The sequence below is a fragment of the Stegostoma tigrinum genome, chromosome 15 (genome assembly GCF_030684315.1).
Source record: "Stegostoma tigrinum isolate sSteTig4 chromosome 15, sSteTig4.hap1, whole genome shotgun sequence".
NCBI classification, from domain to species: domain Eukaryota; kingdom Metazoa; phylum Chordata; class Chondrichthyes; order Orectolobiformes; family Stegostomatidae; genus Stegostoma; species Stegostoma tigrinum.
The window spans coordinates 73,627,196-73,771,374 of NC_081368.1; the positions used below are offsets into that span (position 1 = coordinate 73,627,196).

General features: G+C 45.1%; 2 protein-coding genes across 2 annotated transcripts in view; both read left to right on the forward strand.

Annotated features, from left to right (window-relative positions):
* The first annotated feature begins 792 nt into the window (after positions 1–792).
* On the forward strand, positions 793–76,001 carry slc25a14 (solute carrier family 25 member 14). Its single transcript, XM_048544760.2, has 9 exons — positions 793–1,486; positions 14,665–14,812; positions 22,712–22,806; positions 24,878–24,963; positions 37,162–37,257; positions 38,824–38,948; positions 70,667–70,802; positions 73,171–73,251; positions 74,126–76,001. The coding sequence occupies exons 1-9, from the start codon at positions 1,423–1,425 to the stop codon at positions 74,165–74,167; spliced, it is 873 nt and encodes a 290-aa protein (XP_048400717.1). The 5' UTR covers positions 793–1,422; the 3' UTR covers positions 74,168–76,001.
* Positions 76,002–143,028: 67,027 nt separating this feature from the next.
* The window catches only part of LOC125458912 (nitric oxide synthase 1-like), a 64,756-nt gene continuing 63,605 nt past the window's right edge, over positions 143,029–144,179 (forward strand). The window contains exon 1 of the mRNA XM_059651265.1: positions 143,029–143,513. Coding sequence (XP_059507248.1) covers positions 143,389–143,513 — 125 coding nt within the window. The 5' untranslated portion in view covers positions 143,029–143,388. The remainder of the gene's footprint in view (positions 143,514–144,179) is intronic.

Genomic DNA, 144,179 nt, shown 5'->3' on the forward strand with positions numbered 1-144,179 from the left:
TTGTAGATTTCTCTGGGTCTCTCTAATTACTTTTCTTCTCCTATTCATTTGTGAAACATGGGTGTCACTGGCTGGGCAGTATTTCTTGCCCATCCCTTGTCACCCTTGAGAAGGTGAGCTCCCTTCTCGAACCACTGCAGTCCACCTGTTGTAAGTTGACCCACAATACCATTAGGGAGGGAATTCCAGGATTTTACCTCAGCGACAGTGAAGGCACAGTGATATATTTCCAAGTCAGGATGGTGAGTGCCTTGGAGGTGGTGGTGTTCCCATATGTCTGCTGTCCTTATCCTTCTAGATGGAAGTGGTCATGGGTCTGGAAGGTGCTATCTGAGAATCTTTGGTGAATTTCTGCAGTGCAACTTGTACACAGTACATACTGCTGCTACTGAGCATCGGTGGTGGAGGGAGGGAGTGGATGCTGGCAAATGTACTGCCAAACATGCATGCTGATTTGTCTTGGACGGTGTCAAGCTTCTTGAGTGTTGTTGAAGATGCACTCATCCAGGCAAGTGGGGAGTATTCCATCAAACTCTTCACTTGTGCCTTACTATCAATACCTCTTTCCTGTGGGTATTTCCGAGCCTCGCTGTGGGTATCTCTTACTCTCTATTTTTGTGGGTCTCTGGTTCTGTCTAATTATTCTGCGTCTCTCTATTTAGGAGGGTCTCTCTAAATTGCGCGCATATTTGTAGATCTCCATATTGACTGTTGTATCTCTAAATTTCCTTGGATCTCCGCGTCGACAGTTAACATGACTCTCACCTTTCCGGGGCCCTGTTGCCCCGGTAATGGCAGTTTCCGGGTCATGCGGAAATGATGCAGGAGTAGATGCACTTTAGGACGGTCAGGTTCTCTCTTTCCTCTTTGAGATACAGTGAGAGACTGACCCTTTCCAAGACAGAACATCGAGGGAGAGGGACACAGCCTGTCACCCGCTGAGGGAAATTCTCTGCACGGAGACGAGTCTGATAGAGAGGGCGGGGTGAGGGATTAGGAACGCGGTCCGGGAAGGCCCCTCCCAGGGCTCCGGCTCCCACAAGCCTCACTGCCGGCAGGGTGCACATTCAGGTTTGTTTGTGTTTCAGGTTTGCACACTCACTCGGTTAAGTCAGCGTATCTCTAGGATTCTCGTTGCGATAACTGACTTGACTGCAAGGCGTCCAGACCCGAAACGTCAGTTTTCCTGCTCCTGCTGTGTTTGTCCAGCTCCACACCTTGTTATCTCAGTCTCCAGCATCGGCAGTTCCTACTATCTCTGACTTGAGTGCGAAATGCCCTGAGGAGACTAAGACTTCACCACTGAGTTGCACCTGCTAGGTAAACACTGTATTCAAACCCGCCATTGCCTGGCTAGCGAACTCTCTGATTATTCCATTGGCATTTACCCCTTTTAAAGTTAGAACTGGCGAAGATCGGGAGATGTCCAACCTAAACTGGAAACCCTTCGTCTATGGGGGCCTGGCTTCTGTCACCGCTGAGTTTGGTAAGTGTACACTTTTATTGTCTTGTAATCCTTCTTGAGCTACCTCCATGTTCGTAGTTGCTAACCAGTCAGCCTGTCGCAATGAGATATTAGATGCAGGCATAAGACCAGAAGACATAGGAGTGGAAGTAAGGCCATTCGGCCCATCAAGTCCACTCTGCCGTTTAAATCATGGCTGATGGGCATTTGAACCCCACTTCCCTGCACTCTCCCCGTAGCCCTTGATTCCTTGTGAGATCAAGAATTTGTTGATCTCAGCCTTGAAGGCATCTAACAGCCCGGCCTCCACTGCACTCCATGGCAATGAATTCCACAAGCCCACCACTCTGACTGAAGAAATGTCATGTCATTTCCGTTTTAAATTTACCCCCTCTAATTTTAAGGCTGTGCCCACGAGTCCTAGTCTCCCCGCCTAACAGAAACAACTTCCTAGCATCCACCCCTTCTAAGCCATACATTATCTTGTAAGTTTCTATTAGATCTCCCTCAACCTTCTAAACTCTAATGAGTACGATCCCAGGATCCTTAGCCATTCATCATACGTTAAACCTACCATTCCAGGGATCATCCGTGTGAATCTCTGCTGGACACGCTCCAGGGCTAGTATGTCCTTCCTGAGGTGTAGGGCCCAAAGTTGGACACAGTATTCTAAATGAGGCCTAACTAGAGCTTTATAAAGCCTCAGAAGCACATCACTGCTTTTATATTCCAACCCTCTTGAGATAAACGACAACATTACATTCGCTTTCTTAATCACAGACTCTACCTGCAAGTTAGCTTTTAGAGAATCCTGGACCAACACTCCCAGATCCCTTTGTACTTCTGAGCACAGGGAGAACATGTGCTCACTGAACAGTGAAATACACATAAGACAACAGCCTTAATTTTGAATGGAGCACCAGGGAAAGGCCTAAAAGCCTGTTGATTGTGGTCTGCCATTTAATAAATAGAACATAGAACAATTTAACAGGGATGGACATTTCAACCCCTGATGTTGTGCCAAACATGACACCAAATTAAACTAATCCCTTTCGCCTTGCCCTTGGTCCATATCCCTCTATTCGTTGCTAATTGATGTGCTTGCCTAAAATTCCTTTATATGTCTCTGTTGTGTCTGCCTGAACCACCACCCCGGAAGCATGTTCCAGATTCCTACCACTCTTTGTGGAAAAATACTTGCTTCTCATTGCCTTTGAATTTTCCCCTCTTAGCTTAAATGCATGCCCACTAGTATTAGACGTTTCAACTCTGAAAAAAAGATTCTGACCATCATACCTATTTAGACATTTCATAATTTTATAGACTTCAATCAAGTCTCCCCTTAGTTTCTGTCATGCTGGTAAATCTTCTCTGCACTCTCTCCAAACCCTCCACATTGTTTCCAGTTCTTAAGAAGGGTCACCAGACCCAAAACATTAGATTTGTATTTTTTCCTTCACTGGTTCTGCCAGACCTGCTGAGCTTTTCCAACAATTTTGTTTTTGTTCATTGTTCCTGTGATGTAGCACCAGAATTGAGCATAATCCTCTTAAAAATTGTGGCCTAACTGAAGTCTTATAAAGCTGCAACATGACATTCTGACTCTCTTACTCTGTTTCCTGACCAATAAAAGCAAGCATGTAATACACCTTCTTCAACACCCTCTACTTGTATGGCCACTTTCAAGGAGCTGTGAACTTGAACCCCAAGATCCCTCTATGCCTCAACATTGTTTACTGCCCTTCAATTAACTGTATACTTTTCCTTTAACTGTCCATCTCCCGAAGTGCAGCACCTCACACTTACACAAATTAAACTCCTTCTGGCATTTTGCCGCCTTTATCTGCAACTGATCTCTATCCTGCAGCATCCTTTGGCAACCTTCTACGCTACCCACAACTCCACCGCTCTTTCTTTGTACCATCTGAAAACTTACTAACTCACCCAGCCACATTTTCATGCAATAGAGGTAAGAAGGTGTAGAGCTAGATGAGCACAGCAGGTCAAGCAGCATCAGAGGAGCAGAAAGGCTAACGTTTCAGGCCTTGACCCTTCTTCTTCAGGAAAAAAAGGAGGGTCTAGGCCCGAAATGTCAGCCTTCCTGCTCCTCTGCTGCTTGGCCTGCTGTGTTCATCCAGCTCTATACCTTGTTATCTCATTCTCCAGCATCTGCAGTTCCTACTATCTCTGAAACACATTTTCACGCAAGTCATTTATATATCACAAACAGCAGAGGCCCCAGTATGGTTTCTTGCAGAACACCACTGGTCACAGACCTCCAGCCAGAAAAACACCCTTCCACCACTACCCTCTGCCTTCAATGGGCAAGCTGATTCTGAATCCACACAGCCAAGTCACCATGGAGCCTAAGCATCTTAATCTTCTGGATGAGTCTCCTGTGAGGGACCTTTGTTGAAAACCTTCTAAAATCCATGTAGACAACATCCACTGCTCCACCCTCCTCGATCACTTTTGTTAACTCCTTTAAAAATTTCAATCCAGTTAGTAAGACATGACCAGCTCCACACAAAACTATGCTGACTGTCCCTAAATAGGCCATGCTTTTCCAAATGTGCAGAAATCCTATCCCTGAGAATTCTCTCCAATAGCTTCTCAAGCATGAGACTCTCGGGTCGGTAGTTTCCCTGGATTGTCCCTATTTCCCTTCTTGAACAGAGAAACAACATTAGCTACACAACAGTCCTCCAGGACTTCTCCACTGACTAGTGAGGATGCAAAGATCTTAGTCAAGGCCCAGAAGTCTACTCTGTTACCTCTCAGTATCCTGGGGTTGATTCCGTCAGGCCCTTGGGACGTATCCACCTTAATTCTCTTAATACAATCAGGTCTAATTGAATACTCCAATATCTCTTACCCATCCAAGCCCTTAGCTCTGTGGGACACTGGTGATCAAAAATACATACCCTAAACATACCTAGTCTATTGAGGGACTTCTGTGGACACCCATTCTTTGAGTATGCTTAAGGTGTAGATGTACAATGACTAGTGATGAAGAAGGCTTACAATCTTCTGAGTAAAAACAATTTCTCTTCATCTTGAACCTAAGTGAGGTGGACTTCGCCCTCTTATTTATAAATTGTGTCCTGGTTCTAGAATCCTCAACCGAAAGAAATATATTATCTGTAATTTTGAAGGCATCATTGGCTGGGGCAGCATTTATTGCACATCCCAGAGGGCAGTTAAGAGTCAGCTACATTGTCGTGGGTCCGGAGTCACATACAGGCTGGCCCAGGAGATTTTCTTCTCTAAAGGACATTAGTGAGCCAGCTGGGTTTTTCCAACAATAATTCATGGTTATAGTTAGACTCTTAATCCCAGATTGTTTTCTTATTGAATTCAAATTCTACCATCTGCCATGGCAGGATTTGAACCCGAGTTCCCACATCATTACCTGGGTGTCTGATTAACACTCTGTTGAGAATCTCACTAGGCTGTTGCCTTCCCAATTTACCCTGTCTATTGCTATAAATCTCATCTGCCAAGTTCTTGCCTATTCATAGCCATCTAATTCTCCAGAAAATGTTTTATGTAATCTTCACAACACGCTTAGCTTTGTATTATATGCAAATTTGTAAATACATGAATTACATCTGGTCACCAACTCCAAGTCATTGATATTTGTAATATGATCAGGTACAAATCACAGCCTGCCACCATGAGAAAGACTCATTTATTTCTATTCTCCGTTTACTCTGTTAACCAATTAGTAATACATGCCAGTGCTGCACCTCCTATCCCATTGTCAGACAACTTTTCTAACCAGCCTCATGTAGGGGACTTTTTAAAAAGCTTTCTGAAAATCTGACTATACTGCATCTGTCAGCCCTCCTTCATAAATTTTGTCTTCTGGCTCCACACATAGGTTGTCCCTTTTGGATCCCACTGGTTCCTACTGTTTTCCTGGTTATCTTCTTTTATTTAAAAAATACTTCTGGATTTTAATTACTGTTACTCCCCAGTTTTTTTCATGTCCCTTCTTTGTTCTCTTGATTTCTTTAAGTAATCCCTGTACTTTCTATGCTGCCTGTGGGCATCTGCTGTTTTGAGCCCTTGGTCTCTGTCACAACCTTCCCGTTGTTCCTGATCCAATCCTGCACTTCCCTGGACATCCCAACGTCCTCTGGTCTTGTTAGTCACATACTTCACCTCTATGGGAACATTTAGGCCCTTCTTTCTAACTATTACCCTTTTGAGTGATGACTGTTCTGATGTGGGCTTTCTTGAAAATCCTGCTGCCTGTCTACTTTTGGCCAGATCCTGTTTTATATTTAAAATTAGCCAGAAACCAATTCTGAGGCTTTATTTCCAGCCCATCTTAGTACTTATCCCTAATTACCTTAAATATTACATAAATATGAGTGCTTTCACCAAAATGGTCCCTCGTAACACCAAGTTACCAGTTACCAAGCCTTGTTCTCTTAAAGCTAGGTGCAGCAGCACACACGTTCTTGATGGACTGTTACATGCTACCTTAAAAAACTCTCCTAGATGCATTTTAAGAACTCCACCCCCTTGAAGCCTTTCACATTTTGTCTATCTCAGTTACTATTGGGGAAGTTGAAATCTGCTATTTTTACACATCTCTGAGCTTTGCCTCCATATATCTTTCCATCTCTAGCTGACATTTTGAAGGTGTATAGCACACCCCCAGCAAAGTGAGTGTCCCCTTTTTAAGCTCTATCTTATGGCCTCATTTGAGGAGCCTTGTAACATAACATCCTTCCTTACTAATTGACTCTGTGATCAACATTGAAACACAACTTCCTCTCTCAACACCCTACCCCTGTCTGTTTGAAAGATTCTGTACCCTGGAATATTGAGCTATCAGTCCTGCACCCCCCCCCCCCCCCCCCACCCCCCCCAATCATGTTTCCATGATGCAATGATATCACATTCATTGTGTTAATTAACACTTGTCAACTTGTCTGCCCTACTCTCAAGACTCCTTGCATTAAAATAAATATATTCCATTTTTCAATGTCGCTGGGTCACATTCTCTCCCTAACCTGCACCAATGGGCTACAGTGGTTCAAAGGACCAGCTCTCTAATCTTTCAAGAACCCTGAGGGATGAACAATTAATTTTGGTCCATCAAGCTAAATTCACAGAATTATAGAGTTGTACAGCATGGAAACAGACATTTCGGTCTGATTTGTCCATGTAGACCAGATATCCCAAATTGATCTAGTCCCATTTGACACATATCACTCTAAACCATTCCAATTCATGTACCCATTCAGATGCTTTTTTACCTTTGGAATTGTACCTGCTTCTGCCACCACGTTTGGCAGCTCATTCCATAAATGTACCAACCTCTGCATGAAAAAGTTGTCCCTCAGGTCCCTTTTAAATATTTCCCCTCTCACCTTAAACCTATACCCTCTTGTTTTGGACTCCCATATCCTTGAAATAAGACCTTAGGTATTCACCCTATCCATGCCTGTCATTATTTTATAGACCTCTATAAGGTCACCCCTCAGCTCCCAAAGCTGCAGGGAAAAATTCCCAAGCCCATTCATCCTCTCCCTATAGCTCGAACCTACCAACCTTAGTAACAGCATTATACATCTTTTCTGAACCCTTTCAAGTTTAGCAATATTTTTGCAATAGTAGGGAGACCAGAATTGAAAGCAGTATTCTGAAAGTGACCTGATCAATGCCTTAAACAGCTGCAACATGACGTCCCAACTCCTAGGCTGAATGTGCTGCCCGATGAAGGCAAATGTGCCAAAAGCTGCCTTCACAACCCTGCCTACTTGCAACTCCACTTTCAACATCCCATTAACGAATAAAAAAAATGCTTGTTTAGAGTAAATAGGATAATACTCCATACACTTCAACATGCAGATTCTGCACTTAGGTATGATCTGACTCGTGCCTACAATCGTGTGAGTCAGAATTGGCTATTTGACCCTTTGAGTCTGCTGTGCCATTGAGTAAGATCATGGCTGAACTGGTTGCGGCCTCAACTCTGTTTTCTGCTTCTCTCCGATAACCGCTGACTCACTTATTAGTCAACAATCTGTCCACCTCTACCTTAAAAATATGACTGCATGGAGACCTTTTTCTTACATCCAGAAGTGCTATTGCGCGCAACATAACAATATCACCCTGACACTTTTTTTTTGTTTTTAACCACTAACCACCTCCAGTAAATCACCCTTGTGGCTAATTGCATATAATATGGACACGACACTAAAGTAGGCAGTATTGTGGACAGTGAGGAAGGTTATCAGAAATTGCAGCAGGATCTTGATCAGCTGGAGAAGTAGGGCGAGAAATGGCAAACTATGAGTTGAATCTAGATGAATGTGAAATATTGCATTTGGAAAGTCAATTCAAGGTAGGAATTTCACGGTGACTGGTAGGGCCTTAAGGAGTATAGTGGAAGAGAGGGACCTTGGAGATCAGGTGCATGGTTCTTGGAACGTAGCGATGCAGGTAGACAGGGCAGTGAAGAAGGCTTTTGACACTCTAGCCTTCATCAGTCAGGGCCTTGAGTATGGTAGTTGGGAAATTATGATGCAGTTGTACATGATGTTGGTGGGGCTGTACTTGGAATATTGTGTTCGGTCTTGGTCACCTTGTGAGAAGAAGGATGTTAAACTCAAAAGAGTGCAGAAGAAGTTTACAAGAATTTTGACAGGACTCAAGGGACCAGGTTTTAGGGAGAGGTTGGACAAACTATGATTTATTTTCTTTGTAGCGTAGGAGGTTGAGGGGGATCTTACAAAAGTGTGTGAGGCATGGATAAGGCGAATGCACTTGGCCTTTTTCCCAGCGTTGGGGAATTGAGGACTAGATGGCATCAGTTTAAGGTAAGAATGGAAAGAATACATGGGAACCTGAGGGGCAACTTTTTTAACAGTGTGGTAAGAATGTGGAATAAGCTGCCAGCAGACGTTGTTGAGGCGGGTGCGTTAACATCATTTAAAAGGCATTTGGATAAATACATGGATAGAAAAGGTTTAGAAGGATATGGGCCAAGTGCAGGGAAATGGGATTAGCGTGGATGGACATTTTGGTTGGCATGGACCAGTTTGGGCCAAATGGCCTGTCTCCACTGCAAATTATCAGAAAGTGTGGAGCAGATGGGGGAAAAGGAAATGAGCTAAATCAGATAAGAACCAAAAGAACTGCAGATGCTGTAAATCAGGAACAAAAACAAAGTTTCTGGAAAAGCTCAGCAGGTCTGGGAGCATCTGTGGAGGAGAAAAAAAGAGTTAACGTTTCAGGTCAGGTGACCCTTCCTCAGTACTGATGGTGGCTGGGAAAACGTCAGGCTATATGCAGAATATAGGGACGTGGGTGGGGTAGGGAGTAAACGATAGGATAGATCCCAAAGCCCTCTTTGGGCTCTGTCGTATAGTTTACTCCCTACCCCACCCACTTCCGTATTTTCTGCATATAAACTGGCGTTTTCCCAGCCACCGTCAGTTCTGAGGAAGGGTCACTGGACCTGAAACATTAACTCTTTTTTTCTCCTCCTCAGATGCTGCCAGACCTGCTGAGCTTTTCCAGCAACTTTGTTTTTGTTCATGAGCTAAATCAAAATGGTGTTGCAAGGACAGATAAGACTTTGTACCCACCCTTGCAGTTGGTGAACATCAACAGCTACCTCTAGGGGCACAAAGAAAATTACAGCACAGGAACAGGCCCTTCAGCTATACAAGCTTGCGCTGATCCAGATCCGCTGACTAAACCAGCTGCCTGTTTTCCAAGGATCTGCTCCCTGCCCATTCATGTATCTGTTTACATACATCTTAAATGACGCAATCGTGCCCACCTCTACCACCTCCACTGGCAAAGCGTTCCAGACACCCACCACCCTCTGCATAAAGAACTTTCCACGCATATCTCCCTTAAATTTTTCCCCTCTCACCTTGAATTCATGACTCCTAGTAATTGAGACCCTAGTCTGGGGGATGAAAAACTTCTTGTTATCCACCCTGTCTATACCTCTCATGATTTTGTAGACCTCAATCAGGTTGCCATTGACGTCCATCTTTCAAATGTAAATAACCCTAATCTACTCAACCTCTCTTCATAGCTAGCACCCTCCATACCAGGCAACACCCTGGTGAACCTCCTCTGCACCCTGTCCAAAACATCCACATCCTTTCAGTAATGTGGCAACCAGAACTGTATGCAGTATTCCAAACGTGGTCGAACCAAAGTCCTATACAACTGCAACATGACCTGTCAACTCTTGTACTCGACACCCCATCCAATGAATGAAAGCATGCCATATGCTGCCTTGACTACACTAATGACCTGCATTGCTACCTTCAGGGTACACTGGACCTGAACACCCAGATCTCTCTGTGCATCAATTTTCCCCAGGGCTTTTCCATCTACCATATTGTTCGCCCTTGAATTGGATCTTCCAAAATGCATTTGCCTGGATTGAACTCCATCTGCCATTTCTCCGCCCAACTCTCCAATCTATGTATATCCTGCTGCATTCACTGACAGTCCCCTTCACTATCTGCTACTCCACCAATCTTAGTGTCATCTGCAAACTTGCTAATCAGACCATCTATAGTGTCCTCCAGCTTATTTATGTATATCACAAACAACAGTGGTCCCGTCATGGATCCCTGTGGAACACCACTGGTCACAGTTCTCCATTTTGGGATACTTTCTTCCACTACAACTCTGTCTCCTGTTGCCCAGCCAGTTCTCTATCCATCTGGCTAGTCTGCCCTAAACCCCATGTGACTTCACTTTCTCCGTCAGCCGGCCATGGGGAACCTTATCAACGCCTTACTGAAGTCCATATATATGACGTCTATCAATCTGTCACTTCCTCAAAGAATGCTATCAAGTTGGTAAGACATGACCTTCCCTGCACAAAACCATGCTGCCTATCACTAATAAGCCCATTTTCTCCCAAATATAAATAGATTCTATCCGTCAGTATCTTTTCCAGCAGCTTCCCCACCACTGACATCCGGCTCACTGCTCTATAATTACCTGGATTATCCTTGCTACCCTTTTCAAAAAAAGGTACAACATTAGCAATTCTCCAGTCCTCCAGGACCTCACCCGTGCTCAAGGATGTTGCAAAGATATCTGTTAAGGCCCCAGCGATTTCCTCTCTTGCTTCCCTCAGTAATCTGGGATAGATCCCATCCGGACCTGGGGACTTGTCCGCCGTAACGCCATTTAGAATACCCAACAATTCCCCCCCTCATGCTGACTTGACCTATAGTAATCAAACATCTGTCCCTAACTTCAACATCCATCACGTCCCTCTCCTCGGTGAATACTGACAGAAAGTACTCATTAAGAATTTCAGTCATTTTCTCTGACTCCTTGCATAACTTCCCTTCTTTGTCCCTGAGTGCGCCAACCCTTTCTCTAGTTACCCTCTTGCTCTTTATGTGTGAATAGAAGGCTTTGGGATTTTTCGTAACCCTGTTTATTAAAGATCTTTCATGACCCCTTCTAGCCCTCAATCCCTCGTTTCAGATTGGTCCTACTTTCCCAATATTCCTCCAAAGCTTCTTTTACTTGCAGTCACCTAGACCTTATGTATGCTTCTTTTTTCCTCTTTGCTAGTCTCACAATTTCACCTGTCATCTACGGTTCCCTAATTTTGCCCTTCCTGTCCCTCATTTTCACAGGAACATGTCTGTCCTGCACTCTAATCAATCTCTGTTTAAAAGCCTCTTACATATCAAATGTGAATTTATCCACAAACAGCTGCTCCCAATCCACAATCCCCAGCTCCTGCTGAATTTTGCTATAGTTGGCCTTCTCCCAATTCACAGCTCTTCCTTTAGGACGACTCTCGTCTTTGTCCATCAGTATTCTAAAACTCACAGAATTTCCTGCTGAAACTTCAACCACCTGGCCGGGCTCATTCCCCACCACCAGGTCCAGTATGGCCCCTTCCCGAGTTGGACTATTTACATATTGCTCTAGAAAACCCTCCTGGATGCTCCTTACAAATTCTGCTCCATCTAAACCCCTAACACTAAGTGAATCCCAGTCAATGTTGGGAGAATTAAAATCTCCCATCACCACCACCCTGTTGCTCCTACACTTTTCCATAATCTTTACATATTTGTACCTCTATCTCACGCTCGCTATTGGGAGGCCAGTTGTGTAGCCCCGAAATTGTTCCTGCATCCTTCCTATTTCTAAGCTATGCCCATATTGCCTCACTGCTCGAGTCCTCCATAGTGCCCTCTTTCAGCACAGCTGTGATATCCTCTTTGACCAGTAATGCAACACCTCTACCCCTTTTACCTCCCCTCTCTATCCCGCCTGAAGCATCTATATCCTGGGATATTTAGTTGCCAGTTTTGCCCTTCCCTCAACCAAGTCTCAGGCGCTAATCCAAGCCCTAAGTTCATCTGCTTATGTACTACATTTCTCGCATTAAAACAAACGCACCTCAGACCACTTGTCCCTTTGCGTTCATCATCTGCTCTCTGCCTGCCCTTCCCTTTAGTCACACTGACTTCATTATCCTAATTACCACTCCTTACTGTCCACTAATCACCTCATTTGGTTCCCAACCCCCTGCCACATTAGTTTAAACCCTCCCCAACAGCAATAGCAAGAGCAGCCCCTAGGACATTGGTTCCAGTCCTGCCCAGGTGTAGACCGTCCGATTTGACATGTGGGCATTAACTTGGCGGTGGAAGAGGGCCAATTAGTCAAGAGAAATGAACCCCTCCACAGCCTGCTGCCTGATCCTGCTAATAGCCAGTGCAGCCAGGCCCAGGAGAGAACCCTCAAAGCGGTCCTCAGACTTGTCCAACCAGATGCCCAAAGAACTGAAGTGAGATTGAAGTGCATAAGAGATTTTTCAAAGGACTGAAAAGGGATGCAGTCGCCCACAACCAGTATATACATGATCCATGGACCCCACAGCGCTGCACAATAAGTAGTTGGTCTGTGAATCAGCACTATTTGCAGTTTTATGGGACTACTGTGTGCAGCACCCACCACCCAAAGCCCCTGATTGGAAAATGGGAGGACTCCATTGTCCTCCCCTAGGGACACTACTGCCTTGTGGCATATAAGCACACCAAGGCATTTCTGAGTGGAGCAACATTCAACCCAAGCCTACGCCACCCATCTCATCCCCGTCTCTGGTCACCCCTGTAGCCAGGGCCCTCCCCTTCACCAGCCTCTTGAGCCTGCAATGATGTAGGTGCGGATTCCTGAGCAGTGGCTCTACTCCTGAAGGTAGGATGCCCTGGCATGAGTCAGCTTTGACCCAGGCATTCATCAGGTTGTGTTAAAAGATGGGCAGCGACCAGAGAGAGACCTGAAGAGTCAATGAACAGAAGCTGCAAAATACATTTTTTTACATTTGGGACCGTAATTATAATGTCACAGAATCACAGTAATGTTACGACAGGGAGTAATCCCAAGTACCCCATTATGTCTGGACTGGCTGCTTGATAACGCCATTAACCTTGTGCAGTTATCACACGTTCTCCCCATAACTTTATGTATTATTTCTGTTCAGGGAATTATCTAGCTCTCTCTCAAAACGTTTGATTGAATTAGCATCCACATCTTTCTTATGATCAATTTTAACAAGGTGAAGAGAGATATTCTGTTTCCACTAGTTGGTATGTTAGTAACTAGTGGTCAGTAGTGGAAGTGAATGCTATAGGAGGTCACAAAAGTGAGCTGGATATGTATTTGAAAATAATAAACTTCAGAGGGCTATGCAGTTACGCCTGGGACTAACTGGGTGGCTATTTAAGGAGTCAGCAGAGACATGTAAAATTCTATAATTCTTGGATACTGCATACCAGATCCTAACCATTGACTATTAGAAAATGATCCTTCTTGTGTTTCCATTACTACTTTTGCTAATCACCTGAAATCTGTGTCTTCCTGGTTCTGAGCTGGGCACAGTTTCTGTTTTCTACCCTGCCTGACTTTTGAACATCAATCAATCTCCTCTCTGCTTTCCCTTCACCATAGTGAATGTCCCAGCCCTTCCACTTCATCCACATGACTAAGTTGCTCTGACTTCATATTATTGTGAATTTTCCCCACGAATAATTCCTCTTTTCTGCCTGCATACAACTTAAAAAATCAGGTGATAGACTGAGATGATTCTTTTCCGACTAAGCCAGTTCTGAATAAACGTAGTGCCTCAGTGGTTAACACTGCTGCCTCATGGCGCCGGGGACCCAGGTTCAGTTTCACCCTCAGGTGACTATGTGGAGTTCACACATTCTCCCTGTGTCTGCATGGGTTTCTGCCAAATGCTCTTAATTTCCTCCCGCAGTCTAGTGATGTGCAGGTCAGCTGGATTGGCCATGTTAAATTGTAATTTATACATGCATGCAATGTGGGCATCACTAGTTGGGCCAGCAATTGTTGCCTATCCCCAGTTGCCTTTGACTACGTGATGTGCAAGACCACTTAAGAGGACAGGTAAAAGTCAGTCACGTTGTTCAAGGTCTGGAGTCACATGCAACATTCCCTGTAAACTCAATGACTGACTGTGCACCCGCTCAGAATTCCCATGTGTGTCGATTGGCATGTAATGCATTGGCTTCTGCATGCAGAAGTTTCGACCATGCACTGACCCCAGAGGACCAATCAGTGGAATATCACATTAGGGTGAATGTTGGTCGTATGTAGACCAGAACATGTAAGAATGACAAAAACAGAAACGGAAGTTGCTGGAAAAGCTCAGCAGGTCTGGCAGCATCTGCAAAGAGAAATCAGTTAGCGTTTCTGGTCCGGTAACCCTTCCTCAAAACAGAATGCTAACTCTAATTTCTCTTTGCAGATTCTGCCAGACCTGCTGAGCTTTTCCAGCAACTTCTGTTTTTGTTTCTGATTTACAGCATCTGCAGTTCTTTCATCTTTTAAATTTAGGTAAGAATGACAGTTTTCCTTTCCTAAAAGATATTTCTAAATTAGACGACGTTTTACAGCAATCAACAATGGTTTCACATCATCACTGGATTTTTAATTCCAGGTTTTTATTGAATTCAAATTTCACCACCTGTCGTGGTGGAATTTGAACCCATCTTTCAGGAAATTACCTGGGTCTCTGAATTGCTAGCGCAGAGACAACATCACTGTCTTTCCATTGTAACACAGGTAAATGTCATCTATTTTTGCTGTTTCTCGGCAGAAATAGTGCTCTTTTTGAGTCGTAAAAAGCTGCTTTCTCTTTCCCTTAGGAACATTTCCAATTGACCTGACAAAAACTCGGCTGCAGGTTCAGGGTCAGCTTATTGATTCTCGTTACAAGGAGATTAAGTACAGAGGAATGTTACATGCCTTGCTCAAGATATGTAAGGAGGAAGGATTGAGGGCACTTTATTCCGGGTAGGTAAATTGCACTTATTCTATTTAACGGGATTCATCAGATCAGGACGGATTTTCTCTGCTGTAACCATTTGATCTGTCATGCCTGGAGAGACTGATTCAGCCAGGGGTGTGTGTAGAACAAGGAACATGGGTGTGAGTTAAGAATGGAAATATTCTCTCATACAGCACCCAGGAAAACACAGCATTCATTTCAAAATTTGTTGCCTTTCATCTCTATACAAACCATGAGGTGCAATCAGAATGTTCACAATATGTCACTTTTGACCTGAAGGTGATTTTACAACCATGTATCTGAGTGTATACCTGCCCCATCACCTAACCATCTATTTTCACCTCTATAACATTGCTTGACTGTTCCCCCAGCTTGACATATCTGCTGCTTAAATCTTCATCTGGTGAAGGAAGGTACCATGTTGCCTTCAATGATTTGTGGACACGTGCATCCATGTTCCCCAGCCTTTGTATCCCTTTAGAATTGTACCCTTTGTTTTGTCTGTTTTCTATCAAAAATGTATCACTCACTTTCCTGCATTAAATTTCATGTGTCACTTGTCTCTCCAGTCTACCAACCCATCTTTGTCATTTTGAAGTCCTACACTAGTCCTCAGACTAATTATTAAACCTAATATGGTCTCCCCTAGTTGGTTCAAGCATACCTTGTACAAAATTATCCTTTATTATACATTCAAAATACATTAGTTGTGCTAGTTTTTAAAAAATTGACCTACATTAAAGTTGCCATAACGCACAGGAGCAGAATTAGGCTATTCAGCCCACAGAACAAAGTCTGTTCTGCCATTCAACAAGATTGTGGATGATCTGATAATTCTCACCTCTTCCCTACCATATCTCCAAAATCCTTGATTCCCTTACTAACCACATATTTCCATCTCAGCCTTGAATATACTTAATGACCAAGCCTCTACAGGCATCAGTAATTGACTACCATCAAAGCGAAGAAATTCCTCTTGATCTCTGTTTTAAATGGGCAACCCCTTATTCTGATATCGTCCACTGTTGCTCTAAACTCTCTCACAAGAGGAAAACAACCTCTCTGCACCTATCTTGTCAAGCTCTTCCCGCAACCCCCACCACCCCGAATCTTGTATGTTTCAATAAGGTTGCCTCTAATTTTTCTAATTTCCCATGATTACAAGCCTAACCTACTCAACTTTTCTTCATAGGAATATCTCTCCATTGCTGGGATACATTTTCTGGACTGCCTCCAATGCAAGCATATATATCCTTAGATAAGTGGATCAAAAGTGTTTGTAGTGGTCTGACTAGTGCCTTGTGTAGTTTTAGCTGGCCTCCCGATTTCCATTTGGGCCACGTTGTATTGGTTATATATCAGGTCAAAATCCTGGAATTCCCTTAAAAGAATTATGGATCAAACCCACAGCATGCGGACTGCAGCTGTACAAGAAGGCAGCTCACCACCATCTTTTCATGGGCTACTAGGGATAGGCAATAAATGTGATGCCTGTGTTCCATAAATTAATAAAATAAATATTCCATTCTCTTAGAAATAAAAGGTCAACAGTGCTTTCCATATTACTCACTCAACTTGTTTTCAAACTCTTTAAGATTAATTTGAGAACCAGCAACACTTCTGCAGTGACTTAGTGAGAATATTACTGGGCTTGTAATCCTGTACTGTACATTAAAATTCTGTGGACATTGGTTGGAATTCCCCTATGGCAAATGATGGAATTTGAATTCACCAAAACTCTGGAACTAAAAAATGAGCCTAATGGTGACCATGTAACCAACACTGATTTTAGTAAAAACCCATCTGATTAAATAATGTCCTTCTGAGACATTAATCTTGTGTCCTTATCTGGTTTCGTCTATGTGTGACTACAAAACATAGCAATGCGCTTGACTTTTGACTGCCCTCTGGACGATTAGGAATGGGCAGTAAATACTGGTCCCTCTAGCAAAGCCAACGTCCAGCGAATGATTGAAGTAATTTCTCTGTGTTACAGCTTTATGCAATCTTCACTCATTTAAATAATGTTCAGCTCCTATTTTCATCCAGCTAAAGTATGGCAAACTTTGTTTTAACCGGCATTCTCAACAAACTGACATAAATTATATTCCTGAAATACCGAAATACCAAAATTTGCAATTCCTGTGATGTCCAAGCAGTTAGTGTTGAGAGTTTAAGTGAGAGGGCTGTCTGCCGGTAAGTTTTATTTCAGCCAAAGTACATTATTATTTAAGTGATTTATGCTGTAAGTGAAGTATAACAGTGATGTATATACCCCTTGCAGTACATTTCTATACATTAATATGTGTTTTGAACAAAAAAAAAACAAGTGACCCCTAGTAACTGAGTCTCCCACTCTGGGGGGTGGGGAAGCTTCTTGCTATCCACCCTGTCTGTAATCGCTCATGATATTGTAGACCTCAATCATGACCCCCTCAACCTCCGTCTTTCTAATGTAAATAACACTAATCTACTCAACCTCTATTCATAGCTAGCATCCTCCATACCAGGCAACATCTTGGCAAACCTCCTCTGCACCCTGTCCAAAGCATCCTCATCCTTTTGGTAATGTGGTGACCAGAACTGTATGTAGTATTTCAAATGTGGTTGAATCAAAGTCCTATACAACTGTGATCAGAGATAATGGGAACTGCAGATGCTGGAGAATCCGAGATAACAAAGCGTGGAGCTGGATGAACACAGCAGGCTAAGCAGCATCTTAGGAGCACAAAAGCTGATGTTTCGGGCCTAGACCCTTCATCAGAAAAGGGGGATGGGGAAAGGGTTCTGAAATAAATAGGGAAAGGAGGGAGGCGGACCAAGATGGATAGAGGAGAAGATAGGTGGAGAGGAGAGTATAGGTAGGGAGGGGATAGGTCAGTCCAGGGAGGACAGACAGGTGAAGGCGGCGGGATGACGTTAGTAGGTAGGAAATGGAGGTGCGGCTTGAGGTGGGAGGAGGAGATAGGTGAGAGGAAGAACAGGTTAGGGAGGCAGGGACGGGTTGGGCTGGTTTTGGGATGCAGTGGGGGAAGGGGAGATTTTGAAGCTTGTGAAATCCACATTGATACCATCGGGCTGCAGGGTTCCCAAGCGGAATATGAGTTGCTGTTCCTACAACCTTCGGGTGGCATCATTATGGCACTGCAGGAGGCCCAGGATGGACATGTCATCTAAGGAATGGGAGAGGGAGTTAAAATGGTTCGCGACTGGGAGGTGCACATTTCCCATCCCCCTTTTTCGATGAAGGACTGAAAGCATGCCATATGCCTTCTTGACCACTCTATCGACTTGCATTGCCACCTTCAGGATACAATGAACCTGAATACCCAGATCTCTGTGCATCAGCTTTCCCCATGGCTTTTCCATTTACTATGTAGTTTGCTCTTGAATTGGATCTTCCAAAATGCATCACCTTGCATTTGCCTGGATTGAACTCCCTTCTACTACAACTCTCTGTCTACTATTACCCAACCAGTTCTCTATCCAGTTTATACAGTGATAGGGTGGCTCAGTGGTTAGCACTGCTGCCTCACAGCGCCAATGACCAGGGTTCAATTCCACTCTTGGGCGCCTGTTAGTGTGGAGTTTGTACATTCTCCCCGTGTCTGCATGGCCGCCTTCCGGGCCCTCTGGTTTCCTTCCACAGTCCAAAGATGTGCAGGCTAGGTGGACTGGCCGTGCAAAATTTCCCTCACTGTCCAAGTGTGTGTAGATTAGGCGGATGGGGTCTGGGTAGGATGCTCTGAGGGTCGGTGTGGACTCAATGGGCTGAAGGGCCTGCTTCCACACTATAAGGGTTCTATGATTATGTGGATCTCTTCATCTACTGAATTATTTGATCAACTGGTACGCTCTTGGTCCACAGGTACCAGTTAATAAAAAGTTTGCAATACATAACCTCAGATTTTGTCACACTTTTCCATCTGCTAGCTTTTGTCTATTCACTTAACCTGTCTACCCCAGTTTATACTCTGTCAGTTTCGTTAGTTGCCTCCGCACCTATTTCTGTGGCATCCTTCAACTAGGCTACGGTACATTTGCTTCCTTCATCCAAGGCATTTATATTTGTGATGTTGCAGTAGTTTTGTTTTGTCTTGGGTTTTTTTTAATGAAGAAGGGTTGAGATTGTGTTGATGAGCGGTCTGCTCAGAGCCAGTGAATTAAAGAGCTTGTGAGGTCTTGGGTTCTTTTTTAAAGTTGGAACAAGAGAAGCAGCCTGAATGGGTGGGGTCAAGTTCCCACAGAACTTGCGGTTGCTGGGATCTTGAAGCTGGGTTTCTGTCACTGTTACAGATAAGGTTTTCTTCCTGCTGCCAGGATTACGTGAGATAATCTGTTTTACTGAATTTGCCTTTGCTGAGGGTGTGTTTGCGGAATTAGTTAATTAGTAGTCTATATTTTTAACTCCAGTGTGAAAATGAAGTGTGTTTTGCTTAAAGTATGACCAGACTTTATAGTTTGATCAAGCGAATCACATCTGGAACACATGCCTTCCACTAACCTTTGAACATAAGAAAAGGATAGGGTTTAAGCTATCTTAATATATTTTGAGGGGGTTTGGTCTGGTTCATAATAACTTGGGAGAAGAAAATCCAAGACCTCAAAGCAGTTTACTTTATTGGCTTTGATTAGTCCTCTCTCTACCTCTGTCTCAACCTTTATTTAAAAAAGAACAAAATACACCTCTCAACGCCATGGTATTGTCACAATGTATTGTAAATAATTGTGGCCTGGCACTGATGTCTGCAGCAGTTCATTAGTTACTGGTTGTCGTTCAGCAAATGACCCTTATCTCAACTCTTTGTCTTCTGCTGGTTAGTCAATCCTTTATCCATGCTAGTATGGCACTTATCTTATTAAAAAGCCTTATTTGCAGTACCTTTTCAAATGCCTCTGAGGTGCAGTACCATATCAAATGACTTTTGGAAATCCAAATGTATTACATCTACTGGTTCTCCTTTATTACACTGCTTGTTAACCTTAAAGATTGGATTTGCTTGTACCACAGGCATATGTTCCAGCCAATCTGTGTGTCACTGTTTTTCCTCATGTGGCTCCTGCTTGTTTAACAAAACACCTTAAAATGGTATCCTCCGTTCTCATCAATGGGAATGGTTCTTCCAGCCCAATCTGTTTAGTTGCCTGGTGATTTTGTCTTTGGATAGGGTGTGGCACAGATTTTTCGGAGTGACATCACAGTTTATAGGATTAAGCAATTAGAATTTGCATAAAAGATCTGGCAGCATCTGTGGAGGAGAAAACATTTTCGAGTTTGGTGATCCTTCCTCAGAACTGGGAGTGTACTTGGAGCATAACTCTCTATTGGAAGCATGTTTTTCAGTTCTAACCCATCAGATTAATGCTGGCCCTGACACAGATGGGGGAGTTTGAGGTTACAGGGCTCCAGTCTGATTCTAGGACTTTACAAAAGTCCAGATGAAACCACATGTAGTACTGTCCACGAATATTATTTTTTTGAAATTTTTTATGTCCTCTCCAGTGACCACTCAAGATCCTCTGGTTCAAGTTAAAGCAAAGTAGTCAAGTTCTCCTCAGAATCACGACCAATATTTGTCCCTCAATCAGCATCACAAGAAAAGCAACTATTTGGCCATTACCACAATGCTGCTGGTGGGAGCTAGCTACCTATAAGCTATCACAAACAACAACAATGTTTTTGGTGACGTCCGGTAACTGTGAAATATGTTCTCTACCTGGTAATAGAAAATTTGCCAACCTGAGCTCAAAGGTGAACTTTCTCCACCTTGTGTTCTTATAAGGTCTGCAATTTCATTGTATCTATGAGGCCCTCCTCCTGACCCCTTCACCCTTTCCTACTAAATTGTTGACTATCCAATCTCTTGTTCTGACTGCTATGTAGCACGTCTAATAAATAGTCTCTCTGGCCCATTGGGCCCTTCGTTTTACAAAATAAGTGCTTCATCCAACGCTTTTAAAAAAGAAACCGCCAAGGCTTTTTGTAAATTGCTGTGCCATCTAAAATCTTTCTTTCCCCATTGACCAGTTTTAGTTACCCCATTTCTTTGCTCTGCTCTATTTGTGATCATTGTCTCAGTGGACAGCTTTCTCCATTAAGTGATAGCTGAATGCAAGTTGTTCACTTGGCTGGATTAAAGTCTTTGCTGGAGATTACCAGTCTCCAAAAGCAATTGAGAAGCAGTGAAAATGTCAAGGTACAGTGCAAACTGTACAGTTGACTGATAGGAAAATGGAATAGTTGAAAAGAATTGGAAAAGTTCTTGCATATGGTTGGATTCCTTATGAATTATTTTATTGCATGGAGATCCATAGGACAATAGGACTGATTGGATTACCCTAAACAATCTGGAGCTGATGGGTAGGGTGACTTCCTAACGTGTTGTAATAACTCTGACCTGACCATGCAGACACGTCGGGTTAAATACTGATTGTAAACAAAGAGCCCCTCTTACTTACCTAAAATATTGGAGCAGAGGAGCTCCAGTCAAACATTGGAGCCTGCTCTGCCTTTGATTAAGATCATGCTGATCAATTGTCTTTCGAATTTCATATTCTCATCTAACCTGATAAGCTTTGATTCCCTTCGCCATCAAGAACGTATGCCTTAGGAATGCTCACACGTGCACACCCCAACTGCCTTCTGAGATAGAGTTTCAAAATTGCAAAATCCTTGGCGAATGAGGGGAAAAAAACACTCATCCCCCTCTTGAAAAGACAGTATTTCATGTTAAAACAGTCTCCTCTAATTCTAAACTTGCCCTAAAGAGGAAATATCTATTCCAGGTCCGTCTTATCAAGACCATTCAGGATATTATTTCCATCAAGAAGTCACTTCTTTTAAACTCAATTGGAAACAAGCCTATCTAACAAGTCTGTCTAACTTGTTCTCAAGGCAACTTGTTCTAGATGAGAATCCACTAAATCTCCACTAACCAACGTTTAAAGTATTTTCATCCTCTTCAATGAGGTGATTAGTATTGTGGACAATAAAGAACAAAGAAGAAAGAAAATTACAGCGCAGGAATAGGCCCTCCAAGCCTGCACCAATCGAGATCCTCTGTCTAAACCTGTCATCTATTTTCTAATGGTCTGTATTCCTTTGCTCCCTGTCCAAATACATCTTAAAAGACACTATCGTGTCTGTGTCTACCGCCTCCACTGGCAACACGTTCCAGGTACCACCACCCTCTGTGTAAAGAACTTCCCACGCATATCCCCCCTAAACTTTCCTCCTTTCAAATTGAACTCATGACCCCTAGTAATTGAGTCCCTCACTCTGGGGGAAAAAGCTTCTTGCTATCCACCTTATCTGTACCCCTCATGATCTTATAGACCTCAGTCAGGACCCCCCTCAATCTCCATCTTTCTAATGAAAATAATCCCAATCTACCCACCTTTGAGCTATGGTCTTGCTAGTGAGGCGGCATGGTGGCTCAGTGGTTAGCACTGCAGCCTCACAGCGCCAGGTACCTGGGTTCGATTCCAGCCTCAGGTGACTGTCTGTGTGGAGTTTGCACATTCTCCCCGTGTCTGCATGGGTTTCCTCTGTGTGCTCCGGTTTCTTCCCACAGTCCAAACATGTGCAGGTTAGGTGGATCGGCCACGCTAAATTGCCCGTAGTGTTCAGGGGTGTGTGGGTTATAGGGGGATGGGTCTGGGTGGGATGCTTCAAGGGGCGGAGTGGACTTGTTGGGCCAAAGGGCCTGTTTCCACACTGTAGGAAATCTTAAAAAAAGCTGAAACATGAAATCCTTATGTATGAAGATGAAAAGGACATTCAGTCTTGTCAGAAGGATGAAAGAAATGAGTGTATTAATGTTTTGAAATGCTGAACATTGGACTGGGGCTGAAGCCTTGTTATACAGGCTGATCTGTTGTAATGTCTTTATTTCCTGTTACAGCATCAGTCCAGCTCTGCTGCGTCAGGCATCCTATGGCACCATTAAGATCGGGACTTACCAAAGTTTGAAGCGCCTTTTTGTAAGCTGCCCTCAAGGTTTGTTTCATTTCAAATAAATATTTGGTGATTATTTTCCCAAATCTAATTTACCCTGGTGCTCGACAATATTGCACACTTGGTGCAATTTCAATATTTGGTGTGATTCTCCAATCTGGTTGCACTCCGCACAGCACAATCCAAGAGCTCTTGCCCACAAGAACAGATGGCCCTTTCTGCTTCTGCTTGTTAAGTTTAGATAAATCTCTTGTTGATTTTGTACAGTCCAGTAATCTGAGGATAATACAAGAAGCAGTTTGAAATTATTAGTTTTAGTTTGGTTCTGATTTTAAAAGTTGTTCACACTTAAGAAATCAAAATTATTTCTCGAAGAAGAGAGTTGCAGGTGCCTTACCAGAGGAAAATATTAAGAACTGTTTGGTTGTATAGAACTTGAAAATTGCTGAAAAAGACATTTTTTTTTTCAAAAATTGTCAAAATATTCACACGCACACCCCAACTGCCTTCTGAGGCAGAGAGTTTCAAAGTTGCAAAGTTCTTGATGTGAGAGAGAGAGAGAGAAAACAAATCTCATTCTTCTCTTGAAAAGGCAACGGTTCATTTTAATTCATTTATTTTCATCTTAAACTCATCAGGACAATTCATTAGAAGACCACTGCAAAGGCCAACGATATCTTAAATTCTATGAGGAAAAAGTACTGATTGATAAAGGAATTGCCGTGGAGTATGTACCAGTTAGATGATGGCTGGCATTTAACTGCTGAGCTTGTTTAAACTTGAACCAGCAGTGTGACTCTGGTCAAGGCGTTGCCCTTAAGAATAAACCAGAGGCCGGGTATAGCCTATTTTGTTAGAGAAACTAAGAACATGAGTCGGCCATTCGGCCCTTGAGCCTGTTCTACCATTCAGACATTAAGGCTGATTTGTGACCTAACTCCACATACCTGTCTTTGTTCCATATCTCTCAGTACCTTTGTTTGACACTAATTATTCTATCTCAGATTTAAAATTAACAACTGATCTTGCAGCGACAGGTATTTGTGAAAGAGAGCTCCAAACATGTACCACTCCCTATGTGCATCCTAACATCTCTCCTGAATGTTCTGGCCCAAAATCTCAGACCATGCCCGCTAGTCGTAGGGTCACAATGCCTGTAACACTCGGCCCTGATTGTAAATGGGAAGGCATCGTTTTAGTTTTCACTATTAACTGATCTCCAATGTGAGCGAAGTATATGAGGAAGGGCAGGGATGGGATAGAAAAAAAGCTCTGTTATTCATTATGAGAACTGTGTGGAGTTTGCATACTCTCCTTGTGTCTGCGTGGGTTTCCTCTGGGTGCTCCAGTTTCCTCCCACAGTCCAAAGATGTGCAGGCTAGGTGGATCAGCTATGCTAAATTGCCCGTAGTTTTCAGGGGTGTAAGAGTTATAGGGGGATGGGTCTGGGTGGGATGCTGCGAGGGGGGCAGTTTGGACTTGTTGGGCCGAAGGGCCTGTTTCCACACTGTAGGGAATCTAATCTAATCTAAACTGTTGGAAGTTCCAATTGAAAGTACTTCCGTTATACTTCATAAAGAGACTTGCAGATATAATTCCATTCTGGTTGGTGTTCTGCCTCCCCTTAGGCAATGGCCGAGTGGTATTATCGCCAAACTATTAATCCAGAAAGTCAGCTAATTTTCTGGTAACCCAGTTCGGATCCCACCATAGTAGGTGGTGCAATATGAATTCAATGAAAAGGCTGGAATTAATTGTCTAATGATGACTATGCAACCATTGGAAAAACCCACCAGGTCCTTAGGGAAGGAAACCTTTCATCCTTATCTGGTCTGGCCTACATGTGCCTCCAGACCCACAGCAATATGGTTGACTTTTAACTGCCCTCTGGGCAATTGGAGATGGACAGTAAGTACCGGCCTAGCCAGTGATGCCCATAAACTGGCGAGAAATCAAAAAAATGATTTTCAGTGTAGTGGGGTGCTGGGAATGTAAAACCTCTTGTGCCCTTTTGGTACATGTACTCACAGTTTTCTGAAGTATGAGCTTTGCTTCCAGCTGGGATGTCCTTGACTTGGCTTGCCACTTTTTGTAAATTATTTTCAATTTACAGATGAAACGCTCCTTGTAAACGTTCTATGTGGGATTCTTGCTGGAGTGGTTTCGTCAACTATTGCTAACCCTACAGACGTATTAAAGGTACGTGGAATTACTCCCAGAATTACAGTATGCTCCTTTTAATATATACCAGTGGGAAGCCAAGTCCAGTCCATGGCTTGATGAGATGTGTGTTAATGGGAGCCTGGCATGTACAAAAGCCTAAACGTTTGTTTCTTCATCAGAGCCACACATGCTCCCCAATAAGAACAGCTTGCATTTTTGGTGTTTTTTTAATGTGATAAAATATTCCAAAACATTTCAAACTGCATCTAATAAACAATCCTGTGAAATGTCTTGGGATATGTTCCCAGCAGCGCACTACGCTGGATTATGTCTAACTACTACTTAAACTTTGCTGACATTTCTCCTTCTCACACCTCACCTGACAGTGTATTCCAGGCAGCTAGCGCCGTCAGTGTAAAAAGAAACTTACCTTGCATATTTCCTTAAATTCCTCTTCTCATGTTAAATCTATGCCCCTTAGTATTTGATGTTTCCACCCGAGGAAAAAGACTCTGACTATGAATTGGAAGTTTCTAATAGGTTTGAAACTAATGAAGTGCAATCTGAAACTGGAATCTTTAAAACTAAACAAAGGAGATCATGATGGGCAATTTGGCTGAGGTGATTTGGGAAGCTGCATTCAAAGGTATGATGCTAAGCAATGCCAATGTGATTTTTTTCAAATCACACACAGTTGGCACAAATATACTTTCCTTTTGAGGCTCGAACCCAACAGTAAAGGTAATCTATTCAAGGCCTATGCTGTATTGGATCAATGAATAAAGCTTACACAGTTCTCAAAAAAGACATTGAGCCTGAGGATTGGAAGTGTTCTGTCAAAAGTAGGTAGAGGCTAAATATGACAAACTAGAGGGAACAGAGTGAAAGCAGAGAGAGTACTGAAGAATAAGCCTGAGAGGGACCAGCTAATGTAGAGTACAATGAGCCTAAGAAGTAGCATGCTTCCTGCTGCTTGAGCCCAATCTCAGGATTTCTGCATTTGAAGGGCTGTTGAAATCACTTGACATCAGTAAGGATGAGAATTTCTTGAATTGTAAACTCTAGGAGATAAATTCTGTTCTCCCCCCACCCCAGGCAGTAAGAGGTGACTGGGCAGAAGAGTAAGAAGAGGCAGGAGCCTTTGAAGGAGGACAAACCATTTAATACAGTGGGAAGGGTTTTTTCCACTCTGGAATTCTTGACCCCAGCAAGCTGTAGATGCTGAAACATCAAATATGTCCAAGACTAAAATCAATAAATTTCCAGTTACTGGTAACAGTGAAGGATGTGAGGATAACCCTGGAAGTGGTATTAAGATAAATGATCAGCCATCATCCAGTTGAATGGCAAAGTAGACGTGAAGGGCTCAATGGCTTATGTTCCTATATTTGTATATGTTAGATTTGCAGGCATTGGTGATTGCAGTCCAGACCGCGGTACCAAAGGGCAAGGGATGATTCAGGAGAGGATAACAATGCAAAGTAGTACAAGTATTTATATGAAATTCCGTGGAAAAGGAGCCAGGTGATTTTGTGACCATTTCATGAGTTCTGCATGGTGTAGGGGTGAAGGACACCAAGGGGACCAAGCAGAATTTTCTCCACAAGAAAGGAGTGAGACAGACATGTTGCAGGTTGTTACTAATGACAGAGAAGGAAGCCGCTAACTTCCTGAAGTCAGGAGCTAGGCTGAACTTTAAATCTCTGATGCTAGTCAGAGTAGAAGTGTTGATTTTAGGGTTTTTCTTTTGATAAGTGTGGGCTTGTTGGGTTGAAGGGCCTCTTCTGTACTGGAAGATTCTGTGAGGGAATAACGTTACATAGTGAGTGAATGGTATCTGGAAGTCATTGCTTGAAAATGTGGTGGAGGCAGATGCGTAAGAACATAACAAACAGGAGCAAGAGTAGACCATCTGACCTGTAGAGCATGCACCGTGATTCAATATGATCATGGCTGATTTTTTTCATGGACTTAGCTCCACTTACCTACCTGCTCAACATAACCCTTAATTACTGTTCAAAAATCTCCTTTATCTTTGCCTTAAAAACAACCACACGAGGTAGTCTCAGCTGCTTCACTGGGTAGGGATTTCCACAGATTCACAATCCTTTGCGTGAAGAAACTCCTTCTCAACTCTCCTTTTTTATTTAGACGTTGTACTCCTAGTTCTAGTTTCACCTGCCTGTGGAAATGATCTCCATGATTCTGTCTTGTCTATTCCCTTCATAATTTTATGTTTCTATAAATCCCTCCCTCAGTCTTCTAAATCCAATGAATATAGACCCAGTCGACTGAATCTCTCCTCCTAAGCCAACCCTCTGAATTCTGAAATCAACCTAGTGGACCTCCTCTGCACCCCATCCAAGTGCCAGCACATCCCTCTCAAGTAAGGAGATCAAAACATTAAGATTGACAAGTCGCCAGGCCCGGATCAGATTTGTCCTCGGCTGCTTTGGGAAGCGAGAAATGCAATTGCTTCGCCACTTGCGAAGATCTTTGCATCCTCGCTCTCCACTGGAGTCGTACCTGAGGACTGGAGAGAGGCAAATGTAATTCCTCTCTTCAAGAAAGGAAATAGGGAAATCCCCGGCAATTATAGACCGGTAAGTCTCACGTCTGTCGTCTGCAAAGTGTTAGAAAGGATTCTGAGGGATAAGATTTATGACCATCTGGAAGAGCATGGCTTGATCAAATACAGTCAACACGGCTTTGTGAGGGGTAGGTCATGCCTTACAAACCTTATTGAGTTTTTTGAGGATGTGACTAGAAAAGTTGATGAGGGTTGAGCTGTGGATGTGGTGTATATGGACTTCAGTAAGGCATTTGATAAGGTTCCCCATGGTAGGCTCATTCAGAAGGTCAGGAGGAATGGGATACAGGGGAACTTAGCTGCTTGGATACAGAATTGGCTGGCCAACAGAAGACAGCGAGTGGTAGTAGAAGGAAAATATTCTGCCTGGAAGTCAGTGGTGAGTGGAGTTCCACAGGGCTCTGTCCTTGGGCCTCTACTGTTTGTAATTTTTATTAATGACTTGGATGAGGGGATTGAAGGATGGGTCAGCAAGTTTGCAGATGACACAAAGGTCGGAGGTGTCGTTGACAGTGTAGAGGGCTGTTGTAGGCTGCAGCGGGACATTGACAGGATGCAGAGATGGGCTGAGAGGTGGCAGATGGAGTTCAACCTGGATAAATGCGAGGTGATGCATTTTGGAAGGTCGAATTTGAAAGCTGAGTACAGGATTAAGGATAGGATTCTTGGCAGCGTGGAGGAACAGAGGGATCTTGGTGTGCAGATACATAGATCCCTTAAAATGGCCACCCAAGTGGACAGGGTTGTTAAGAAAGCATATGGTGTTTTGGCTTTCATTAACAGGGGGATTGAGTTTAAGAGTCGTGAGATCTTGTTGCAGCTCTATAAAACTTTGGTTAGACCGCACTTGGAATACTGCATCCAGTTCTGGGCGCCCTATTATAGGAAAGATGTGGATGCTTTGGAGAGGGTTCAGAGGAGGTTTACCAGGATGCTGCCTGGACTTGGAGGGCTTATCTTATGAAGAGAGGTTGACTGAGCTCGGTCTCTTTTCATTGGAGAAAAGGAGGAGGAGAGGGGACCTAATTGAGGTATACAAGATAATGAGAGGCATAGATAGAGTTGATAGCCAGAGACTATTTCCCAGGGCAGAAATGGCTAGCACGAGGGGTCATAGTTTTAAGCTGTTTGGAGGAAAGTATAGAGGGGATGTCAGAGGCAGGTTCTTTACGCAGAGAGTTGTGGGAGCATGGAATGCGTTGCCAGCAGCAGTTGTGGAAGCAAGGTCATTGGGGTCATTTAAGAGACTGCTGGACATGTATATGGTCACAGAAATTTGAGGGTGCATACATGAGGATCAATGGTCGGCACAACATTGTGGGCTGAAGGGCCTGTTCTGTGCTGTACTGTTCTATGTTCTATGTTCTAAAACTGTACACAGACTTCAGGTGTGGCCTCACCAGCCGCAACAAAACCTTCCTATTTTTAAACTCCATCCCTCCAGCAATGAAGAACAGTATTCCATCTGCCTTCTTAATTACCTGCTGCACCTGAAAACCAGCTGCTTGTGATTCATACACAAGGACATCCAGATCCCTGTGCGCAGTAGCAAACTGCAATTTTCACCATTTGAATAATAGTCCATTTTGCTAATATTCCTCCCAAAAGGGATGACCACACACCTACCAACATTGTACTCAATCAGCCAGACCCTTGCCCACTTATTTAACCTATCTATGTCCCTCTGCAGATTTTTAGTGTCCTCCACACACTTTGCTCTATCACTAATGTCATCTGAGAACTTTGACACACTACACTTGGTCTCCAGCTCTAAATCATTGATGTCAATTGTAAACAGTCACAGTGCCAACACTGATCCCTGAGGCATACCACTGGCCACTGGTAGAAGACGAGAAAAACAACCGTTTATCCCTGCACTTTGCTTTCTATTACTTAACCAATTTTCGCTCCATGCTAGTACATTAACACTGTTCACCTTTCTCTGGTGCCAGACAAAAGGCGGCTGCATCTTGTTGAATGCCTTTTTGGAATCCAAGTACGTCACATTCACTGGTTCCTGGTTGTCCACCACAAGTATAACATCCTGAAAGAATTCCAGTAAATTAGTTAAACAATTTCTATCCTGATATTTTGCTATCTCTTCCTTAATTATAGGTTTAAACATTTTGTCCTGTACAGAAGTTAAGCTACGGGCTTATAGTTATCTGCCTTTTGTCTACCTCCTCTTTTGAACAATGGTGTCACATTTGCTGTTTACCAATCTGCTGGAGCTACACCAAAGTCCAGTGAATTTTGATAAAAGGTAAATTAAGACGAGTTCGTTTCAGGCATGGAAAGGAAAATTGGATCGTTATCCGAAAAGACACAAATTGGCGGGGTTACAGGTGCAAATTGGGAGCACTGGCTCAAAGAGAATTCATTCTTCAGAGCCAGCACAGATACAATAGGCCGAATGGCCTCCTATACTGTAGAAGATCCCACTCACTCCAATTTAGAGTTATTTATTTGTCACATGTACTAAGTACAGCGAAAAATGCATAAACTCACCATCCACTAGTGCCCACTTGGTTACAGAATCCTGAATTAAAAGATTTTAACAGAGTCAAAAGGTAAGCAAGAAAATAAAGAAAAGTCTAGATCTCTGAGTCCCGAGTCCCAAGTCCCACCTCCACGATGGTGCAGGCGCCACTCCAATCGCTTGACACGCAGGAGGCTGCTGCAGCTGCGGACATGAGAAAGGCTTGTTCTTGCCGCTGTGACTGCCTCACTGGCCTGCTTTCACCATCAAACCGGCTCACTCATGACCTGCTGATGCTCTGGCCTGCGCTTGATCTGCTGTCGCTGCAGGACACAGCCTGCGCATTCAACTCCTGCCATGCGGTTTCTGGTCGCAACCCGACTCCTTAGGTACATAGTTGAGGGGGGGATAGAATTTCTAAAGGAGAGAGAAGCAGAGAAAAAGGAACTTATGGCAGAATGGAGCAACTTACCCTGCTGCCATCTTTCCTTGCATTTCCAAGTATTTTTGTAACCTCCTTATGTCCTCTTCACAACTTGCTTTCCTATCTATATTTGTGTTATTAACAATTCTAATAACTGTACCATTTTCTATTCATCTAAGTTGTTTGTATAAATTGTAATCAGTTGAGGTCTCTGTGGCAGACAATGTGTTCTATTTTGCCAATCTGAAAAACAAATTATGCATACTTCCTATTTTCAATTAGCCAATCTTCTGTCCATGCACTACATCATGAGTCTTTTTTTCCTGCAATAATCTTGCATGTAGCACCTTAAGAAATGTCTTTTGGAAATCTAAGTGTATTACATTCACTGGTTCCCAAAATCCATACCACGTTACTTTTTCAAAAATCTCCAGGAGATTGATTAAATGTGCACCACCTTTTCACAAAACGTTGTTGACTCTGCTGATGACATTTAATTTTTCTTAGTGACCTGCTATGACATCTTTGACAATCGCTTCTAACATTTTCTCTTTGTTGTTAAGCTAGCTCGTCTTAGAATTCCTGCTTTCTGTCTCCCTCCCTTTCGAATAAAGGAGCTGTATTTGCTGTTTTCAATTTGATTAAACCTTCCCTGAATCTAGGGGCTTTAGGAAATTATAACCATTAACTATCTCACTAACCACTTCCTAACCGCCTTAGAATGAAGTCCATATGACCCGAGGTCTTTTCAAACCACAACTCCAACTGTTCACACAGTGCTATTTCCTTGGTAATTCGAAAGCTCTTCTAATTCTCTTTTCCTTTCCATTTCATGATTTACAATTATTTCTGGGATGTTATTTGTATACCCCAAAATGAAGATCTGTTAATTAATCTGCTACCTCTTTTTCCATTATTAATTCCCCAGGCTGTATTTGTACAGGATTGGCATTTATTTTAGAACATGGAACAGTACAGCACAGAACAGGCCCTTCAGCCCACGATGTTGTGCCGACCATTGATCCTCATGTATGCACCCTCAAATTTCTGTGACCATATGCATGTCCAGCAGTCTCTTAAATGTCCCCAATGTCCTTGCTTCCACAACTGCTGCTGGCAACGCATTCCATGCTCTCACAACTCTCTGTGTAAAGAACCCGCCTCTGACTTCCCCTCTATACTTTCCTCCAACCAGCTTAAAACTATGACCCCTCGTGGTAGCCATTTCTGCCCTGGGAAATAGTCTCTGGCTATTAACTCTAACTATGCCTCTCATTATCTTGTATACCTCAATTAGGTCCCCTCTCCTCCTCTTTTTCTCCAATGAAAAAAGTCCGAGCTCAGTCAACCTCTCTTCATAAGATAAGTAAGCCCTCCAGTCCAGGCAGCATCCTGGTAAACCTCCTCTGAATCCTCTCCAAAGCATCCGCATCTTTCCTATAATAGGGCGCCCAGAACTGGACGCAGTATTCCAAGTGCGGTCTAACCAAAGTTTTATAGAGCTGCAACAAGATCTCACGACTCTTAAACTCAATCCCTCTGCTAACGAAAGCCAAAACACCGTTTGCTTTCTTAACAACCCTGTCCACTTGGGTGGCCATTTTAAGGGATCTATGTATCCGCACACCAAGATCCCTCTGTTCCTCCACACCGCCAAGAATCCTATCCTTAATCCTGTACTCAGCTTTCAAATTCGACCTTCCAAAATGCATCACCTCGCATTTATCCAGGTTGAACTCCATCTGCCACCTCTCAGCCCATCTCTGCATCCTGTCAATGTCCCGCTGCAGCCTACAACAGCCCTCTATACTGTCAACGACACCTCCGACCTTTGTGTCGTCTGCAAACTTGCTGACCCATCCTTCAATCCCCTCGTCCAAGTCATTAATAAAAATTACAAACAGTAGAGGCCCAAGGACAGAGCCCTGCGGAACGCCACTCACCACTGACTTCCAGGCAGAATATTTTCCTTCTACTACCACTCGCTGTCTTCTGTTGGCCAGCCAATTCTGTATCCAAGCAGCTAAGTTCCCCTGTATCCCATTCCTCCTGACCTTCTGAATGAGCCTACCATGGGGAACCTTATCAAATGCCTTACTGAAGTCCATATACACCACATCCACAGCTCGACCCTCATCAACTTTTCTAGTCACATCCTCAAAGAACTCGATAAGGTTTGTGAGGTATGACCTGCCCCCCTCAAAGCCGTGTTGACTGCATTTAATCAAGCCATGCTCTTCCAGATGGTCATAAATCCTATCCCTCAGAATCCTTTCTAACACCTTGCAGACGACAGATGTGAGACTTACTGGCCTGTAATTGTCGGGAATTTCCCTATTTCCTTTCTTGAAGAGAGGAATTACATTTGCCTCTCTCCAGTCCTCAGGTATGACTCCAGTGGAGAGCGAGGATGCAAAGATCTTCGCAAGTGACGAAGCAATTGCATTTCTCGTTTCCCAAAGCAGCCGAGGACAAATCTGGTCCGGGCCTGGCGACTTGTCAATCTTAATGTTTGATAAAATTTTCAGCACATCAGCTTCCTCTATCTCTATCCATTCCAGCATGCACACCTGCTCTTCAAAGGTTTCATTCACTACAAAGTTTGTTTCTTTCGTAAAGTCAGAAGCAAAAAACTCATTTAGGGCTTCCCCTACCTCCTCAGACTCCACACACAATTTCCTTATGCGATCCCTGATCAGCCCTACTCTTTCTTTGAGCATTCTCTTATTCCTCACATAAGTGTAAAATGCCTTTGTGTTCTCCCAATTCCGTTCTGCCAAGCCTTTCTCGTGCCCCCTCCTGGCTCTCCTCAGACCATTTTTGAGCTCCTTCCTCGCCTGCCTGTAATCCTGTAGAGCTGAGCTTGACCCTAGCTTCCTCCACCTTATGTAAGCTACCTTCTTCCTTTTGACGAGAAGCTCCACCGCTCTCGTCATCCAAGGTTCCTTTATCTTACGCCTTCTTGCCTTATACTATTATCCATATGCCTGTCTAATAGCTGCTTAAATGCCCCTAATGAGGCTGACTCCACTACCCTCTCCAGCAATGCATTCCATGCCCCTACCAAAGAACAAAGAAAATTACAACAAGGAACAGGCCTTCCGGCGCTCCAAGCCTGCGCCGATCGAGATCTTCTGTCTAAACCTGTCATCTATTTTAAGACAATAAGACATAGGAGTGGAAGTAAGGCCATTTGGCCCATCGGGTCCACGCCAACACTTAATCATGACTGATGGGCATTTCACCTCCACTTTCCTGCACTCTCCCTGTTGCCCTTGATTCCTTGTGAGATCAAGAATTTAAGCCTCTGCTCCCTGTCCATCCATGTACTTGTCCAAATACATCTTAAAAAACACTATTGTGTCTGCATCTGTCACCTCCACTGGCAACGCATTCCAGGCGCCCACCACCCTCTGCGTAAAGAACTTTCCATGCATATCTCCCATAAACTTCTCTCCTCTCACTTTGAACTCATGACCCCTAGTAATTGAGTGCTCCACTCTGGGGGAGAAAGTTTCTTGCTATCCACCTTGTCTATACCCCTCATGATTTTGTAGACCTCAATCAGGTTCCCCCCTCAATCTCCATCTTTCTAATGAAAATAATCCTATTCTACTCAACTTTTCTTCATAGCTAGCGCCCTCCATATTAGGCAGCATCCTGGTGAACCTCCTCTGCACCCTCTCCAAAGCATCCACATCCTTTCAGTAATGTGGTGACCCAGACTGTATGCAGTACTCTAAATGTGGCCGAACCAAAGACTTATACAACTGTAACGTGACCTGCCAGCTCTTGTACTCCTACCCCGTCCGATGAAGGAAAGTATGCCGTATGCTGCCTTGACCACTCAATTGACTTGCATTGCCACCTTCAGGGAACAATGGACCTGAACATCCAGATCTCTCTGTACATCAATTTTCCCCAGGACTTTTCCGTTTACTGTATAGTTTGCTCTTGAATTTGATCTTCCAAAATGCATCACCTCGCATTTGCCCAGATTGAACTTTATCTGCCCAACTCTCCAATCTGTCTATATTATGCTGTAATCTCTGACAGTCCCCTTCACTATCTACTACTCCACCAATCTTCATGTCATCTGCAAACTTGCTAATCAGTCCACCTATATCTTCAAATCATTTACGTGTATCACAAACAACAGTGGTCCCAGCACAGATCCCTGTGGAACACCACTCGCCACAGGTCTCCAATTTGAGAAACCTCCATTCCACTACTACTCTGTCTCCTGTTGCCTGGTCAGTTCTTTATCCATCTAGCTAGTACACCCTGGACCCCATGCGACCATGAGGAAAGAATCTACCTCTTACATCTCCCCAGTATGTACCTCCTTTCACTTTGAAACTATGTCCCCCCCCCCCCCCCATAAAAGCTACCTCCACCCTAGGCAAAAGTCTTTGGCTGTCTACTGTATCTGTACCTCTGATCATTTTGTTCACCTCTATCAAGCCTCGTCCTTTGTCGTTCCAAAGTAAAAAGCCCTGGCGCCCTCAACTTTTCCTCGTAAGACCTTGCCTCCATTCCAGGCAATATCCTGGTAAATCTACTCTGCACCTTTTCCAACGGTCCCACATCTTTCCTGTAATGAGGTGTCCAGAAGTGGACACCATACTCCAGATGTGACAGAACCAGGATTTTGCACAGCTGGAGCATAACTTCACGGCTCTTGAACTCAGTCCCTCTATTAGTGAAAGCTAACACACCATACGCCTACTTAACAACCCTATCCACCTGGGTGGCAGCTTTCAGGGAACTGTGCACATGAACCTCAAGATCCCTCTGCTCCTCCACACTGCCAAGATTCTTTCCGTTAACCCTGTGTTCTGCTTTCAAGGTTTTCCTTCCAAAATGAATCACCTCACACTTTTCAGGGTTAAACTCCATCTGCCACTTCTCAGCCCAGCCCTGCATCCTATCAGTGTCAGTTTGTAACCTAGAACACATCTCCGCACTGTCCACAATGTAACCCACGTTCATATCACCTGTGAACTTGTTAATTTCACCCTTTGACTCCTTCATCCAAATCATTTACAAAAGTCACAAATAGAAGAGGACCCAGAACAGATCCTTGTCGTACACCACTCATAACTGAGCACAAGTTGAATATTTCCTAAACACTACCACCCTTTGTCTTCTAAGGGTCTGCCAGTTCTGAACCCAGTCTGCCACATTTCCCCCTATCCCGTGCCTCGTTCCCTTCTGTATGAGCTTACCATGAGGAACCTTATCAAAGCCTTACTTAAATCCATGTATGCCACATCCACTGCTCCACCTTCATCCACATGTTTGGTCATCTCTTCAAAGAATTCAATAAGTTTGTGAGGCATGATCTACCCCTCACAAATCCACGTTGACTATCACAAATCAAACTGTGCCTTTCCAAGTGATCAAAAATCCTATCTCTGAGCCCTTGCCAATAACTTGCCCACCACTGACGTAAGACTCGCTGGTCTGTAATTTCTGGGGTTATCCCTGTTCCCTTTTTTGAACAAGGGAATGACGTTTGCCTCTTTCCAATCTATGGGCACTGTACCTGTGACAGTGAGGACGAAAAGATCATCGCCAAAGGCGCTACGATTTCGTTCCTCGCTTCCCACAGAATCCTTGGATGAATCCCATCAGGCCCACGGAACTTACCTATCTTCAAGTTCCTCAGAATTCCTCACACGTCATCTTTACTAACATCAACCTCCTCTAGCCTGCCTACCTACCTACGACTCGGCCCCTCTCTGTTGAGAGTACTGAAGAAAAGTATTCATTAGGGATCTCTCCTATCTCTTTAGACTTTGTGCCCAAATTCCCTTTACAATCCTTGATCGGCCCTACCTTTCTTTGGTCATTCTCTTGTTCTGCACATACATGTAAAAAGCCTTGGAGTTTTCCTTGATCCTATCCACCAAGGTTTTCTCATGCCCCCGCATAGTCGTCCTAAGCCCTTTCTTCAGCTCCTTCCTGGCTAACTTGCATCCCTCTAGAGTTTTTTCCATTCCTCTTTAGGTTCCTAAACTTTACATAAGCCTCCTTCTTCCTCTTAACCGGTCATTCGGCCTCTCTTGAGAACCATGGCTCCCTCACTGTGGAGATGCTGAGGACATGAAAGATCCTGTAAAATTTAAGTGCTTTTTTTTTCTTCTGACAGATTCTAATTTTTATTCTCTTCCTAAAGGGGGTTTGAAGTTTTTCATGTATCTTACAATGAAAGCTGTATATGCTAGAAATTCTCTCAGCTTCATGCTGAACTGCTTGTTGTCAAACTTTGTACTTTTTTATTACAGTATTCAATACATTATTACTGATCTTTGAGTGCTGAACTGCAGGCTAATTTGCACAGAAATGGAGCTGTTGAGCTACAGGTATAGTAATGGCTCGAAGAGCTGAACTGTGGGCCTGAAAGCAGTTCCGAGAGCTGAATTAGAGACACCGCAACCACTCAGATGAGCTACAGGCGTAATGTTAGCTTCTGGAACTGAGCTTCAGACCTCAATAAGAGCACAGAGAGCTGCAGTACAAGCTCTGTGGTAACAGCTCCAACAAATCACTTCTGTCATTTGTAAATCTGTCCAAATTTCATACAAAGGAAAAACTATTCTAATGTTACGGATGAATTATACATTCATTGAAAGAAATAGTGAAAGATATAAAGAATAATCCTCAGTTCTGTTGCTTTTCTTGGCTGACAGTTGGTAAGTGTGGAATTGTTTACTCTTCACTTGGTTGTCTTTTCAGATTCGGATGCAGGCTCAAAGTGGCCTTTGTCAGGGGAGTATGATTGGGAATTTTATTAATATCTACCAGCAAGAGGGCACCAGAGGATTATGGAGGGTATGTATTGAATATCTGGCGTGGTAACAGTACTGTAAATCAGAGTAAGCTGTTTTCAGCCCAGTTTTCTGCCATCATCTCCAAAAGCTGTTAACTTCTACTGGGCTACTTTGACTCAGACAGCAATTATTTACTGCTAATTCCTTTATTTTCAGTTATTTTCGCAATGATCTACATAGTTACAAAAGATTGGTGAATCATAAACAATTTTCCCTATCATCTGTTTGCAAGAAGCAAGGAACTCACTATACACAACCAGCCAATGCTTGCCAAACTCAAAGCACAATGGCCAGTATCAGATAGAGTTCCACAATTTAATAACCTTCACTTAATAATCCTGAATGTACAAAACAGTATGTACTTGATTGATTTAATCAACTGTGCAATGTGTAGTGCAGTTTTGTGTACTGTAAGCTATATCTATTAATGCACAATATTCTGTTCTTGCAGACAAAAAAATGTGCACAGGTACTGCGTGTGGTACATCTCAACAAAATAGGCGAAAGCCTTTTTTCTGATTCATTCCTCAGGGCAAGGCCTTGACCAAAACGATTCAGTCTTAACTGGTTTAATTTTGAACAAAGCTTGGCATTTAGCTCTTGTGTTCTCCGTAGCAATGCCTCTTCCAATTAGAGTGAACTTGTCTATCGATCAGTAGTCCCCAGCGCATAATATAGAATGTTGTTCCCCTTTATAGCAGTATTCTTCTGAATTATCCTGTTGTGTACAAAATAAAAAGTAGTTTGACAAAGTGTTGAGGAGTTCTGAGGAATGTCAGCTCTGATTTCTGTCCACAAATGCTGCCAGACCTGTTGAGCTTTTACAGCAATTTCTGTTTTTATTTTGATAAAATGTGTCTTGTTCAGCAATACTTAAGGTTTAATCCTTGAATATTGGCTGTGCACTTGTCAGGATGGCGAATAAAAGCACTATTCAGCCCACACCAATCTCTCTCAAACACAAACTGATTCTGTTGCAAACCTGGAAAGTTTTATAGGGGAAAGGCATACGTAAAAGATTCCTCAACTGAACAGAAGCCTTTATAAATGTAAAGGAATATTCTAGTTACAGGTGAGAACATTTATATGAATCTGAGAAAATTATTTTGCCCTGTTTGGAAATAGAAGTACAAATGATCTAATTCTGAAATGAGTCACTGAGAATCATTCCAAAATTGAGATCTAGATGTTGTATTTTGAAGAGAGATTGAGTAAACTGGAGCTTTATTCCATGGAATGCTGTGTGAAAGTGGAGTTGAGGTAGATCAGTAACCAGGATCTTAGTTAAAGTTTTGGGTATTTGACATGTTAACTTGTGTTGTACATTTTTTTTGTTCCGAAAGCACCAAAGACTCTCCTGCAGATTGACACTTCTCATCTTTACATTGTAACACCTGAGCATTACAGAAAAGAGGAGTTAGCCACAGTTTTAATGATGAGGTCTGTGATGGATAACAACTCAGAGACCTATGATTTCCCTTTAATAGTGCTATATATATGTGATGTTTGTTTTTTGGGAGCTGTGCTGTATATTCTGTTCAGATATCTTTCTCTTTGTGATTGACAGGGAGTGAGCCTCACTGCTCAGCGAGCGGCCATTGTAGTTGGTGTGGAATTGCCAGTCTACGATATCACTAAAAAGCACATCATCCTGTCTGGCCTCATGGGAGACACAGTCTACACTCATTTTCTGTAAGCTTCCACATCAACAACTGATTACAGTGATATTGCACCCTTCACATAGAATAAATATGCCAAAGCACTTATAGGATGTGCTGGAAAATTGACCCCAAATTGAAGAAGCAGCATTTTGGGTGACAGCAGAAAGCAAAACAAAAGCAAAGTACTACAAATACTGGAGATCTGAGATAAAAACATTGTGCAGGAAAAACTCTACAGGTCAGTCAGCATCTGTGGAGAGAGAGAAATAGTTAACCTTTTGAGTCCATTCTGACTCTTCAGGGCAGTTCTTTCAGAACAGCACTTTCTGTTTGCATTTCAGAATTGAAAGCAAGCTGGTTATTTCAGTTAATCAGTCATTTTTGAGCAATAAAGTTTACGTGAATGTCATTTATACCTGATTTGAGGTTTCTTAAATAATTGAAATTGTCCAAAACACACTCCCATTGGAAATTTGTTTCCTCAGTAATTGTCCAAATTCAATTGACTTGGTTAATTGAATTGCCTTGTCCCAAAAAATCCTGTCAGTAATACCTACTTAATTTCTGCCAAATTCAAAACCTTGTGTTTGTTTAAGGTCCGTTAAATCCAGCAATGAATTTGGAATGAATTCCGTTTCTATATCTTGGATTAGCTGTATCAGAAATAGCTCAGAAATCAAGCCATGTAACTCCAGAAGTTCCTCTCATTCATCCAAAGGCATTTTTAGTGTAGTTGATCTTCTTACAAATTGTATGCAAGTAGAATTCTAGCTTTATTCAGGGAACACTCCAGTTGGGCAAATGCTCGGCATGAATTGTTAGTATGGTTGGTGTTACTTTGATAGGGTGGAAAAGTCAGATTTTAGGGGCAGCTATCAAAGCCTCCTGAAGTATTATTAACTAGCAATCTCCAGATAAAAATAACTGATCTGGGTGTCAGCTGCTCTTGATAGATGCTGTGCTGTAACATAAGCATGGCATTGCCAAGCAGAGATAACATACTATTAGCAACTGTGGACCTCAAATGAATATACCATTAAAGAATGGACAGATTGGGTGACTGCTGAGGGTGGGGAACTCCACACAGGAACATTGAATTGACTGAAACCACAAAATTGAATGAAGACATGAGCTTTGAATCTATTGTTTTTAATTTCAAAAATATGCTTTGCTTATAAAAAAACTTTGTATACATACATAGTCAGTAGAGCACTGCAATTCTGTACAGACTTTACATATGGAGAACTAACAAACTCTAGTTTATTTTTTTTTGTACGAGACTATATTTATATGACTATATATTTGCGGCACCGAGAAGGCCCAATAGCCAAACATACCTCCACTTAACTTCAGCAGGAACACCTTAGATGATGGTCTGTCCTCTCTGTGCCTTGGCGGCAGCTGCCCCAAGCTTTAGTGCATCCCTCAGCATGTAGTCCTGGACCTTTGAATAGAACAGAATGTAAAGTAATTTGTTGTCACTTTGTATTTTTCTAAAAAATACAATGAAAAGTGTTGAAGTTGCATAGTCCAGTGCCTAAAGGCAACACTCTGATAAGGTCAACTCCTTGCTCTGGAAGACCAACACGTTTCAAGCAGACCAGAGTATCTTTCACCAAGTTTATGGTCATCCAGGTGCAGCCCATGTTGGTCTGTGTGACCTGGGACCAGCTCATAAAACACAGTCCTGCAATGCAGAGATGCTCAAGATGAATCTCAACAAAAATCTAAAGTCGTGTTGATGAGGAAGGTCCAGATTAAAAGCTGTTAGAAATTCACAAAGCGGGTAGGTCCCTTTTTTGATTGGGTGGTATCAGTCACACTTTTAAGTAGCTGTGATCTTTTTGTTTTTTAACAGTTCATAAATTGCCCAGTATCTCCTTATGCAAAATAGAAACCCTTGTGAGCTGAAACAAACTTGTGCATCTTCTGCAACAAAAACAAAGTTGCTGGAAAAGCTCAGCAGGTCCGGCAGCATCTGTGGAGGAGAAAACTGAGTTAACGTTTCGGGCCTGGTGACCCTTCCTCAGAACCTGATTTTGGGTGACCGTGTGAGAAAGGGCAGTATGAAAGAAAAAGCAGAATTCTTAAGGTCAGGAGGAGCTGGGATACAGGTACACAAATCACAGACATTTAGTCAGTTTGAGAAAGTGGGTTAATAAAACAAATAAGATTCTAAATACAGAGAGCATGTACAACAGTAAGGAAGTTATAATGGGTCTTTTGATTTTAAAAGAACTACTTTGGACTTTGTGGCCAGTGTTGAACACTGTACTTTAGACAGTTCATGAAGACATCTGCAGGGTGCAAAAAGGATTTACAAGAGGGATGAAGAACTTCAGCTATGAGAACTGATTGGAGAAGAGGACAGCACGCTGGCTGAGTGGTTAGCGCACCACAGACCAGGTTTCAATTGCAGCCTTGGGTGACAGTCTGTTCGGAGTTTGCACCTTTCTCCCCATATCTGCGTGGGTTTCCTCTGGATCCTCGGGTTTCCTCCCACAGCTCAAAGGTGTGCAGGTTAGGTTGATTGCTACGCTAAATTGCCAGTCATGTCTATGGTGTGAAATATAGGGATATGGTAGGGGATGAGCCTGAGTGGGCTGCTGTTCAGAGGGTTGGTGTGGACTTGTTAAGTCAAATGGCCTGTTTCCACACTGTAGGGATCCTATGACTGAGAAGATATTCTCAGAGAAGGTTGAGAGAAGATTTGATTGAGATGTTCAAAATCATCAGGGATTTCACCAGTGTTTTTTAATAGTTTTAGCAAGATATCCCTGTTTTTCTATTTTGTTCGCTTTAAAATTCAGGTGCCTTCCCTATTACCCGCTGAGCTTGTGTGCTAGCCGTTTTTATTATACACAAGAGGTCGCAAATCTGTCTGTACTGTTCTATAGTCTTTCTCCATTTAAATAATATTTGGCATTTCTATTCTGTCTGCCAAAGTACAAGATCTCGCATTTCCCCACTCTCATTTTCCCATTAGGCACAGCTTTTCACATAGTCAGTGGTTAGGATCTGGAATACTCTGCCTGCGCGCCATTGAAGCAGATTTAATCACAGCTTTCAAAGGCATGTTGAATTATTTAAAGAGAAACAGTTTGCAGGGCTGTGGGGAAATGATGGGTGACTGAGACTTATTGTATTTCTCCTTCAAAGCTAGCACCAACACAATAGACTTCTTCTGTGCTGGGCCATTTTTGATTCTGTTAGTCTAACTAATCTCAATTTAGTCTAACTAATCTCAATTCCTCAACTGAACAGTAACCTTTTATAAATGTAAAGGGATAATCTGGTTACAGGTGAGAACGTTTATATGAATTTGAGGAAATTAGCAGTAAGAGAAGTAGCAATAAGTTAGCTACTTATTGACTCATCTTCTACAATTTGTTCCCTGTACTGAATCAAAGAAGCAAAGTTACTAGCTTCAGTAAACATAGAATATAGAACAGTAAAGCATAGGAACAGACCCTTCAACTCACCGTGTCTATGCCAACTATGATCCCATTTTAAACTGATCTCATTTGTCTGCTCATGGTCTGTATCTTATTACTCCCTGTCTGTCTATGTGTCTATCTAAATGTCTGTTAAACTTAGCTAACTTATCTGCTTCAACCACCTCCATTTGGCTGCATGTTCTAGTGCCTCTGTGTAAAAAAACAAAACACCATACTGGCACACCTGCTTTTAAAATTGTCCCCTTTCATCTTAAACCTATACCCTCGAGTGTTTGACATTTCCAACCTGGGAAGAGGGATTCCGACTATCCACCCTATCCATGCCTGTCACAATTTTATGTCCTTCTGCCAGGTCACCTTCAGCCTCTGATGCTTTAGAAAAAGCAATTCCAGTTTGTCCAATGTCATCTCAATGCTGATGCATTCCAACCCAGGCAACATTCAGGAAACCTCTTTTGCACCCTTTCCAAAGTCACAACGTCCTTTCTATAGTATGGTGAAAAAAAACTGCACACAATATTCCAAATGTGGCCTTCCCAAAGTCTTATACAGCTGCAACATGACTTGCCAACTTTTATCCTCAGTGTCCAGACTGGTGAAGGCAAGCATGCCGGATACCTTCTTTACCATCTTATCCACTTATGTTTGTGGATAATGGTACAAAGAACAAAGAGCAAAGAAAAGTACAGCACAGCACAGGCCCTTCGGCCCACGATGTTGTGCCCTGGAATAATCCTGATCCAAAAATAAAATAACCTAATCTACGTTCCCCTCAATTCGCTGCTGTCCATGTGCATGTCCAGCTTAAATGTCACTAATGACTCTACTTCCACGACTACCACTGGCAAAGTATTCTCTGCACTCACAACTCTCTAGGTGAAGAACCTCCCTCTGAAGTTTCCTCTCCACCTTCCTCCTAACACCTTTAAAACTATGACCCCTCATGGCAGTCAGTCCTGCCCTGAGGAAGAGTCCCTGGCTATCGACTCATCCATGCCTTGTACACCTCGATTAGGTTACCTCTCTTCCTCCTCTCCAGAGAGAAAAGTCCGAGCTCAGTCACCCTCTCCTTGTAAGACAAGCCCTACAGTCCAGGCCGCATCCTGGTAAACCTCCTTTGCACCCTGTCCAAAGCCTCCACATGTCTCCGATAGGGCGGCCGGAACTGGACACAATATTCCAAGTGTGGTCTCACCAGGGGTTTGTAGAGCTGCAGCAAAACCTCGCTGCTCTTAAACTTGATCCCCCTGTTAATGAAAGCCAAAGCACCGTATACTTTCTTAACAACCTTATCCACTTGGGTGGCAACTTTGAGGGAGCTATGCACTTGAACACCAAGATCCCGCTGTTCCTCCACACTGCCAAGAATCCTGTCTTTAATCCTATATTCAGCATTTAAGTTCGACCTTCCAAAATGCATCACTTGGCATTTATCCAGGTTGAACTCCATCTGCCATTTCTCAGCCCAGCTCTGCATACTGTCAATGTCTCGCTGAAGCCTGCAATAGCCCTCGATACTATCAACGGCACCTCCAACCTTTGTGTCATCAGCAAACCTACTGACCCACCCCTCAACCTCCTCATCCAAGTCATTTATAAAAACTACAGAGAGCAGACGCCTGAGAACAGAGACCTGCGGGACACCATTCAGCACTGACCTCTAGGCAGAATACTTACCATCTACAACCACTCTCTGCCTCCTGTCAGCCAACCAATTCTGAATCCAGACCACCAAATTACCCTGTATCCCATACCTCCTGACTTTATGAATGAGCCTGCCGTAGGGAACCTTATCAAATGCCTTGCTGAAGTCCATGTACACCACATCCACTGCTCGATCCTCGTCAACCTGTCTCGTGACTTCCTCAAAGAACTCAATAAGATTTGGAAGGCATGACCTGCCCCCCCACAAAGCCATGCTGACTCCCTTTAGTCACGCTATGCATTTCCAAATAGTCATAATTCCTATCCCTCAGAATTCTTTCCAAAACCTTGCTGACCACAGACGTAAGACTGACTGGTCTGTAATTTCCAGGGATTCCCCTTTTCCCTGTCTTGAAAAAAGGAACAACATTTGCCTCCCTCCAATCTTCTGGTACAAACCCCGTGGAAAGTGAGGAAGCAAAGATCTTCACCAGTGGCTTAGCAACCTCCTTTCTCGCTTCCTGGAGCAATCTAGGATAAATCTGGTGGCCCTGGGGACTTATCAATCTTAATGTTTGCCAAAATTTCCAGCACATCAACTTCCTCAATCTTGATCTGTTCAAGCCTGTTTTCCTGCCCCTCAAAGTTCTCATTCACAACAAGGTCCCTTAGTGAAAACTGAAGCAAAAAACTCATTTAGGGCTTCCCCTATCTGCTCAGACTCCACGCACAAATTCCCTATGCTATCCCCGATCAGCCCTACCTTCTCCCTGATCATTCTCTTATTCCTCACGTATGAGTAAAATGCCTTCGGGTTCTCCCTAATTCTTCCTGCCAAGCCTTTTTCATGCCCCCTCCTGGCCCTCCTCGGTCCACTTTTGAGCTCCTTCCGAGCAAGCCTGTAATCCTCTAAAGCTGTGCTCGACCCTTGCTTCCTCCACCTTACGTAAGCGGCCTTTTTCTTTTTGACGAGGAGCACCTCTGTTCCTGTCATCCAAGGCTCCTTAATCTTGCTCCTCCTTACCTGTCTCAGAGGAACAAATTTATGCATCACTCGCAACAACTGCTCCTTAAACAGTCTCCACATGTCTGTTGTGCTCTTTCTGTGGAACAGTTGCTCCCAATCTGTACTTCCCAACTCCTGCCTGATAGCGTCATAGTTTCCTTTTCCCCAGTTAAATATCTTCCCCTGGTAACTGCCCCTTTCCCTTTCCATGGCTATGGTAAATGTGAGGCTGTTGTGGTCACTGTCGCCAAAGTGTTCTCCCACCACGAGATCTGACACCTGTCCTGGCTCATCGCCGAGCACCAAATCCAAAATGGCCTCCCGCCTCGTCGGCCTGTCCACATACTGAGTAACGAAACCCTCCTGAACACACCTGACAAAAACGGCTCCATCCAAACCATCTGCACTAAGGAGGTTTCAATCTATATTGGGAAAGTTGAAGTCACCCATAACAACAACCCTGCTACGTTTGCACTTTTCAACAATCTGTCGGCCAATGAGTTCTTCGATCTCCCTACTGCTATTTGGAGGTCTGTAGAAAACCCCCAGTGAGGTGACTGCTCCCTTGCTGTTCCTAACTTCCACCCACACTGACTCAGTCGACAAATCTTCCTCGGCAACCTCAGCCCATACCACCTCAGTAGACGAATCCTCATCAAAAGTTCTTTCAGCCACCGTTATACTGTCCTTGACCAACAAAGCCACACCTCCCCCTCTTTTACCGTCTTCCCCGACCTTAATGAAAGATCTACACCCTGGAACCTGCAACATCCATTCCTGATCCTGCTCTATCCATGTCTCCGAAGTGGCCACAACATTGAAATCCCAGGTACCTATCCAAGCTGCAAGCTCACTTGCCTTATTCCGGATACTCCTGGCGTTAAAGTAGACACACTTCAATCCAGCTTGCTGTCTGCCAGCACACTTCTGTGACAGTGAGGTCCTGACCATGTCCTCCCTGCACTCATCCTCCTGTGTACTAGGACTACACCTCAGTTTCCCATCCCCCTTCTGAGCTAGTTTAAATCCACCTGAATAGCACCAGCAAATTTCCCACCCAGGATATTAGTGCCCCGCTGGTTCAAGTGGAGACCGTCCTGTTTGTAGAGGTCCCACCTTCCCCAGAATGAGCCCCAGTTGTCCATGTACCTGAAGCCCGTTCTCCTGCACCATCCCTGCAGCCACCTGCAGCTGAAATCTCTCCCTGTTCTTTGCCTTGCTATCATGTGGCACGGGTAACAAACCAGAGATACCCACTCTTGTTCGAGCTCTCAGCTTCCACCATAGCTCTCTGAAATCCTGCCTGACATCCCTATCCCTCTTTCTACCTATGTCATTGGTGCCTACATGGACCACGACTTGGGGCTGGTCACCCTCTCCCTTCAGGACTCCGAAGACACTATCCGAAACATCACAGACCCTGGCACGTGGGAGGCAACACACCAACCGTAGTTGCAGTTCTGTTCTCAGCGTGTTCAGAAGGATGTGATTACACTGAAGGCAGTGCAGAGAACATTCCAGAATGTTGCCGGGCTGGAGCACATGAGGGATGGACCACTGTCACCAGTCTGCATTTTTCTGGGTTAATAATCAGGAAACCTATTTTTTGTTTTGAAAATTTAAATTTTTACATTTAAGTGGTTTGCTTCCCACATGACATTGTGGCATTACAATTATTGACTTCATAAATATGCTGGTTTTTAGAGCAAGACAAGAAAGGATAACAAAGTTGATTCTCGATAGGAGTGAGAGAGACAGGGTAGTTGTCATGGGAGACTTCAACTTTCCAAATATTGACTTGGAACACTATAGTTCGAGAACTATAGATGGGTTAGTTTTTGTCCAGTGTGTGCAGGAGGGCTTCCTGACACAGTATGTAGACAGGCCAACAAGGGGCGAAGCCACATTAGATTTGGTACTGGGTAATGAGCCCGACCAGGTGTTAGATTTGGAAGTGGGTGAGCACTTTGGTGATAGCGATCACAATTCTGTTATGAAGACATGGACAGGACCTCACTGTCACAGGAGTGTGCTGGCAGACAGCAAGCTGGGTTGAAGTGTGTCTACTTTAACACCAGGAGTATCCGGAATAAGGTAGGTGAGCTTGCAGCTTGAATAGGTACCTGGGACTTCGATGTTGTGGCCATTTCGGAGAAAGGGATAGGTGTATACCACTGGGCAAGAGTTATAGCTGGGGTAAAGGCAATTACGATGAGATTAGGCAAGGTTTAGGGAGCATGGGATGGGGAAGGAAACTGCAGGGGATGGGCACATTAGAAATGTGGAGCTTATTCAAGGAAAAGCTCCTGTGTGTCCTAGATAAGTATGTACCTGTCAGGCAGGGAGGAAGCTGTAGAGCGCGGGACCCGTGATTTACGAAGGAAGTGGAATCTCTGGTCAAGAGGAAGAAGAAGGCTTATGTTAGGATGAGATGTGAAGGCTCAGTTAGGGCGTTTGAGGGTTACAAGGTAGCCAGGAAAGACCTAAAGAGAGAGCTCAGAAGAGCCAGGAGGAGACATGAGAAGTTGTTGGTGGATAGGATCAGGGTAAACCCTAAGGCTTTCTACAGGTATTTAAGGAATAAAAGAATGATGAATGTAAGATTAGGGCCAATCAAGGAAAGTAGTGGTAAGTTGTGTGTGGAGTCAGAGGAGATAGGGGAAGCACGAAATGAATATTTTTCCACAGTATTCACTCTAGAAAACGACAATGTTGTCGAGGAGAATGCTGAGGTACAGGCTACTTGACTATGTGGGATTGAGGTTCACAAGGAAGAGGTATTAGAAATCCTACAGAGTGTGAAAATAGATAAGTCCCCTGGGCTGGATGGGATTTATCCTAGGATCCTCTGGGAAGCTAGGGAGGAGATTGCTGAGCCTTTGACATTGATCTTTAACTCGTCATTGTCTACAGGAATAGTGCCAAAAGACTGGAGGATAGCAAATGTGGTTCCCCTGTTCAAGAAGGGGAATAGAGACAACTCTGGTAATTATAGACCAGTGAGCCTTACCTCAGTTGTTGGTAAAGTGTTGGAAAAGGTTATAAGAGTTAGGATTTACAATAATCTAGAAAAGAATAAATTTATTAGGGATAGTCAGCACGGTTTTGTGAAGGGAAGGTCATGCCTCACAAACCTTATTGAGTTCTTTGAGAAGGTGACCAAACAGGTAGATGAGAGTAAACCGGTTGATGTGGTGTATATGGATTTCAGCAAGGCGTTCGATAAGGTTCCCCACAATAGGCTATTGTACAAAATGCAGAGGAATGGGATTGTGGGAGATAGAGCAGTTTGGATCAGAAATTGGCTTGCTGAAAGAAGAGAGGGTGGTGGTTGATGGGAAATGTTCGTCCTGGAGACCAGTTACTAGTGGTGTACCACAAGGGTTGGTGTTGGGGCCACTGCTGTTTGTCATTTTTATAAATGACCTGGATGAGGGTGCAGAAGGATGGGTTAGTAAATTTGCAGACGAACCTAAGGTCGGTGGAGTTGTGGATAGTGACGAAGGATGCTGTAGGTTGCAGAGAGACGTAGATAGCTGCAGAGCGGGGCTGAGAGGTGGCAAATGGAGTTTAATGCAGACAAGTGTGAGGTGATGCACTTTGGTAGGAGTAACCGGAATGCAAAGTGCTGGGCTAATGGTAAGATTCTTGGTAGTGTGGATGAGCGGCGAGATCTCGGTGTCCATGTACACAGATCCTTGAAAGTTGCCACCCAGGTTGACAGGGTTGTTAAGAAGGCATACAGTGTTTTAGCTTTTATAATTTGAGGGATCGAGTTCTGGAACCATGAGGTTATGCTGCAGCTGTACAAAACTCTGGTGCGGCCGCACTTGGAGTATTGCGTACAGTTCTGGTCACCACATTATAAGAAGGATGTGGAAGCTTTGGCAAGGGTGCAGAGGAGATTTAGTAGGATGTTGCCTGGTATGGAGGGAAGGTCTTACGAGGAAAGGCTGAGGGACTTGAGGCTGTTTTCATTAGAGAGAAGGTTGAGAGGTGACTTAATTGAAACATATAAAATAATCAGAGGGTTAGATAGGGTGGATAGGGAGAGCCTTTTTCCTGGGATGATGACGGCGAGGACGAGGAGGCATAGCTTTAAATAGAGGGGTGAAAGATATAGGACAGATGTCAGAGGTAGTCTCTTTACTCAGAGAGTAGTAAGGGAATGGAACGCTTTGCCTGCAACGGTAGTAGATTTGCCAACTTTAAGTACATTTAAGTCGTCATTGGACAAGCATATGGACGTACATGGAATAGTGTAGGCTAGATGGGCTTCAGATTGGTATGACAGGTCGGCACAACATCGAGGGCCGAATGGCCTGTACTGTGCTGTAATGTTCTATGTTTCTATGAGAATTGTGTAACTCACCTCCTGACTCACCAAAGTAGCAATGCAAGTGGAATAATTAGAAAGAGTTGTAAAGAAGACATATGGCATGCTTGCATTTCTTGGTCAGGGAATTGAGTACAAGAGTCAGGATCTTTAGTTGCAGCTTTACAAGATTTTGGTTAGGCCACACTTAAAGTACTGCATACTGTTCTGGTCACCGCATTACAGGAAGGATGTGGAGGCTTTGGAGAGGGTGCAGAGAGGTTTACCAGGATGTTGCTGAGATTAGAAGGTATGAGCTGTAAGGAGAAGCTGGAAAAACTCGTGTTGTTTTCTTTGGAGTGGCGGAGGCTGAAGGGAGACTTGATCGTCTTTAAAATTATGAGACGCATTATTAGAGTAGACTGTTGGAACCCTTTCCCCAGAGTTGAAATGTCTAATACAAGGGGGTGTACATCTCAGGTGATGGGGGAAATGTCCAAAGGAGATGAGAGGAGCACGTTTTTAAACAGTGGTCGGAGTCTGAAACATACTGCCAGGGCTGGTGGTGGAGGCTAATGCAATAGGTGCGTTTCAAAGACTTTTAGATAAGCCCATGAGTATGTGAGGACAAACAGGATATGGACCAAGGACAGACAGAAGGGATTAGTTTAGTTTGGTGTCATAACATCGTGGGCCAAAGGGCACGTTCTGTGTTCCGTTAAGAAATGAACATGAGTGAGTTCATTCTTGGCTCTGCTATCTAAAGTCTGCATGATAATTTTTTCTGGCTTGATTTTATCTAGATTTTATTTCATAATATAAATTTTGTTTACCTAATTTAAGAAAATGTAGTTTTACATGTTTTCAAATATTGGATTGGACAAGATATATAACAAAATCATGAGAGGTGACTCAGAAATAACCTAAATTTGAAAGTAGGGTAGTGGAAATACATCTGGGACTGTTCTTCAAAAAGGAATCTGTCACAGCTACATTGGGTGTATTTTTAGTGTGGCCCATGAGCTGTGAAATTATGTATCAGTTAGATTTCTTTCACTTCCGAGTGTTCCAATTTGAAAGTAGGCAACATCGAAGGTTTTATTTTAGACAAGGTCAAAAGTTAGTATAGTATATTGTTACTGAATGTTACTCAGTTAAAACGTGATTCAGTTATTCATAGAATTTCATAGAATCCCTACCGTGTGGAAGCAGGCTGTTTGGCCCATTGAATCCACACTGACCCATCCCACCCAGACCTAACCTATCCCTGCATTTCCCACCCTCAACACTATGGGCAATTCAGCATTGCCGACCCACCTAACCTGCACATCTTTGGACTGTGATTAGACAAAATACAAATACGAAGATTGAAAGTTGACACATAACGTAAGACTTATGAAAGATGAGAGATAGGTCTGTTGTTGCATAGGAGCAGAAGGAGGCTGATTGAACACTTTAATGCCTTTTGCCCTTGCTACTCCTTTACCCATTTAGAGTATTGATAGATAAATTTTTGACTATGTCTGAAATATACTGAAAGACTGAACTTCCACAGCTCTCTGGGATAGTGAATTCTGAAGAGTGATAACCTGCTAAATTCACTCCAAGATGGCATCCCCTTTTTTAAAATTGTTCCCCTGGTTCAGTATTCCCCACCTGGGAAAACATCCAACCTGCATCTTTCCTGTCTTTCCCTTCAGTGAGATCACTTCTCATTCTTCGAAACTCTAGAGTATATCTTTCAGAGAAAATGGCGAATGTATTTCTTTTTAAGCCAGTATATAGAAGGCCCTACATGAGAGGCCCTGGACTTAATTTTAGGCAATGAGCTGAGCAAGTGGTTGAAATTTCAATGTGGGTGCATTTAGCAGATAGCATTTGTAACTTGTTAGATTTAAGATTGTTCTGGAAAAGGAAGCGGATCGGTGTGAATTTAAATTTCTAAGCTGGGGAAGGCTGATTTTAACAAGATAAGATATGATTTGGCCAGAGTGCACGGGAAGTGGATACTTTAGGTAAATCTGTGTCAGAGCAGTGGTACACATTCAAGACGGAAATAGGGAAAGTACAAAGCTAACATGTTCCAATTAAGATACAGGATGGGACCAACAAAAAGTGAAACCTGTTAACCAAAAGGAGTACTTCAGCCTTCTGCCAGGTATTCTTCCCTTGCCAAACAGATGGGGAGTTGATTCAGAATTTGATTAAACAAACCCTTCTTTATTCAACACTTTAAGGATTAATACAAAACGCATTTTGTTGCAATATTCACTTCTTACTTCACCTAACTTCAACTTTAACTCACTTCATTTATCTGCAATTTACTTTAACTTATTTCACATGTAAATATCTATAAATTTGTCATGAAACAAATACCACCCCAATCCAAGTGAGCAGCCAATTTTCACTCTATGTAGATCATGCCTGCTTGTTCTTTGTCTCTTTGAAGACCCAACTACCTGGAGCGTTCCGTGACATGTGTTTTGTACTTGGAGTGTCTGCTGACACAGCCCTTGAGAGAATTTCAACTTGCGTACTTCATGGATGTGGGTCTCAAGTGCTCACTAAGAAAAAAATCCTTTGTGCTGTTAACTTTACCCCAAAACATGCTCCCTTTGCCAGAAACTTCTCTGGTACTCAGCCGATGAATTGACTAAAAGCTGATCACAATGGGCTTTACTGATAAATGACTCCCAAGTCTTTATACCAAATTGCAAGCAGTCACATATCATGCCCCATATAAGGTAATAGTGATACCAGTATGTCTAGCCAGCCACTATGACACCTCCCTTATTTGGTCAGTATAGAAAACTGCAGGCCACAGCTGACAGGACAAGTCCCAACGTGCACTGGCTGGAGATAGTAGGAACTGCAGATGCTGGAGAATCTGAAGTAACAAGGTGTAGAGCTGGATGAACACAGCAGGCCAAACAGCATCAGAGGAGCACAAAGGCTGACCTTTTGGGCCTAGACCCTTCTTCAGAATGGGGTGGAGGGAAGGGGATTCTGAAATAATTAGGGAGAGAGGGGGAGACGAATAGAAGACCCCCACCTCCTACTTAGTAGCCTCATCCCGCTCCCTTGACCTTTCCATCCTCCCTAGACTGACCTTTCCCCTCCCTAACTCTGCACCTACACTCACCTGTGCTGGCTCCACCCCAGCCTCTTTGACCTGTCTGTCTTCTCTCCACCTATCTTCTCCTTTATCCATCTTTTATCCACCTCCCCCTGCTGGGCACCTGACTGCCAGCTTGAATATCAAAGAATGCACAGGATTTGATAAAGAGTAAAAGGCGTGCTAATGGCACATACCAAAGCTCAAATCAGCATTTGCGTGACAGGAATATAGAATATGCGCATGGCAACTTTATTTTAAAAGTTATTTACACGTTATTTTACAATTATGTTAAGAGGATAATTAGGGAAACAGTAAGGATCTTTAACAACCACAATGATAATTTGTGCATGAAGCCAGAGGATTTCATAGGGTTCCAAATGAATACTTTCTGGCAGTGTTCACGAGTGAGAGGTATGGTGTGGGTATGGAAATGAGGGGAAGGTCAGTGGGACCAGCTGAGTAGTTTGGCAGCCTTAAAAGTGGATAAATCTCCAGGACCAGTGAAATGCATTGTACAAGAAATAGTGCAGGAGTAGGCCATGCAGCCTTTGAGCCTGTACCACTGTTCAATATGATCATGGCTGATCATGCGATCTCAATATCCCACTCACGCTTTCTCTCCCAATCAGTTGATCCCTTTGACCGCAAGGGCTATGTTCAGCTCCTTCTTTAATACATCTAACAAACTGGCCCCAACAGGTCTCCGTAATAGAGAATTTCACAGGTTCACAACTCTGAGGAAAGAACTTCTTTCACATCTCACTCCTGATGCCTTACTCCTTATTCTTAGAGTTGTAACCCCTACTTCTGGACTTCCCCAACATTGAGAACAGCCTTTCTGTTTATAGTTTGTCAATCCCATCAGGATTTTGTTTCTGTGATATTCCCCCCCCCCCCCCCGCCCACTTCTTAATTCCAGTGAGTACAAGCCCAGTCATAGAGTCGTACTTAGCAGAAACAGAGACCTTGATCCAACCAGTCCATGCCAAACATAATCCCAGATGTCCAAGTTCTTCCAGGACCGCAACTTCCCCCCACGGTGGTCGAGAACGCCCTTGACCGCGTCTCCTGCATTTCCCGCAACACATCCCTCACACCCCGCCCCCGCCACAACCGCCCAAAGAGGATCCCCCTCGTTCTCACACACCACCCCACCAACCTCCGGATACAACGCATCATCCTCCGACACTTCCGCCATCTACAATCCGAGCCCACCACCCAAGACATTTTTCCATCCCCACCCCTGTCTGCTTTCCGGAGAGACCACTCTCTCCGTGACTCCCTTGTTCGCTCCACACTGCCCTCCAACCCCACCACACCCGGCACCTTCCCCTGCAACCGCAGGAAATGCTACACTTGCCCCCACACCCCCTCCCTCACCCCTATCCCAGGCCCCAAGATGACTTTCCACATTAAGCAGAGGTTCACCTGCACATCTGCCAATCTGGTATACTGCATCCACTGTACCCAGTGTGGCTTCCTCTACATTGGGGAAACCAAGCGGAGGCTTGGGGACTGCTTTGCAGAACACCTCCGCTCAGTTCGCAATAAACAACTGCACCTCCCAGTCGCCAACCGTTTCCACTCCCCCTCCCATTCTTTAGATGACATGTCCATCATGGGCCTCCTGCAGTGCCACAATGATGCCACCTGAAGGTTGTAGGAACAGCAACTCATATTCTGCTTGGGAACCCTGCAACCCAATGGTATCAATGTGGACTTCACTAGCTTCAAAATCTCTCCTTCCCCCACCGCATCCCAAAACCAGCCCAGTTCGTCCCCTCCCCCCACTGCACCACACAACCAGCCCAGCTCTTCCCCTCCACCCACTGCATCCCAAAACCAGTCCAACCTGTCTCTGCCTCCCTAACCTGTTCTTCCTCTCACCCATCCCTTTCTCCCACCCCAAGCCGCACCTCCATCTCCTACCTACTCACCTCATCGCACCTCCTTGACCTGTCCGTCTTCCCTGGACTGACCTATCCCCTCCCTGCCTCCCCACCTATACTCTCCTCTCCACCTATCTTCTTTTCTCTCCATCTTCGGTCCGCATCCCCCTCTCTCCCTATTTATTCCAGAACCCTCACCCCATCCCCCTCTCTGATGAAAGATCTAGGCCCGAAACGTCAGCTTTTGTGCTCCTGAGATGCTGTTGGGCCTGCTGTATTCATCCAGCCTCACATTTTATTATCCTGTAATCCTAAACTAAGCTAGTTGTACCCCTGCCACAAGCTGACCCATAACTGTCCAAACCTTTCTTATTCAGGTACTTATCCAAATGTCTTTTAAAGGTTGTAATTGTGCCCACATTCTCCACATCCTTAGGAAGTTCATTCCTCATACGAACCACCCGCTGTTTAAAAAAAAAAGAAATTGCACCTCATGCCTTTTTTAAAAATCTCTCTCCTCTCACCTTAAAACTGTGACCCCTAGTCTTGAAATCCTGCATCCTAGGGAAGAGACAACTACCAGCACTCACTGACACATTGAGGAACAAATATGTAGGCAGATTGTGGAAAGAGATAATAACAACAGGGTTGTCACAGTGGGTGACTTTAACTTCTCCAATATTGACTGGCACTCCCTTAGCAAGAAGCTTGGATGGGGCAGAATTTGTTAAGTGCACCCAAGAAAGTTTCTTGAAACAATATGCGGATAAGTCCAACTAGAGAAGGGGCCATTACTGGCCCTGTACTGGCTGATGAGCCTGGCCAGGTGACTGACCTTTCAGTGGGAGAGCATTTTGGAAACAGTGTTTGTAACTACTTAAGTTTTAAGATAGCTGTGAATAAGGACAAGTCAGGACTTTGCAGGCAGGTACTGAACTGGGGAAGAGCAAATTATGTCAGAATTAAGCAGGAGTCGGAATGTTAATTGGGAAGAGCTCTATTGAAGTGAGTCCACATTCGACATATTGGAGCTGTTTAAAGACTGGCTGGGGAAAGTTCAAGACCAGCATGTTCCAGTGAGACGAAGGACAAAGATGGCAAGGTAAGGGACATCTTGGAAAATGAGGGAAGCTGTCAATTTAGTCAAAATGAAAAAGGAAGCATATGTAAGGTTCAGGAAGCTAAAATTGGACATGATCCTTGAGGAATATAAAGAAAGCAGGAAAGAACTCAAGCAGAGAATTAGGACAGCAAGGAGGGGCCATGAAATGACCTTGGCAAGTAGGGTTAAAGAGACCACTCAAAGATAAAGGAGGGAACTTGTGCTTGGAGGCAGAGGATGTGGGTGAGATCCTAAATGAGTACTTGCATCACTGTTCACCCAGTGAAGGATATGGAAGATAATGAGATTAGTATGGAGCATGCTAATATGCTACAGCATTTTGAGATCAAGAAAGAAGTTGGGTCTGTTGAAGAGTGTTGAGGTAGCAACATCTGGTAAATGTCTTCTGAACCGTTTCTAAATTTTACAATCTCCTTCCTATAACTGGGTGATTGGAACAGGCTACAATATTCCAGAAGAAGCCTCACCAATGTCCTGTATAACCTAAACATGACTTCTCAACTCCTATACCTGAAGGACTAGGCACTGAAAGCAAGTGTGCTAAACACCTTTTTAACCACCCTGTCACTATGTGATGCAAACTTCAAAGAATTATGTGCCTGAACACTCCAATCCAGTCTTCCTTCATGTCACTCATGCTATCCTGGGTATCAGTCTGGTGAATCTTTGCTGGACTCCCTCAATAGCAAGAATGTCCTTCCTCAAACAAGGCCCTGTCGAACTGCAGCAAGACATACTTACTCCTAAACTCGGATCCTCTTGCTGTGAAGGCCAGCATGCCATTAGTTTCCCTTACCGCCTGCTGCACTTGCATGCCAGCCTTTAGTGACTGTTTCACCGTGACATCCAGGTCTCATTACACCTCACCTTTTTCTAATTTGCCACCATTCAGATAATTAACTGCTTCACTTTGCCACCAAAGTGGATAACCTCACCTTTATCCACAAAATATTGCATTTCACCAGTGTTTTCCCACAAGTTAGTCTGTCCAGGTCACCCTGCAGCCTCTTAGCATCCTCCTCACAGCACACACTTCCACCCAGCTTAGCATCATCTGCAAATTTGGAGATATTGCATTCAATTCATTTGTCTAAATCTTTAATCATAGAATCCTTGTAGCGGTGAAACAGGCCATTCGGCCCAACAAGTCCATACTGCCGCTCCGAAGAGCTTCTCACCCAGACCCATTCCCCAACCCCTGCATTTCCTGTGTGTAACCCACCTAACCTAAAAATTCTTGGGCAATCAAAGAAGGGGAATTTATCATATCCAATCATCCTACCTTTGGACTGTGGGAGGAAACTAGAGCACCTGGAGGAAACGCACACAGGGACAGCACAGTGGCATAGTGGTTAGCACTGCTGCCTTACAGCGGCAGGGACCCGGGTTTGATTCCAGCCTTGGGGAACTGTCTGTTTGGAATTTGCACGTTCTCCCTGTGTCTGCGTGGGTTTCCTCCCATAGTCCAAAGATGTGTGGGTTAGTGGATTGGCCATGCTAAATTGCCTGTACTGTTCACGGAAGTGTAGATTAAGTGGGTTATAGGGGGATATGTCAGGGTGGGTGTTCTGAGGTTCAGTGTGGACTTGTTGAGCCGAAGAGCCTGTTTCCACACTAGGGATTTTATGATTCTATTGATTCACACAGACATGGAGAGAATGTGAAAACTCCACACGACAGTCGCCCAAGGCTGGAATTGACCCCAGGTCCTTGGCACTGTGAGGCAACAGTGCTAACCACTGAGCCACCATGCCACACTTATAACGTATATTGTAAACATCAGGGGGTCACAGCACCGAACCCTGCAGCACCCCACTCATCGTCTGCCACTCTGAACAGGACCCATTAATTCCAACTCTCTGCTTCCTGTCTGCCTACTAGTTCTCTTACCATGTCAATACAATACTTCTGATATGGTGAATTTTAATTCTGCTTATTGATCTTTTGTGAGGGACCTTGTCAGCGCCTACTGATTTATCCTTGTCCACTCTACTGGTCACATCCTCAAAACACTCAAGATTTTCAAGCATGATTTCCCTTGAATGATTCCATGCTGACTTGAATTGATCCTTTCACTGCTTTCTAAATGCTCAGTTATTACATCCTTAATAATTCGCTCCAGCATTTTCATCACTACTGATGTCAGGCTAACCGGCTTGTAATTCTCCTTTTTATTTCTGTCCTTTTGTAAAATGTGGCATTAAGTTAGCTACCCTCAGTCCATTGGAACTCTTCCAGAGTCTTTAGAATGATGGAAAATAATTACCAATGCATCCAGTATTTCTAGAGCCACTTCCTGAAGTACTCTGGGATGCACAGCATCAGGCGTGGGTACTTTATTGGATTTTAATCCCATCAATTTTCCAAATACCATCTCCTCACTAGTAAGGATTTCCTTGAGTTCCTCCTTCATGCTTGATCCTCTGTCCCCTAGCATTTGCAGAAGATTACTTGCGTCCTCCTTAGTGAATACAGATCCAGACAATTTCTGCAACTGGTCTGCTGTCTCTTTGTTGTCCATTATGAATTCATGTGATTCCGACTATTAAGGGACCTACATTTATCATTTTCAGTTCCTATCTCCTCACGTATCTAAAAAAACTTTTGCAGTCAGGTTTAATGTTTTCTGCAACCTTACTGTTGTTTTCTATTTTCCCTTTCCAGATTAAACCCATTGTCCTGTGCTGAATTTTAAATTTCACCCAAACCTCCAGGTTTCCTGCTTTTTCTAGCCAATTGATCTGTCTCCTCTTTGGCTTTCACACTCTTTGATTTCCCCTTATTAGCTGTGGTTGAGTCACCTTCCGTGTTTTACACCAGACAGGGATTACGATTAGATTGCCTACAGTGTGGAAACAGGCCCTTTGGCCCAACAAGTCCACACCGCCCCTTGGAGCATCCCACCCAAACCCAAACCCATCCCCATCCCCCTATAACCCACACACCCTTGAACACTACGGGCAATTTAGCATGGCTGCTCCACCTAGCCTGCACATCTTTGGGCTGTGGGAGGAAACCGGAGCACCCGGAGGAAACCCACGCAGACACGGGGAGAATGTGCACACTCCACACAGTTACCTGAGGCTGAAATCAAACGCAGGTCCCTGGAGCTGTGAGGCTGCATTGCTAACCACTGAGCCCACCGTGCCTCAACAATTGTTGAAGCTTATCTGTGTGTTCTTTAAATGTCTGCCATTGCTTATCCACTGTCAACCCCTTAAATATCCTTGGCCGTCTTGTCTTTGCCAATGCATGGTCTCATACCATCAAAATTAGCTTTCTTTAAGTTCAAGACCCTAGTCAAAGTCACCCATAATAACTGCTGTACCCTTACTGCACACGTCTCTAAATTCCTGTTTGATGCCATCCCCAACCCCTCAGCTACTGTTTGGTGCTCTGTACCCAACTTCCACTGATGTTATTTTCCCTTTGGTATTCTGCAGTTCCATTCTTACTCATTCCATATTGCCAAGGCTATTGTCTTCACTATTGTGTTAATCTCCTCCTTAACCAGCAACGCTACTTGACCTCCCTTTCTTTTCCATCTGCCTTTCCTGAAAATTCAATACCCCTGGATGTTTAGTTCACATCCTTAGTCATCCTGAGCCAGGTCTCTGATCCCAGTTACATCGTATGCGATAATAACTGTCTGTACAGTCAGTTCATCCACTTTATTATACATGCGTCTTGCATTGAGACAGAGAGCATTGAGACTATTTTTATAATTACTGTACTGCCCTTTTTGATTTTTATCTTTGGTTTCTCTGACTCCACTTTCACATTTTCCCTTGCTACCTTTTGTTTCTGTCCCCACTTTACTTCCCTCTGACTTCCTGCAATGGTTCCCATCCCCGTGCCATATTAGTTCAAACCGTCCCCAAGCAGCAGAGTCAGCCATGGTGCCACGAACCTGGCTGCAGTCATCTGCCCCTGGTGAGCCATCTCCTTCAACAGTATCCAAAATGGGTTATCTGTTTTGGAGGGGGATGACCGCAGGGGACCCGTACACTGTCTTCCTACTCTTCCTCTGTCTGTTGGTCACCCATTCCCTATCTTATTCAATAATTTTTTTTCTGCAGTGTGACCAATTTACTGAATGTGCTATTCAGAATTTCCTCATCCCACATCACACAGAAAGAGCATAATATGGGTCTGGGATCTCCTGCCATGACTTAGCGTTAAATTAACTTATCAACAGCAGCGAAGCCAGGAGAAAAGAAAAGCTACTTGCCATGCACCAGCCACACACTCACTGTGATATGGATCAAATTCCTTCTACTACTCCTTTGCCTTCGTGCCTTTAGGAACTGCAGTAGTCAACTCCTCCTCCAACTGATGCTGCCCCTGGCTCACTCGTGCCCTTTTATCTGGGCCTCGATCTCCCAACTCCCCTCCTCCTCTTCCCACATTTAGCTTAACTCTCCATGCTTTACTCTGTGCAGCAAGCACTCTGTGCTGGTAGTACATTAGGTCTGGCTTTTATACCTTTGGCCTGTCATGCTTCTCTCAAATTCTCCTGGAATCCAGTGCAGTCACTTCTCACTAGTGTCCACTATTGGATGCTGTTGCCGTTGCTAGAGCACCAAGTCCGCTTCGACCCCTTCACAGATGTGGTGAGTCAGTTGACTTCTCCTGGAATCCAGTGCAGCCACTTCTCATTAGAACCCACTGTTGGATCTTCTCTGATTTTTGAGTGAGGCAAGGCCATACGTAGCAGAGGTGCTTGCAAAAAAGGTATAGGCAAGTCTGTCCAACCTCAGTGGTGAGGAAACTATTGGAAATAATTGTGCCGGGTGAATAAATCTCCACTTGAAGATTCAGGGATTAAAAAACAATCAGCATAGTTTTGTTTAGGGGAAATCACATCTAACCAACTTATTTTGAAGAGGTGATCTGGTGTGTAATGACGGAAATGCATTTGATGTAGTCTACTTGGACTTGAGCAAGACCTTTTGTAAGCCTCGTGTCTCGTGGGATTCTGCAGGGATCAGTGATAGGACCCTTGCTGTTTGCAGTGTGTATGAATATTAACTGTATGAGGGTTGACCAGGAATTTTGTAGATGATATGAAAATTGGTATGATTGTAAATAGTGAGTAGGATAGCCAGAAATTATAGTAGGGTACAGATGGACTGGACAGATGTACTAATCAGTGGCACTAGAATTCAGTTCAGATAAATGATTCAAAGGGGCAGGACCAAAACAGGCAAAGGAATACATGCTGAACAGTCGGACCCTGGGAAGCAATGGGAATCAGAGGGATCTTGGTGTGCATGTGCATTGATCCCTTAAGGTATCAGGTAATGTGGATAAAGTGGTTTACAAAAGCACGTGGGACACCTGCTTTTATTAGCTGAGAAATTCTATTCAAGAGCAGGGAGGCTCTGCTGGAACTGTATTGAAAAGGTGGTTAGATTACAGTTAAAGTATTGTGTGTAGTTCTGAAATATACATTGTAGGAGGAATATGATTGCACTGGAGAGGATGCAAAAGAGATTTACTGGGATGTTTCCTGGGTTGAAAAGTTGTGATTCTGAAGAGAGATTGGATAGACTGGGGTTGTTTTCCTTTGCGGGAGGTGGCGGTAGGTGTAATTGAGATGTGTAAAATTGAATGGAGTTACAAGGGTAGACGGAAGGGAACTCCTTGGTACAGCGATCGATGACCAGGGAGTGTAGATTTGAGATAAAGAGTACAAGGTTTAGAGGGAAATGAGGATGTTTTTTTCCATGTAGAGGATAGTGGGAATGTGGAATTCACTCCCTGTGAGGGTGGTGAAGGCAGAAACACTCAAAATTTAAGAGGTATTTTGATGAGCACTTGTGATGTGTAGGCATACAAAGCTATGAGCCAAGTGCCCAAATCACATTAGTTTAGTTAGATGGTTGTTTTTGCTCAGTGTAGGCTGTGCTGTAGACCTCTGTGACTGGATAGTTCTGGCTCAGACCCAGTTTTTTTTTAAAAAATATTCATTCCTGGGATTTGAATGTCACTGGCTAGGCCAGCATTTATTGTCCAACTGCAATTTCCCAGAGGGCAGTTAAGAATAAACCACGTTTCTGTAGGTCTGGAGTCACAGGTGGGTCAGAGCAAGTCAGGACGAATTTTCCTTCTTTGAAGGATATTAGCGAACCAGATGTTATTATTCTAGCTAATAAAGTGTGAAACTGGATGAACACAGCAGGCCAAGCAGCATCTCAGGAGCACAAAAGCTGACGTTTCGGACCTAGACCCTTCATCAGAGAGGGGGATGGAGTGAGGGTTCTGGAATAAATAGGGAGAGAGGGGGAGGCGGACCGAAGATGGAGAGAAAAGAAGATAGGTGGAGAGGAGAGTATAGGTGGCGAGGTAGGGAAGGGGATAGGTCAGTCCAGTGAAGACGGACAGGTCAAGGAGGTGGGATGAGGTTAGTAGGTAGGGGATGGAGGTGCGGCTTGGGGTGGGAGGAAGGGATGGGTGAGAGGAAGAACAGGTTAGGGAGGCAGAGACAGGCTGGGCTGGTTTTGGGATGCAGTGGGGGGAGGGGAAGAGCTGGGCTGGTTGTGTGGTGAATTCCTTTACTGCTCAAAAATCTCTCTTTGCCTTAAAAACATCCAATAAGGTAGCCTCAACTGTTTCACTGGGCAGGGAATTACACAGATTCACAACACTTTGGGTGAAGAAGTTTCTCCTCAACTCAGTCCTAAATCTACTCCCCGTTATTTTGAGGCAATGTCCCTTAGTTTTAGTTTCACCTGCCAGTGGAAACAATCTCTCTGCTTTTATTTTATCTGGTCCCTTCATAATTTTATTTGTTTTTGTAAGGTTCTCCCCTCCCCATTCTTCTAAATTCCAATGAGTGTATTCCCAACCTATTCAATCTTTCCTCATAAGCCAACACTTGCAACTGCGAAATAACTTTGCGAATCTTGGAGGCAACAGCAGGCAGAAGGGATTAGTTTAAATTGGTGTCATGTTCAGCACAACATTGTCGGCCGAGGTGTCTGTACCTGTGCCATACAGTTGTATGTTCTGTGTTCCTCTGTACCCCTTCTAGTGCCAGCACATCCTTCTTAACTGTACATAGTATTCCAGGTGTGACCTCACCAACACGCTATACAGCTGTAGTATTACCTCCCAGTTTTTATCCTTCATTCCTCCAGCAATAAAGGACAATATTCCATTTGCCTTCTTTTAGTGATTCACGCACAAGGACACCCAGGTTCCTTTGCAAAGCAGCATGCTGTAATTTTTCACCATTTAAATAATAGTCCATTTTGCTGTTATTCCTACTAAAGTGGATGACTTTACATTTAGCAACATTGTATTCCATCCACAACAACAACAATAACAGAGTTGCTAGAAAAGTTCAGCAGGTCTGGCAGCATCTGTGAAGGAAAAAACAGAGTTAACCTTTTGAATCCGGTGGCCCTTCCTCAGAACCTGTTCTGAGGAAAGGTCACTGGACCTGAAATGTTAACTCTGTTTTTTCCCTCACAGATACTGCCAGACCTGCTGAGCTTTTCCAGCAACTTTGTTTTTGTTCCTAATTTAGTGTCCACAGTTCTTTTGGTTTTTATTGCATTGCATCCATTAGACATTTGCCCACTCACTTAACCTATCTGTATCCCTCCACAGACTTTGTGTCCTCCGCACACTTTGTTCTACCTCTAGTGTCATCTATGAACTTGACACAAGACGTTTGGACCCCAATTCCAAGTCATCTATGTAAATTGTAAACAGTCGTAGGGGAATCGACAGGAGATTTTGTGGTCAGGATCAGGATTCCCGGAAGGTATGTTGCCTCCCTGGTGCCAGGGTCCGGGACATCTCCAATCGGGTGTTCTAAAAGGGGAGGGCGAACAGCCAGAAATCGTGTTACATATTGGCACGAATGATATAGCCAGAAAAAGGATTGAGGATATAAAAAGTGATTTCAGGGAGTTAGGATGGAAGCTGCAAAGCAGGACGAACAGAGTAGTGTTCTCTAGTTTACTACCGGTGCCACGAGATAGCGAGGCGAGGAACAGGGAGCGGGCGCAGCTTAACACGTGGCTGCGCAGCTGGTGTAGGAGGGAGGGCTTCAGATATGTAGATAATTGGGATGCCTTCTGGGGAAGGTGGGACCTGTACAAGAAGGACGGGTTGCATCTGACCTGGAAGGGGACCAATGTCCTGGGTGGAAGGTTTGCTTGAGTAGTTCGAGAGGGTTTAAACTAGTATGGCAGGGAGTTGGGAACCTGAGCTGTATACCGGAGGTGAGAGTTGATGCAGGTGAGGCAATAGCAAGAGGTAGACCAGCTAGTGGGAAGGATTTTCCTGGGAAGGAACCAAGGGATCAGTTAAAGTGTGTTTGCTTTAATGCAAGGAGTATCAGGAATAAAAGTGATGAACTTAGAGCATGGATCAGTACCTGGTGCTATGATGTTGTGGCCATAACAGAGACATGGGTTTCTCAGGGGCAGGAATGGTTGCTGGATATTCCAGGGTTTAGAGCATTTAAAAAGAATAGGGAGGGGGGGAAAAGAGGAGGGGGTGTAGCACTACTAATCAGAGAGGGTATCACAGCTACAGAAGCTTCCTTTGTCGAGGAAGATCTGCTTACTGAGTCAGTATGGGTGGAAATTAGGAACAGCAAGGGAGTAGTCACCTCGTTAGGGGTTTACTACAGGCCCCCCAATAGCAGCAGGGAGATTGAAGAAAGCATAGGTCGGCAGATTTTGGAAAAGTGTGGACGTAGTAGGGTTGTTGTAATGGGTGACTTTAACTTTCCCAATATTGATTGGAACCGCCTTCGAGCAGAAGATTTGAATGGAACTGTTTTTGTAAGGTGTGTTCAGGAGGGTTTCCTAACTCAGTACGTTGACAGTCCGACGAGGGAAGAGGCCATTCTAGACTTGGTGCTCGGAAACGAGCCGGGGCGGGTATCAGATCTTGTGGTGGGAGAGCATTTTGGTGATAGTGACCATAACTGCCTCACATTCTACATAGCTATGGAGAAGGAGAGGATGAGGCAAAATGGGAGGATATTTAATTGGGGAAGAGGAAACTATGATGCGATTAGACATGAGTTAGGAAGCATGGACTGGGAGCAATTGTTCCATGGTAAAGGCACTATAGACATGTGGAGAATGTTTAAGGAACAGTTGTTGCGAGTGATGAATAAATATATCCCTCTGAGACAGGCAAGAAGGGGTAAGATAAAGGAACCTTGGATGACGAGAGCGGTGGAGCTTCTCGTCAAAAGGAAGAAGGTAGCTTACATAAAGTGGAGGAAGCTAGGGTCAAGCTCAGCTCTAGAGGATTACAGGCAGGCGAGGAAGGAGCTCAAAAATGGTCTGAGGAGAGCCAGGAGGGGGCACGAGAAAGGCTTGGCAGAACGGATTAGGGAGAACACAAAGGCATTTTACACATATGTGAGGAATAAGAGAATAGTCAAAGAAAGAGTAGGGCCGATCAGGGATAGCATAGGGAACTTGTGTGTGGAGTCTGAGGAGGTAGGGGAAGCCCTAAATGAGTTTTTTGCTTCTGTCTTTACGAAAGAAACGAACTTTGTAGTGAATGAAACCTTTGAAGAGCAGGTGTGCATGCTGGAATGGATAGAGATAGAGGAAGCTGATGTGCTGAAAATTTTGTCAAACCTTAAGATTGACAAGTCGCCAGGCCTGGACCAGATTTGTCCTCGGCTGCTTTGGGAAACGAGAAATACAATTGCTTCGCCACTTGCGAAGATCTTTGCATCCTCGCTCTCCACTGGAGTCGTACCTGAGGACTGGAGAGAGGCAAATGTAATTCCTCTCTTCAAGAAAGGAAATAGGGAAATCCCCGGCAATTACAGGCCAGTAAGTCTCACGTCTGTCGTCTGCAAGGTGTTAAAAAGGATTCTGAGGGATAGGATTTATGACCATCTGGAAGAGCATGGCTTGATTAAATGCAGTCAACACGGCTTTGTGAGGGGCAGGTCATGCCTCACAAACCTTATCGAGTTCTTTGAGGATGTGACTAGAAAAGTTGATGAGGGTCGAGCTGTGGATGTGGTGTATATGGACTTCAGCAAGGCATTTGATAAGGTTCCCCATGGTAGGCTCATTCAGAAGGTCAGGAGGAATGGGATACAGGGGAACTTAGCTGTCTGGATACAGAATTGGCTGGCCAACAGAAGACAGTGAGTGGTAGTAGAAGGAAAATATTCTGCCTGGAAGTCGGTGGTGAGTGGTGTTCCACAGGGCTCTGTCCCTGGGCCTCTACTGTTTGTAATTTTTATTAACGACTTGGATGAGGGGATTGAAGGATGAGTCAGCAAGTTTGCAGACGACACAAAGGTTGGAGGTGTCGTTGACAGTAGAGGGCTGTTGTAGGCTGCAGCAGGACATTGACAGGATGCAGAGATGGGCTGAGAGGTGGCAGATGGCGTTCAACCTGGATAAATGCGAGGTGATGCATTTTGGAAGGTCGAATTTGAAAGCTGAGTACAGGATTAAGATAGGATTCTTGGCTGTGTGGAAGAACAGAGGGATCTTGGTGTGCAGATACATAGATCCCTTAAAATGGCCACCCAAGTGGACAGGGTTGTTAAGAAAGCATACGGTGTTTTGGCTTTCATTAGCAGGGGGATTGAGTTTAAGAGTCGTGAGATCTTGTTGCAGCTCTATAAAACTTTGGTTAGACCGCACTTGGAATACTGCGTCCAGTTCTGGGCGCCCTATTATAGGAAAGATGCGGATGCTTTGGAGAGGGTTCAGAGGAGGTTTACCAGGATGCTTCCTGGATTGGAGGGCTTATCGTATGAAGAGAGGTTGACTGAGCTCGGACGTTTTTCATTGGAGAAAAAGAGGAGGAGAGGGGACCTAATTGAGGTATACAAGATAATGAGAGGCATAGATAGAGTTGATAGCCAGAGACTATTTCCCAGGGCAGAAATGGCTAACACGAGGGGTCATAGTTTTAAGCTAGTTGGAGACAAGTATAGAGGGGTGTCAGAGGCGGGTTCTTTACACAGAGTTGTGAGAGCATGGAATGCGTTACCAGCAGCAGTTGTGGAAGCAAAGTCATTGGGGTCATTTAAGAGACTGCTGGACATGCATATGGTCACAGAAATTTGAGGGTGCATACATGAGGATCAATGGTCGGCACAACATCGTGGGCTGAAGGGCCTGTTCTGTGCTGTACTGTTCTATGTTCTATGTTCTAACACCTATCCCTGAGGCACACCACTAGCCACTGATTGCAAACCGGAAAAACACCCATTTATCCCCACTTGTTGCCTTCTGTTAGTTACCCATGCTGATCCATGCAAATACCTTATCCGTAATGAGGTGTACCTTTATCCTATGCGGCAGCCTTTTGTATGGAACCTTGCTTTCTGGACGAATGCATCTTGTATGTCACTACTCTTGTACTCAGATTCTCTTGTGACAAAGGTTAACGTTCCACTCACCACCTTGATAGTTGACTACTTCTACAGGTTCACCTTCTGTAACTTATTGACAACAACATCCAAGACTATTTACATATCTATTTTCCCATCTCTAACTATTTAAGAAATAATCTGCACATCTCTTCTTCCTACCAGAGTGGAGTTTCTACCTTTAATTTCATGTGCCATATTCTTGACCCATCACTAAACCTGGCGAAATCCTCCTGAAAATGTTTTACATCTTCCTCATATCAAACACTCCTGCTTAGCTTTATATCACCTACAAATTTAGACATATTACATTTGTTCCTGCAGGATCCTTCTGAAGATCCAAATAAGCTGTATTCATTGATTCCTGTTTATTAGTTTTGTTAGCAATATCTTCAAAAGAATTCCAACAAGTTTGACAAACATGACTTTGCAGTCATGATTTTGTTGCTGATTGGGCACAATCAGATCATTTTTATCAAAGCATCTAATTATCACAGCCTTTGGTGTTTAATCTGTGTAACTCATTGCTCCTCCAGAAGGTCGTAGAGGCCAAGTGAATGAATATATGTAAGGCAGAGATACATTCTTGATAGTAAGGGGATCAATGGTTGCAAGCAGAAAGCAGAATAAGGTTGAGAAACGAATCAGCCATATCAATTGGCAGAGCAGACTTGATGGGCTGAATGGCCTAATTCTGCTCCTGTGTCTATGATCTTTATGATAGATTCAAGCATTTCCCTACCACAGATAAAATGCTGAAGACTCTGTAACTCTGATTTATCCTTTGCACCTTGTGTACAGTTCTGGTCACCACATTACCAAAAGGATGTGGAAGCTTTGGAGAGGGTGCAGAGGAGGTTCACCAGGATGTTGCCTGGTATGGACAGTGCTAGCTATGAAGACAGGTTGAGTAGCTCAGGATTATTTTCATTAGAAAGACGGAGATTGAGGCGGGGACCTGATTGAGGTCTACAAAATCATGAGTGGTATAGACAGGGTGGATAGCAAAAAGCTTTTTCCCCAGAGTTGGGGACTCAATTACTAGGGGTCATGTGTTCAAAGTGAGAGGAGGAAAGTTTAAGGGAGATATGCGTGGAAAGTTCTTTACACAGAGGGTGGTGGGTGCCTGGAACGCGTTGCCAGCGGAGGTGGTGGACACAGACACGTTAGCGTCTTTTAAGATATATTTGGACAGGTACATGGATGGGCAGGGAGCAAGTGGACACAGACCATTAGAAAATAGATGACAGGTTAGACAGAGGATCTTGATCAGCACAGGCTTGGAGGGCCGAAGGGCCTGTTCCTGTGCTGTAATTTTCTTTGTTCTTTGTTAAGCAGTGGGGTGACACTTGCAAGTTTCCAATCTGCAGGAATGATTACCAATGCATCGAGCTTCTCCGCCGCTGCCTCTTCAACACTCTGGATTGTAACTGTCAACACTCAGGGACTTATCATTTTAACCCCATTAATTTCTAATACAGAACCTCCTTAATAATACTAATTTTCTTCATTTCCTCATCCTCTTGTCACTTGGATCTCTAATTATGAGAGATTTCTTGTACTATCCTCAGGGAAAGCAGACACAAAGTAATCATATAGCGAATTCACCATTTCTCTATTCCCCATCATAGATATTCCTGATTCTACTTTTAAGACACCCACATTAATCTGAACCAAAGATTTCTGATTACATGCCTGTAAAAGCTTTTGCAGTCAATTCTTGTGTCTCTTGCTATGTTCATTAGATTATTCTATGGGGTTATCTCAGCAGCGTCAGGTACAAGTTACAATCATTTATTCTTTGCCAATAGGTTGGGAGAGCTCTGCCTCAGATTCTGAATCAGTACTCTGCCCAACCAAAAAATCATCAGACGTCCATACGTTGAGAAGCACTTAGGCGGTACGTTACTTGAATTCCAGTATGGTCTGTTTACATTAATCAAAATACAGGCTCCTGGGGGCTGGGTATCTGGTATCTCTGATTTAATCTACTTTTTCCAGATGCTGCCATAAACTCTTATCTGGAGCCTGTTTGTTGTTATTTTTATTAATCTTGTAGCCTTGTGAGGCCAGTTACATCTCCTCTATCATCATGTTGAGGAGCTCAGAGTGGTAATGAAGTTACGAGGTATTCAAGCTACTGATGAAGACTCAGATTATGATCAGTTCGGCAACACAAGCGCTTAGCTGTCTGGCTTGTGTGACTGCTACATGGGAAGAGAATTATGGTTGTAAGAACTTTTTTTGAGGTTTTTTAGTGCTGGAGCTGATTTCCTTGATTTCTTGGAGCAGTAATTACAGTTTATACAAGTTTTTGCTTTGTTTTTGGAACGTTTTTTAAAAAAAATCAATAACTACAATACTTTAAATGGGAGGAAAGAGAGAGACCCAGAATTTTGGGAGAGACCATGTGCGAGATCAGAGGATGGCTCCAGAGTTCATCAAAAAACCAAGCAGCAAAGTTCCAACAGCTGACTGCCTGCAAAAGTCCAAACATCTTTGGAAATCAGAGCTCTGTCCAAGAAAAACAAACAGTGAAATTTACTTTATTATCAAAACTGCTGACTGTTAGGAGTGTCAGCAGCTAAGTGTTTGTTTTTAAGGCATGTGAAACTTATAAATCTTATTCGTTTTTTTGTAAACCTAGAACAGTGGGTAGGGTGAGAGTACTTTTTCCATGTTTTACTGAGATCTGACTCAATTTTTAAAAAAATGAAAGTATTAAGTTATCCTAGAGCAGTGTTTTTAGAGCAGCAAGACTGCTGTATTTTGCGTCTGTAGATTAAGGTGCAGAGATAGCCATTATAATAGTAATGTGCTCTTCCTGTTGAATGTGGGAGATTTGGGAGAATTTCGGTGTTTCTGATAATTTTGACTACGGGGAAACATTTTTGGTTGTGAATCCTATCGCATAGTATGGATTGTTTGGAGCGACAGTTAGAAGGAAGGAGGAATTTTACAGGAACCAGGGGTTTGAAGGATGGCAGTTTCACGAAGCCACAGATGCAGTCAGGTAAATGGGCCACCTCTAGAAAATGTAGGAGAGGTAGGCAGGTAAATGCAGGAGTCTCCTGTGGCTATCTCCATCTCAAAAAAGTATGCTATAGTGGAAAATGTAGGGGGCGGTGGAATCCCAGGCGAGCACTGATAGCCAGGTTAACTGGTACTGTGACCAGTTCTACTGTAGCGATGGGTATATCAGGTTCCAAGCGATCAATGGTGATAGGGGACTCTCAGGTCAGGGGTACAGACATTTCTCCAGCTGACAGGCATCAGAATGGCATGTTGCCAAGGTCATCTTAGCAGGGTAGAGGAATCCAGAACTAGAGGGGATAGGTTTAAGGTGAGACGAGAAATATTTAAAAGGGAGTTGAGAGGCAACTTTTTCATGCAGAGGGTGGTCCATGTGTGGGATGAGCTGCCAGAGGAGGTGGTCACAGTTGGTACAGTTGCAACATTTAAAAGGCATCCGAATGGTACATGAATAGGAAGAATTTAGAAGGATATGGGCCAAATACTAGCAAGTGGGACCTGATTAATTTAGGATATCTGCTCGGCATGGACGAGTTGGACAAAAGGCCTGTGTCTGTGCTGTACATCTCTATGGCTGTGGCCTGCTGTGATGTTTGAATTTGTTTCATCCTAACTATCCTGAGTTCATGTTTACTGAGGTCTGTGCAAATTGCCCAAATGTATTTTATGTCTACCATTGCAGAAGAATTAATCTGACTCTCAGGTGTTCAATAAATGTTTCAGTTATCTGTAATTCCTGGAATACGTACATCATGTTGGAGTTTGTTGTTGATGCAGATCAAGCTTTACCTGTGGCTTAGCTGGTGCCTTGGCCTCCAATCCGGTTGATGTAGTGCGGACTCGTATGATGAACCAGAAAGTGCTTTCAGGGACTCATGTAATTTACAAGGGGACTCTGGATGGCCTTCTACAAGTAAGTCCCAGCTGGGGTTGTATCACTAATGGGAGCATAATATGATTCATTAACTGCTGAACTATTGTAAGAAACTGTTCACAGGTTTACAAATTAGAGTAGGCAGGAACTGAGTGCAATGTTCTTTCATGTCCACCAGAACCATGGATGGCAACCAAAACTATAAGACCGTGTGTGAGATTTGAGTAGAGCTCAGAATATGTTTGGATAGATCAGTTATCTTCCTAGTAATTCCTGTCGTGATTTGGAAGAAGCTGCTGGGAGACTTTGTAATCTATGTACTGACAAACAGCCTGTTCCTGAACACCTAACATCACTCATTTCTCTCTCCTCACCTCTCTACTGTCCTGTTCTTATTCTAATCTCCCTCTTCTACAGTCTCCTTTATTCTGTCCCTTTGTTCTCTCAAGTCTTTGTTTTCTTTCATGTTGTTCTTGCTCATTCACTCTCTCAGGCACACACTCACTCGCACGACTCTCGCACTCGCACTTGCGTACACAGTCACTTGCACTTGCGTGCCCACTCCCTCTCTCACACAGCCCCACACATCCACACTGTTGCTCACATATGGACACATGTATGCATGCATATGGGCACATGTATGCATGCACATGTACATATTTGGTGTGTTTTACATTTTTTTACCCACCATGAGGGAAGTTCAGTTTAAATGGATTTTAGCAAAGCTTTTGACAAGGTACCACCTGGGAGAATGATTGAGATGGTTAAAGCACATGGAATTCAGGGAAACTTGGTGAGTTGGATCAGAAACTGGCCTAGTAATAGGGCACAAACTATGCAGGTCTGATCACCTCACTACAGAAAGGATGTAGTAGCACTAAGGGAGATACAGAGGAGGTTTGCCAGCATGCTGCCTGGAACAATTGAGCTATAAGGAGAGACTGGATAATCGCATGAATTGTTTTCTTTAGGGCAGAGAAAGGTGATGAATGACATAATTGAGGTGTATTAGATTATGAGGGGTATGGACAGGGTAAATAAGGAGCATCTATTCCCCATGTTTGAAGGGCCAGTCACAAGGGGACATTGTTTTACAGTAAGGGACAGGAGACTCAGAGGAGGTTTGAGAAAGAACATTTACACTCAGGTTGGTAGGAATTTGGAATGCACTGCCTGGGAAGGTAGTGGAAGCCAGAAACCTTACCAGCTTTCAAAAAAAAAATTTGGATGAGCACTTGAAATATCATAACATTCAAGGATTTAGGACAGATGGGGAGGCAATAGCCTAGTGTTATTATTGCTGGACTGTTAACTCAGAGACCGATAATGTTCTGAGTTCGAATCCCACCACAGCAGATGATGAAATTTGATTTCAGTGAAAAATGCCTGGAATCAAGAATTGAGTGATAACTATGAATCTTGACATTTCGGGTCAGGACCCTTCTTCGGAAATGGAGGATGAGGATGGGGCTTGGGAAGGTAGGTGGGATGGTGATGGATGAGTGCAGGTAGACAGTGGCATGGATTGGTCAGTGAGGTGGGAGGAGTGGTTAGGTGCAAGAGAAGATGGACAAGTTTTCAGGTCAAGGAGGTGGGGATGATAGGGAGGCTCGATCATGGGATGAGGCCAGGGTGGGGAGATTTTAAAACTGGCAAAGCCCACATTGAGACCATTGAGTTGTAGATGACCAAGGCAGAATATGAGGTACTGCTCCTCATTGTGAACACTGGAGGAGACCCAGGATGGACATGTTGCCCAGAGAATGGGAGGAGGTGTTGAAATGGTTTACGACTGGAAGGTGTTGTCGTTTGTTGCAAACAGAGCGCAGATGTTCTGCAAAACGGTCTCTGAGCCTCTGCTTGGTCTCACTGAAGTAGAGGAAGCCACTTCGGGAGCAGCCGATGCAATAGACCACGTTGATGGATGTACAGGTGAACCTCTGTCAGACGTGAAAGGTTTGGGTAAAGGCGTAGGAGCAGTTATAGCACTTCTGCAGTTGCAGGGAAAGGTGCCAGGGGACTCGTGGGGAGTGTGGAGCTGACAAGGGAGTCGCAGAGAGCTGTGGAAAGCAGATAGGGGTAGAGAGGGAAATATATCTTTGGTTGTGGGGTCGGATTGCAGGTGGTAGAAGTGGCGGAGAGTAAAGTTGAGTTAAAGTTGATGAACTGTTCAAGCTTCTTGTAGGAGCACGAGACAGCTGCATTGCAGTCATCAAATGTAGCAGAGGCAGAGGTGGGGGATAGTGCCAGTGTAGCTGCAGAAGTTCCACGTATCCTACAAAGAAGCAGGCATAGCTTGGCCCATGCAGGTTCCTGTGGCCATCCCCTTAGTCCGTAGAAAGTGGGAGGAAGTAAGATCAACTTCTCCTTCAATTGCTGTTTTAATATTTTCTCTTTGTCTTGTTAGACATGGAAGACTGAAGGTTTCTTGGCTCTGTACAAAGGATTCTGGCCCAATTGGTTACGCCTGGGACCTTGGAATATCATTGTATCCTTTCTCCTCCACTTGATTGTCATTCACTTTGCTTTGAACAGTGTGCTGGCATCTTTCTTACATAATACAGGATCCTGCTAACATCATTGCAGATTGTATCTCCAGGCACAAGCCCCTTGATTATCTTCATCACCAGCCATCACCAATCATCACCACTTCTGTCCATACAGGAAAAGTCATGATTGCCATTGCAGTCAGTCCTCTCAACGTATATTGCTTTATTTTGTGAATGGTTTTAATGAGGCATTACAGCATAGTATGAGTGGGTTTCAGTTGGAACAGCACAGTCCCAGAGTTACCCCAGGAAGCGTATTCAATATTGAAATCAAATTGCCACTCTTAACTCATCCAATAATCTCCTCTCCCGGGCAGGATTATGAGAACCATGTGCAATATGAGAAAAGAAGGTTTGCCTTTTTATAAAACTTTCCATCACCTCAGAGTTATCCAAAATATGTAACAATTAATTAAGTACCTTTTGAAGAGTCGTCATCCCTCCTCTGTATTAGCAAGGTGGGAAGGACACCCCACTCTAACCCACCCCCAGCCATGCTCGTTTCATCCTCAGTAAGGACAATGGTAGCAGATTAACCAAAGTAATATGGATTCAGATCACAAACTGGGCCCTTCAGATTTGTGCAGCTCAGTACATTTCTGGGAAATTGATAATGAAGCTATCTGAAAAAATCTTCCTAGTACAGTTTGATGAGGTCGGGCTAGTTGAGGCTGAGCTGATACAATGATACAAATTATGAACCTATTCAACTGAGTTGTTTGAGGTTCTCATTTCTGTAGGGTGCTTGCTGACAACTTATTAACTTTATAATTAACAATAATTATATTGTGATTCCTTAACTGTGGCTTTCAGTTCTTCATTACATATGAACAGCTCAGAAAGATCCCTGTGTAATGTCCTGTTAATCTCTGCAACAGTGTTCTTCATGCTCACACTGCTGCCTGGCTTTTGTTTATTGACAGGAGGGAAGCATTCATTCACCCTGTTGCCTTCCACCCTTGTAGGGAGTTGCATGAATGTTACTGCCCTTGAATTCAAATACATTGTGTGGAAAAGATGACTTATGCACAGCGACCAATGGCTTTAACTTTCTGGTAGCAATTGAGAAGATTCATTGAATTAAAGTCTCAATTGATTTATGGTGATACTGCCAAATAGGAAACCACTCAACAGAAACGGGGTTGCGGGGTAGAACAACCCAACTGTGAATGTCAGGCTGCACGTACATACCCTCACACAATCACGTGCATTGCATGCTCAACACACAACTGGGAACGTGTCTATGGGGAGATGTGTGCGAATGTGGGGGTTACTCATAAAGAGGCCTTTTGCACTTGAAGCTAAACTTGCATTTGGACTGCCTTGAACTTTCTGGGCTTCAAAGGTTTGCCTGTGTCCTCATATTCGATGTCCTCATTAATGAGTATATTCATTAAGATCCCAAATCAGCATTTAATTACCAGTGATACAAATACAGATTTCTGTGACCCAGAACACATGGATTGTCAACAGAGCAGAGTGGTGCAGACTTGAAGGTGAGCTATTGGGTTTTGGGCCCCTCATCTTGCGCAGTGCAGAGGTTGAGATATACTGGGCTCAGACCTTAGAATGCCATTATGCACGACATAAGTGAATTTCTGTGCCTCGAGTCCTTCAACAAATATACATAAAGTTGAAGATAGGTTTCAGGATCTTGGGAGCCTTGGCCACATTCCACACAATGTTGATATGCCAAATCAATTAGTAGCACGGAACTTGCATTCGCTCTTTACAAAGTTGAAACTGGTTTGGAGGAGGAACATTTGAAGTGTATTGATAATTGGTGTATTATGTTCACATCACGAAGCCGCTTCTCAATTTTCAAGAACAACAATTCCTTAAGAATCAATCAAATTTACAATAGATCTTCAGTGTGATTTCTTTTAACATATTCCTGAAGGTCTAATTTTGAAGCTGGCTTTGCTTGCTGTTGAACTGGTTCATTCTGCTGAAAGGGTGATGCTTTAAACACCTGGTAATTTTGACACTGTCAATCCAGTTGGCAGACACTTCCCACCCTCATGCAGAACAGCCCTGCACTAAGAAATGAGCCTGCAGCCTGGTTTCCTATACAAAGATTTTTACTTTTACCTTGTCTACATGTTTGAGATGTTTACATGGTTATGCACCAGTGATAGGAGCTTAAATCATGGAGTCACCATTTGTTTTGCAGTTTGTTCATTGAGAAAAATTATGTCAGAGAAAAACAAATACTTGCCACTTGGTGACAGCCTCCATACAAATCTCAGCATCATTTCAGTATTAGATCGAACTCAGAAAGGTCATTTCAAAACAAAAAGAGATTCTCAAGTTGTTGAAGTATTTTTAAGCTGTTAATAACTAAAGCAGAGAGGTGTGCAAGCATTCATGGTTACTCATTTATTTTTGGGCCAATATGACATACCATTGGGAGCACTGAAGCTCTCCTCATGGATGAATTTTAAGAATGCTGCATGTCAGTGACGTTGCTGAGACCTGTCTGCGGGCACTGTGGCCTGTCTTGACCATGTCTGCAATCACAAGAGTCTCGAGGGAGCTGGTGACTTCTAGTTCAGGTATTACTGCAATGCAGCTGTTTGTATAGATTAGATTAGATTCCCTACAGCGTGGAAACAGGCCCTTCAGCCCAACAAGTCCACACCGCCCTTTGAAGCATCCCATCCAGGCCCATTTCCTCCCCCCTCTCCCCCCCCCCTCCCCCCCCCCCTCCCCCCCCCCCCCCCCTCTCTCTCTCCCCTCCCCCTCCCCCCCCCCCCCCCTCCCCCTCCCCCTCCCCCTCCCCCTCCCCCCCCCCCCCCCCCCTCCCCCTCCCCCTCCCCCTCCCCCTCCCCCTCCCCCTCCCCCTCCCCCTCCCCCCCCCCCCCCCCCCTCCCCCTCCCCCTCCCCCTCCCCCTCCCCCTCCCCCTCCCCCTCCCCCTCCCCCTCCCCCTCCCCCTCCCCCTCCCCCTCCCCCTCCCCCTCCCCCTCCCCACCCTGAACACCACAGGCAATTTAGCATGTTCAATCCACCTAGCCTGCACATCTTTGGAAACCGGACCACCCGGAGGAAACCCACGCCGACACGGGGAGAATTGCAAACTCCACACAGACAGTCGCCTGAGGTGGGAATCGAACCCGGGTCCTTGGTGCTGTGAGGCTGCAGTGCTAACCACTGAGCCACCGTGCCACCCCTGTATAATGTGGCCTCCTGATCCTCGTCAGGTTACACTCAACATGGGGATTGGGAAATCCTCTTGTGATAAGAGTGTTTGTTGAATTGTTAAATTTAAATTTAATTTTGAAATACAAAGCACAAATGTTTCTCTTTTTATGTGAGACTGAAAGCTAGTGCTGACCAGTCATTCGGTTTTGAACTGTGTTGTCAATTTTTTCAATGTAGCACAGACTGTTGAATGATCTCCTGTGAGAGAGCTGTCATGTGTGGGTGCCTGTTTAATTACTCAGTTTTGTTATGTATACACCAGGAGTTTATCAAGGCTTTTTGGGGCTAGGACTTGAACATAGAATGGGAATTGCAAAGGTCTATCTGTATGATTTGTAATTATGTCATAATTTTAAAATAATGAATGCTATAATTGTGTACATTGGTTGATCAACTTCATCCAATCTAAATGGCATATCAGTACAGCATTTGCTGGATACTAACACCCTGTTCCCAAAATCTTACTCCTTACACATCAGCACCTTTCTGTCCTCCCTATGTCTCTGCCTCCTGTTATTCATAGTTAAATAGTGAATCCAGGACTTTCTCATACAGCATTATGTAATATTCCTTCATAACCAAGACAGACAGACTAGCTGACTGTTACTTACATCAGCGTCTTAATTACTTTGTCACAGCTCAGTTCTAACTTGTGAGAACTGTGCTTTATGATATATTTGTAGTTCTTTCAAATTACATGGAAGAAAATGGTGAAATGATCCTCAAATGTGGCTGTAGCATTTGAACTCTACACAATTGAAGGGACCTGGAGCCATGAACACACCAGAAAAGGATATTTCTTACTTCTTCATGAGTAATTGCAATGAAGACATTAGCAGCAGCTGCAATCACAGGTCTGGGATATTGTTCATCAGTTATTTTGTTGCTGAGTCTTATTTCTTTATTTCAATGTTTCAACAGCAATGTATTGGATTTCACTGGTCTCACAGATACATTCAGCTGGTCATTTCACAGTTCCCCTCTGGATAATTGCACAAAAGCGTTCAGTATGGAAAATAAAATATTAATTGTGCAATGATTTCACTTAGCTTCCTGTCTTATTTACTGTAAGATTTGATCAAGGATGTTGATTACAAAGCGTGGTTATAATTCACAAGTGGTTGTTGAAAAGTGACGGGTATAACACAATCAGGAAAAATGTCATAGATGCACAATCTGTGATGGATAAGAACGGTTTACTGGGCCTGGGTTAGATGACAAGGCAGAGCAGTTTGATCTTTGTAGCTTTAAGCAATGATATCTTCCATCCTCTGAGCATAGATTGACTCTAGAGCTGTCCTCTGCCTCATTTCCTTCCCCCTCAAGTGTCAATTTAAGGATCTATTGGATAGCTTATACAAGTCGTGTCCTTAATTATGTTCATTCAACTGTCCAATGACAGGGAAAAGATACTCAAAATGGGCCGTTACTATCATCAGCCCCAGCCCTGCAATGTCATTCCCTTGCTGAGAGACAGATACTTTGTCTCTTTCCCCATACGGTTTAAGAAATATGGGTCATTAGACTCCTTCTGGTGTTACTGTGAGACAACTAATCTAACAGGATTAACTGACAATACTGACTCTCTCTGAGGGTACTGACTCACTCCAACACCCCGGAAGATGCTCACAATCTCTCCCTCTTCTGAAAGTGCAGAGTCTGTCTCCCCCGAAGTTGCTGACCAGCACCTACCCAAAGGTTCTCTCTCTCTCGCTATCCTGATGTGAAGGTGCCGGTGTTGGACTGGGCTGATCAACGTCAGAAGGTGCTCGACACCAGGTTATACTCCAAAAGGTTTATTTGAAATCACAACCTTTTGGAGTGCTGCTCCTTTGTCAGGTGAAGTAACTTTCAAATAAACCTGTTGGACTATAACCTGGTGTCACGCAACTTCTGACTGTCTCCTGCGGGTGCGGACTCAGTGTCTCTTCCCTCTATCTATCCCCTTCTACCTCCCCCACCCACTGTCTGTCTTTCCCTCTACGTGTTCTCTCTCTCCAACTATCTCCCAGGTGTTCGATATCCCACTTATTCTTTTGCCTTTTTGTTTCTACCTTTGAACTGGTTGAGTGAATTTTTTTAATGTGTTTAGTCATTCTAGTTTGAAAATGCCTGAACGTGTAAGCTAAGCAGACTCTGACCTGGATAGTAATTGAGTGGGAGACTGCTTGGTAGTAACAAATACAACAGAATTAGTGTTCTTCTGGCACAGTGGTAGTATCCGTGGCTCTTGACCAGAAGTCCTGGTTTCAATTCCTATCTGCTCCAGAGGTGTGTTATAACATCTCTGATCAGGTTGATTAAAACTACCTTGTTGACTTCAGTAGTTTTTCACCTTTTTTTGTTCCTTTGTCCACATCTTTCAGTGTGGAAACAGGCCCTTTGGTCCAACACGTCCACGCCAACCTTTGGAGCATCCCACCCTGACCATCTCCATATAACCCATCCAGGTGCACATCCCTGAACACTAAAGGCAATTTAACATGGCCAATCCACCTAACCTGCACGTTTTTGGACTGTGGGAGGAAACCAGATTACCTGGAATATATCCACGCTGACATGAGGAGAATGTGCAAACTCCACACACAGTTGCCTGGGGGTGGAATTGAACCTGGGTCCCTGGTGCTGTGAGGTAGCAGTACTAACCACTGAGCTGCCCCACTTAGCTTTTATCCCATCAGTATGGCATTTGCTTGTTTCACATCCAACATTTTGAGTTCCTTGTGTTTATCACTCAATTTTTTCATCTTCCAATTCTGACCATTTTCTTAAGTTCTTATTTGTATTTTCTCTCTTTCACCTGTTTCAATTTTTTTATTAAATTTCACTCAAACCTTTCCTCAGTTTTCAGTGGATTTACCTTTTTTCACCTGTAGAATATATCTGCACAATTCTTCATTGTTTTACTAATCTGCATCACTTTGAGTTCTTCACAGGTTATTCTTGGGGTTCTCATGGTTTGCATGCCTCATTTTCTCATTTTGTACACTTTCATACTGCTTGCAGTTTTCGCATGTCTTTCACTCTAAGTTTACACTTTTCTCTTCTCACTGTTCCATTTGTCCAGTGTTAGCATCACTATCCATTCTCACCATCGTTATTGTTAATAATTGACAGCCACCATTTCCATTCCATTGTGACGGTAAATGCAGCTTCCAGTAGTTGGGGGAGGGGGTCATTTGGGAAGAGAAGTAGCTTTCAGTGGCGTCCTGCAATTCTACAGGGTGAGCTGTTGCCACCCGAGCAGAGGACAACAGAAATTGCATTTTTTTTGCACACTGTTTACTGTCACACTGTTGAAAAAAACTAGATGTTGTTAAGTGATGTATCTAAGCTTTTGATGACATACTAACTTAGTTTGCAGCCTTTATTGGTACCAGCAGCAAATTTCATTGCCATACATTCAGACACCTCATCAATTCATTGATGCAGATGTAGTCTAGTTACAGCTTTAAAAATCAAAAAGACCCATTTATCCCTACTTTCAGCATCCCATTAGCTAACTAGTCCTTTATTCACGCGAATGTGTTACCTGCACATAGGCTGTTAGCTTGTGCAGCACTTTTGATGTGGCACCGTATAAAATGCGTTTTGGAAATCCAAGTACCTCATCTCGTGCCTTCTCTCTATCCATCATGAACGTTGCTTAAACACAAAATGAGACTGGTCAGCCCTTCGAGTCTGCTGTGCCATTCAATATGATTGTTGTTGGTCGCCTAACTCAGTACCCTGTTCCTGGTTTTTTTCCCCCATACTTCTTAATCCTTTTAGCTTCTAAGAACTAGATCCTGTGGTAATGAACTCCACAGGCTCACTACTTTCTGGGTGAAGAACATTTTCCTTAACTCAGTCCTACATAGCCCCCTCATATCCTTAGACAATGACTCTAGCTCTAGCCTCCTTGTTTATTAGGAATGTCCGTCCTGAATTTACTTTGTTATCTGCTGCCTAATAGAAGCAGTGATACAGATCACAGATCTATCAGTTTTAATCTTCTCAAGTAGGGGAAGAGGGGGCAATGGCACAGTGGTATTATTAGTGAACTGTTAATTCAGAGAGCCATGTTATATTCTGGGGACTTGAGTTCAAATCATGCCACAGCAGATGGTGAATTCAAATTTTAAAAGAAAACTCTGAAATTAAGAGCCTCAAGATGACCACAAACTATTGTCAATTGTCATGAAATCCCATCTGATTCATTTTACGGAAATCTGGTCTATAAGTGGCTCCACAGCCACAGCCATGTGGTTGGTTCTGAAATGATCTACAATGTCAATCAGTTGAAAGCCAGTGAGGGCTGGGCAACAGGTGCCCCCAAAGACTACATGAAAACTGTTATGGATGATAGGTGCAGACTCAGTGGGCTGAATTGCGTTCATCTGTGCTGTAATCACTTGTGAAGAGGCCGTTTCTATGCTGTAGTAGCCTATGACTCCATGAGGACAAGAAGCCAGGGTTGGGGAGATGCTCAGATGGATGGAGGATATCAGGGACTGGGAATCTGTTTGGCTTCGGAGAGAAGGGAGGAACAGTCTTGGCTGAAGATGTGAGTGAGGAGGCAATGTTGATAGGTGAGCACGGGATCATGCTGAGATCAAACTTCAAGGTGGGGGCAAAACGAAATGAGCCTGATGCCTTTGCTCTAGATGACCTAGAGAGAGAGAGAGAGAGAGAGAGAGAGAGGGAGGAACAGCTCAGGAATATATATGGCATAAAAGGTGTGAGCTTTGAAGGAGGGATGTGGCCAGATAGTAGAATCTGGGAAGAAAGATTCATAAGTTTCCATCCCTGAGCAGTTGAATTTTAGAAGTGGCTCAGGCTTAGACAGGATGGAATTTATTAAATGTGTTCAAGAAAGCTTCCTCAAGCATTATAGGTTCCTGCTAGCGAGTTTTGAGAAGATTTGTAGCTCAGGTTGAGTTTCTGGATGTGTGTTTGCTCGCTGAGCTGGAAGGTTAGTTTCCAGATGTTTCGTCACCTTTTTTTAAGTTTGAAAAAATATACTTTATTCATAAAATGTACAAAAATAAAACATTTATACACCTACCCAGTCATGCAAGCTGCTCCCGGTTACCCAGGGGTACGTACACCAACTAAAGGCAAAAACAAAAACAAAAGAAAAAAAAACAAAGCAAAGAAAACACCCCAGCAGTCGTCTCCCCGCAGAGTCCCCGTTGGCCCCCTGACCAGTTGGGGAAGGCGCCACCTGGGCCCAGTTACCAGATGGGGCCCTTTTTCCTATTATGGGCGAGGGGTTTCATACAATGGTCTTTCTCCACCGTGCCTTGGCGGCGGCTGCCCCAAGCTTTAGCGCTTGCCTCAGCACGTAGTCCTGGACCTTGGAGTGCGCCAGTCTGCAGCACTCGGTCGGGGTCAGTTCTTTCAGCTGGCAGACCAAAGAGCGTCTTTCAGCGCATTGATGGTCCTCCAGGGGCAGTTGATGCTGATCTCGGTGTGCTTCTCCGGAAACAGCCCGTAGAGCACGGAGTCCTGTGTCACAGAGCTCCTCGGGATGAACCTCGACGAATACCACTGCAACCCCATCCAGAACTCTTGCACATAGGCACACTCCAGAAGGAAGTGACCGACAGCCTCATTTCCCACCCAGCCCCGCAGCCACCTCGAGGGCAGCGTGGGGTGGCGCAGCGATTCCAGGCATGCATCAAAGGATCTCACTGGCAAAGCCCCTCTTACCACCAGCCAAGCAATGTCCTTGTGTTTGTCTGAAACTTCTGGCAATGAGGCATTCTGCCAAATGACTTTGGCAGTCTGCGTGGGAAACCATACGACGGGATCCACCCTCTCCTTTTCACGAAGGGTCTCGAGGATACTACGTGCTGACCACTGCCTGACGGCCTTGTGGTCGAAGGTGTTTCCTTTCAAAAATTTCTCCACGAAGGACAGGTGGTATGGGACGGTCCAACTACTCAGAGCGTTCCGCGGCAACGAGACCAGGCCCATCCTTCGCAACACCAGGGACAGGTAGAACCTCAGTAAGTAGTGACACTTGGTGTTTGCGTACTGAGGATCTACGCACAGCTTGATGTAGCCGCACAAAGGTAGCCGTCAGGGCGAGGGTGGCGTTTGGTATGGCCTTTCCCCCATTTTCCAGGTCTTTGTACAATGTGTCCCTGCAGACCCGGTCCATCCTCGACCCCCAAAATGAAGTGGAAGATGGCCCAGGTGACCGCAGCGGCGCAGGTCCATGGAATAGGCCAGGCCTGCGCCACATACAACAGTACCGAAAGCTCCTCGCACCTGACAACCAGGTTCTTACCCGCAATGGAGAGGGACCGGAGCGTCCTCCTGCCCAGCTTCTGCTTCAGTTTGGTGATACACTCCTCCCAAGTCTTAGTGCACGCCCCAGCTCCACCGAACAAAACACCCAGCACCTTCAGGTAGTCTGTCCTGACGGTGAAGGGGATGAAGGAGCGGTCATCCCAGTTACCAAAGAACATGACCTCGCTCTTACCCCTGTTGACTTTGGCACCCGAGGCCAGTTCAAACTGGCCGCAGATGTCCAACAGCCTACTCACCGACCGACGATCGGTGCAGAAGACGGCGACATCGTCCATGTACAGGGAGGTCTTGACCTGAAGGCCTCCGCTGCCTGGGATAGTCACGCTCTTCAGGCTCACATCCTTCCTGATGGATGCGGCGAAGGGCTCCACACAGCACACGAACAAGGCAGGAGAGAGCGGGCAGCCCTGCCTGACTCCAGATCTGATGGGAAAACTGTCCGATTCCCACCCGTTGATCGAGACTGCGCTAACGATGTTGGCGTAGAGCAGCCGGATCCAATTGCAGATGCCCTTCCCAAACCCCAATTTGGAGAGGACATCCCTAAGCATGAGAGACCCTGTCAAAGGCCTTCTCCTGGTCCAGTCTGACGATGCAGGTGTCCACCGCCTGCGCTGCACATAGGCAATCGTATCCCTGATGAGCGCGAGGCTCTCAGAGATCTTCCTGCCCGGCACAGCACAGGTTTGGTCAGGGTCAATCACCGACTCCAGGACAGACCTGACCCGGTTGGCTATGACCTTGGCCAGGATTTTGTAGTCCACGTTCAAAAGTGAAATGGGACGCCAATTCTTAATTTTTCCCCTCTCCCCCTTCCTCTTGTAAATGAGGGTGATGATGCCCTTCCTCATGGACTTGCACATTACCCCTACCCGAAGCGCACTATCGTACACCTCCAGCAGGTCCTGGCCGACAAGGTCCCACAGAGCGCAATACAGCTTGACCGGTAAGCCGTCGCTCCCGGGAGTCTTATTCCTCTCCAAGGACTTGAGGGCTCTGGTCAGCTCGTCCAGGGATATCGGCCGGTCCAGCCACTCCCTCGTGCCGTCGTCTAAGACCTCTGTGATAGATGATAGGAACGACTCGGAGGCCGTGCTCTCCGTGGGCTTCGTGTCGTACAGTCCAGCATAGAAGGATCTGCTAATCCTCAAGATGTTGGTCTGAGACGACGTCACCGAGCCGTCGTCCTCCTTCAGCCGGCTAAGCACAGAGCTCTCTTTGTGCACCTTCTGAAAAAAGAAACGCGAGCACATCTCGTCCTGCTCCACAGAGCGGACCCTGGACTGGAAGATTATCCTGGAGGCCTCCGCGGCGAAGAGTGGGGCTTGCTGGCCCCTCACCTCGCGGAGGTCCTCTGTGACATCGACCCCCATCAACTGCAGAAGGAGCAGGTTCTGCACCCTTTTCTGGAGTCGCGACAGCTTTCCCCGCCTCTCTCTCACCTTCCAAACACCCTTGAGGACAAAGAACCTCTTGATGTTCTCCTTCACCGTCTCCCACCAGTCGCCCGGAGACTCAAAGAGGGGTTTCATGGTTCTCCAACCGGTGTACTCCCTCTTAAGCTCCTCAACGTTCTCAGAGGTCAACAGAGTCGTGTTGAGCTTCCACGTCCCCTTGCCGGCCAGCTGGTCACCCTGTAAGTGACAGTCGGCCAGCAGGAGGCAGTGGTCAGAGAAGAACAGTGGCTCGACGCCGGTGGACCTGACTGAGAACGCCCGTGACACAAACAGGAAGTGTATCCTTGAATGAATAGACCCATCTGGCCGCGACCAGGTGTATCCCTGCTGCGCTCCGTCTGCAGGGGTGCTGAAGACGTCCAGCAGCTTGGCGTCCTTCACCGTGCCCATCAGGAATCTGGACGTGACGTCCAGTTGACTCCCCCCACCCGCTGACCCACGCCGGATCTTCCATCTGCATCGAAGATGCAGTTGAATTCTCCGCCTAGGATGACCGGCCTGGACATAACCAGCAGGGGTGGAAGCCGCTGCAGGACGTCCAACCGCTCACTCCGTACCGCTGGGGCGTACACGTTGATCAGCCTCAGGGGAGCGTTCGTGTAGGTGACGTCAGCCACTAGGAGGCGCCCCACGACCACCTCCTGAACTTGAGAGATGGTGAAGTTGCGCCCCCGCAGCAGAATAGCCAGACCCGAGGATCGACTGTCGTTACCCCTCGAGCGGAGCCTGCAGAGGCGGTTTGCTGGCCTCGGGCCCATCCTGCGGGGCTGGGCCCTCCTGCACGACCTGGCCCTCCTGCACATTAGTGGGGTCCTTGCTAGGCCCTGGTGCCTTCCTCTCCTCCGGGGGGGCTGGCCCCGCATTGCCCCTGCCGGCAACCTGGGTGTAGGTGGTCTCCCGCTGCGGGCATGCCTTATAGAGGTGGCCCGCTTCCCCACAAAGGTTGCAGCTTTTCTCTTGTGGGCAATCCTTTGCAAGGTGTCCCTCCTCCCTGCAGTTCCTGCAGATGGTGACTTTGCAGTCGGCCGCCACGTGACCTGACCTACCACAGGCATGGCAGACTTTAGGTTGCCCTGCATAGGTCAGGTAGCCCTTGCTCCCGCCGATCGTGAACCTGGACGGTGGGTGTACGACATTCCTGTCCACGCCCATCCTCAGCGCCACCTTGACCTGCCTCTTACTCGTCCAGATGCCAAAGGGGTCCATGATGTCAGTTAGGTCTCCTTCCACCTTCACGTACCTTCCAAGGAAGGTCAGGACATCAACTGCTGGCACATGCGGGTTGTACATGTGTACAGTCACCATACGGCTCCTCTGCGCTGGCATCACAAACAGCGGGACAGCGGTCAATACAGAGAGGGTCCCTCACCTCCTTTCTCCTTGAAAACCTCCAGGAAGCGCTCACAAAGCTTGGCACTCCTGAAAGTCACATTGTAAAAACCTCCTCCAGGGAAATCCTGCAGGCAGTAAATGTCCGCAGCAGCGAACCCGCAACAGTCCAACAGGACCCTCTTCACGAAGAAGGTGCGGTCCACAGGTGCACCTTCATCCACCTTCTTTACGGAAACACGAATGGTGTTCCGGACCCCCTGACCTGGGGCACGAGCACTTGCCGCAGCCATCGTTGCAGGTTGGCTGCTCCCCTGAACCAGCGTTAGGCCGAAGCCAGCATTAAGATCCACTGACAACAAGGGTGCACAGCCAACCCGACGTCCTCCTTTCACCTCCAACACAGCGCTCTCCTCCTCTCGGTCCACAGAGAGTGGGTCTTTATTTTGTTCCAGATGTAAGCTGGTTCACTGAGCTTGACGGTTTCTTCCCAGATGTTTCGTCACCATTCTAGGTAACATCAACAGTGAGCCTCCAGTGAAGCGCTGGTGTTATGACTCGCTTTCTATTTATCTGTTTAGGTTTCCTTGGGTTGGTGATGTCATTTCCTGCATTGGTGATGTCATTTCCTGTTCTTTTTCTCAGAGGATGGTAGATTGGCTCCAAATCTATGTGTTTGTTGATGGAGTTCCAGTTGAAATGCCATGCTTCTAGGAATTCTCGTGCGTGTCTCTGTTCGGCTTGTCCTAGGATGGATGTGTTGTCCCAATCAAAGTGGTGTCCTTCCTCATCTGTATGTAAGGGCGCCTGGACCTGTGGGCCTTCGATCTGGTCGGGAGGTAACGAATGTCGCTCCTCAGGCCTGGCTATTCTGCTGCGGGGACGCAACTTCACCATCTCTCAAGTTCAGGAGGTGGTCGGGGGGCGCCTCCTAGTGGCTGACGCCACCTACAAGAATGCTCCCCTGAGGCTGATCAACGTGTACGCCCCAGCGGTACGGAGTGAGCGGTTGGACGTCCTGCAGCGGCTTCCACCCCTGCTGGCTACGTCCAGGCCGGTCATCCTAGGCGGAGAATTCAACTGCATCATCGATGCAGATGGAAGATCCGGCGTGGGGACAGCGGGTGGGGGGAGTCAACTGGACGTCACGTCCAAATTCCTGATGGGCACGGTGAAGGACGCCAAGTTGCTGGACGTCTTCAGCACCCCTGCAGACGGAGCGCAGCGGAGGTACACCTTGTCGCGGCCAGACGGGTCTATTCGCTCAAGGATAGACTTCCTGTTTGTGTCACAGGCGTTCTCGGTCTGGTCCACCGGCGTCGAGCCGCTGTTCTTCTCTGACCACTGCCTCCTGCTGGCCGACTGTCACTTACAGGACGACCAGCCGGCCGGCAAGGGGACGTGGAAGCTCAACACGACTCTGTTGACCCCAGAGAACGTCGAGGAGCTTAAGAGGGAGTACGCCGATTGAAGAACCATGAAACCCCTCTTTGCGTCTCCGGGTGACTGGTGGGAGACGGTGAAGGAGAACATCAAGAGTTTCTTTGTACTCGAGGGTGTTCAGAAGGCGAGAGAGAGGCGGGGAAAGCTGTCGTGCCTCCAGAAAAGGGTGCAGAACCTGCTCCTTCTGCAGTTGATAGGGGTCGATGTCACAGAGAACCTCCGTGAGGTGAGGGTCCAGCAAGCCTCGCTCTTCGCCGCGGAGGCCTCCAGGATAATCTTCCGGGCCAGGGTCCGCTCCATGGAGCAGGACGAGACGTGCTCGCGTTTCTTGTTTCAGAAGGTGCACAAAGAGAGCTCTGTGCTTAGCCGGCTGAAGGAGGATGACGGCTCGGTGACGTTGTTTCGGCCGGACATTTTGAGGATCAGCAGATCCTTCTATGCCGGACTGTACGACACGAAGCCCACGGAGAGCACGGCCTCCGAGTCGTTCCTGTCGTCTATCACGGAGGTCTTAGACGACGGCACGAGGGAGTGGCTGGACCGGCCGATATCCCTGGATGAGCTGCCAGAGCCCTCAAGTCCTTGGAGAGGAATAGGACTCCCGGAAGTGACGGCTTACCGGTCGAGTTGTATTCCGCTCTGTGTGGCCTGGTCGGCCAGGACCTGCTGGAGGTGTACGATAGTGCACTTCGGGCAGGGGAAATGTGCAAGTCCATGAGGAAGGGCATCATCACCCTCATTTACAAGAGGAAGGGGGAGAGGGAAGAAATTAAGAATTTGTGTCCTATTTCATTATTGAACGTGGACTACAAAATCCTGGCCAAGGTCATAGCCAACCGGGTCAGGTCTGTCCTGGAGTCAGTGATTGACCCTGACCAAACCTGTGCTGTGCCAGGCAGGAAGATCGCTGAGAGCCTCGCGCTCATCAGGGATACGATCGCCTACGTGCAGGACAGGCGGGTGGAAACCTGCCTCGTCAGCCTGGACCAGGAGAAGGCCTTCGACAGGGTCTCTCATGCTTACATGAGGGACGTCCTCTCCAAATTGGGGTTCGGGGAGGGCATCCGCAATTGGATCCGGCTGCTCTACGCCAACATCGTTAGCGCAGTCTCGATCAACGGGTGGGAATCGGACAGTTTTCCCATCAGATCTGGAGTCAGGCAGGGCTGCCCGCTCTCTCCTGCCTTGTTCGTGTGCTGTGTGGAGCCCTTCGCTGCATCCATCAGGAAGGATGTGAGCCTGAAGAGCGTGACTATCCCAGGCAGCGGAGGCCTTCAGCTCAAGACCTCCCTGTACATGGACGATGTCACCGTCTTCTGCACCGATCGTCGGTCAGTGGAATATAGTTTGGAAGGTGACACGACGAACTAAAAGAGCAGTCATACAGTTAGCAAAAGGTTGTGGAGCTAATCCTTGATGCAGAGGTTAACTTGTAACCAGAAGAACAGTTGGAAATAAATTGTAAGGTTGATCAGAGAATTCTCAGCAGTTTATGTAGAGAATTACCAGGAACACCAACAAAGGCAAGAAGTGGTTAATAAATCTTTTGAATAATCACAAGTGCCAACCTTATCTGAGCTATTAAAGATAATCTACCATAATACACAGAAAGATAGTCAAACTCCCAGAAAAGACTCCGAGATAGTAAGAATTGTCAATGCTGGAGTCAGAGATAACACAGTGTGGAGCTGAAGGAGCACAGTGGGCCAGGCAGCATCAGAGGAGCAGGAAGGTTGACGTTTTGGGTTGGAACCCTACTTCAGAAATGGGGGAGCAGGAAGGGAGCTCTGTAATAAATGGAGAGAGGATGTGTGGGGCTGGGGAAGTAGTGATGGTGATCGGAGAGTGCAGGTAGGCAGTGGTGGGGATTGGTCAGTGAGGTGGGAGGAGTCGATAGGTGGGAGAGAAGATGGACAAGTTGTGCCAAGTCAAGGAGATGCGGATGAGAGGGAAAGTTCGTCATGGGATGAGGCCGGGGTGGGGAGATTTTGAAACTGGTAAAGGCCACATTGAGACCACTGGGTTGTAGACTCCCAAGGTGGAATATGAGGTGCTGCTCCTCCATTTTCTGGGTGTCATCATTGTGACACTGGAGGATGCCCAGGGTGGGCATGCCACCCAGGGAGTGGGAGGGGAAGTTGAAATGGCTTGCAGCTGGAAGGCAGTTGTTTGTTGCAAACAGAGCGCAGGTGATCTACAAAGTGGCCTCTGAGACTCCGCTTGGCCTCATTGATGTAGAGGGGGCCACATTGGGAGCAACGGATGCAATAGATCGGATGTGCAGGTGAACCTCTGTCTGATATGGTGGGTTTTTTGACTCCTTGAGTGGAAGTAAGGGGGGAGGTGCAGGGGCAAGAGTAGCACTTTCCACGGTTGCAGGGAAAGGTGCAGGAGGCGGTGTGCTAGTGGCGAATGTGGAGCAGATGAGGGAGCTGCGGGGAATACAAGAGATGCAGTTGAGAGCATTTTCAACCTCTGAAGGGGGCAAGTCGCTGTCCTTGAAATAAGAAGACAGCTAGGATGTTCAGGAATGGAATGCCCCATCCTGTGAGCAAACATGGTGGAGGCAGAGGAATTGGGAGTTGGGGATCGCATTCTCACAGGAAGGTGGGCGAGAGAAGGTGTAGTCTTGGTAGCTGTGGGAGTTGGTGGGCTTGTAATAGATATTGGTTTTGAGGCAGTCATCAGAGATGGAGACAGACGCTCAGGAAGGAGAGAGAGGTATCAGAGATGATCCAGTTGAACTTGAGATTGGGTGAAAGGTGTTAGTAAAGTTGATGAACTGTTCAAGCTCCTTGTGGGAGGCCGAGTCAACACCAATACAGTCATCGATATAATAGAGGAAGAGGTGGGAGATAGTGCCAGTGAGCTGCAGAAGAGGAACTTTGGACCTCTTTGTCTCCATCTCTGGTGACAACCTCAAACAGATATCTATTTCAAGTGTGAGTAAGAGAGTGGATGAGAGATTGTGTAAGAGAATGAGAGAGGAAGTGAATGACTGAGTGAGTGAGTGAATGTGATATTATGTGAGAAAATGTGAGAGTGAGTAAGTGAATAAGAGGTTGTGTATGAGAATGGAAGCATGAGTGAGTGAAAAAGAGAGGGCAAATGAGAGAATAAAAAATTATGTATGAGAATGAGAGAGTGAGTGACTGAATGAGAGTCAGGGTAAATGAAAGAGAGGGTGAGCAAGTGAAAGATTAAGTGAGTGAGAGATTAAGAGAACAAATAAGTGAATGAGAGTGCAAGTGAATGAATGAGACGGTGACTGAGTGAATGAACCAGTGACTAAATGAAAGCATGAATGAGAGATTGAGAAAGAAAGGGAGTGTGTGTGTGTGAGTGAACAAGAGGTTGAGTGAATGAGGCAATCTGTATAAGAATGAAACAGTGACTGATTAAATGAGAAACTCTCAGTAAGAATGAGAGGATGAGTGAGTGAGTGTATAAGATATTGTATGTGAGAGCGAATGAGAGGGCAAGTAAGTGAAAGAGAGGCCAAGTGAGTGATTGATAGAGTAAGTGAGTGAATTAGAGGGAAAATGAGGGAATGAGAGATTGTTTATATGTATGAGAATGAGAGAGTGAAGGAGTGAGTGAGTGAATGAGGGCGCAAGTGAATGAATATGAAGATGAGTGAGTGAATGAGAGGGTGACTGAGTGAAAGACAGGGTCAGTGAATGAATGAGAGGGCAAGTGAGTGAATGATAGGGCAGGTGAGTGATTGAGAGATTGAGAGAGAATGAGAACATAAATGAACAAGAGACTGAGTGAATGAGAAATTCTGTGTGAGAATGAGAGGACGAGTGAATGCAATAAGAACAGGGTTGTCGTGGTGGGTGACTATAACTTTCTTAATATTGGCTGGGACTCCCTTGGAGTCAGAGGTTTAGATGGGTTAAGATTTATTAAGTGCATCTGAGGGTTTCTTGAAAGAGTATGTGGTTGGTCCAACTAGAGCAGGGGCCATACAGGACCTTGTATTGGCTAACGAGCATGGCCAGGTGACAGATCTTTTAGTTGGACAGCATTTTGGAAACAGTGATCTTAACTCCTTAAGTTTTATGGTAGCAAGAAACAAGGATAAGTCAGACCATTGCAAGGAGATACTTAATTGGGTGAAGGGGATCAAATTACATCAGTATGAAGTAGGAGCTAGAGAATGTTAATTGGAAGGAGCTGTTATCAGGCAAGCTCACATTTAAAATGTAAGAGTTGTTTAAAGACTTGTTGATCAGATTTCAGGACTGGCAGGTCCCAGTAAGGAGGAAGGACGTAGATGACAAGGTAAGGGAACCTTGGATAATGAGGGAGGTTTTGAATTTAATCAAAATGACAAAAGAAGCACATGTAAGGTTTAGGAAGCTAAAATTTAACAGGGCCCGTAAGGAATGCAAAGAAAGCAGGAAAGAACTCAAGCAGGGAATTAAGGTAGCAAGGAGGGGCCATGAAATGACCTTGGCAAGTAGGGTTACTGTGAATCCCAAGGCATTTGACACATATATTAAAAATAAAAGGATAACTAGGAAGAACATAGGACCACTCAAGGATAAAGGCAGAGGATGTTGGTGACATCCTAAATGAGTATTTCGCATCAATATTCACCCAGGAGAAGGATATGGGGAATAGTAAGACTGGTGTTGTGAATGCTAATATGCTAGGGCATTTTGAGATCAAGGAAGAAGCAGTATTGGGTCTCTTGAAGAGCATTAAGGTTATATAGGTCTCCAAGGCCTGATGGTATCTAACCCAGATTTTTGAAAGCAGCAAGAGAGGAAATTTCAGGGGCCTTGAACAAGATCTTTGTATCCTCGCTAGCCAATGGAGAGATCCTGGAGGATTGGCGAGTAGCTAATTTGTTCTTCTGTTCAAGAAGGGAATTAGGGATAACTCAGGAAACAAGAGACTGAACATCTCATGTCTGTGGTTGGGAAGCTATTGGAGAAAATTCTTCAGGATAGGATTTGCATACACTTGGAAAAGCATGGCCTAATTAGGGACAGTTGGCATGACTTTGTGCTGGGCTGATCGTATCTCACTAACGTGATTAAATTTTTCAAGAAGGTGACAACGACGATTGAAGAGTATAGGACAGTGGATGTAATCTACATGGATTTTAGTAAGGGTTTGGACAAAGTCCTTCCTGGTAGACTCATTTAGAAGATTAAGATGTCTGGGATCCATGGTGACTTGGCCATGTGGATTCAGAATTGGCTTGCTGTAGAGGGCAGAGGATGGTGGTAGAGGGGTGCTTTTAGGCAGTAGGTCTGTGACTAGTGGTGTTCCACAGGGATCCATATTGTGATCTCTACTCTTTGTTGTTTTATATAAATGACTTAGATGAAAACGTAGATAATTGAGTTTGTAAGTTTGTAGACAATACAAAGATCGGTAGAATTGTGGATAGTATAGAAGGTTGTCAAAGAATGCGGTGGGTTATAGATCAGTTGCAGATATGGGCAGAGAATTGGCAGATGGAGTTTAATCCAGGTAAGTGTGAGGTGCTGCACTTTGGGAGATCAAATACTGAGGAAAAGTGTACAGTTAATGGCATGACCCTGAACAGCATTGATGTGCAGAGGGATCTTGGGGTTCAAGCCCATAGCTCCCTAAAAGTGGCCACACAAGATATAGGGTGGTAAAGAAGGCATATGGCATGCTTGCTTTTCTGTGTCAGGAAATTGAGTAATATTGTCAGAATATCATGCTGCAGCTTTATCAGACATTAGTTAGGTCACACTTCGAGTATTGTGTTCAATTTAGGGCATCACATTACAGGAATGTTGTGGAGGCTTTGGAGAGGGTGCAGAAGAGATTTACCAGGATGCTGCCTGGATTAGAGGATATAAACTATGAGGAGATGCTAGAAAAACCTGGGATGTTTTCTCTTGAGCAGCAGAAGCTAAGGGGCGACTTGATAGAATTCTATGAAACTGAGATGCGAAGATAGAGTTGACAGTCAGAATAGTTTTCCCAGAGTTGACATGTCTAATATTAGGGGACATGCATCTAAGGTTAGAGTGAGATATGTAGGCAGATTTTGGCAAGATTTAAAAGTAACAGGGTTGTTATTGTGGGTGATTTTTAGCTTCCCAGATATTAACTGAGACTCACTTGGTGCTTGGGGCTCGGATGGTTTGTAAGAAGCATCCAGGACAGCTCCTTGAAACAATATGTAAATAGTCCAACTGGGAAAGGGGCCATGCTGGGCCTAGTATTGGGGAATGAGCCTGGCTGGGTGGTTGACGTCTCAGTAGGGAAGCAGCTCGGGAAGAGTGATCACAATTCAGTAAGCTTTAACGTACTGATGGATAAAGATAGGCGTAGTTGTGAGGTGAGGATGCTAAAATGGGGGAAGGTTGATTACAACATTAGGCAGGAACTGAAGAATATAAATTGGAGGCAGATGTTTGAGGGCAAATTAACACATTGTATGGGAGGCTTTCAAGTGTAAGCTGCTGGGAACTCAGGACCAGCACGTTCCTTTGAGGGTGAAGGATAAGTATCCCAAGTTTAGGGAACCTTGGAAATGAGAGATATTGTGAGCCTAATCAAAAGAAAAAAGAAGTATTTATCAAAACTAGGAGGCTGGGAGTACATGAAGTAGGGTGGAATATAAGGGAAGTCAAAAGCAACTTCAGCAGGGAGTCAGGAGGGCTAAATTGAGTCAAGAAAAGTCATTGGACAACAGGATTAAGGAAAATCCCATGACTTTTATACATATTTAAAGAGCAAGAGGGTAGCCAGGCAGAGGGTTGGCTCACTCAAGGACAGGGAAGGGAATTTATGTGTGGAGCCAGAGGAAATGGACAGGGCATTAAATGAGTATATTGCATCAGTATTCACAATAGAGAAGGACTTTGTGGATGATAAGCCTGGGGAAGAGTCTGTAGATATTTTGGGCCATTTAGAGATCAAAAGGGATCAGTTGGTGTTCTTGAAAAACATTAACATAGACAAGCCCCCAAGGCCTGATCAGATATACACCAGAATAGTCAGAGAGGCAAGGGAGGAAATTGCTAGGGCCTTGAAGGAAATCTTTATATCCTCACTGGCTACAGGGCAGGTCCCAGAGGATTGGAGAATAACCAATGTTGTTTCTTTGTTTAAGAAGGGTAGCAAGGATAATCCAGCTAATTACAGGCAGGCGAGCCTTACGTCATAGAACATAGAACATAGAACATTACAGCACAGTACAGGCCCTTCGGCTCTCGATGTTGTGCCGACCTGTCATACCGATCTCAAAGCCCATCTAACCTACACTATTCCATGTACATCCATATGCTTGTCCAATGATGACTTAAATGTACCTAAAGTTGGCGAATCTACTACCGTTGCAGGCAAAGCATTCCATTCCCTTACTACTCTCTGAGAAAAGAAACTACCTCTGACATCAGTGGCAGGGAAATTATTGGAGAGGGTTCTTTGAGACAGGATTTACTCCCACCTGGAAATCAGTGGGCACATTGGTGAGAGGCAACATGATTTTGTGAAAGGGAGGTCGGCTCATTAACTTGGTTGAGTTTTTTGAGGAGGTGACGAAGATGATCGATGAGGGTAGGGCAGTAGATGTTGTCTTACATGGACTTCAGTAAGGCCTTTGACAATGTCTCTCATGGCAGGCAGATGCAGAAGGTAAAGTTTGCATGTGGTCAGAAGTGAACTTGCAAGATGGATAAAAGATTGGCTCGGTCATAGGAGACATAGGGTAGCAGTGAAAGAATTTGTTTCTGAATGGAGGGCTGTAACTAGTGGCATTCCTCAGGGGTCAGTGTCGGGACATTTGTTATTTATAATATATAAATGATTTGAAGGAGAATGTAACTGGTCTGATTGGTAAGTTTGCCAATGACACGAAGGTCGGTGGAATTGTGAATGGCGATGAGAACCGTCAAAGGATACAGCTGGATATATATCGGTTGGTGATTTGGGCAGAGAGATAGCAGATGGAATCTAAACTGGAAAAATTTGACATAATGCATTTCGGAAGGTCTGATCCAGTTGAAAAATATACAGTAAATGTCAGAACCCTTAAGAGTACTGATTGGAAGAGGGATCTGAATGTACAGGTACACAGGTCACTGAAAGTGGCAATGCAGGTGAAAAAGTAGTCAACAAGGCATTTGGCACGAGTTTAAAAATTGGCAAGTAATATTGCAGCTTTATAGAATCTTAGTTAGGTCCCATTTGGAATATTGTGCTCAATCCTGGTAGCCACGCTACCAGAAGGATGTGGTGGCTTTGGAGATGGTACAGAAAAGATTTACTGAGGTGTTGCCTGGCATGGAGGGCATTAGCTATGAGGAGAGTTTGGAGAAACTTGGGTTGTTCTCACTGAAATGATGGAGGTTGAGGGACAACCTGAGAGAGGTCTACAAGATTATGGAGGGCATGGACAGTCTGGACTGTCAGAAGCTTTTTCCCAGGGTGGAAGAGTCAATTACCAGGGGCCATGGGTTTAAGGTGCAAGGGTCAAGTTTTAAAGGTGATGTACAAGGCAAGATTTTTTACACAGAGGGTGGTGGGTGCTCAGAACTCACTGCCAGGGAAGGTAGTGGAAGCAGATACTATAGTGACTTTTAAAGGGTGTCTAGAAAAATACATGAATAGGATCGAAATAGAGGGATAAGGTCCCAGGAAGTTAGGGGGTCTTGGTAGTGATGGGCAGCATGTTGGTGCAGGCTGAAGGGCCGAAGGGCCTGTTCCTGCACTGTAATTTTCTTTGGCCTTTGTTCTTTGTACTGCTGTGCAGCAATAGTGCTTATTTGTTCTTCATATTGTGTGTGTGTGTGTGTGTGTGTGCAAGTGCAGGACTCTGTAAAAATACCATGTGCAAAATAATTTTATTCAATATTTCCATCACCAGGATCAGATTTAACTTATTGCAGACCCTTCTCCCCATTAGCAACTCTGCTGGAGCTATGGCTGTATTTGCAGGAGTGGTGGTCCAATAATCAAATAGGAACCAGGACAGTTAGGTGTCAAGTGAAGCTGCAGGCTGTTTCTTTAAGCTTGCCTTCAAAGCTTGACGCTCTTTCTGCCAGACCATTGGGCGATAGATAGTGTGACATTGTCCTTTTTTGCCAAATGCCATACGATTTTAAGAAAATTATGAAAAGTTCATACTTAGCCTGACCGCCATCCTGGCACCCTTACATCTGCTGTTGAAAAATTGTCATTGCCTCTATGGAAGTGAAGCTGGCAAATGATGGTCCGTTATCTGTGACCAATCCTTCTGGGAGCTAGTGTATTACAAAAGATTCTCACAGCTTTTCTATCATCATCCCAATGTTTGACAAATAAACTCTATGCACACTCAACCATTTTGAGTAGGCTATGAATATTAAATCATTGAAAGGGCCAGTATAGTTAACATTGGGGTGGCACGGTGGCTCAGTGGTTAGCACTGCAGCATCACAGTGCCAGGGACCTAGGTTTGATTCCAGCCTCAAGCGACTGTCTGTGTGGAGTTTGCACATTTTCCCCATGTCTGCGTGGGTTTCCTCCCACAGTCCAAAGATGTGCAGGTTAGGTGGATTGACCATGCTAAATTGCCCGTAGTATTCAGGGATGTGTGGGTTATAGGGGGATGGGCCTGGTGGGATGCTTCAAGGGGCAGTGTGGACTTATTGGGCCAAAGGGCCTGTTTCCACACTGTAGGGAATCTAATCTAATCATGTAACCAAGCTCAGGGTTTACCTGCTTATTCTCAAATGTGTCAGAGCTGCTGGTTGTAATTTTTGTCCTTGTTGGCACTTTGGGCACTGTCCCACCCACGCAGCTATCTCTACAACCAATCCTGACCACCAGACATAATCTGTCAACAACATCTTCATTTTGGACACCCCTGGATGATCCTGGAGGAGTTTAGCCAGATCTGGGACAATAATTCCTTTTTCCCATAATAAAATGCCTGTGATCTGGTCTCACTGGGTCCAGAAAGGTTTCAATTCTGGTTATGATAGAACTTTGGTTTCCCCAGTCACCACCGGCTGTTTTAATTTTGCCAGGACTGGATCTTTCTGCACCAGTAGGGTGTTCAGAAAATTTAAAACAAGAATGTACTCTTCCAGTAGTGCTGTATCTGCCAGCTGGAGGCAGCTCAAGATATCTACATTTGCCATTTGGTCTCCAAAATGCAATCATAAGCACTTAGAATTAGAATCCACAACTGAATTCAACCTGAAGCTATTGGCAGCAAGGCCTTTTCCTCTTTGAGTAGCCCTGCCAGGGGTTTGTGGTCTGTTACTATTATAAATTTATGTCTATAAAGGTATTTGTGGAACTTTCTCACACCAAAGATGTCTGCCAAACCTTCCTTCTCTATGTGGGCATCTTTGAGCTCTGCATCAGCCAAAGTCCGGGAAGCATACGCGAATAGAGTTCCTCTCCAGTGGTCATCTGTGAACCAGCATAACCCCAATATTGTATGGGGTGGCTTCGCTTGTCAGCACCAGCTCTCACTTGGAATCATAGTGAGCCAACAACCTAGGTGATGATAGTTGCTTCTTCACTTCCATAGAGGCTATGAGACCATTTGCAAGGCTGACCCTTTTTCAATAGTAGATGTAAGGGTGCCAGGGTGGAGGCCAGGCTAAGTATGAACTTTTCATAATAATTCACAAATCCAAGGAAAGACTAAAACTCCAGTACAGGCGTAGGAGCTGGAGCACCTTTGATTGCCTTCACCTTATCTTCAAACAGGCGTGACCCAGTCTTGCAGATTCTGCAGCCTAAGTATGTCACTTAGAGTGCCTTGAACACACATTCTTCCTTTCTAAGGCATACTCCCACCTTGTAGAAATGTCTAAGGTCTATGTCCAAGTTCTCACAATACTCTTTTTATTGGTCTTCCCTGTTATTAGCACATCATCCAGATAAATGGCGTCCTGGAGTATGCCTTCTAAACTGTTTTCCATCATCCATTGAAAAAAGACACAGGCTTATGATACCCTAAATGGCAGTCTCATATGTTTGTGTAAGCGCTAAATAAAACCAAAAGAACTGCTGATGTTGTAAATCAGAAACAAAAACAAAATTGCTGGAGAGGCTCAGCAGGTCTGGCAGCATCTGTGAGAACTGCATCTATTCAGAACTGGATGGAGCAGATTTTGTCAGGTGCATCGAGGAAGGATTTCTGATTCAATAGGTAAATAGGCTGACAGAGGGGAGGACATATTGGATTTGGTGCTTGGCAACGAACAGGCAAGTGTCACATCTCTTAGTGAGAGAGCATTTTGGTGATAGCCATCACAACTCCCTGACCTTTACTATTGTTCTGAGGAAGGGTCACTGGACCCGAAATATTTACTCTGTTTCTTCCTTCACAGATGCTACCAGACCTGCTGGACCTCTCCAGCAATTTTATTTTTGTTGTTGTTGTTGGTGTAAACACTTGTGGGTGTTAATTGAAGCATACTTCTGGGAATCCTAATCTAAATGCAATTGCAGGCACACATGGCTCATGTCCAGTTTTGTGTGGGACAGCACACCCTCCGCCCCCAACACCCCCCATCCCCCACCCCTGCCACCCTGCCAATTTTGTGTATAAATCCTGTGTGAGTTTTTTATCCAGCAGCAAGAAGCTGTTTCCCATTTGTTTAAAGTCCCTACAAAGATGAACCAACCAGTTGGGCTTTGCAATCAGTACTACTGGTACTGCCCATTCTGCAAACTGCACTGGTTTGATAATTCCTTCATTTTTCACCCTCCTGATTTTTCCTTCTACTTTGCAGAAGTAGTAGGGTTGTTGTCATGGATGACTTCAACTTCTCTAATGCAGACTGGAACCACCTAAGTGCAAATAGTTTGGATGGAACAGATTTTGTCAGGTGTGTTGGAGAAGGATTTCTAATTCAATGTGTAGATAGGCTGACAAGAGGGAAGGCCATATTGGATTTCTTGCCTGGCAATGAACTAGGCCAGGTATCAGATCCCTCAGTGAGACAGCATTTCAGTGATAGTGATCACAACCCACTGACGTTTATCACAGTCATGGAGAGAGATAGGAGCAGACAGTATAGGAAAGTATTTAATTGGGGGAGGGGGAATTACAATACTATTAGGCAAGAACTACGACGCATAAATTGAGATCAGATGTTCTCAGGGAAATGTATGACAGAAGTGTGGAGGTTGTTCAGGGAGCAGTTGCTACAAGTACTGGATAGGTTTGTACCACTGAGGCAAGGGAGGGATGACAAGACATGTGAAACATCTAGTCAAGATGAAGAAGGAAGCTTACTCAAGGTTGAGGAAGCATGAATTGGACAGGGCTCTAGAGGTCTACAAGGTAGAAATTTTTTTTAAAAATTATGAGGAAAGGTTGAGGGAGCTAGGGCTCTGGTTTTTTCATTGGAGCAAAGATGGATGAGAGGTGATTTGATAGAGGTATATTTATATGATGAGAGGCATAAAGACAGTGGATAATCAGAGACTTTTTCCCAGAGAGGACATGACTATGACAAGGGGACATAATTTCAAGATGTTTGGAGGATGGTATGGGGAGATGTCAGAGAGTGGTGGGCATGTGGAATGTGCTGCTGGCAGTGGTAGTAGAGTCAGAAACTTTAGAGACTTTCAAGTGACTCTTGAATAGGCACATGGAGGATAGTAAATGTAGGATATGCCGGATAGTTTGAACTTAGGAGGGTGATAGGTCAGCATAACATTGTGGGCCAAAGGGCCTGTATTGTGCTGTACTGTTCTATGTTCTATGTTCTCTGTACTTTCGCATGTAACACAAATGGCACTTGGTGGGCTTTGCAGAATCATGGAATTGCTTTTTGGTCAACATTACCAACTTAAACCGTTTTATACATTGGCAAGCTAATGAGTCTCACTGCCTTGTCTTCATGCTGGGGGCTTCAGAGACTTGGAGTCCCATCTCAGATTCCTTGGCACTGGTCTCAGGAAGACCAGTCCATTGGGGAGGCCCATGACCCCAGTTTCACAACCCAGCCTGTTGGAAAAATCTACTGAGTAGGACAAAGTCCTTAATGCTATTCTGGTTATATGCAGTGTCACCATCTCATAGTATTACACACTTTTCCAGATATTCCATTATGCAGAAAGCAAGTTAAAAACGCTTTCTGGTGGCTCCATGTTGACTACATAAAAGAATGGTTCCCACCATAATCGAAGTTATAGAATTACTTTCTGACCAGAACATGCTATTATTTTAAATCACACCCATTTTCACATTTTATTTTTCCATTTTGCTTCAATTGCTCTTTGCGATGGCCAATTAACCCTTAATGGTCTGATTTAGAGATATCATTTTTAAACATGACAGTACAGAGAGTGTGTGAGATTGAGAGAGCGAATTGGTAAATGATAGAATGAGTAAGTGAATGAGACAGAGTGAGCAAACAATAGATTGTATGTATAAGATTGAGAGAGTGAGTGAATGAGGAATTATGTGAGTAAATGAGGGGCTGAATAAATGAACAAAAATTTTTGGTACGCATGAGAGTATGAGTGCATGAATGAGAGCACGAATGAATGAATGAGAGAGCAAGTGAGTGAACGAAGAAACAAATGAGTCAACAAGAGGGCAAGTGAGTGACACACACACATATCCACAAAAGTACACATATGTGTACACATGTATACAAACACACACGAGCACTGACGACAGCAAGCAAACTTGCATTCGCACATGCATACAAACATAAGTATGTATACTCAAAAACACAGAAATGGGGTCCTACAGGTGTATCCCAGCTGTGACTTATTTCCCTTGCAATTTCTTCTTTCCACCGAAGCTATTCCCACATCATGGTGCACCAATATCACTGCTGACTGCTGCACAGATACAATCTTTTATTAAAGAATCTATCCTACCTCCTTAATTTTTGCCTACTTTTCCAGAATGTCAAATACTCTTGAACATTAACTTCCCAATCCTGGCCACCCTAAAACCATGTCCCTGAATTCTAACACTTATATACATTTATTTCCAATTGTGCTGTTACCTCATCCCACCTTGCTACAAATATTGTATACATTCAAATAAAGTACCTTAAGCTTTGACCTTTTAACCATTATTACTCTCTCTGATTCTAATTTCTGCTGTACTGCTCTGTCTATATTTTCTACTGCTTTTTGTCACACTTTGTTTAATCTTTCCACTACGCTGCGCCTTTATTTTCTCATTTCGTTTTGATTTTTTCAACTTCCCTTTAGTTTTAAACTTATCCCCTCTTAATTAGTTTGAAGTTGTGCACGATTCCAACATATGATTCACCAGGACTCTGATCCCAACATTGTCCAAATGAAGCCTGTTTCAAAGTAAGTGACCACGTAAACCTTTCTCCAGTTGTGGAAAATCAAAATGAAAGGAGAGAACAGAGGTACTAGTAGGTGCTAGTTCCCCACAAATCGGAATGCATTTCTCCCACATCAATCTTTGATCCACATATCTACTCTCTCATTAATTTACCCTAATCCAAACTGCACGTGACTCAAGTAGTAATCCTGAGCTTATTAACTTTATAGTTATGCTTTTTAATTTAGCCCAAATTGCTTGTAATCCTCAGCAAAACTACTTTCCTAGTCCTACCAATGTCATTGATACCTATGTGGACCACAACAACTGGATCCTCCTCCTCCCACTCCCAATACCTCTCCAGCCCACATGAGATGTCCTTAAACTTGACATAGAGTAGGAAAAAAGCCTATGGGGCCCTCTGTCTTTGCTACAGACAACAATATCTATTCCACTAATTATGTTTTCTCCAGTTACTACTACAGTACTCCTCACACCCCCACACCTACTACTCTGGACCAGAGATAGTAGGAACTACAGATTAGATTAGATTAGATTAGATTCCCTACAGTGTGGAAACAGGACCTTCAGCCCAACAAGTATACACCGCCCCTTAGCGCATCCCACCCACACCCATCCCCCTCCCACCTACACACCTCTGAACACTACGGGCAATTTAGCATGGCCGATCCACCTAGCCTGCACATCTTTGGACTATGGGAGGAAACTGAAGCACCTGGAGGAAACCCACGCAGACACGGGGAGAATGTGCAAACTCTGCCCAGACAGTTACCCGAGGCTGGAATCGAACCTGGGTCCGTGGCGCTGTGAGGCTGCAGTGCTAACCACTGAGCCACCATGCCGCCCACATGCTGGAGAATCTGAGATAACATGGTGTAGAGCTGGATGACCACAGCAGGCCAAGCAGCATCAGAGGAGCAGGAAAGCTGGTGTTTCGGGCCTAAACCCCTCTACAGAAAACAAAAATTTCTGAAGAAGGGTCTAGGCCAGAAACATCAGTTTTCCTGTTCCTCTGATGCTGCTTGGCCTGCTGTGTTCATCCAGCTCTACACCATGTTATCTCTACTACTCTGGACCAATGTGCTGTGGTTAGTTCACTCATCATCCCTGCAATCTGTGCACTCATCCACGTTGACAGCAAGAATCTCATACCTTTTGAGCAAGGGCACTGGCTGAGGCTCTTTTAAGGCTAAATTCAAGAGCTCCATACCTGCTTCACTTGCAGTCACACAATCCTATCTCTGAGCATGGATCAAATTGATATAATTGATCCAAGGGGTGTGATGTCTCTTGAATCAGTATCCAGTTAACATTCCCTCTCCCTGATACATTGTCTGCAGCTCATGGTCTGGCATCACTGGAGTCTACATACCACAGCTGCAACACATCACCTGTCCAAACATCTCCATTCTATTTGACTCATTAACTTAGATGTTAAATATTTTAAAAGTCATTTGTAATAACCTCTGTTGATTTAAACCACGTAGCCAACTAAAAGAGTCACAGATGAAATATCCACCAATTACCTACCTGTTAACCTATGATGGTGCAGGTGAAAGAGGAAATTGAGCAGATGTGCACGGGATTAATATTGCTAAAGAGACAGATTCAGTAAAAGTGAATAAGTCACCACTACCAGATGGGATTCACCTGCAGACACAGAGTGAAGGTGAAACTCACAGAGGCACTGGCCCCAGCCTCCAGTTTCTTTATAGGTTCAAAGGTAGTGCAAGAAGTCAGGCGATCACAAATATTGTTTGAAAGTAGTTAAGAATAAACAACAGGGCAGTCAGTATAAACATTTAGGTGGTAAATCTTTTCAAAATGCTAATTGTGCAAAAGGTTTGTTGAATGACAAGGAAACAAATAGCATTGGTGCAAAACTGTAGCTGGGTTTCACAGATTTCAGCTGTAGGACCATTACTTTTCTTGATCTGCAATAATGCATTTGCAAGACACAGTCTAAACATCTTCAGACAACCCAAAACTTGGAACCATTGTGAACTTAGAGGTCACAAGTGAGGACATAGACAACAGGCGGAAGAATGGAGATATGGGAGAATTAGTGTAATAGAGATATTTAAAATGATAGATTTTGCAAAAACAGAATTGAGGATAGGCAAATAAAGGGACAAGTCTTGAGGGTATGCAAAAAAGAGAGATTTAGGGGTATGTGGGAGAGTGAGCCCAGTGAAATTGCCATTAAATCAACACTTTGTTGAATTTTCCTCTGATCATTGTGTCTAAGAGATTACTCAAAATTGATGTTAAACTGACTGGCCTGTCATCCTTCAGCTTAGCCACTGGTCAGTAAATAGAAGGCAAAGGTTAATAGATATCAAGTTACTAATGACACGCAAGAATGTAGCGATAACTTGGGAAATGGTATGGTGCTAGATAAGCAGAGCAGCCTCAAAGGGCTGAATTGCCTCCAACTGTACCTATTTCCTGTAATCCCAATGACATGGTAAAAATAAGTTTATTCTCATATCTGCATGGTTTAAACCAGAGACTTAATTTGAACATGTTCAAGTGAGAAGCTCATCTCAGTTATTGAAATAACTTGTCAAAAAGTTACAGATCTGTCAGCCCATGTTTACAACATGTAATCACATGCAAGCCTCTATTTTTTTGTGACAAGATGTGCCTTTAAGAGATATTTGTTCTGTCTTATTTCTCATGAAAGCAAATATTGTAAACCTGGTGCTGAGATGTGTGCTCTATGCACAGTAGTGTAGCTAGATTTGGCTTGTGTTTAAAGTAGACAAAAGAAGTATGAGCGGGTGGAGTCAGGCTCACGCAGGCCCAGGGTTTCCAAATTTTTCTTTCAGTTGATGAAGCTGGGATTTCAGTGGAAGATTAAATTCTTTGCTGCCCTAAAAACTTAAGTCCTCTTTTTTGCAACTTTGGAGTTTTCTTTTCTCTTGGATTAAAAATATCAAGTGAAGGAGATCTATTTTGCAGAATTTGCCTTTGCCAAGTGTATTTATAACATGCTTCTTTTTTGGAACAATTAGTGAGTAGTAGATAAATAATACATTATTTTCTTAAGTATTTTTATAGACTTGCAGTTAAGCCTATTCTTTCTTATTACTTTGTTTGTATTTTAACTATAATGTAAGGATAAAGTGTGGTTTGCCTAGAAGTTTGACCAATCAAAATGAATATTGAAAACAATGCCTCACACTTGCGTTTAAATAAAAAAATGTTAGGGCCTAGGCTATCTCCTTGATATATTCTCAGAGGACTTGGTCTGGTACACAGCATTTCTTAACCAAGTGATGTGGTTTTGATCACAAGGCTGCTAGTTTCTAGGGCAAATCACCTACCTTGCCTGATTGTCTTCTGTTCGGCAATGCTCACACGGATTGTTACTGTTGAGTATGACTACAACACTTCTTTTGAAATTATCACATATTTTCATTTTAACCTGACATTAATCCCACATCCCAACTTCACTTGCCCCTTTAGGACATCTGATACAACATTTCCAAATCCTGTCTTCACCAATAACTCCAGCAAACCGACTGGAGTTCTGTGGACTGTAGAATATGGCTGACGCTCTCATGTAACAACCCAATTGTCTTACCTTAGTTGCTGTTTAAACAGTGTGTAGCACAGTTTACCTATCTTTAGATCATCCAAACACCTTCTCTAGGTCACTGCTACCCTGTCACTAACGCCCACTGAGCCACTTACAGCCTGCTATTGTCCTGTAGGGGAACATGACATATATGCAAGCAGGCAAACACTTCCAAACATGATAACAAAGTGTGGAGCTGGATGAACACAGCAGGCCAAGCAGCATCTCAGGAGTGCAGGAGTGCTCCTGAGATGCTCCTTTGCCTGCTGTGTTCATCCAGCTCCACACTTTGTTATCTTGGATTCTCCAGCATCTGCAGTTCCCATTATCACTTCCAAACATGAACCTTTATTTACAGAAAGCAAAATGAACACATACAAAACTGTGAGAGGCTGAAGTTAACTTCCAGAATATAAGCCAGATTTCAGCATTATTTTTAAAAAAAATATTCATGGGATGTGGTTGTGGCAGGCTAGACCAGCACTTATTGCCCATACCTAATTGCCCAGAAGACAATTAAGAATCAATCACATTGCTCTAGGTCTGGAGTCACACGTGAGTCAAACCAGGTAAGGATGGCCGTTCCCTTCCCTAAAGGCCAGTAGTGACCCATACAGGTTTTTCCTCATAATAAATGTCACCACTAGTCTCATTATTCCAGATTTTTGACTGAATTCTAATTCCACCATCTACATGCTGAGATTCAAACTCCAGGTCCCCAGGACATTACTTAGGTCTGTCTGGATTAATAGACTGGAAGTTATACCTCTCAGCCATCACCTCCTCAATGCCTAGCAAATATTTCACTGTTCATGATCGCCTGCTGCACTCATATCTCACCTACTGGAAGTGGGTGCAGTGAGATTCTACCTGGTTTTGTAGTAACTGCCAGAGCTGAGCTCTGTCCTGGAAATTGACATGTGCAGAATAAATGGGAAATCAGAATATCATTTGGAACAATCGATGATTTGTCTTTTTCATGTGAGTTTTATTTTATTTACAGCATTAAATGTTATAAGTTATTCAGATTTATAACATATATGCATATATGTAAGTCTTTTATGTATATACCTTTGCATAATCCAGGTTGGTTGTCAATAATCTCTGCATTTTTTTTGGTGGTAATACATCAGTTATTTAGTCATGTTTAACTAATTTGTTAGAGTTCTTTGAAGTTATAAGAAGCAATGTGGATTAGGGGAATCCTGTAAATGTTGTCTATCTAGACATCCAGATGCATTTGGTAAGATGCAACACATAAGATTAATACATAAAACAGGGGGTTAGGGATGATTTATTAGCTTGCATAGTGGATTGGTGAACCAACAAAAACAGAAACTCTGGAGAAATGGGTATTTATCTCACAAAATGTGACCAGTGGGTGCCACAGGGTTTACTCTTCAGGCCCCACTGTTGACAGTTTGTATTAATAACTTGGATGTGGGCATAGAAAGTACTATAGCCAAATTTGTTGAAGACAGTAACATAATGGGAAAGTAAGTTGCAATCAAGAAATAAGAAATTTACAATGAATATGGATAGGTTAGGTAAATGAGTCAAAATTTCACAGATGAAGTTTAATGTTGATAAGTGTGAGGTTATCAATGTTGGTCAGAGGAATTGAAAGTTAACTAATTATCTAAATGGAAAGAAGCTTCAGAGTGCTTTTGCGCAGAGGAAGCTGGGTGCCCATATGCATTAATCGCAGAAAACTACTATGCAGGTAATGAAGGCAAATAGAAATTTGGCAATCATTCTGAAGGAAGGTAGGGAAGTGTTGCTGCAAATGTGTGAGTCATTAGTGAGACCTCATCTGAAGTATTGCGTATAATTTTGGTTCCCTTATTCGAGGAGGGGTGTTTTGTATTGGATGCTGCTTGGCCTGCTGCGTTCATCCAGCTCCACACTTTGTTATCTTGTATTGGAGGCTGTTCAGAGAAGGCTCACTAGATCAATGCCAGAAGTGAGATGCTTGTCTTAGAAGGAGAGATTGAGCAGTTTAGGCTTATACTGTCTTGAGTTTAGAAAAATGGGTGGAGATCTAAGTCGGGTATACAAAATACAATGTAGACATGGAACAATGTGGGGCAATCTAGACTGAAAGGTCATAGTTTTAGGATAAGGAGTAGCAGATTTAAAATAAAGATGAGGAGGAATTTCTTCTCTCAAAAGGTCATGAATCTTTGGAATTCCCTACCCCTGAATATTGTAGAAGCTGAGACCGTGAGTAAAATTTAAAGAGGAGATAGAATTTAAAATTCTAATAGTTGAAGAGTTATGGAGAGAGGGCAGGGGAGTGGAGTTGAGACTGAGATGAAATCACCCATGATTATATTGAATGGTGGAGAAACCTCGAGGAGCTAAATTCCCTACTCCTGTTCCTAGTTCTCACATTCTTATGATCTATTTGTTGTTGACTGATGAAACCTGGCTGACTTGTTCTTCATAGAGAACCTGACACTGTCTGAGACCTGTGATAATGGGAACTGCAGATGCTGGAGAATCCAGGATAACAAAGTGTGCTTTTGTGCTCCTGAGATGCTGCTTGGCCTGCTGTGTTCATCCAGCCTCACATTTTATTAACAAAGTGTGGAGCTGGATGAACACAGCAGGCCAAGCAGCTTCTCAGGAGCACAAAAGCTGATGTTTTTGGCCTAGACCCTTCATCAGAGTCTGAGACCTACATAATGGGCCATATCATCAACCTGGCTACATTTAAAATTTGCTATGACCAGTGGAGGAGTGGGACTAGAAAAGGAAGCATTGACCCCTTCAACCTCAATTGTAACTCGATCCCTAATATTTGGGGACTACTGTCCAAGAGTACAAATACATGGAGTTGGAAGTGGAAGCAATATTTTAATATTCTTATAAAAAATGGAAAAGCCATGTTTCTTAGGCATTATGTAAAGATTATATAAGCCCAAATATCCAGTTTTGAAGCAAATATATTTTCACAGCTAAGTAAGATACATTTTATTATTTTAAAGGTTTGTCCACTGACAATGGAAATGTATGGATATTTAGGTAAAATCCGATGGATAAGAACTTAGAACATAGAACATAGAACATAGAACAGTACAGCACAGAACAGGCCCTTCAGCCCACAATGTTGTGCCGACCATTGATCCTCATGGATGCACCCTCAAATTTCTGTGACCATATGCATGTCCAGCAGTCTCTTAAATGACCCCAATGACCTTGCTTCCACAACTGCTGCTGGCAACGCATTCCATGCTCTCACAACTCTCTGCGTAAAGAACCTGCCTCTGACATCCCCTCTATACTTTCCACCAACCAGCTTAAAACTATGACCCCTCGTGCTAGCCATCTCTGCCCTGGGAAATAGTCTCTGGCTATCGACTCTATCTATGCCTCTCATTATCTTGTATACCTCAATTAGGTCCCCTCTCCTCCTCCTTTTCTCCAATGAAAAGAGACCGAGCTCAGTCAACCTCTCTTCATAAGATAAGCCCTCCAGTCCAGGCAGCATCCTGGTAAACCTCCTCTGAACCCTCTCCAAAGCATCCACATCTTTCCTATAATAGGGCGCCCAGAACTGGACGCAGTATTCCAAGTGCGGTCTAACCAAAGTTTTATAGAGCTGCAACAAGATCTCACGACTCTTAAACTCAATCCCCCTGTTAATGAAAGCCAAAACACCATATGCTTTCTTAACAACCCTATCCACTTGGGTGGCCATTTTAAGGGATCTATGTATCTGCACACCAAGATCCCTCTGTTCCTCCACGCTTCTCAAGCTAATTGTCAAAAAACTAGATTTTGAATTCGGAGTCCAAAAAGTATGTGTAGAATGGAGATAGAAAAGGCAGCAAAGATTCATTTATAAAAAAAAATCCAGAATGAGCATTTCAGAGAGAGGCAGGATAGAGAAAGGGATTGGAAATTATATTCCAGCTAAAAGATTGGAAATGAATGAGGAGGATTCCCTCAAATTTAGTGAATATGATAGTGGGGAGAAGTCTACATTCGACTCAGGCCTCAGTATGGAGCTGGTTAAGATAGGTTGAAATTTAACATCACAAAATTGAGGAATGAGATGAACAGGCATTTTTCATTTGATTTGAGCGAGTATCAAAACAAGTTAAATTTCTAGAATGTTGGATGATGTTTCCGTGGACTGGTAGAGTTCATAAAGTTTATACTATGTGTTCTCAGGCTTCTGCAGATTATGAGGTTGCCGAAAAGCACATCTTCAGTATTTTTGAGGCAGTCCCTGCAGCTTACAAGCAGGAATCTTAAAACCTCAGGGAGTTTCATGGCCATATCTAGATAGGATTTGATTAGATATAATGTTGACCTTTGATCATTGAACGCTGGCATTAATGTAGATGTCATGTATGAGAAGCTTAAAAGCCAATTCTCCTGAAAAATTTAAAAAATCAATCCCTAAATGAATGAGAACCATAAGATCTAAGAACCAATGAATCGCTGCAGCTTGTCAAAAGTTGGGAAGATTTCTTTGAACATTGTTTTTCTAACTCTATAATTTCTAGAAACAGTCAAATTTTTACAATATTAATTTAAAAACTTAAAACAAACATCTGGTCTTTCCAACACACCTATGAACTTACATCAGTTCATTAATTACCACAGATTTAAAGTTAATTACTTTATTGTTATCTTTTTCATGACTGTTTTCAAATACAGAATCAGTACATGTTAATAATGCAAAATATGAACCACACCTGTGGTATGGCTACAGGAAGTCACATATTAATGTGTTGTTTGTTGACATTGATGCTTATTATCATGAATATCATTTGAAGAGGTTGCTTTTAAGACTAAATTTAACAATCCAAACCAATTCATAACTAAAAGATAAGATTTAATTTGTTTTAAAAGCTTTACCATGGAAAGAATGCAAAATCAACACTAATTACGCAGTGTAAGTGTGGGATTCCCCTTGAATTGATACTTCTTGCAATTATGCTAAAAAGTGTATTAAAATATATCTTTTTCAGCAATATTTGAGTTCTGTGCTATCAAATATCACAAATTAAAGGCAAAACAATACTCCACAAAATGCGTTCAGTTAGCTCAGTTGACCGGACAGCTAGTTTGTGACACCAACAGCATCTGCACCGGCTGAAGTTGCCATGAAGGATTCTCCTCCTTAACCTTTCTCCCATTGCTGAGCCTTGGTGACTTCAGTGGTAAAACCACTGTCATTCATCTCAGTATAATGGGACACTGGGTCCATGCTGACTGTACCTTATTTATATAAAAAAGTTTCATTCTAAAGACTCAACAGTATCATAGACACCTGCCATCGTTCCCTTCCACAAGTGTGGCATACAATTCTTGGCAAAGCCAAACAGGGGCAAGGAGAATCCCAAGGCTTTTTAGGGATATATTGGAAGAAAGAGGATAGCAAGAGAAAGAGTAGCCCCCCTCAAGGACAAAGGAGGGAAGTTATGCATAGACCCACAGGAGAGGTCCTTAATAAGTACTTTGTATCGGTATTCACCGAGAAGGACATGACTGATGTTCAGGTGAGGGATGAGTGTGTGAATACGCTAGAGAGTATCAGTATATTAAAAGAGAAGTTTTGGATATCATAAATTACATTAAGTGGGACAAGTCACCAGGGCCAGATGGGATCTATCCTAGGTTATTGTGAGAGGCAAGGGACAAAATGCATGGGGTTTCAGCAGATACCTTCACATTCAGTTTGACCACAAGTGAGGTTCCAGAGGACAGTAGATTAGCCAATGTTGTTCCCCTGTTTAAGAAAGGAAGCAGGGATAATCTAGGAAGTTATAGGCTGGCGAATCTGACATCTGTGGTGGGGAAAATCTTGGAGAAGATGCTAAGGAACAGGATATATGAACATTTGGAAGAAAATGGCTAGATAGCGACAGGCAGCACAGTTTCAGACGGGGAATGTCATGTCTCGCCAACCTGATTGAATTTTTTGAATAGATGGCAAAGATAATTGATGAGGGAAGAGCATGGATATGGTTTATATGGACTTAAGGAAGGCATTTGATAAAGTCCCGTGCGGCAGATTTGTACAAAAACTAAAATTACATGAGTTTCGGGGTAGGCTAGCTGGATGGATACAATTGTGGCTTGATCATAGAAAACAGAGGGCAGCGTTGGAAGGGTGTTGTCAGAATGGAGACCGGTAACTGTTGGTGTTACACAGGGATCAGTCCTAGGTCCTCTGTTGTTTATAGTATATAAATGATTCAGAGGAAAATGTGGGTGGTCTGATTAAGTAAGTTTGCAGATTGGTGGAGTTGCTGATAATGCTGACGATTGTGAAAGGATACAGCAGGATATAAATAGATTGGCAACTTGGGCACAGAAACGGCAGATGGAGTTTAATCCAGATAAATGTGAGGTGATGCATTTTGGAGGGCCAAATTTAAGTGAGTATTATACTGCAAATGGCAGACCCCTTAGAAACATTAACATTAAGATAGATCTGAGTGTGCAGGTTTGCAGTTCCCTAAAAGTGGCAATACATGTGGCTAAAGTGATTACTTGACATATGGCGTGCCTGCCTTCATCGGCTGAGGCATGGAGTACAAGAGTTGGAAAAACATGTTGCAGCTATATAAAACCCTTGTTAGGCAGCAGTTGGAGTATTGTGTGCAGTTTTGGTCGCCACATTATCAGAAGGATGTGGAAACTTTGTAGAGAGTGCAGAGAAAGTTCACCAGAAAGTTGCCCAGTCTTGAGGGCATTGGCCATGAGAAAAGGTTAAAAATATGAGGATTGTTTTCGCTGGAAAGACGGCAGCTGAGAGGAGACCTGATAGAAGTCTACAGAATTATGATTGGCATTGATAGGGTGGATAGTCAGAGGCTTTTTCCCAGGGTTGAAATTTCAATTACAAGGGGGCACAGGTTCAAGATCAGAGGGCAAAAGTTTAAGGGACATGTGTGAAGTAAGTTTTTCACAGAGAGTGGTAAGAGTGGAATGCACTGCTGGAGGAAATGGTAGAAGCAGGAACATTGGCGACATTCAGGAGGCACCTGGATGGTTACATGAATAGGGAAAGAATAGAGGGTCACAGACCAAATAAGGGCAGAAGGCTTGTTCTTTAGTTTAGTCAGAGCATGGTGATTGGCACAGACTTGGGGGGCCGAAGGGCCTGTTCCTATGCTATACTTCTCTTTTGAATGGCGAGTGGCTCAGCTTTTGAATGGTTTGTCACCTAAACCTAACTGCTGTTCATCTGGTGCATTTACACCATAGTGTTCATCAGTTTGGTACAATTAAAGCATTTGCCAAGCCATTTCAAAAGCTCATTTAAAGTTAACGGCTTTGCTGTAGATCTGAGTTATGTGTGGGCCAGATCAAGTAAGGATAGCAAATTTCCTTCCTGAAAAGACATTGATGAAGCAAATGAAATTTTACTGCAATTTATGATAGATTCATGTCACTTGCTTCAAGTTCTAGGATTATTTTTGGAATTAATACAAATTAAATTGTACCAACTGTTATGATTAGATTAGATTAGATTCCCTACAGTGTGGAAACAGGCCCTTCGGCCCAACAAGTCCACATTTCTCCTTGAAGCATCCCACCCAGGTCCATCCCCTTATAACCCACACACCCCTCAACACTACGGGCAATTTTAGCATGGCCAATCCACCTAACCTGCACGTCTTTGGACTGTGGGAGGAAACTGGAGCACCCGGAGGAATCCCACGCAGACACGGGGAGAATGTACAAACACCACACAGACAGCCGCCCAAGGCTGGAATTGAACCCAGGTCCCTGGTGCTTTGAGGCTACAGTGCTAACCGCTGAGCCACTGTGCTGCCCTGGCATGATGGGATCTAAAACTATATCTCCAGGATGCTGGCCTAGGCCTTTTAAAGTGATGTGCAACTGAAACAAGGTTGATATGAGATAAAATTTGTTCTTCTGCACCAAAACAGTTCTGTGATTCTGTGATTTGTATAACTAGATCAGTGATATTGCTATTTACCCACTGTTTCTTTCAAAGCTCTTTAATTCAGCCTCCAGCTGGTCTTTGGATCTCTTGATTACCCAATCAATCAATCTGACACTTGAATTATGATAACCCTTGGTTGTATTCTACACAAAAATCCATATATGTGTTGCGGACAGACAACAGACATCTCTGCAGAACTTTGTTAAATCATAAGTAATCATGATGGTACAGACAATTAGCACACAAAAATAGTAACTCTGCAGAACTTTCTTAGGTTCACCATATTATTGATAGCACAGGATCTCCAAAGATTCCCTTAACTAATCTCATTAACAGATCTCAATTTCTCTCAGGAAGCTGAAACAGCAGCAGTGGAAATGCATAATTCACAGTTCTTGCTCTCTTTGTCCTCTTGATTCTGTTTTTTTTTGTTTGTTTTACACATGTAGCACCAACCCCGGCCACAGTACAGATTCTGATCTGACCTGTGTTTACACAGACCATCTGTTATTCATGATGGAATTAGTGATCTTACATTTTTTCTCTTCAGCTCTATTGCCATAGTTAAATTCTCATGAATCTGCGAAGAAAAGAGATCCCGTAACCAATAGATCAGATCTAAAACTGCTGTCATATCCAATCAGGAATTGTGATGGACAACCAAATGATGAACAGGAGAATGGGGTCATCAAATTTCCCTGTCCCAATCAATCAACAATGGTCGGCACAACATTGTGGGCTGAAGGGCCTGTTCTGTGCTGTACTGTTCTATGTTCTATGTTCTATGTTCTATCAGCAAACTGATGGAAGCAGTAATTGATAATGCTACCAAGTGAAATTTACTGACACAAACCGCTTACTGATGCTCAGTTTTGGGTCCGAGAGGCTAACTAGGCTCCTTAACTAAATGCAGCTTTGGCCCAAAGATGGGCAAAAGAGTTGACTTCAGAGATAAGGTGGGAGTGACCGCCTTTGCATCAAGGCCACATTTGACCGTTTGGGCAATGACAGTGAATTCAGTGGAAGTTGAGGGAAAACTCACCCTGGTTGGAGTACAGGTGGTTGTGATTGTTGGAGGCTAATAATCTCAGCTCGAAGACATCTCTGCAGTGGTTCCTCAAGGTAGTGTTGTGTGTGTAACCATCTTCAGCTGCTTCATCAATGACCTTTCTTTCATCGTAAGGTCAGAATGGGAATGTTCACTGGTGACTGCACGATGTTTAGTATCAGGTATTAATGCAGCACATCTTCATAGTCAACAAGAACTAGGGAAATCCAGACTTGGGTTGTCAAGTGGCAAGTAACATCTGCATCATACAAGTGCCAGACAATGGCCGTCTCTAATAGGAGAGAATCTAACTATTGTCCTATAATATTCAACAACATTATTATCACTAAGCCCCGCACCCCATCAACATCTGAGAGTCACCATTAGCCAGAAACTGAACTGAACTAGCCATATAAGTACTGTAGCTACAAGTTAAATTCAGAAGATAGAAATACTGAGGCAAGAAATTCACCTCCTAACTCTTCAAAGCCTGTCCACAATCTACAAGTCACAGTTCAGGAATATGATGGAACACTCCCCACTTGCTTTGATGGGTGAAGCTCCAATAACACTCAAGAAGCTTGATGCCATCCATAGCATAACAAATCATTTTATTGGCTACCAGTTTAGCACATTAAGCGTTCACTCAGTGCACAGCAGTAGTGGTCTGTGCTATCTCATGTTGCATTACAATACCTCCTGAAAGATAGAGACAGTATCTTCCAATCTCACAATCTTTATTATCCAGAAGAGAAAGGACAGCAAATACATGCCAGCACCACAATTACAAGTTCCCCTCCAAGTCTCTTATCATTCCGACTTGAAAATATATCACTATTTTTCACTGTAGCTGAGTCAAAATCCCAAAACTCTTTCCCTAACAGTATTGTTGGTGTAGTTTAGTTTCCCTACAGTGTGGAAACAGGCCCTTTGGCCCAACAAGTCCACACTGTCCCTTGAGGCAACCCACCCAGAGCTGTCCCCCTATAACCCACACACCCCTGAACACTATGGGCAATTTAGCATGGCACCACCTAACCTGCACATCGTTGGACTGTGGGAGGAAACCAGAGCACCCGGAGGAAACTCACGCAGACACGGGGAGAATGTGCAAACTCCACACAGACAGTCGCCCGAGGCTGGAATCGAACCCAGGTCCCTGGCGCTGTGAGGCTGCAGTGCTAACCACTGAGACACTGTGCCGCACTGGTGTAGGTACTATTCCTGGAATTCCTAGAGACATGGCATTCCAACCGGAACTCCATCAACAAACACATAGATTTGGAGCCAATCTACCATCCTCTGAAAAAAAGAACAGGAAATGACATCACCAACACAGGAAATGACATCACCAACCCAAGGAAACCTGAACAGATAAATAGAAAGTGGGACATAACACCAGCGCTTCACCAGAGGCTCACTGTTGATGTTACCTAGAATGGTGACAAAACATCTGGGAACAAACCTTACAGCTCAGTGAACCAGCTTACATCTCGAACACAATAAAGACCCACTCTCTGTGGACCGAGAGGAGGAGAGTGCTGTCTTGGTGGTGAAAGGAGGACGTCGGGTTGGCTGTGCACCCTTGCGACCAGTGGATCTTAATGCTGGCTTCGGCCTAACGCTGGTTCAGGGGAGCAGCCAACCTGCAACGATGGCTGCGGCAAGTGCTCGTGCCCCAGGTCAGGGGGTCCGGAACACCATCCGTATTTCTGTAAAGAAGGTGGATGAAGGTGCACCTGTGGACCGCACCTTCTTCGTGAAGAGGGTCCTGTTGGACTGTTGTGGGTTTGCTGCCGCGGACATTTACTGCCTGCAGGATTTCCCCGGAGGAGGTTTTTACGATGTGACCTTCCGGAGTGCCAAGCTTTGCGAGTGCTTCCTGGAGGTTTTCAAGGAGAAAGGAGGTGAGGGCCCCCTCTCTGTATTGACCGCTGTCCTGCTGTTTGTGATGCCAGCACAGAGGAGCCATATGGTGACTGTACACATGTACAACCCGCATGTGCCAGCAGTTGATGTCCTGACCTTCCTCGGAATGTATGTGAAGGTGGAAGGGGACCTAACTGACATCGTGGACCCCTTTGGCATCTGGACGAGTAAGAGGCAGGTCAAGGTGACGCTGAGGATGGGCGCAGACGGAAATGTCGCACACCCACCGTCCAGCTTCGCGATCGGCGGGAGCAGGGGCTACCTGACCTATGCAGGGCAACCTAAAGTCTGCCATGCCTGTGGTAGGTCAGGTCACATGGCGGCCGACTGCAAAGCCACCATCTGCAGGGAGGAGGGACACCTCGCAAAGGATTGCCCATGAGAGAGAAGCTGCAACCTTTGCGGGGAAGTGGGCCACTTCTATAGGGCATGCCCGCGGCGGGGTACCACCTACGCCCAGGTCGCCGGCAGGGGAAATGCGGGGCCAGCCCCCCCGGAGGAGAGGAAGGCACCAGGGCCCAGCAAGGACCCCACTAATGTGCAGGAGGGCCAGGCCGTGCAGAAAGGCCCAGCCCTGCAGGATGGGCCCGAGACCAGCAAAGCACCCCTGCAGGCTCCGATCACCCCCGACAACCCGGAGCCAATGGAGGCGGCGACAGGTGACCCAGGGGAGTGGACAACAGTCCGGAAAGCGAGGAGGAAGGTGCGTCAACGGGCCCTGGAACCGCAACAATCAGGCGGGAAGAGGCAGCTACAGGGGGGCTATAAGAGCTCCTCTGACGAGGAGGATTCGGAGAGGGCCCACGCGAAGCAGAAGTTAAAGGTCTCGAGGGGGAAGGAAAGCAGCACCCCGCTTCCAGGTGACGGGAGGCGTCCTGATGCTCCCTCCGACGCCCAGTCAAGTGCCGCTGGAGCACTGGAGGGCCTCCCGGAACTTCCAGGCGGGAAGGAGGAAACAGCATGTCCCCAGCCTGACCCGGAGCCGGACCCTCCTGCCTCCGCACCCCTGACGGGGGGATGCCACCCGGAAGGCAGCACGGACGGTTTCCTGAGCCCAGAGAGCGTCCAGCAGTTAGCCCGGGCAATGGGCATGAAGGGACAGATGGAGGGGCTGGACCTTGGACTTGGGGAGGGTACTGCGGTCACTGCCCACAATGGGGGTACGAGTTGTGAGCATTAATGTGCGCAGCGTCAAGTCAACCGCGAGATGTGTGTCCACGTTGGCCTACCTGACCACCATCAAGGCAGACCTCCTGTTTCTGCAGGAGTGCGGGATACCGCACCTCGGCAGGTACGGGAAATGGTCCGGCGCCTGGACCTGTGGGCCTTTGATCTGGTCAGGGGGTAACGACTGTCGCTCCTCGGGCCTGGCTATTCTGCTGCGGGGGCGCAACTTCGCCATCTCTCAAGTTCAGGAGGTGGTGAGGGGGCGCCTCCTAGTGGCTGACATCACCTACAGGAATGCTCCCCTGAGGCTGATCAACGTGTACGCCCCAGTGGTACGGAGTGAGCGGTTGGCCGTCCTGCAGCAGCTTCTTCCCCTGCTGGCTACGTCCAGGCCGGTCATCCTAGGCGGAGACTTCAACTGCATCATCGATGCAGATGGAAGATCCGGCGTGGGGACAGCGGGTGTGGGGAGTCAACTGGACGTCACGTCCAAATTCCTGATGGGCACGGTGAAGGACACCAAGTTGCTGGACGTCTTCAGCACCCCTGCAGACGGAGCGCAGCAGAGGTACACCTGGTCGCGGCCAGATGGGTCTATCCGCTCAAAGATAGACTTCCTGTTTGTGTCACGGACGTTCTTGGTCAGATCCACCGGTGTCGAGCCGGTGTTCTTCTCTGACCACTGCCTCCTGTTGGCCGACTGTCACTTACAGGACGACCAGCCGGCCGGCAAGGGGACGTGGAAGCTCAACACGACTCTGTTGACCCCAGAGAACGTCGAGGAGCTTAAGAGGGAGTACGCCGGTTGGAGTACTGTGAAACCCATCTTTGAGTCTCCAGGAGACTGGTGGGAGATGGTGAAGGAGAACATCAAGAGGTTCTTTGTCCTCAAGGGTGTTCAGAAGGCAAGAGAGAGGCGGGGAAAGCTGTCGCGACTCCAGAAAAGGGTGCAGAACCTGCTCCTTCTGCAGTTGATGGGGGTCAATGTCACGGAGGACCTCCGCGAGGTGAGGGGCGAGCAAGCCTCGCGCTTAGCCGCGGAGGCCTCCAGGATAATCTTCCGGTCCAGGGTCCGCTCCATGGAGCAGGACGAAACGTGCTCGCGTTTCTTCTTTCAGAAGGTGCACAAAGAGAGCTCTGTGCTTAGCCGGCTGAAGGAGTACGACGGCTCGGTGATGTCGTCTCGGCCCGACGTTTTGAGGATCAGCAGATCCTTCTATGCCGGACTGTACGACACAAAGCCCACGGACAGCACGGCCTCTGAGTCGTTCCTGTTGTCTATCACGGAGGTCTTAGACGACGGCACGAGGGAGTGGCTGGACCTGCCGATATCCCTGGACGAGCTGGCCAGAGCCCTCAAGTCCTTTCAGAGGAATAGGACTCCCGGAAGTGACGGCTTACCGGTTGAGCTGTATTCCGCTCTGTGGGGCCTGGTCGGCCAGGACCTGCTGGAGGTGTATGATAGTGCGCTTCGGGCAGGGGAAATGTGCAAGTCCATGAGGAAGGGCATCATCACCCTCATTTACAAGAGGAAGGGGGAGAGGGAAGAAATTAAGAATTGGCGTCCCATTTCACTTTTGAATGTGGACGACAAAATCCTGGCCAAGGTCATTGCCAACCGGGTCAGGTCTGTCCTGGAGTCAGTGATTCACCCTGACCAAACCTGTGCTGTGCCGGGCAGGAAGATCGCTGAGAGCCTCGTGCTCATCAGGGATACGATCGCCTACGTACAGGACAGGCGGGTGGACACCTGCCTCCTCAGCCTGGACCAGGAGAAGGCCTTCGACAGGGTCTCTCATGCTTACATGAGGGACGTCCTCTCCAAATTGGGGTTCGGGGAGGGCATCCGCAATTGGATCCGGCTGCTCTATGCCAACATCGTTAGCGCAGTCTCGATCAACGGGTGGGAATCAGACAGTTTTCCTGTTAGATCTGGAGTCAGGGAGGGCTGCCCGCTCTCTCCTGCCTTGTTCGTGTGCTGTGTGGAGCCCTTCGCCGCCTCCATCAGGAAGGACGTGAGCCTGAAGGGCGTGACTATCCCAGGCAGCGGAGGCCTTCAGGTCAAGACCTCCCTGTACATGGATGATGTCGCCGTCTTCTGCACCGATCGTCGGTCGGTGAGTAGGCTGTTGGACGTCTGCGGCCAGTTTGAACTGGCCTCGGGTGCCAAAGTCAATAGGGGTAAGAGCGAGGTCATGTTCTTCGGGAACTAGGACGACCGCTCCTTCATCCCCTTCACCGTCAGGACAGACTACCTGAAGGTGTTGGGTGTTTGGTTTGGTGGAGCTGCGGCATGCACTAAGACTTGGGAGGAGCGTATCGCCAAATTTAAGCAGAAGCTGGGCAGGTGGACGCTCCGGTCCCTCTCCATCGCGGGTAAGAACCTGGTTGTCAGGTGCGAGGGGCTTTCGGTACTGTTGTATGTGGCGCAGGCCTGGCCTATTACCTGGACCTGCGCCGCTGCGGTCACCCGGGCCATCTTCCACTTCATTTGGGGGTCGAGGATGGGCCGGGTCCGCAGAGATACCATGTACAAAGACCTGGGAAATGGGGGAAAGGGCGTACCGAACGCCACCCTCGCCCTGACGGCTACCTTTGTGTGTGGCTGCATCAAGCTGTGCGTAGATCCTCAGTACGCAAACACCAAGTGTCACTACTTACTGAGGTTCTACCTGTCCCCGGTGTTGTGAAGGATGGGCCTGGCCTCGTTGCCGTGGAACACTCCGAGTAGTTGGACCGTTCCGTACCACCTGTCCTTCGTGGAGAAATTTTTGAAAGGAAACACCTTTGACCACAAGGCCGTCAGGTAGTGGTCAGCACGTAGTATCCTCAGGACCCTTCGGGAAAAGGAGAGGGTGGATCCCGTCGTGTGGTTCCCCACGCAGACTGCCAAAGTCGTTTGGCAGAATGCCTCATCGCCAGAGCTTTCAAACAAGCACAAGGACATTGCTTGGCTGGCGGTGAGAGGGGCTCTGCCAGTGAGATCCTTTATGCATGTCCGGAATCTCTGCACCACCGCACGCTGCCCTCAAGGTGGCTGCGGCGGGGGACGAGACTGTTGATCCCCTCCTTCCGGAGTGTGCCTATGCGCAGCAGGTCTGGAGGGGGATGCAGTGGTATTTGTCGAGGTTCGTCCCGAGCAGCTCCGTGACGCGGGACTCCGTGCTCTACGGGCTGTTTCCGGGGACGCACACCGAGACCAACATCAACTGCGCCTGGAGGACCATCAATGCGGTGAAAGACGCTCTTTGGTCTGCTGGCAACTTGCTGGTCTGCCAGCTGAAAGAACTGACCCCGACCGAGTGTTGCAGACTGGCGCACTCCAAGGTCCAGGGCTACGTGCTGAGGGACGCACTAAAGCTTGAGGCAGCCGCCGCCAAGGCGCGGTGGGGAAAGACCACCGTATGAGCCCCCTCGTCCAGAAAAGGGAAAAGAATCTTATCTGGTAACTGGGCCCAGCTGGCGCCTTCCCCAACTGGTCAGGGGGCCAACTGGGACTGTGCGGGGTGACGACTGCCGGGGCGGTTTCTTTGCTTTGTTTTTTTTTCTTTGTTTTGTTTTTTTTTCCTTTAGTTGGTGTACGTACCCCCTGGGTAACCCGGAGTGGCTTGCATGACTGGGTAGGTGTATAAATGTTTTATTTTTTGTACATTCTATGAATAAAGTATATTTTTTTCAAATAAAAAAAAAGGTGACAAAACATCTGGGATCAAACCGGCAAGCTCAGAAGCGGGCCACCTCTATAGGGCATGCCCGCAGCGGGGGACCATCTACACCCAGGTTGCCGGCAGGGGCAATACAGGGCCAGCCCCCCCGCAGGAGAGGAAGGCACCAGGGCCCAGCAAGGACCCCACTAATGTGCAGGAGGGCCAGGCCGTGCATGAGGGCCCCGCCCCGCAGGATGGGCCCGAGGCCAGCAAAGCACCCCTGCAGGCTCCGATCCCCCCCGACAACCCGGAGTCAATGGATGAGGCGACAGGCGACCCAGGGGAGTGGACAACAGTCCGGAAAGCGAGGAGGAAGGTGCGTCGACAGGCCCAGGAACCGTAACCATCAGGCAGGAAGAGGCTATAAGAGCTCCTCTGACGAGGGGGATTCGGAGACGGCCCACCCGAAGCAGAAGTTAAAGATCTCGAGGGGGAAGGAAAGCAGCACCCTGCTTCCAGGTGACGGGAGGCGTCCTGAGGCTCCCTCCGAGACCCAGTCAAGTGCCGCTGGAGCACTGGAGGGCCCCCCGGAACTTCCAGGCGGGAAGGAGGAAACAGCGCGTCCCCAGCCTGACCCGGAGCCGGACCCTCCTGCCTCCACACCCCTGACGTGGGGATGCCACCCGGAAAGCAGCACGGACGGTTTCCTGAGCCCGGAAAGCGTCCAGCAGTTGGCCTGGGCAATGGGCATGAAGGGACAGGTGGAGGGGCTGGACCTTGGACTTGGGGAGGGTACTGCGGTCACTGCCCACAATGGGGGTACGAGTTGCGAGCATCAATGTGCGCGGTGTCAAGTCAACCGCAAGATGTGTATCCACGTTGGCCTACCTGACCACCATAAGGCGGACCTCCTGTTTCTGCAGAAGTGCGGGATACCGCACCTCGGCAGGTACGGGAAATGGTCCGGCGCCTGGACCTGTGGGCCTTCGATCTGGTCGGGGCGTAACGACTGTCGCTCCTCGGGCCTGGCTATTCTGCTGCGGGGGCGCAACTTCACCATCTCTCAAGTTCAGGAGGTGGTGGGGGGGCGCCTCCTAGTGGCTGACATCACCTACACGAACGCTCCCCTGAGGCTGATCAACGTGTACGCCCCAGCGGTACGGAGTGAGCGGTTGGCCGTCCTGCAGCGGCTTCCACCCCTGCTGGCTACGTCGAGGCCAGTCATCCTAGGCGGAGACTTCAACTGCATCATTGATGCAGATGGAAGATCCGGCGTGGGGACAGCGGGTGGGGGGAGTCAACTGGACGTCACGTCCAGATTCCTGATGGGCACGGTGAAGGACGCCAAGCTGCTCGACGTCTTCAGCACCCCTGCAGACGGAGCGCAGCAGGGGTACACCTGGTCGTGGCCAGATGGGTCTATCCGCTCAAGGACAGACTTCCTGTTTGTGTCACGGATGTTCTCGGTCAGGTCCACCGGCGTCGAGCCGCTGTTCTTCTCTGACCACTGCCTGTTGCTGGCCGACTGTCACTTACAGGACGACCAGCCGGCCGGCAAGGGGACGTGGAAGCTCAACACGACTCTGTTGACCCCAGAGAACGTCGAGGAGCTTAAGAGGGAGTACGCCGGTTGGAGAACCGTGAAACCCCTCTTTGAGTCTCCAGGCGACTGGTGGGAGACGGTGAAGGAGAACATCAAGAGGTTCTTTGTCCTCAAGGGTGTTCAGAAGGCAAGAGAGAGGCGGGGAAAGCTGTCGCGACTCCAGAAAAGGGTGCAGAACCTGCTCCTTCTGCAGTTGATGGGGGTCGATGTCACGGAGGACCTCCGCGAGGTGAGGGTCCAGCAAGCCTCGCTCTTCGCCGCGGAGGCCTCCAGGATAATCTTCCGGTCCAGGGTCCGCTCCGTGGAGCAGGACGAGACGTGCTCGCATTTCTTCTTTCAGAAGGTGCACAAAGAGAGCTCTGTGCTTAGCCGGCTGAAGGAGGACGACGGCTCGGTGACGTCGTCTCGGCCGGACATTTTGAGGATCAGGAGATCCTTCTATGCCGGACTGTACGACACGAAGCCCACGGACAGCACGGCCTCTGAGTCGTTCCTGTTGTCTATCACGGAGGTCTTAGATGACGGCACGAGGGAGTGGCTGGACCTGCCGATATCCCTGGATGAGCTGACCAGAGCCCTCAAGTCCTTGGAGAGGAATAGGACTCCCGGAAGCGACGTCTTACCGGTTGAGCTGTATTCCGCTCTGTGGGGCCTGGTCGGCCAGGACCTGCTGGAGGTGTGCGATAGTGCACTTCGGGCAGGGGAAATGTGCAAGTCCATGAGGAAGGGCATCATCACCCTCATTTACAAGAGGAAGGGGGAGAGGGAAGAAATTAAGAATTGGCGTCCCATTTCACTTTTGAACGTGGACTACAAAATCCTGGCCAAGGTCATTGCCAACCGGGTCAGGTCTGTCCTGGAGTCAGTGATTCACCCTGACCAAACCTGTGCTGTGCCGGGCAGGAAGATCGCTGAGAGCCTCGCGCTCAACAGGGATATGATCGCCTACGTACAGGACAGGCGGGTGGACACCTGCCTCCTCAGCCTGGACCAGGAGAAGGCCTTCGACAGGGTCTCTCATGCTTACATGAGGGACGTCCTCTCCAAATTGGGGTTCGGGGAGGGCATCCGCAATTGGATCCAGCTGCTCTACGCCAACATCATTAGCGCAGTCTCGATCAACGGGTGGGAATCAGACAGTTTTCCCATCAGATCTGGAGTCAGGCAGGGCTGCCCGCTCTCTCCTGCCTTGTTCGTGTGCTGTGTGGAGCCCTTCGCCGCCTCCATCAGGAAGGACGTGAGCCTGAAGGGCGTGGCTATCCCAGGCAGCGGAGGCCTTCAGGTCAAGACCTCCCTGTACATGGACGATGTCACCGTCTTCTGCACCGATCGTCGGTCGGTGAGTAGACTATTTGACATCTGCGGCCTGTTTGAACTGGCCTCAGGTGCCAAAGTCAATGGGGGTAAGAGCGAGGCCATGTTCTTCGGGAACTGGGACGACCGCTCCTTCATCCCCTTCACCGTCAGGACAGACTACCTGAAGGTGCTGGGTGTTTGGTTTGGTGGAGCTGGGGCATGCACTAAGACTTGGGAGGAGCGTATCACCAAAATGAAGCAGAATCTGGGCAGGTGGACGCTCCGGTCCCTCTCCATCGCGGGTAAGAACCTGGTTGTCAGGTGCGAGGGGCTTTCGGTACTGTTGTACGTGGCGCAGGCCTGGCCTATTCCCTGGGCCTGGGCCTGCGCCGCTGCAGTCACCCGGGCCATCTTCCACTTCATTTGGGGGTCGAGGATGGACCGGGTCCGCAGGGACACCATGTACAAAGACCTGGGAAATGGGGGAAAGGCCGTACCAAACGCCACCCTCGCCCTGACAGCTACCTTTGTGTGCGGCTGCATCAAGCTGTGCGTAGATCCTCAGTCCGCAAACACCAAGTGTCACTACTTACTGAGGTTCTACCTATCCCCGGTGTTGCGAAGGATGGGCCTGGCCTCGTTGCCGCGGAACGCTTCGAGTAGTTGGACCATTCCGTACCACCTGTCCTTCGTGGAGAAATTTTTGAAAGGAAACACCTTTTACCACAAGGCCGTCAGGCAGTGGTCAGCACGTAGTATCCTCGGAACCCTTCAGGAAAAGGAGAGGGTGGATCCCGTCGTGTGGTTCCCCACGCAGACTGCCAAAGTCATTTGGCAGAATGCCTCATCGCCAGAACTTTCAAACAAGCACAAGGACATTGCTTGGCTGGCAGTGAGAGGGGCTCTGCCAGTGAGATCCTTTATGCATGCCCGGAATCTCTGCACCACTGCATGCTGCCCTCGAGGTGGCTGCGGGGGGGACGAGACTGTTGATCACCTCCTTCTGGAGCGTGCCTATGCGCAGGAGGTCTGGAGCGGGATGCAGTGGTATTTGTCGAGGTTCGTCCCGATCAGCTCTGTGACGCGGGACTCCGTGCTCTCCGGGCTGTTTCCGGGGAAGCACACCGAGACCAACATCAACTGTGCCTGGAGGACCATCAATGCGGTGAAAGATGTTCTTTGGTCTGCCCACAACTTGCTGGTCTGCCAGCTGAAAGAACTGACCCCGACCGAGTGTTACAGACTGGCGCACTCCAAGGTCCAGGACTACGTGCTGAGGGACGCGCTAAAGCTTGGGGCAGCCGCCGCCAAGGCGCGGTGGGGAAAGACCACCGTATGAAACCCCTCATGCAGAATAGAAAAAAAGGGCCCTATCTGGTATCTGGGCCCAGCTGGCGCCTTCCCCAACTGGTCAGGGGGCCAATGGGGACTGTGCGAGGAGACGACTGCCGGGGTATCTTCTTTGCTTTTTTTTTCTTCTTTGTTTTGTTTTTTTCCTTTTATTTGGTGAACTGGGTAACCCGGAGCGTCTTGCATGACTGGGTAGGTGTATAAATATGTTTTATTTTTTGTACATCCCATGAATAAAGTATATTTTTTCAAATAATAAAAAGTGACGAAATGTCTGAAAACTAACTTTCCAGCTCAGCGAGCAAACTCACATCCACATCCTGTCTCTCAAACTCTCCTCCAACAACTCACTCACAACTGATGTGGTTGGTATTTACCTGACTTTTCCTTGCAGCCTTTCTTAAATAATGGAACAATATTAGCTACCTCCAATCTTCCAGCACCTCACTCATGGTTATTGATGATGCAAATATCTCTGCACGGGGCTCAGAACTTCTTCCCTAGCTTCCCACAATATCTTGGGATACACTTGTTCAAGTCCCATGATTTATTTAAGACCTTCAGTGCCCCCTCTTCTGTCCCACTCTATTTAAGACATCACCATTTACTTCCTGAGTCCTCCAACTTACATGCCTTTCTCTGTGATAAACACCGATGAAAAATATTCATTTGGGATCTCACCCAACTCCTGTGGCTCCACAAATAGACAATCTCATTGATCTTTCAGGGCCCCTAATCTCTCCCTAGTTACTATTTTGCCTTTAATATACTTGTAGAATCTCTTTGGATTCACATCGACCTTATCTGCCGAAGTTACCTCGTGTCCCCTTTTTGCCTTCCTGATTTCCCTCTTAAGTATACTCCTACATCCCCACTCCTTAAGGAATTTACTTGATCCCAGCTGCCCATACCTGACATATGCCTCCTTCCTTTCCTTGAGCAGAGCCTCAATATCACTTATTATATAGTGTTCCATACACCTACCAGACTCGCCCTTCACTCTAACTCTAATGTGCTGGCCCTGAACTGTCATTATTTCACTTTTGAAAGACTCTTTCTTGCTACATGTTCCTTTATCTGAGAACAGCTTCCCCCAGCCAACTTTTGAAAGTTCCTGTCTAATACCATCAAGATTGGCCTTGCCCCATTTGAGAACTTGAACTCGTGGACAGAACTACCCTTTCACATAACTGTTGTAAAACTAATAGAATTATAGTCACTGGTCCCAAAGTGCAACCTCACTATCAATTCAGTTACTTGCCCTGCCTTATTTCCCAAGAGGAAATTGATTTTTGCCCCTTCTCTACTACAGCCATCTATATATTGATTGAGAAATTCTTCCTGAACACACTTAACAAATTCATCCCCATCCAAGTCCTCAACACTATGGCAGTCCTGGCCTACGTTTGGAAAGTTAATATCCCCTACTATTACAATCCTATTATACTTACAGCTATTTGCAATTTCCTCTATATATTTGCTCCTCAATTTCTCACTGACTTGGGGGGTCTATCTCACAATCCTAGTGATCATCCCTTTCTTATTCCTCAGTTCTACCCTTATAGCCTCACTGGATGAGCCCTCAAGAATGTTCTCTCTAAGAACAGCTGTGATGTTTTCCCTAATGAAAATCATTACTTCCCCTCCTTTCTTGCCTTGCCTTCTACCCTTCTATAGCATCCGTACCCTGGATCATCGAGCTGCCAGTCCTGTCCGACCCTCAGCCATGCTTCTGTAATAAGTACAATAGCCTCATGTACCCACCCATGCTCACCCAAATTCATCTGCCTTCCCATCAGACCTCTTGCATTGATATGAATGCAGATGAATTCATCAGACTTTCCTCATTCCCTGCCATACTGGCTGCCCGCGTTGTCTATTTCACTTGATCTCTTTAACTTCTGTACTCGCCTCAACCTTTTATTTGCCTCACAACTGTTCAGAGTCCCAACCCCTGCCAGATGAGTTAAAACCCTCGCGAGTATCTCTATCTAATCTTCCTGCTGGGATATTTGTTGCCTTCTAGGTCAAATGCAACCTGTCCCTATTGTGCAGGTCACCTCTGCCCCGGAAGAGATCCCAATGATCCAAAAATCTGAATCCCTGCGCTCTGTACCAGCTGTTCAGCCACACATTTACCTGCCTGAATAATCATTGGACATAGAACATAGAACATAGAAAAGTACAGCACAGCACAGGCCCTTCAGCCCACGATGTTGTGCCGTGGAATAAACCTAATCCAAAAATAAAACAACCTAACCTAGATTCCCCTCAATTCACTGCTGTCCGTGTGCATGTCCAGCAGTCGCTTAAATGTTACTAATGACTCTGCTTCCACGACTCCCACTGGCAAAGTATTCCATGCGCTCACAACTCTCTGGGTGAAGAACCTCCCTCTGACATCTCCTCTATACCTTCCTCCTAACACCTTAAAACTATGACCCCTTGTGGCAGTCAATCCTGCCCTGGGGAAAAGTCTCTGGCTATCGACTCTATCCATGTCTCTCATTACCTTGTACACTTCGATCAGGTCACCTCTCTTCCTCCTTCTCTCCAGAGAGAAAAGTCCGAGCTCAGTCAACCTCTCCTCGTAAGACAAGCTCTCCAGTCCAGGCAGCATCCTGGTAAACCTCCTTTGCACCCTCTCCAAAGCCTCCACATCTTTCCTATAATAGGGCGATCAGAACTGGCCACAATATTCCAATCCTATTCCTACTATCACTAGCTCGTGGCACCGGGAGTAATTCAGAGATTACCCCTTGAGGTCCTGCTTTTTAACCTCCAACTAACTCCCAATATTCACTCCGCAAGACCTCATCCTTTTTTCTACCTATGTCACTGGTACCGATGTGTGCAATGACCTCTGGCTGCTCATGCTTCCCTGAGGATTTGCTGCTACTGCTCCAAAATGTCCTTGATCCTTGCACTAGGGAGGTAACACGGCATCCTGGAGCCTCGATCACAACCGCAGAAAGACCTGTCTGTGTTCCTGACCAGAGAGTCCCTTAACACAATTGCTTGCTTAGACTTTGCCTTATCCAGCTTTGCAGCAGAGTCAGTTGTGGTACCACAGCTACTTTTCCCTGAGAGGCTAGCCCCTTAACAGTATCCAAAACAGTATGTTTCTTTGAGAGGAGGTTAGCTACAGGAGACTCCTGCACTAGCTGTGTATCTCTCCTGGTGGTCACCCATCTACTTGACTGTACCTGCGGTGTGACCACCTCCCTTATGCTGCTATCTATCACACTGTCTGCCTCCTTTATGCTTCTCAATGCATCCAACTGCTGTTCCAACCAATTCATGCCATCAGAGAGGAGCTGCAGTCGGACACACTTCCAGCAAACATAGTTGCCAGGGTCACTCCACTGCTATCTGGTCTCGCATGTCTGCAAGTAGGACCGTGTCACATCACTGACTGCCTTCTCTACCCCTTTAATGACTAGCGGACTTAGGAAAAATGTTTTATCTTGATCTTACCTTATAGCTGCTCAGCCTCCTCAACAGGGCCTAGTATTCACTTAAGTCCCCTCTTAGACCAGCACAGCAGCACTCTGACTATAAAGCAGCCCTTCTCAAAAATGGCCGCTTCAAAAATAACCAGCCTGCCAGACCCTGCCTCCCTTTTATTTGCTATCTGGGCTGTCACTAGTGAAACTAAGAACTGTTGCCTCCAACAAATCTTTCAAAGCCTTTTGAAATCTCTTGCTCCTCCTCTTTGGTGCCTGTCCAGCCACTGGTGGAATGTTCTTTTTGAACTGTAATGTATGGTCTATTCATGTTCCCCTTGGACTTGTGGAAGTAGCAAGGGAAACAAGACACAACACTACCTCCCTCTCCCCATTTCCCTTAACTGTCACAATTACCTCAGTTCTCAGAATTTCACTCTTGTCAGCTAGCACTCTGACTGCAGTGGTTCAAGAAGGCAGCTCACCACCACCTTCCCCCGGAGAGTTAGGAATGGGCAATGAGCAGTGGCGTAGCAAATATTGCCAACAATCTGTGAATGAATTACAAAATGCTTACAGTATATTTTTTTTCCTTGCTGTGCTGTTTAAAGATCAACTTTCTTCCTGACAGTATTTAACATGCTGATTTTTACAGGAAATTTAAATGCCAGTGCAATATTTTCAGACTCCTTTCCATATTACCTGACATTTCAGCACATTGTATTTAACCCAGATCTTCCTTGAAGGATTCAACCGATATGCAGCATGTACACTCTTCTTTTTAACTTTATCATAATCATTATTAAAAGATAATGGAAACTTTGGTTTCCATTACCTCACTGAAATATATCCAGCTATCCTGTTAAGATATCTCATTCTTGAAATGAAACAAATATTTTAGTTGCCCAAGTATCAATTCTAACAATGTTCTTTGCTTCTCATTACTTATTTAAGGTTAGTCTATAAAGAGCACTCTTACCCAGCTGTTTCCCCTGCAGACAATGATTCACTTGCCCCACCTTGTTCCCCAACACCAGATCCTTTCCATTTGGAGGGAAACATAGGGTGGCACCATGGCTCAGTGGTTAGCATCGCTGCCTCAGAGTGCCAGCGACCTGCATTCGATTTCAGTCTCGGGCGACAGTCTGTGTGGAGTTTGCACATTCTCCCCGTGTCTGCATGGGTTTCTGCTGGGTGCTCCGGCTTCCTCCCACAGTCCAAAGATGTGCAGGCTAGGTCGATTGGCCATGCTAAATTGCCCGTCATGTTCAGGGATGTGTAGATATAGGCGGATGGGTCTGGGTGGGATGCTTTGTTGGACTGAAGGGCCTGTTTCTGCATTGTAGGAATCCTTAAAAAAATGTGATCAAGGGAGTTCCCTGAACCCAGTTAAGGATATTCCTCCCCCTAATTACTTAATCTTCACTTGGACTTTATATAAATTGAAATTTGAATAAAAGAGATATTCACAGTATCATTGCTTGATTGTTCTTAAATATCTGTGATTTTCTTGCAAATTTGTTCCCAAATTATACATTCCATGAGGCACATTTAACAGGATCAGTGCTACTGCCTTTGCTATGGCACTTTCTGCAATGCCTGTGGCAGCAAACACAGCAAACAGTGAGAGATTGGTAACTGTTGCAGGGAGCACCTGGAGGACTGCCCGACATTGAAAGCCAGAAGTTGCAGTGGGTTACACAGAAGCCCACACTATCGTTGCATCCAAGATATTTATGTTGCTTGATTTTGCTATTTTTCATGACAATTTTATTTAGGATTGCTCTGAGATCCTATTCAGGTGCATATCAGTTTAAATCAGTGTATTAAACATTCAAAACTCCAGTTGCCCCAGATTCTTCCTCCCAGGGTTAGCTTCACTCAATCCCCACCCACACATTTAGTATACAATCCCACCCAGCACACTGACTGCATTCCCCTTGAACCTAAGATGTTTGGACTCCCCTAACACCCCTGGTTCTGACCTCTACATCCACTGTTGTTCCAAACTGTAAATATTTCGAGCATCCAACTGATTTTTATTCAATAGATTAGGCATATCCCAGGTGTTTGAAAATGGAATTAGAGCAGTTTTTGACTGGCGTAGACATAATCGGCTGAAGGGCCTTTTTCTGTGCTGTATCTCTATGATTCTATCTATGATCCCCTGACATCTCTGGTTAGTGTACCATAGATTTGCTTCACCTTCCCAAACACCTGCTCCCCGACACTTCCACCTTAGAACCTCACTCACATTGATGTCAGAAACAGTTTAAAACTGCTTGTGGTCCTAGGGTTGGTGGAGCCACAGATGGTAAAGATATGTGGGATGCTGGAGGATGTGGAACAGGAGCTGTAATTAAACTAATGCACAGTGACATTTCCATCATCAAATGAGAAATTTGACAGAGTTTAAAAAAAAATTGGCTGTCTCTGGATTGGCCATAAACAGATCTCAGCTCTTCAGGTTGTGACCCAATATGGGAGTATAGGGCTACTGGGAATACAATGCACCAGAAGCCCTTCTACTGATATTGATGATACAATCCTGTGACTCACACTGCAGACAGGAATGCAAGGTCCTGCTGTAGCCTATGACCATGTCAGCATTATAGTCCATCACAAAATCAAAAACCGATGATCCTACTTTGTTACAGACTATAGGATCTGGTCATATCCATCCAACTACTTATCCCGCAAATCATGGTTAACTTTGTCGATTTCCTTCTCATTCCCTGGTCTGCCCATAATGCATTCCAATATTGATTTCTATTTGAAATAGAATTATCGAGTTTCAGGAGTATGCTGAGAATTTCTAGCCCTTTGTTATTTGCTATGTTTTAATCTGCTCACCCAGCTCATATCTCTTGGTAAAACTATTGTTACATCGCTATTGTAATTGCTCATATTCATGCATGGATTTCACATTTTTTTAAGCAATAGTACATAGAACATAGAACAGTGCAGCACAGAACAGGCCCTTCAGCCCACAATGTTGTGCCGACCATTGATCCTCGTGTATGTACCCTCAAATTTCTGTGACCATATGCATGTCCAGCAGTCTCTTAAATGTCCCCAATGTCCTTGCTTCCACAACTGCCGCTGGCAACACATTCCATGCTCTCACAACTCTCTGTGTAAAGAACCCGCCTCTGACATCCCCTCTATGCTTTCCTCCAACCAACTTAAAACTATGACCCCTCGTGTTAGCCATTTCTGCCCTGGGAAATAGTCTCTGGCTATCAACTCTATCTATGCCTCTCATTATCTTGTATACCTCAATTAGGTACCCTCTCCTCTCCTTTTCTCCAATGAAAAAAGTCTGGGCTCAGTCAACCTCTCTTCATAAGATAAGCCCTCCAGTCCAGGCAGCATCCTGGTAAACCTCCTCTGAACCCTCTCCAAAGCATCCACATCTTTCCTATAATAGGGCGACCAGAACTGGACGCAGTATTCCAAGTGCGGTCTAACCAAAGTTTTATAGAGCTGCAACAAGATCTCACGACTCTTAAACTCAATCCCCCTGCTAATGAAAGCCAAAACACCATATGCTTTCTTAACAACCCTGTCCACTTGGGTGGCCATTTTAAGGAATCTATGTATCTGCACACCAAGATCCCTCTGTTCTTCCACACTGCCAAGAATCCTATCCTTAATCCTGTACTCAGCTTTCAAATTCGACCTTCCAAAATGCATCACCTTGCATTTATCCAGGTTGAACTCCATCTGCCACCTCTCAGCCCATCTCTGCATCCTGTCAATGTCCCACTGCAGCCTACAACAGCTCTCTATACTGTCAACGACACCTCTAACCTTCGTGTCGTCTGCAAACGTGCTGATCCATCCTTCAATCCCCTCATCCAAGTGATCAATAAAAATTACAAACAGTAGAGGCCCAAGGACAGAGCCCTGTGGAACACCACTCACCACTGACTTCCAGGCAGAATATTTTCCTTCTACTACTACTCGCTGTCTTCTGTTGGCCAGCCAATTCTGTATCCAGACAGCTAAGTTCCCCTGTATCCCATTCCTCCTGACCTTCTGAAGAGCCTACCATGGGGAACCTTATCAAATGCCTTACTGACGTCCATATACACCACATCCACAGCTCAACCCTCATCAACCTTTCTAGTCACATCCTCAAAGAACTCGATAAGGTTTGTGAGGCATGACCTGCCCCTCACAAAGCCGTGTTGACTGCATTTAATCAAGCCATGTTCTTCCAGATGGTCATCCCTCAGAATCCTTTCTAACACCTTGCAGACGACAGACGTGAGACTTACTGGTCTGTAATTGCCGGGGATTTCCCTATTTCCTTTCTTGAAGAGAGGAATTACATTTGCCTCTCTCCAGTCCTCAGGTACGACTCCAGTGGAGAGCGAGAATGCAAAGATCTTCGCAAGCGGCGAAGCAATTGCATTTCTTGTTTCCCAAAGCAGCCGAGGACAAATCTGGTCCAGGCCTGGCGACTTGTCAATCTTAATGTTTGACAAAATTTTCAGCACATCAGCTTCCTCTATCTCTATCCATTCCAGCATGCACACCTGCTCTTCAAAGGTTTCATTCACTACAAAGTTCGTTTCTTTCATAAAGACAGAAGCAAAAAACTCATTTAGGGCTTCCCCTACTTCCTCAGACTCCACACACAAGTTCCCTATGCTATCCCTGATCAGCCCTACTCTTTCTTTGAGCATTCTCTTATTCCTCACATAAGTGTAAAATGCCTTTGTGTTCTCCCTAATCTGTTCTGCCAAGCCTTTCTCGTGCCCCCTCCTGGCTCTCCTCAGACCATTTTTGAGCTCCTTCCTCGCCTGCCTGTAATCCTCTAGAGCTGAGCTTGACGCTAGCTTCCTCCACCTTATGTAAGCTACCTTCTTCCTTTTGACAAGAAGCTCCACCGCTCTCGTCATCCAAGGTTCCTTTATCTTACCCCTTCTTGCCTGTCTCAGAGGGACATATTTATTCATCACTCGCAACAACTGTTCCTTAAACAGTCTCCACATGTCTATAGTGCCTTTACCATGGAACAATTGCTCCCAGTCCATGCTTCCTAACTCATGTCTAATCGCATCATAGTTTCCTCTTCCCCAATTAAATATCCTCCCATTTTGCCTCATCCTCTCCTTCTCCATAGCTATGTAGAATGTGAGGCAGTTATGGTCACTATCACCAAAATGCTCTCCCAACACAAGATCTGATACCCGCCCCGGCTCGTTTCCGAGCACCAAGTCATTGGCCTGTCAAAGTACTGAGTTAGGAAACCCTCCTGAACACACCTTACAAAAACAGCTCCATTCAAATCTTCTGCTCGAAGGAGGTTCCAATCAATATTGGGAAAGTTAAAGTCACCCATTACAACAACCCTACTACGTCCACACTTTTCCAAAATCTGCCGACCTATGCTTTCTTCAATCTCCCTGCTGCTATTGGGGGGCCTGTAGTAAACCCCTAACGAGGTGACTACTCCCTTGCTGTTCCTAATTTCCACCCATACTGACTCACTAGGCAGATCTTCCTCGACAAAGGAAGCTTCTGTAGCTGTGATACCCTCTCTGATTAGTAGTGTTACACCCCCTCCTCTTTTTCCCCCCTCCCTATTCTTTTTAAATGTTCTAAACCCTGGAACATCCAGCAACCATTCCTGCCCATGAGAAACCCATGTCTCTGTTATGGCCACAACAACATAGCATCAGGTACTGATCCATGCTCTAAGTTCATCACTTTTATTCCTGGTACTCCTTGCATTAAAGCAAACACACTTTAACTGATCCCTTGGTTCCTTCCCAGGAAAATCCTTCCCACTAGCTGGTCTACCTCTTGCTACTGCCTCACCTGCATCAACGCTCACCTCTGGTATACAGCTCAGGTTCCCAACCCCCTGCCATACTAGTTTAAACCCTCTCGAACTACTCAAGCAAACCTTCCACCCAGGACATTGGTCCCCTTCCAGTTCAGATGCAACCCGTCCTTCTTGTACAGGTCCCACCTTCCCCAGAAGGCATCCCAATTATCTACATATCTGAAGCCCTCCCTCCTACACCAGCTGCGCAGCCACGTGTTAAGCTGCGCCCGCTCCCTGTTCCTCGCCTCGCTATCTCGTGGCACCGATAGTAAACTAGAGAACACTACTCTGTTCGTCCTGCTTTGCAGCTTCCATCCTAACTCCCTGAAATCACTTTTTATATCCTCAATCCTTTTTCTGGCTATATCATTAGTACCAATATGTAACACGATTTCTGGCTGTTCGCCCTCCCCTTTTAGAACCTTATACACCCGCTTGGAGACGTCCTGGACCCTGGCACCAGGGAGGCAACACACCTTACGGGAATCCCAACCCTGACCACAAAATCTCCTGTCGATTCCCCTAACTATCGAGTCCCCTACCACGAGTATTTTTCTATTCTGCCCCTCAGTGTTAACCCCTCTCTAATGGCTACAAATCATTCTGTCCACAAAAGCTGAGCAAAGAATTCAGACTGACCCAAGGCCAATCACATGAAGTGGTCTTGGAAGTGTGACTGAGTTACTCTGTTTGATGATATTATGATCCCTATAATGAGCAATAACTTTTACAAAGAAACACATTTTCTGGGGACAAAAAGGAAAGGAGCAAAGGATAAGTTACTGCAACATGTAATCTAAAATTCATGTAGATCAAGCATGAATCTACAGCTAAGGAAAAGATATACTTGAATTAACTAATAAAATAAAAATATATCTAATTAAACACTTGAAACAAAGCCTTATTCTGGCAGACATCTGGCATTACAGAAACAGTACCTCACTCACTTTTGGCTCTCCAGTACACTCATTTCACCCTGCCATGCCAGGTCAAGACTTCTTCCATCTTTTGACAGTTATCCTACTGAACCTGAGTTCTTCCAGAAAGAATTAGTCCCATCAAAGCACACCTTGCCAATTCTCCGTTCCTAAAATCTTGAGAATCCTATGCATTATATTTTTATTTGCTTTTACCTGACAGACATGGAGCTTACACCAGCATCCTGCTTGGTTATTGATATGAAACAGACTACCACCTTTTCCATCGCCTCGCCTGCACATCCCTGGACACTATGGGCAATTTAGCATGGCCAATAACACATGGTATGAAACCTACTTTTCCATAGCATAACCTGCACATCTTTGGACTGTGGGAAGAAACCAGAGCACCCAGAAAAAACCCACATAGAATGTACAAATGCCACGCAGTCACCTGTAAGTGGCTTTAAACCCTGGTTCCTAGCACTATGAGGCAACAGTGCTAACCACTGAGCCACCCTGTGCCAATTTAGAACTTCAACTTTTAGATCAAGCTTTTCCTTTCCAATAGCTATTCTAAAACTAATAAAATTGTGAACACTGGTCCCAAAATGCTGGCCCACTAATATCACAATCACCTTATTTCCCATGAGAAGCATAGGTTTTGAACCTTCTCTAGTAGATGCATCCACAGAAGTGAATAAGAAATTTTTCTTGTACGTACTTAACAAATTCCTCCCCATACAATGCCTTAACATAATGGCAGTCTCAGTCTGTGTTTGGAAAGTTAAAATCCCCTACCATTATAACCCAATATTTCCTATGATCTGATATCTGAGATATCTAGATATTACTAATATCTGGGATCCCCCTACATAATTCTCTCAATGTCCTGCTGACTACTGGTAGGGGGCAGAGGGTGGTTGTGTGGTTCCTATAGTATAGTCCCATCAAGATAATCAGCACCTTTTTCTTAGTTCCACCCATAAAACTTCATTGGGCAATCCTCTTGGAATATCCTCTCTAATGTTGTCCCTAATCAAAAACTCCAACCTTTATTCCAATTAGTTTATTGATGGTTTCCACATGGCCTTCTAGGACCATTGATAATTCCTGAATTCCTTTAGTGATTTCTTGGTCAGAGTCTAGTTGAGCATTTCTGATTTCTTTCCCCTTTCTCAAAATTTGCTAGGGTCGGGAATTTAGAATTCAGCGCTTGTGGTCAATAGCCAAGAAAGAGTTAATACTGAGTTTTTAGTGTAGACTACTGTGGCAAGACATTGGCCAGTCTTTTTGACTCACTGGAAGGGTGAGAGTCCTTGGGCTGGACCACAGCTCTCATTAAATGGGAAGCCTGTGTTATTAGTTGTGAACTTAGAACTTATTGCCCCTAAGAACTCATCTCTTCCTGCCTTGACTTGATTTTTTTCCTCCCCTTGTCCAGTAGTTTCCTACTTACACCTATGGTTCCTCTGACGTTTTATGTCAGTTTCAGAATTTCCAGTTCATGGGATCCAGCTGGCACCTCTTTACCATGGACATGCAATCCTGTTACATGTCCATCCCAAAGCAGGAAGGTCTCAGGCTCTCTGTTTCTTCCTAGAAAAAAGTCATGAACCGTCTTCAGCCTCCAACACCAGCATCATCCACCTGGCTGAGCTCATCCTCATGCTGTACAACTTCTCTTTTAACTCCTCTCACTTTATTCAAGTCAAACCATTGGCCATTGGTACCAGCATGGACACTAGCATGCCTGTCTCTTTGTGGTATATGTGGAACATTCCTTGTTCCAGCCCTATTCTGGTGCCACCCACAAATCTTTCTTTGGTAACTTTATGGTATAATGAGTGTTGCTTCCCTCTCTCATCCAGAATTGGAAAAGCTCATCAACTTTGCTTCCAATTTCCTCCCCAGTCTCCCCTTCACCAGGTTCCTCTCTGGCTCCTTCCTTCCCTTTCTTGACCTGTCTGTTTTCATTTCTGGGGATAAGTTGACCACTAATATCCACTACAAATCAATCAACTCTCACACTAGACATCCTCACACCCTACTTCCTGTGAAGATTCCATTGCATTGTCCCAGTTCCTGATCTCCATTGCATCTGTTCTGATTGGTGACATCTTTGACAAGGGGACCACTGAAATGTGCACCACCTTCTTCAAAATTGATGTTTCCCCGGTACTTTTGACAGCAGGGCCCTCAGCCAGGTTTGACACATCTCCCGCACTTCGGTCTTCACCACCTCTCTTCCTTCCCACAACAATGACTTGGTTCCCCCTGTCCTCACCTGCCATCCTATAGCAACACAGCCAGAGGATCATTAGCCACCATTTCTCCCACCTCCAGCGGGATGCCATCACCAGACACATATTCCACTCCCCTCCCTTGCCAGCCTTCGGAATTGAAAGTTTCTTCTGGGAAGCCCTGGCCCACTCCTCTTTCACCCTCAACACAATTCCCAAACCCCATGGCACCTCCCCTTGCAATTGCAACTGCAGAAGTGTAGCACGTGCCTGTTTATTCCTTCATCCTCCATATCAAACGCCGTAGACACACCTTTGAGGCAAAGCAACACTTCATCTGCACTTCACTCACTCTAATATACTGTATTCGCTGCTCACAATGTGGTTGCCTCTACACTGGGGCAACCAAGTTTAGACTTGGCTACCGCTTTGCGGAACACCTATGTTCTGTCTGCAAAAAAGACCCTGAACTTTCATTGCCTGCCACTTCAACATACTTTTTTGTTCCCTGGCCAACGTCTCTGTCTCAAGTTTGCTACAGTGCTCAGCACAATTTGGAAGAACAGCAATTCATTTTCCACTTTGAAATTCACAGCCTTCTGGACTTAACAAGTTCAACAATTTTAGAACTTGAGCACTTTTCTCCATGTTTTCCACCACCCAAAACACTGGGCCTTGCTTATCACATGGGCGGCTTTACACACAACCCATTGTTAACCACTAATAGTCCTCATTAGGAGCAATTCGTTCTCCTCGGCTGACCATTATTCACTCCTTTGTCTGTTCAATTGTGTTTCTCTCCCTTTGGGCTTTCTTACTGCCTGTCATTTACTTCTTTACCACTCCCCCAATCCTATCCTGCATTTTCCTAGCTACCATAAGTTCTGAAGAAGGGTTAATGCTCTTGAAATATCAACTCTGATTTCTCTCCACAGGTGCTGCCAAACCTGCTGTGCTTCTCCAGCAATTTGTGTTTTTGTACCATGTAAGGCTCTGTTGGCCTTGATTAAAATCTAACCATTTTCTGGCCCTGCACTTAATTTTGGGCAGAGAAAGTGAGCTGGAACATTTTTGCAGTGTGTGCCTCATTGGTTGCCCGCTAAGGCACAATAAATTAGAAGACCATAAGACCATCAGACATAGGAGTGGAAGTAAGGCCATTCGGCCCATCAAGTCCACTCCACCATTTAAATCATGGCTGATGGGCATTTCAAACCCACTTCCCTGCACTCTCCCCGTAGCCCTTGATTCCTTGTGAGATCAAGGATTTGTCAATCTCAGCCTTGAAGGCATCTAACGTCCTGGCCTCCACTGCACTCCATGGCAATGAATTCCACAAGCCCACCACTCTCTGGCTGAAGAAATGTTGTCTCATTTCCACTTTAAATTTACCCCCTCTAATGTTAAGGCTGTGCCCACAGGTCCTAGTCTCCCGGCCTAATGGAAAAAACTTCCTAGCGTCCACCCCTTCTAAGCCATATACTATCTTGTAAGTTTCTATTAGATCTCCCCTCAACCTTCTAAACTCTAATGAGTACAAACCCAGGATCCTTAGCCGTTATCATACGTTAAACCTACCATTCCAGGGATCATCTGTGTGAATCTCCGCTGGACATGCGCCAGGGCTAATATTTCCTTCCTGAGGTGTGGGGCCCAAAATTGGACACAGTATTCTAAATGGGGCCTAACTAGAGCTTTAAAAAGCCTCAGAAGCACATCACTGCTTTTGTATTCCAACCCTCTTGAGATAAACAACAACATTACCTTCACTTTCTTAATCACGGACTCCTCCTGCAAGTTAACTCTTAGAGAATCCTGGACCAACACTCCCAGATCCCTTTGTAATTCTGCTTTACGAATTTTATCACCATTTAGAAAATAGTCCATGCCTGTATTCTTTTTTCCAAAGTGCAAAACCTCACATTTACTCACATTGAATTTCCAGCCATTTCCTGGACCACTCTCCTAAACTGTCTAAATCTTTCTGCAGCTTCCCCATCTCTTCAATACTACCGGCCTGTCCCCTATCTTCGTATCATCAGCAAACTTCGCCAGAATGCCCCCAGTCCCTTCATCCAGATCATTAATATATAAGGTGAACAGCTGCGGCCCCAACACTGAACCCTGTGGGACACCACTCATCACTGGTTGCCATTCCGAAAAAGAGCCTTTTATCCCAACTCTCTGCCTTCTGTCAGACAGCCAATCCTCAATCCAAGCCAGTAGCTCACCCCGAACACCATGGGCCCTCACCTTGCTCAGCAGCCTCCCAAGAGGCACCGTATCAAAGGCCTTTTGGAAGTCTAGATAGATAACATCTACTGGGTTTCCCTGGTCTAACATACTTGTTACTTCTTCAAAGAATTCTAACAGGTTTGTCAGGCACGACCTCCCCTTACTAAATCCATGCTGACTTGTTCTAATCTGACCCTGCACTTCCAGGAATTTAGAAACCTCATCCTCAACAATGGATTCAAGAATTTTACCAACTACCGAGGTTAGACTAATCAGCCTATAATTTTCCATTTTTTGCCTTGATCCTTTCTTAAACAAGGGAGTTACAACAGCAATTTTCTAATCATCTGGGACTTTCCCTGACTCCAGTGACTTTTGAAAGATCACAACCAGGGCATCCTATATTTCCTCAGCCACCTCCCTCAGAACTCTAGAATGTGGCCCATCGGGGCCAGGAGATTTATCAATTTTTAGACTTTTCAGCTTTTCTAGCACTTTCTCTTTTGTAATGCCTACCATACTCAACTCTGCCCCCCGACTCTCCCTAATTGTTGGCATACTACTCATGTCTTCCACTGTGAAGACTGATGCAAAGTATTTATTAAGTTCTTCAGCTATTTCCTTATCTCCCATCACTAGCCTTCCAGCATCAATTTGGAGTGGCCCAATGTCTACTTTTGCCTCTGTATGATGGTAGAGTAGGAATGTGTGTCTCAGCCAGTGAGGTTTAACTATGTATTGTAAAATGTGTATCTCTCAGTGAGGACTAAATGTTGTACATCTATGTACAAGTGTACCTCTTTCAATTTGGATCAACTGTGTATCTGTGTACATTGTATATCTCTCTGTGAAAATTATCTATGTATCTGTGTATTGCGTGTATATCTTTAAGAGGGTGAAACTGTGTATCTGTGTACTGTGTGTATATCTTTGAGATGATTGACCGTGTATTTGTATATGCTGTGTATTTCTGTAAAGATTTACCATTATCAGTGCACAGTGTGCATGTCACTATGCCGCTTAAACATGCAACTGTGTAAAATCTGTATATCTCTGAGATGGTTAACATTGTATTCGTGTACACTGTGTATCTCTCTGTGAGGACGAACGATAATATGTATGTTGCTCATGACAATTAACCATATATCTGTATTGGGTGTGTATCTCTTCGTGAGGATTAACTGTATAACTGTATATGTTGTGTAACTCTCTATGAGGATTAAGTCATGCATATTTGCACAGTATGCATCTCTCTGTGAAAATTAACCATGTATTTGTGTGTGGTGTTGTATCTCTGTGAGATTGACACTGTGTGTCTGCACAATGTTTATCTCTCTGTGAAGAATAACTGTGTGAAGTGATTGGAACCAGGTAGACCTTGTTGACTATGAGATTCTTATTGGTGTTGTTAAACTGGGCCAATCAGGAAAGCTCTGGCTGTCCAATATAAGCAGGAGATTTAGGCTCTTTTCTGTTCAGGAAACTGACTCTGAGTTGGCTGGGTGCATCCAATAGTATGATGGATTTTTTTTTTTTTAAAAAATTAAACATTTTGAGAACTGATTTCCAGGCTGGCTTGGTCACAGATGGAGTTGCTGCTGGTTTTTAACTTTCAGTAGGGAACTACTCTTTTTAAGCTAAATGGTTACAGCCAGTATGTTGTTTTTTTTTTTGGAACTGAAGCAAAGATGACTTGGTGGCAAGGCTTACTCCTTATACCAAATTTTAAAATGTTTGCACTTTACTTTTACAGTGTTTTCATCTGCTTGTGTCTGGACTGAGCCCTTGTAAGTGGGCTAGGCCTCTGTGGGTAGGCTGTATCCTTAAGTGTAGGCCTGGCCTCTGGGAGCCTGCTGTGTTTCTGCAAGCAGACCCATCTTCAAGGATGGACTGAGTATTTGTATGTATGCTGTGTATTTGTGTGCTTGCTGACCTCCAGTGTGGACTTGGGCCATTGAGCATTAGGACATGGGCATGGCCTTAGTGTGTGGATTTGGCTTGGGCCTTTGGGTTTGACTGTGGGCCTTTGTTTTGCATGTACTGTGTTGTGTGTATCTCTGGGTTTAGCAAGCCTTTCTGAGAACTAGAAGGTGAGCAGTTTGTACCAGAGTCTGGATGGTGCATAAGTTGTCCCAAAAGCTGTTTGTTGGAAGGTGGATAGGTTACCCTGAGAGCTAGAAGGTTCATAGGTCACCCTGAAACCCCTTTCCTCAAGAGTCAGAAGGTGGGTAGTTTGCCCTGAGAGGTGTGAAGGTTGTCCCAAAAGCTGTCATCCTGGAAGTATTGGGATGGGCTGTCCTCGGGGTGGTGGGAAGGTGAGTAGGGGGTAGGTCAATTGCATGTATTGCCTTTTGTTGCTTGCTTGATCTATTTAAGTTGTATCTACTTTCCTCTAGAACTGAGGGAGTGCTGTACTATTGAAGACGGTGCTAATGAAGTCTTGGACTATTGCAGGGGCAGTACCAATGGAGCGTGCACTCAGATTACCAGTACTGAGAAAATGTTATACAATTTGAGTAAGTACTGAAGGAGTTCTGGCTACAGTTTTTTCTTATAGCAAATTATGGTGTGAGTTAGGGTTTGTTTATCATCCCTGTTCCTTGTAAATTGTTGAGTGATTTGTTACCTGATGGCACTGTGGGATTTGGGATTTGTTTCTTTGTCCCTAATTCTCTGAATTGTTGTTTTGCTTTGCATGTCTTGTACAGTTTAAAAAGAGTATAAACTAAAGAACCTCGGCATTTCAAGGAACTGACTCCGAGAGGGCTGGCCACAGCGCAAGGTACTATACACAAGTAAATATAGGGTGATTTGCTGACAGGATACTGGGCCTTTGTGCAGCTATTCACCAAGTATGTGTTCAGTGTGCATCTGAGAATTAGCCACGGATCTATGTACAGTGTATATGCCTCTGATTAGTGTATATCACTGAAGATTAACTGTTTGTGTAGTATGTATTTCTGTGGATTATCCATGGCTGAGCAGTGTTTACCTCTGAAGATTTACTGTAAACAATGTTTCATTTGGGAGAAATACCCACTAATGCTTTGGTTTTTCTCCTCTTCTCCCCCCCCCCCCCCCCCGAATCTGTGCAAAGTTTCGCTTCGCCCGCGCCCTCCACACTTACACTTCATACCAACCCTGGTCTCTGAAACTAACTTTCTTTCCTTGTGTCACTTCTTCCTCTTTCTGTCTGTCTCTTTCCACCCACCCCGCACAGCTGCCTATATCTCTCAATCACTGTGTTCCTTTCTCTCTCCCAGTTACATCTCCCTTAATCTGTGTATCAGTCTTACAGTATTCCTCCCTCCCTCTGTCTCCGTCCGCACCTCTTTCTGCCTTTGGCTCTTTGTATCTCTCGATAATTATCGTTGCCTGTCTGGATTTGTCTCTTATAACTAATTGTACGTGCAACTCTGATTCTGCTTGCTTTTTTGCCTGTTTTACTTCCTTCTCTGACCACACGCAATCTCATTTTTCAGCTACCTATCTCGTGATCTCTGTCATGCTGTACCCCCTCCTAAATTGCAAATTTCATAATGCTGAGCGAGAAGAATGTCGTTATTGAGAAATTAAGTATTTGCGTACCTCAGACTGAATTACTCCACTAGTTGAGGGATTTGTCAAAAACTAGCGGAAATCTCTCAACCCAGTTTTGAGTGATTGATTGACTTGCAATAGATTGTGGAATCAGCCCATTTCCTGGAATAAGTTCCAAACACTGACGCAACTGAGGTAAACCTGCCACACTCGAACTTCAACCTGCTGACAGTCTGGAGAAGCTGAATAGCAGTTCAGTCTAACTTAGATTCTAGTATGTCTCAAAGACAAGCGGATAACTGGGAAATGGACGACAAGAACCTGGGAAAGAGATTGGAATCAGCTCAAGAGTCTTTCAAAGAAACCGCAGCTCCTCAGAACAGCCAGAGCTCTGAGCACGGGTGAGAAATTCCTGTCAACTTTTTCTGTTTCCAACAGCACTCAATGCCAAACTCCCAATGTAGTGCTGAAAGAGCACTACATTATTGGAGCACTAGTACTGAGGCAGTGCTATACTTTTGTGGAATCAGTACTAAGGACACTCGGCCCTGCCGGAGAGTCAGTACTGAGATCCTGCTGCACAATCAGGGTCAGTACTAAGGGAGCACTGTAGGAGGATTAGTACAGGACTCCCTCTGTACCATCAAAGGATCAGGACTGCTTGATGGTCAGTATTCAAGAAGCCCTACTGTTGGAGGGTCAGTATGGCGGGAATGTGGCCCTGTCGGAGGGTCAATACTAAGGGAATACTGTACTGTCAGCTGGTGTACTCGGGCAACATGCACTGTTGAGAATCAGTGCTGAGGGAATGCTGCGCTGTCAGTACTAAGCAAGTACTGAAGGAGTTCTGCAAGTTGTAGAGGAGAGTGCAGCACCCTCAGAGGGCTACAACTGAAGGAGTGCTGTACTGTTGAAGACAGTGCTGATGAAGTCCTGCGCTGTTGGAGGGGCAGTACCAATGGAGTGAACACGCAGATTATCAACACTGAAAACATTACACAATTTGAGAGAAAGCACTGAAGGAGTTCTACACTGCCACCGAGAAGGTGCTGCACTATTGGAAGTTC

Coding starts and splice junctions, on each gene's coding strand:
- slc25a14 (XM_048544760.2), top strand. CDS start 1,423: ATGTCCAACCTAAACTGGAAACCCTTCGTCTATGGGGGCCTGGCTTCT. Junction 22,807..24,877: donor TTTTGTAAGCTGCCCTCAAG/GTTTGTTTCATT, acceptor TTCAATTTACAG/ATGAAACGCTCCTTGTAAAC. Junction 38,949..70,666: donor ACAGTCTACACTCATTTTCT/GTAAGCTTCCAC, acceptor TTGTTGATGCAG/ATCAAGCTTTACCTGTGGCT.